At 39.9% G+C, this 143,783-nt stretch overlaps 7 protein-coding genes and 1 long non-coding RNA gene across 19 annotated transcripts in view; 4 read left to right on the top strand and 4 right to left on the bottom strand.

The window, feature by feature from the left end:
- Positions 1–13,937, bottom strand: part of zgc:113054 (uncharacterized protein LOC541322 homolog) — an 18,873-nt gene extending 4,936 nt beyond the window's left edge. The window contains exons 1-10 of one of the 3 annotated variants that reach the window (XM_038696305.1): positions 13,796–13,937; positions 13,578–13,655; positions 4,224–4,413; positions 4,040–4,131; positions 3,725–3,957; positions 3,404–3,640; positions 3,217–3,291; positions 2,862–3,078; positions 1,480–1,688; positions 1–32 (exon numbers count right to left, since the gene is read on the bottom strand). The exon at positions 1–32 is cut by the window's left edge and continues 41 nt beyond it. In XM_038696305.1, coding sequence (XP_038552233.1) covers positions 1–32; positions 1,480–1,688; positions 2,862–3,078; positions 3,217–3,291; positions 3,404–3,640; positions 3,725–3,957; positions 4,040–4,131; positions 4,224–4,264 — 1,136 coding nt within the window. In that variant the 5' untranslated portion in view covers positions 4,265–4,413; positions 13,578–13,655; positions 13,796–13,937. Of the gene's footprint in view, positions 33–1,479; positions 1,689–2,861; positions 3,079–3,216; positions 3,292–3,403; positions 3,641–3,724; positions 3,958–4,039; positions 4,132–4,223; positions 4,414–4,976; positions 5,243–5,355; positions 5,509–13,577; positions 13,656–13,795 lie in introns of those variants that run through there. The other 2 variants (XM_038696304.1, XM_038696308.1) reach the window with 2 other exon arrangements.
- eevs (2-epi-5-epi-valiolone synthase) lies at positions 8,444–17,170 on the top strand. Of its 2 annotated transcripts, none has more exons than XM_038696309.1 (5): positions 8,444–9,757; positions 13,514–14,147; positions 15,035–15,274; positions 15,442–15,694; positions 16,669–17,170. In XM_038696309.1, the coding sequence occupies exons 1-5, from the start codon at positions 9,615–9,617 to the stop codon at positions 16,764–16,766; spliced, it is 1,368 nt and encodes a 455-aa protein (XP_038552237.1). In that variant the 5' UTR covers positions 8,444–9,614; the 3' UTR covers positions 16,767–17,170. The 2 variants fall into 2 exon arrangements, with proteins under 2 accessions (XP_038552237.1, XP_038552238.1); XM_038696310.1 differs by having other exon boundaries at positions 9,619–9,757; positions 12,712–14,147.
- A 3,914-nt stretch (positions 17,171–21,084) lies between these two features.
- On the bottom strand, positions 21,085–43,029 carry mitfa (melanocyte inducing transcription factor a). Its single transcript, XM_038697807.1, has 8 exons — positions 42,865–43,029; positions 25,434–25,646; positions 25,258–25,353; positions 24,953–25,061; positions 24,160–24,216; positions 23,858–23,933; positions 23,507–23,654; positions 21,085–22,479 (listed from the first exon to the last, which is right to left on the bottom strand). The coding sequence occupies exons 1-8, from the start codon at positions 42,877–42,879 to the stop codon at positions 22,075–22,077; spliced, it is 1,119 nt and encodes a 372-aa protein (XP_038553735.1). The 5' UTR covers positions 42,880–43,029; the 3' UTR covers positions 21,085–22,074.
- On the bottom strand, positions 43,027–52,105 carry LOC119886842. The gene is made up of 3 exons (XR_005441556.1): positions 52,007–52,105; positions 44,114–44,160; positions 43,027–43,114 (listed from the first exon to the last, which is right to left on the bottom strand). It is a non-coding gene; the product is annotated as an uncharacterized LOC119886842 (long non-coding RNA).
- Positions 52,106–64,113: 12,008 nt separating this feature from the next.
- On the top strand, positions 64,114–112,146 carry frmd4ba (FERM domain containing 4Ba). Of its 7 annotated transcripts, none has more exons than XR_005441342.1 (25): positions 64,114–64,337; positions 87,416–87,481; positions 87,803–87,897; positions 88,078–88,170; positions 88,505–88,589; positions 89,844–89,900; positions 90,248–90,270; positions 94,224–94,307; positions 95,105–95,170; positions 95,681–95,738; positions 96,241–96,327; positions 101,239–101,315; positions 101,833–101,971; positions 105,041–105,182; positions 105,272–105,405; positions 105,492–105,608; positions 105,928–106,156; positions 106,360–106,416; positions 106,513–106,648; positions 107,251–107,415; positions 107,530–108,284; positions 108,391–108,520; positions 108,893–109,110; positions 109,497–109,644; positions 111,007–112,146. XR_005441342.1 is itself a non-coding variant. In XM_038695472.1 (25 exons), the coding sequence occupies exons 1-24, from the start codon at positions 83,327–83,329 to the stop codon at positions 109,556–109,558; spliced, it is 3,237 nt and encodes a 1,078-aa protein (XP_038551400.1). In that variant the 3' UTR covers positions 109,559–109,562; positions 111,007–112,146. The 7 variants fall into 7 exon arrangements, 6 of the variants coding, with proteins under 6 accessions (XP_038551403.1, XP_038551405.1, XP_038551404.1 ...); XM_038695472.1 differs by lacking the exon at positions 64,114–64,337 and adding an exon at positions 83,327–83,488 and having other exon boundaries at positions 109,497–109,562; XM_038695475.1 differs by lacking the exons at positions 64,114–64,337; positions 108,893–109,110 and adding an exon at positions 83,312–83,488 and having other exon boundaries at positions 109,497–109,562.
- Positions 112,147–115,580: 3,434 nt separating this feature from the next.
- On the bottom strand, positions 115,581–120,115 carry arl6ip5a (ADP-ribosylation factor-like 6 interacting protein 5a). Its single transcript, XM_038695483.1, has 3 exons — positions 119,889–120,115; positions 116,705–116,922; positions 115,581–116,369 (listed from the first exon to the last, which is right to left on the bottom strand). Exons 1-3 carry the CDS (start codon positions 120,065–120,067, stop codon positions 116,194–116,196), a joined length of 573 nt encoding a protein of 190 aa, XP_038551411.1. The 5' UTR covers positions 120,068–120,115; the 3' UTR covers positions 115,581–116,193.
- Positions 120,116–120,211: 96 nt separating this feature from the next.
- On the top strand, positions 120,212–130,044 carry trnt1 (tRNA nucleotidyl transferase, CCA-adding, 1). Of its 3 annotated transcripts, none has more exons than XM_038695479.1 (8): positions 120,212–120,310; positions 120,507–120,636; positions 122,409–122,602; positions 123,354–123,492; positions 123,627–123,753; positions 123,856–124,049; positions 125,636–125,889; positions 129,228–130,044. In XM_038695479.1, exons 2-8 carry the CDS (start codon positions 120,507–120,509, stop codon positions 129,471–129,473), a joined length of 1,284 nt encoding a protein of 427 aa, XP_038551407.1. In that variant the 5' UTR covers positions 120,212–120,310; the 3' UTR covers positions 129,474–130,044. The 3 variants fall into 3 exon arrangements, with proteins under 3 accessions (XP_038551407.1, XP_038551408.1, XP_038551409.1); XM_038695480.1 differs by having other exon boundaries at positions 120,227–120,310; positions 120,545–120,636; XM_038695481.1 differs by lacking the exon at positions 120,507–120,636 and having other exon boundaries at positions 120,251–120,310.
- Positions 130,045–130,127: 83 nt separating this feature from the next.
- On the top strand, positions 130,128–131,688 carry si:dkey-178o16.4 (vasopressin V2 receptor). Its single transcript, XM_038695482.1, has 2 exons — positions 130,128–131,240; positions 131,489–131,688. The coding sequence occupies exons 1-2, from the start codon at positions 130,382–130,384 to the stop codon at positions 131,686–131,688; spliced, it is 1,059 nt and encodes a 352-aa protein (XP_038551410.1). The 5' UTR covers positions 130,128–130,381.
- Positions 131,689–143,783: the final 12,095 nt, after the last annotated feature.

Genomic DNA, 143,783 nt, shown 5'->3' with positions numbered 1-143,783 from the left:
TATCCTTGCTTCAACATCACTCGGCCTGCCGCCTAAGGCAAGGATTCAGGGGAAAGAGACACATTAAAACACCTTATTACGGTACTGATATGGTACCAAAGGCCTGAGTACAGATCAACACAAAAACATGTAGTTTATCCTGGGAGACAGAAATAGTGGTTAAACAACATTTGAGGCACTTGAGTGGATTTTAAAGCTGTACATAAGGGGTGGTAGGGTTTTTATACAGAGACTAGATTTAATTAAGGGTCATGAGGGTCTTGAATACAGGGTTTTAGTATATACAGATACAGAGACTAGATCATTTACAACTAATTTTAGTAACTACGGAGTAGCTAAAGCTGGTTGGAACATCAGTAATTAGGTCATACTATAAATATGTAACCAATAATGAAGAAGAAATATATGATCCTCCATTTTTAATTTAGCATATTTAATTTAAGTGACGTATTCAGTTATTTAATAAGTATGTATCAGGTTTTATCATTGTAGTTCTTTGGCTTTGCATCATTTGTACCTGCTGTACAGTGCGTCTGCTTAATTGTTGCCGTCCAGTGAAAAACCTTCAACTTTCAATATGAGAAATATAAATATAAATGAAGGATTAAGTGGTTCTTCATAGGTTGAGAAAATTCTCCTGCTTCTAAAGCTACGGACACCATTTAAAAACTTCCTGGACAGTCATCTATGCATTTTTGTTTCTCTTACTTAAATGATTTAACCTACATTCTTTTTAAGTCTACCTGTTTCTATCACCACTTCATTAATTTTAGTGTAGCTATGTACAATAATTCTAGTTATCCAAAGATACCTTTATTCAGTCACTGTAGCATATTAGCTCAATGCTGCAATGCACTATATTTAGGAGCCATTTATTGTTGGCATGTCATATTATTTTGTTTAGATATATTTTGCATTAGCATTTTGGACACTTGGTGGCAGTCTTTAGATGCACAGGGTTGTATATGCAGGGGCATGGGTGACAGGAAATGGTAGGCACAGGTAGGGGGATTGCACACAGTTGACACCAGACATGAATAGACCAACACACTACAACTTGCAACAATGGAATTGGGGAAACAAACTGGGTATGTTCATCTCTTTGAACACCTGCTTCAGTCCTGTCTATGTAAAGTTGAAAATTGACATTAGAATATACAATATTTAAAGATGTTTTCCTCTGTCTGACATTCAAAAAGCCTTTAGGTCTAACTGGGGGGGAAAAAAACAATTCTTTTTACGTAAAGTTTGTCACAGCAACAGTGACACGTTTATATTGTAGGAGCAGGATTTGACTTTGCATCCTGAGTGAAATTATTTTCGAGTTAAACCATCAACATAAATGAAGCATTTAAAAAAAAAGTGTATTTTTGATAGTCTGAAAATTGCACATCACACCAACAGATCACAGAGCAATATAGTGGAGTGAATAAACTGTGTCACACACACACACAGTCTTTTACAGCAGGTGATACCCACCTGACAGCACATGAAAGTCCCCCTCAGGTTGACGTTAAAGGTTTGGTCCCACTCTGCTAGACTGGTGTCTTCACTGTCTGAGTTCATGTTGATGCCAGCATTGTTACAGGCAATGTGAATCGTGCCCCATTTGGAGACAATGTTGTCAATCATCCTCTGGACATCATCAGCTTTGCTAATGTCAGCCGTGATCGCAATGGAATTGATACCTATTAAAAAACCCGTCTGTTAGAATACTTGCGTGATATAAACTGCTTCTACTCTTGACATTTTAGGAGTTTCTTTTACAAATGCAAAAGTTGCTCGTGAGAAAGAAAAAAAAAATTATAAATAATAAAAATATAAAAAAAACCAAACAAACAAAAACACACAAGTTATCTAATCAAATGGAAATTTCCATTATTTTTTATGTGTCTATGTGTTGGACATTACATTCCTCAAGAAAATAGAGAGAAAATCAAACATACAGAGGTTCAAAGGAACATGTATAACCTGAAACAGTTTATCTTGTGCTTTAGTATGCTGCCATCTGCTGGCCAAAACCAAAAATCTCAACACACTCACAATTTATTAAATATGGAAGAAGTTTTAAGTGCAAAAAACCCACTTTGAATGTAGTCACATGACCCTGGTGTTCTACCATTTATTGCTGAGTCTGGCATGGCAGATTGACGACTTCCACCAGTTTATAGCCGACACAAAGCAATAACTGCTCTATCTAAAGCCATTTTAAGAGCTATTGTTTTAACTATGACACCAAACAAAAGCAGAAAATTCACTGTCTCATCAAGCGCATTCACAATCAAGGCTGGGGGGTATAAAGTACAGGAAAAGCATAGAGCTAGGTATAGTAAATATGCAAACAAAGTATATCATGACCACTTGCAGCATCTCTGAATCTCATTATTTGAGATGCACAGCTTAGTTTTTGAGCGAATAAGATCAACAGCTGTTAAGAGGAGAATCAGTGTGGACAGAAGAGAGCAAAATCAATTTCACATTACATATTTCAGTTAATTTAAAGTTTGCGACAAGTGCAATGACTTATGGATAATTTGAGTTTTAGTCAGTCGACAGAAAAGTAATTTTAGATTCATTGTTTAAATCCAACTTATCCAACTACTTTCTCAAATCTCAAAAGTAAACTTAGCTCATACTAAAACTAGTACAACTGTGTGGAAGTAAACTGAAAAGGTGTATGTGGGGACAGAGGTCATCTGGCAAGCCTACACAAAATGTGGCAACTACTGTCAAATATAGAGTTTCTGTTTGTTGTAGACCTGCCATTTGCCTGCGTGAACTGCGTGACTGAGTTCATGAGTTAAATAAATAGTGGATGAACAGGATGACGATTTGCAGCTGCTTGTGTTAACACCCCTTACCTTTAAGAAAGAGCTCTTTAGCCACTGCCTCAGCTTTATCTTGGCTCAGGTCTACCACGGCCACTTTTGCACCAGCCTCTCCCAGGGCATGAGCAAATGCTCGACCTATGCCCTGCCCAGCACCCGTCACATAGGCCACCTTTCCATCAAGACGCAGCCGATCGAGGATGGGCACCCCATTGACCCCCCGGAACACTGTGTCATCTTTTATTTCACTCTGATAAAAATAAAGAAGATAAGCCATCATGTTCAGTGAGAAAAAGAAACTCCTCAGTGAAGGTATGATGACAGCTGTTTGATCCCATATCAGTGCTGGCTCACTGAGGTCTGAACACTTGGGTTATCTAAACAGTACCTGTGTCACTGAGCACTCTGAGGCCACAGATACTCGTCGGATAACACTGATGCCATCTCTAAGAGGGATAATGACCTTCAAAACAAGAAGGCCATTGTCAAATATTATATAGTATAAAATAATTTTATTGTATATCTAAAAAATACCCGTCAAACACATTCAGTAGTATGTAAGGTTTGAAACTTACCTGCTCCACACGTGGATCATTACAGACGAACTGGTTGAATTCTCGAAGTGCCATTCCGATCTTATCACTGGTGTCTTTGAGATAAACCTTGGCTTTGAACAACGAGTTGTCTACACACATGACCCCTCGCAATCTCAGCAGATTGTTGTCCAGAATAAAGTTGTAGTAGTTGATGTAATTATTCTTGTCAGCATCAATGAAGACCATGTCAAACTGCTCACCTGCAGCTGCCAATTCCTGGAAGGGACAGATATTTATTAGAATACTGATCAAACAAAGACATGATTGTTATATGATTGATAGGTTTTTTTTCCCTTTCACCTTCAGGGTGTCCATGGCAGATCCAGTCTTGACAGTAATTTTCTTGCCATGTGGAGACTTGTCAAAAACAGGCTGCGCAAAGTCTTTGAGGTATGGCTCTAACTCGCAGGCAATTAAGCAGCCATCCTCAGGAAGCCCTTCAGCCATGGCCAGTGCACCGTAGCCAGTGAACATCCCAATCTCTAGGACCCTCTTAGCTTGACTCATGTGTATCAGCATCTTCAGGGCCTGGCCTGCCAAAAGCACACTAGTTATCACATTATGGTAAACCAGCGAATAGAATGGCGATGAGCAGAACGCGAGTAAATGTCCAACCTTCAACATGCCCAGTGATGCACTCCTTGGGAAGCCGGAACATGGTTTTGCCCTCCTTGTGTACTTGATCCCAGTCATGGGAAATTGTTTTTCTAGTAAGCATGAATGAAAATATTAACAAAAGTGCCACACACAGTTAGTATTTCAGCCTATAGATGATCATGTGTAGGAAGCCAAGACATACTTATAAAGCTCTGCCAGAGGTTTACTTTCCTGTGTGGTCATTTGCTCCAAGTAGTCATCCAGACCGCTGGCTATGTCCAGAGCCTTCTGCACGTGACTTGTCAACTCTACTGGCACATTACCACTTCCTGTGGCTATCTCCTTGGCTTTTGTTAGGAGATCCACGAGGACTTCTACCGGGGTGTCAGGAACTGGGGGAATAACAAAATGTAATGTTAGTTTAGTAATCACCTACTCTCTCCACTACTCTTTCCTGGTCTAGGCAAAATAATTTAGGGCTGCAGCAATAAATAATGTTCAAAATGCCCATCACAGTTTCAGAGCGTGAACCGCTTCAAATTGCTCACTTTGTCCAACAAACAGCCCAAAAGCCAAATATTCATTTATTATCATGAGACAAAGAATCATTTGTTAACATACAATATGAATCAAGTAAATGTTGTGAAAAGCCACAATATTTTACCTTATTCCAAAAGGATCTGAATAGTGAGCATATATTGATGTTACTTTGAAATAGACAACAGACTTCTCTGTGGCATCTGGCTTTTTTAAGTTGTAAGAGGCTGTCAAAGACTCATGAAAGGCAGTTTGAGGTCAATATATACATATATACATATACATAAATGAGCAAGATGAAACCTTGCAATGTGCATAATTAAGGAAATGGGTAATTGACAATTACTTTTTTTTTATACACTCACAGGTGTGAAATCTTTAAGGATTGTCCCACTTAGCAGTGGTTTGAGATATCTACCTTGAAAAACAAAAAATGTTTTTGAAGACTGAAATGGTTAGTGACGCATTCAGTTATTTCAGCTCACTTCTGCATCGTCATCTTTGGTGATAGCCTATTGAGCAGATCAAAAATCTGAAACGATTGCCTAAGTTAGCTCTCCAGCATATATATTTCCAAACCAGGAGAACTCGAGGCTGCTCAGCTATTGACTGTAACAGCCGCGGCAACCGACGAAGTTCAAATATTAAACTAACTTCTGCCCGGTCAGTAGGTACATTTTGATCTGATAAAGGCGCGCAACCGCAAGGGACTCCACTAGAGTTGGTTTCTAAAATTATGAAACGTGTTAATCACTTTTGATTGACCCACGCCGCAACGTAAAAAAAAACCCTCTTACCTTTTTCGGCAGGCATGGTGCGCGTTTATGGGCGTGACGAGCTCTGTCAGCAAGTCGGACTACCTGCCCGACGTGCTGGTAGACTTCATGTTATAACACAACATATTTAAATAGCTGAGAAAGGGGAGTGACAGATAGCTTGCGCAACATTGATTATCCAACAGCACGTCAGAGTATCAGGGAGACCCGCAGAGGGGGGAAAAAGTCCTCACGTGGTGGACCGCAGGAGGTCTCCGGGTTCAGAAGGATTACATTATTAAACGGCGCTGGGTTCAACGTGCTGCTATTCAGGGAGCAAATATTACTTTTTTGTGGTTACTCACATGTTGGCTGGTGCCTGAAATGAGTGTTTAAATTAAATTGGTAAAAAAAGATATAGAGATCAAACTGTATTTAAACAAATAAGCAAAGGCAAAAAGTGCTTTTCTGTCTTTTGCTTTTTCAAGTTGCCTATTTCACTACTCCTCAGTAATTTTTTACCATTGAAATGATTATTAATGGCTACTGTCCATTCAGGTGGGCTAGTTTCAGGGTCCTGCTCTGTGCATGCTAGCTCACTGGCACGGTTTACTACGTTTATCCAGTCTATGGATGTACTGGGATATTTTATTGGAACAGATCCATGTGAAGTTAATTAGCTACACCTGTGATTTCCAGCAAATGTATGCTGTGAAAAAAGCTCTAAGGCCTAAGTGATGAAAATATTTGACTTCACTTAATTGCCAAATACATAATTTTACATAATTGTGTTTCTCAAGAGCAGCTGTATCGTAGCCCAAAGCTGAATTGTTTATTTACTTACTGGGCGCTGCGTAAAACAAGCTGTAGGCCTAAACATTAAATTGACATTTTGTCACCATCAAAAGTTGCACACATGTTAGCGAGCAGTAGCTTATTTGCTCATTAGGCCTATACATGAACAACATTAGCTAACCTTCGTGTGGCCAAATGAAATTTCAGTGTTCGTCTTTTGTCTTCTCTTTTGGTTTCCGCCAATACGTAAAAAGTATGCATCTTAAGTTGCTAAATGTCCACCTGCTGCTAACTTTGCCTTTCTGCTGTTTGGTGCAGGGCAGGTAGCTTACGGGCAGCTTTTTTTGCTTAAAGCAGCGGGATGGAAAACCCAAATGCTCTAAAATGGACTAAAATGCTCTGTAGAGATAAATAAACATATATCTATTGTCATAAAAAAGTGATCAGTGCAGCTTTAGCTTGAGGAAATCTAGAATACAGAACATTTCTGAGAGGGGAGATGGGGAGAGACTGGATATGACGGAGTAGCCGATGGCATCAAACATTTGGTGGCCTTGTTCTCTTTTCCAATCTCAACATACCAGGTCAAAGAGAGCTGGTTTTATGTCTGAGTTCTCTTTTTATCTGTATTTTTATGGAACATTCTATTGAAGGCTATGCCGTACACTGGTGCACCAGCTGTGTCCAGCTTAAACAGTTTAATTTGAAGTGATTTATACCCCCCAAGGTTATTATAACTGCTGTTAATTTAAGTAGCTATATATTTGATTTAAGGGTTACAGAGACAATATTGAATCGTTTTTCTTGTGGCATGTCTGAATATTATTGAGAAGTCAGATAGCTGCTTTTTCCAAAAAGATAATGGCAGACACAGTTTTGTTTAGCAGGATGATAAGGGACAGCAGTAGCAGTTGTCTTAGCACTAGAGGGGAAGACTTACCGAAGACATTGACCTCAGCTCCCTAGAAAGTGAGGTGGTATGAGGCAGCTGTGCACTGACAATCAAAAGTAATCTAAATTCTTCCAAAAATGTTTAAACTTCTTGGACAAATGGACAATGTGGATGCCCATTTATGTAAATATGATGGTCCATGTGTGTAAAGCTGAACTTGTACTTTTACACTGTAACTACATGTCAGGGCTGCACAGACACCACATAGAGACCTCAGTAATTGTGATTGGTCATCTTCCAGTGCTTGCGTTTTTGTTTTCTTTTTCTCCATGATTTGTCCTGCAAATTTCCCATGTCAGGAGAGACTTTCAAACTGTCAAACTGAGGAAAGATTTATTTGATGCACAGCGAAGCAGCAGCATAACTGGATGTTTGCTGGCATTTCCCTGATATAATTGAACCTTACATAACACTGAGTGTTCTTGGAAAATGGTAATTAGGAAACTGGTTTTATCTTTCAGTTAGTTTCACGCTCATGAAAGAATTTAGGACAGTAGAAACAGAGTCCTTATTCATTATCTAAATAGTTAGCTAAATTTATTTTTGTAATGTGTCTTATTTGCAGCTACTGTTACTATCATTATGCTACTAATAACCATTTGTAATTTTGATGTTGAAATATAATCTAATTTTCACTCTAATTGGCACCAGCAAATACAAGGCTTCCACTTAATGCAATGTTTAATACAGCCTCCTCTCTTTCATCGACTCAGATATGTTTGTTTGGTTAGCAGCAAACTTGAGACTGACGGAGGCATCCTACATAATTTGAACCTGACTTAGTTAATAACGGTAATTGAAATGAATTTTAAGTGAATACTAATGTTTCACAATATTGTATTGTGGAGTCAAGTTACTGTGTCAAAGGTAAGCTCTATTGTACTTTGCAGGTCACAGTTGTTGATATTTTTAAACGGAACTGTATTACACTGCAAGTTGTTATGTTGTTATTAAAATGCCAATACAACAACTGTAGTCCAAGTGCAGCACATATCGAAGTGATGTCACACTCCTCCACTCTCTCTCTCTCTCCCTCCAATCTGTCAAGGTTGGACTTCCAAGGTGATCTACAGAAGACAATCTTCTAGCACTACACACGGTCTACCATGAGCTTCAGGTGGGAATGCAAGGACCAACAAAAAATAATTTTTGTAGAGAGTATTGAAAAACTGTATGTTTTGTGAGTTTGTACCACAATATACCTTGCATAAAATGGATTTAATACCGCCTTTTAGCCCCCTTTATTTTTAACAATTAGACAATTGTAACTCAAGTAGTGCAGCATTATTAAGATTTGTAATTTATTTATTCTTCATTTGTCTTAAAAACTTTATTTACTTTTTGGTCTTCTTAATTTTGTGCCCTCTTAGGACTCCACTGCAACACAAAAAGAGAGAGACTGAGACAAAGATGGCGGGAGGAAGAAAAAGAACAACTTCAAATGAAAACTCATTTCTAAATCACATGAAGTCATCACATTATTTATTGTTGTTTGGATTTCTATTGTGTTTATTTGTTTATTTATCTGCTCTACTCTTTGACTTACTACTTGTCGCTGTAACACCCAAATATGCTACACAGGGGATAAATAAAGTTTTATCTAATTAATATTCTATGTTCCATAATTGTTGTTGAGATTTCACGTACTGTTGAATTTGCAAGACATGATGTCATATTATATTTCATTTTACATATTTGTTCTGTTGAATGTTTTATAAGAAAAACAAGTTTGTAAGGCCTCAACAATCCATGCACTTCCACGTTTTGTTGTATACCACTGGACCAATGTTGATCCAATTCAAATAAAGGTATTTTAACACAATTATGGGAAAACATTTGAATCCTATAAAAGCCAAATGAATTTAATTTAAATTGTAACACAGTGTTTCATCAACAAATATATGTGTTATTCTAAAAACACAACTCAGCTAACAAAAATTCAGCCCTGTCAAACTAGCAACATATTTATGGAAAATCTCAAAACTATAGTTTTGTTTTTTCAAACTTTGATGGAAGCTCTTTAACTCTCTTGTCTCTTGGGTTTAAAACAGCAGTCAAGCCTTTTGGAAAACTACTGTCAAGGTTGCAACAATGCTGCTTATCTTCAGTCATGCAAAACACCCAACAGCAACAGCATGTTAAGGCTATTGTAAAAATCCTGAGAGTGGATTAATGCATCAGATTATTTTGTCAGTTTCCACTTTTATAATCCTTCTAACTTCATCATGGAGGCACTACAATTCTAAAATTCTCCAAATCTAAGTTACCGGAATTACAACAAAAATGCTGTGCATGACCACATTTATCTTTATGTAGTTATTGACATGTTCTATATGTTACATAGCTAAGTTGTGCAATGCATTGGTGCAAAAAAAAAGTGTAATTTTCAGGCAGTGGAGCAGGTGTTACCTCACAGTTGCACAACAACTGGATAAAGGCAAACGCTCCTCCCTGACCTCCAGGGTATTCTCTAAATACTATGCTGTATTAAAAGACTCTTGGTGTCGGATTGTCATTATTAAGACATCTCTAACTTACAGTCAGCACTGCAAGAATGGGAAAGGTTCATCTGGAGGACAACGATACCAAAGAAAAGAAAACTGAATTTAGCTTGGTACGGGTCAAAGGTACATGGAGGAGCACAATGGGAAAGAAAGACAATAAGGACACCGCTGACTGTGTCTCTGCTGCAAAACTGTAAGTATAACATTGTTCTTCACTCACAGTAATGTAAATGACTGTAATTACACAGAAAAAGTATAATGTAAGTGACAAGTCATAACATACAAGTAGGCCTACCGTGTGATATGCCGTATGTTGATCGTTTTTGTTTTAATTTTACATATTTGTTTAGATTTAGAAAAGATTTCTTCTCTTACTCTCGTTTAAGTTGATTTTCTAAGTTATGTTTTGAAATATTACGCTGTTGCACTGTGACCTTATGGTATCACTGTCTGACACATGACACAATGGTCTAACATTTACAAAAGGTGTGTAAACAGTCAGCCACCATTTAGTGAGAGACTAACGTGACACACGTATGGCTCTGTGTCGCTGCTGTCTCTGTCCCCCTCCCTGAGAGACACCTTTGCTCTGTTTGAATGACTGTTGCTTTGCTCCAGCATGCTTCCCTCTGAAGCGGCGGTGAGCTGCACTTTATTGACGGTGCTGAACATTTGTGTGGATTTGTGGTGAGATTTATGCCTGATGACAACAGAAGTGTTTTCAGTTTTGGTTTTCCACCTCCAATGATGAGAAATACAGTCCCAAAACGAGTTCTGTGTCTGTCAGACGGTCTGAAGGGGATATAAGCAGGGCAATAATGCAGGTTAATGAGAGTATGGGCAGGTAGATTTTAATAAATGATTATGACTCTATTCTCATTAGATTGTGACTTTATTCCTAGTCGCAATCTAATGAGTTTTTTCTCAAAATATTTTTTCTCAAAATATTACAACTGTGTTCTGCAAATGTCATAAAACACAGATATGTGGGATAGATTCTGAATGTGCAGAACATTTTGAACGTGAGCAGAAAACTTGCTGAAACACAGGAGCTATTAATGAATCTAAATGATACAATTTATTATTACCTCTAATATAATAATTAATTTCAGTTGAACAAAACAGCACTTTCATTTTTGTGGGTTGTTTTCATTCATTAAATCCTTTTGCAAGAAAAATGCTCTACATGGTGGTTAGTCTCTCATTTGTTGGCCTAATGTTAAGAACTAACTTGTCAATAAATGTAACCATTCATGCATAACGAGTTCAACATCTCTAAAGATTGCTGTAGCACGTCAAACTTTTTTTACTGTCCCGCCCGATCAAGACTGTGATTAGTCGGTTCACAAAAAAAGTGGCATTGATGAGTGACTTTATGAAAAGATACTGCTGACAGAGATACCTTGGCTGGGTTGTTAGGTGATATCTGCTTAGACCCAGCCCACAAGCCTGTGGCTGTAACTTCTTCTGAACCAACGTGCTTGTTGTGCCTGCTGGATTCCATTACTCCAGTAAATGTATATATAGTCGGGGAAAGGATGTGGAATAAAGAGTGTTAATAGAAATATCGATATTAAAATCCCCACAAATCCAATTTTTTAAATGATTCATTCAGTTTAATTTTAAAAGTCTCAAAGTCTTTAGGTCGATAAACCACTCCAACAATGAGGTTTTCACCTTTGCTTACATTTAGGTCAGTGAACAGAGAATGTGATTGATCATCTTCACAAATATTTTTGGAGTGTCCTGAATCTACATATGGACACACTCCACCAACTAGTCTGCCAAGTCTAATTATGGTATTTAACTTATAGCCATCAAGGTTAAGATTATCCACATATGATGTATTTGTAAGCCATGTTTCATTGCAGCCAGTTACGTCAAAACTACAACCTATGCCTGCCAAAAGGGAAACTAGATCATTGTAATGCTCATTCAGACTTCTAATGTTAAGAAATAGCAACATATATGAATAGGTTTTTTTTAATTATTATATATTTCAGCCAGTCAGGTGTAAAAAGCTTACAATTTAGCTTCCAACCAGTATAAAGGCGATGCTGTTCAAATACTTCCACAGCTTATATCATCAAAGCCCATACAAAGTGAGATGGTGACGTGAAGAGTGTCAAGTGACTGATGTACCCTACTTAGAAACCTCATATCTAAAGATCCTTACATCTAAAAACTAAGAAATGGAAAGACAAAAGATTAAAAATTCAATTTGTTACTCAATGTAAGATAGAAACCAACAAACCATAAATGCATAAAGAAATGCAATCAAGTGATCCAAACTTTAGGAGAAGCATAACTTATTGGCATCAGACTGGTTTGACATTGTTAGCAGGTAGATAATAATAAATAATAATTTATTTTATTTGTAAACCTTATTAGTGTTCAAGATTGTTTTCTGGTATACCAAAAATGGCCAGACAGTTCTGTCTAGAGTACTGGTCTGGATCATCAAGATGTCCTCCAGGTCGTCATTCTTCTTTTGTAATGTGTCTAGTTTAACACAGTGGCTCAGGTATTTCACTTTGGTTGGAATTTGGCGTGAAGTAACTCATGTTTTTAATGAGAGGCTATACATCATCAATTTGACAGCTGCTGGAAGACCATCAGGCTTCATGGGAAGTTACAGACCTGCAGAAATTCTGCTGTCAATCAACATAATGCCTTTAGAAAGCCATTGGGGGCACATGTTGTGTGCTTGGGGGAAGACAACAACCTGTTCAACTTGTAAGGATGAACTACGGTAAAACAGAACTGTGTAGGATTTGAGGGAGAACTAACTTTGACTTTGACATGACCAGCATGTGTTTTGTTGTGTATTTGTCCTAATGTTTAATAGTTTGTCTCTGGAAAATGTGGAAACGGTATTAGATTTGGATTGTAAAAGAATATCTGGATCTAAAAATAGTGTGGATTTAGTTAGCATTCAGGTGGTAAAAAGAAAAAGAGTTTTTAAGTTCAAGTTACAAGAAATGTGGAAATAATGGTGGCAGTATTTTTTGCTATACTCACCACATGACAGCATAGATTTAAGGTCCAAAGGTACTACTCTGTCTCAAGTTCGATTTAAGTGTTTTGCAGTGCTTGTTCCCTTAGGAAGAGGGTTGTCTGATAATAACCTGTTTATTTTTCTTCTAGCCAAAACAGGGACAAGGAGCTTTGGAGGCACTGATGTCTAATCTCTTAATGGTGGTGGATGGGGCGGGGGGTCCTTGAGACTCAGAAGGGGCATTTGTCTAATAGAGGACCCATTTAAGAAAATGACGCTGAAGAGACAAGGACCCTGTTGATATCAGCTGTTGTTTATGAAAAACAGTGTTCAGTTTTTATGGACCATATATCTGGAACAAACTCCCAGAAAATTGCAGGTCTGCTTCAACTCTCAGCTCTTTTAAATGACTGGCTGAAGCCTTTTTGGTACTGCCTTTTATTAAATTATTAAATTGATATGTTACACTGCACTATAGCTATTACTGTCCTGTTTGACGTTGTTTTTATTTTCTATTTCTATAACCCTTTAATAGTATTTGAATGTCACTATTGTTCTATGCTGTTTTTATGTTTATGTTAAAGCACATTACCTTGTTGAAATGTGCCACACAAATAAACATGCTTTGGCTCGCCTTCATTTTTACAGCTTGGTTGAGGTTTGGCTATGATATCAATAAACTGATTTGGCTGCAGTTTGCCACATTGCACAAAATTAATTCTTTATTTCAAGCTTTCAAGTTTTTTTCTATATCAATTTTGTGTTTTTATTTATGTGCCTGTGTCCTGTTGTTGTATGCCAAAAGTAAATTTCGCTGCCATGTTTTGTCTCCATAAATTTAGTAATAATGCCTGTCATTGGTGGTACACATTGTGCAGAAACAGAGAAAGCAACATCAACAATAACTGGTACCCATACCATTATAATAAGTATTTGTGTTTTGTTTGGCAGCTATGAGAGCATCACAGAAAAGTGCACCACTTGGACAGTGGTCAGCCCCATCGTCTTTACTTACAAGGTAACCGAGACTCAGGACTTGCTGGACCCAAGCAACGACACCCTCCTGTTGGGCCACATCTCTGAGCCGCAAGAGCTGGAGGACATTAAAAAATCAAACAAACCAATCAAACGCTTTGTGGTTGTTGACCAAGAAGTCTACAAAATTTACGGTCCCAAGCTAACTGAATATTTAGATGCATACAATGTCCTATACAAGATCTTGGCTCTACCCACCAGTGAGGAGAACAAATCCATGGAAATGGCCTTAAAGATCCTTGAAGAGGTCAACAGCTTCTCCCTTGACCGCCGTACAGAGCCCATCATTGCCATTGGTGGAGGGGTATGCCTGGACATAGTGGGCCTGGCTGCCTCACTCTACAGAAGACGTACCCCTTACATCAGGGTCCCAACTACACTGCTCTCCTACATCGATGCCAGCGTGGGGGCAAAGACAGGGGTTAACTTTGCAAACTGTAAGAATAAGTTGGGTACCTACATTCCACCCACCGCTGCCTTCCTTGACCTGTCCTTCATAAAAACTGTTCCTCGACGGCACATCGCCAATGGGCTGGCAGAGATGTTAAAGGTAGGTTAAAGTCCCTGGATGTGGAATATTTTACTTAAATCTGAAACATACTGGAGAATGATAATTCCAGTATTAACATGATCACGCTTTGTAACAATATAAATGTTACTATTAATATATCTTTGAAATCGCACAAGTGCAAAGACAAGTGCAGCTGTGCCAATCACAGTGACACATGACGAAAACAGATAAATGAAGAAACAGCTCCAGGAAATCATGTTGTTGAGTGAAAGGTGAAAAGCATGACGCTGTTAATATGATGCCTTCAATCAGATAATTATGCAGTATTTCCTGTTGTAAATGGTTACATCATATCTTAAAATATGTCCCAGCAGCATTACTTCGTGTGTGAGATTACTTTGTACCAGCCTGGTGTCATTTGCACATAATTTAATCGAGGTAAACACAGTGGACAGCTGTGCATAATGGAAACAGTCGTGATTCTGAGACATTTTTTCTCAGTGTAAAAATCTAGGACCTAATTTCTACCAACATGCCAACAACTCGCCTTGGCCAGCCTCATTTCAATGCACCTCCCTCACGTCTAGACCTCTTCTCGCTCCTGTGCGCCTTGTGCTCCAAAATACCCCACACACAAGCAAAGTGAAAATATCAATTAAAAAAAGGGTCAAAGTGTTTGCTTCGCTGTTTGTTGAGCCGCCATGATAATAGGGTCCATAACGTTTAATGTGAAACAAAAATCCGGAATACTCACTGCTCTAGATAAGCCTGTGAATAAGACAGTCATCGGTTTGGCACTCCAAATGGAAATTTCATTGATAGTGGCAGACGTGTTGATTCTGAGAAATTAAGTTTTTGTATTTACATTTCCATGTTTGAACTACTCACTGAAGTTTTCTTTGCATTTTTGCCGGGGTTTCTTGCAGATGGCTTTGATGAAAGACAAAGGCCTCTTTGAGCTTCTTGAGGAACACGGCTGTATGCTGTTGGACACTAAATTCCAGGTTGACAACAGTGTATACGGACGCAAGCGCTTGCAGCCTGCTTCACAAGCTACTCATATAGCCATTATGACCATGCTGGAGGAGCTTGCTCCAAATCTTTGGGAGGATGACCTAAACAGACTTGTGGACTTTGGCCACCTTATCAGTCCAGCATTAGAGATGGTAATCGATCTCATGGCAAACATAGTTAGACACACTTATTGTACATATGTATATAGAATGCATTCTATTCTATGTGAGTCTATGACACTCCCAGATTATATGGGTTTTATAGGGTTTTTACATGTTCATTCCTTTTTGGTGATCTGACTTTTTTCTTTTTCAAACAGAAAGTTCTCCCATCTTTGTTGCATGGCGAGGCAGTGAACATTGATATGTCGTACATGGTTTACGTGTCCAACGAGATTGGTCTATTGACAGAAGAGGAAAAGCAAAGGGTCATCACTTGCATGGTGGGCATGGAGCTGCCTGTCTGGCATGAGGGGTGTACCATGGAGCTCATACAGAAGTCTCTGCAGGACAGGCTGGCTCATTCTGGAGGCCTGGTCAGAATGCCTCTCCCTGTTGGTCTTGGGCAAGCAGGTAAGAATCACAGAGAGAGACCGTCCTTACCAAAAAACAAAGCATTGGCATTTTGTGTAAACAGCTTTAAATATGCTCAGAAGCAAGAAGGAAGTAATGTAATGTCCTTCTCATTGCCCCAAAAACTCTTAAAGGAGACCTTTCTTGCTTTTCCTTATTTTATGACTTCTCTACAATGTTACAATATTGGATGTTCATGTTAAACATGGTCAAAGCTTCGAAAAATGAGGTTAAAGTATTTAAAAGAAATCCCTGTTAAGGCCTGAAAAGTGGTTTGCATGTCCTTGCAAAATGAGTGAGGCTGGAAGCTTGGTGACATAGTTTAATCTTATTTTATCTTATAATATACAGCGAGTGATTTAGCAAATCCGTCTTTTAATGAACTTTCCTACAGATCCAAACAGATACAATAGAATGTTTACCCACATTGGTCACCCAAGCATAGACAGAAATTGTACAACTTTTTGCAATTTAGAAAGGGTACAATTTTCCGGTGTTCTCTAAAGTTGTGCTCGGTGGCGATACATTTTCCAGCTGTAAAATTTGAATGAACCATGCAACATTTAAAACTCTAAACTTAAGTCACCTTTGGAATGTGAACTGGATTGTTGTGTATAATGGCAACCCAGCTAGGTAACTAGCTTACTGAGACAAGTCTTCATCATCCAGAGAGCCAACGTGCCTCCTCTTCAGATGCTCCAGCATAACTGATGTGCTCCCATGCCATCCCATTAAAGTTCAGCTTTGCAAATGTTGCAGTTCAACCTTTTTGGCTGAGTGAAGTCACTCCAGTAAGAAAAATTTAATTTGTTGGCAACTAATTTGGTCATCGATTTTTGCCTGCAAATGATGGCACCAGATTAGCTTGTATTTGTCTTTTTTGAATGCACTAATGCTATTCAGACTTTGTGTAATATATGCACAGTAGCTTATAGTAAAGGTTGTTCTTTCTGCTCTCCTTTCTTTCATTCTAGAAATTTTTAACAACACATCTTGTGAGATCCTGCATAGAGCTTACGAAAAATGGTGTGATGAGCTGAGCATCTCTCCTGACAGCAGCTGTGACCCTTAACCTCCCCATACCACAGCTGCATCAGTTCGATATGTTTTTAGAAGAATATGTTTACATTATTGTTCAAAGGACAAATGCGGGGTAACTATTAGCACTTGTATATGCTACATGTTCTGCAGGCTTCATTCATGCTCATTTCAAATGGTGCAAATGGTGACAATACCAAATGTTGTCTGCGTTGTCAATTAATTTTAATGGGTTGTAAAACAGAGCAAATATTTGAACTGTTTAACACTTTTGATTTAAATTTTCATGTATGTTTAGCAACAGCTACCAAGTGATGCAGCAACTTGAAGATTGTCATTGTTTCAAATCACAAATTTAAATTCACAAAGTTGATACAACTACTGTGTTCTAGTTGTCTGAACGTTGCTTTTTTGGTTGATTAAACATTTTATAACTTGTTTCATCTTCATACTTTGTGTTAAAACAAATAATTGTTTTTCTTTATCAGTGCAAGAAAAAACCTTTTAGCTAGTCTAACTGACACTTCTGCATTATTCTAACTCACAGTTTCAAGTTAAGGCAACTTAAAAACATTTATTTAACTTTCTATTTCAAGGTGAGAGAATTTGTTTCAATTTACACGTATAAGGCTGTTGTCAGGTACCCCTTCCAATGGTGGCACTTCTCCTTTCTTGTTTACCACAAAAGTGTCTATATTTATGTTGGAATTTGAATGAGTTATCTTTAGTGCAGGGATGAGCGAGTACACCACTATCTTATCTTTAGTGTTTAATGTGTAATATTTAGGAGGACCTGTGGAGAGAAATGCAAAATAATATACATGCAGTAACTATGTTTCCAGTGGTGTTTTAAGACCTTCCATAATGCCTTATTACCTTAGAATGAGCCATTTCTATCTACATACACTGTGGGTCCCCTTACATGGACATCACCATGTTGCGCCACCATGTTTCTACAGTAGCCCAAACAGACAAACGGCTCTACAGAGCTCATTTCGTCACTACGTTGAATATGTACGAAGAAAAAGAAGGACAACAACAAGTAACGTTAGTAGTACTAGTAGTAGTCGACTGGTTTATTAGAAGTAAGAAAAGAAGAGAAATTTGGACAAATGGAAGCCCATACCTATTGTTAGCACAAGAGCCGACAGAGCGTGTCAGCCCCCGTAGCTTCTCCTGCCAGCTTGGAAAGGGAGGGGGGAATGGTGCATTCATGTGGTGTTGGAATAATCAGAATAATTTTTTCCTCCCTAAATTGTTATTGCAAAAAGAGAAATAAAATGTACATGGAAAATAAAGAAGTATACAGAACTTTTATTCATGCAAGAAAATCACGTATTGCTTATACATATTTTGTAAACATGTAATTTACATGTAAAATAACTGTTAGTTTGCTGCCCATGTAGAGTTAACTAGATCTCTGCGTGTTGTTTATATGCTCTGATAATGCTAATCCAACACATCTTTGTAGTAGTGTCCATGTTTCGACTTAAGAGCACATGAATGCACAGTGAGCTAATGGTTGCAACTCTTTTTCTCCCATCCCCGCATACCCGCCTTTTTTTCGACTGATAACTTACAAACCCAAGTTCAATTAATACACACATATCTGACAAAAGTATCAAATAGTCAACACAATAAATTAATTCAAGTTTCAAAATTCATACACTTCCAAAATTCAAAACTTGTAAGAGCTCTTTGTGTTAAAAGAAGAGGTAAGTGGACATAACTAAATGGAGCTGTAATGATTTACAGTGTACTTGTATCCCTCATAAAAGAGTTTTACTGCTTATCAAACAGTGTGTGTGTTTCAGTTATATAGCCGAATCCCAAATGTTATGTTTACATCCTCCTTACTTTCATTAACTTAATTTCCAATGGCATGAATAGTATTTTGGCTTTTGAACAATAAGGCAAGGTCACTTCTTACAAATGAAAGTTAGACTAACTAAACATTTAGTTAGATCAACTAAGATACACATTTTAAATTATCTAAGATAACATATTTCACATAAACCATTTACTGTGAAGACACTGTTGCACTCAACAACCACAATCCTTATTTTCAAATAAAGACAGTTTGTGGAAGAGGCACTAAGATACTGATATATTGTATTACTAATGTAAATACTTACCTATTTTGATTATTATTTTATCATTTGAGGGGACACTGAGAGCAGCATCCAGGTTGGTCTACAAAAAGATTGCATTGTTGTACTACTATATTAGCAGTGAATGAAATCACCTAAAATTTAGAACAACTCACAATACACCGCCTGTTAGTATAAGTAAATAATGTTATGAACTTAAATAATCCTTGGGACAGGGCAGAAGAATTGACGTGCTGACAAACCCACAGTTCTGACACACTGCCTTTAGAAAGCTATTATGGCTGTGCGTTAGCAAGCATTTGCCTATTTGCCTATTGGCAGTGCAACATTAGCATTCATTTCGGGCAGGTTCACACCAGCCTTGTTTAGTCTGGTTGAACCAAAACCTTGAGTGTTCACCCTGTTTGTGTGGTTTGCTTGGATTGGTGTTAACGCCTGACTTGAACTCTGGTGCAGACCAAACAACCGCTCTCTGGTCCGCCTCAAAGGGGTGGTTCATTTCTGATGTGAACGCCAATCAAACCAATAACAGGAAGCGTTATTATTGCATGTGTCATTTCATTAGTTAACAAACATTTTCTCATCCTGTGGTGGTGAACTAGTTGCACATTTGCTCCCAAAATGTCAAATAGCTGGGGGGCAGACCTGGACTCACAATGAAGTGAGATGCCTCTTGAATATTTGGGCTTAAGCTAACATTTCTCAAACACTGTAGAAGGTGCATAGGTGTTCAAAATATGAATAAAATGAAGGAGAATGGATTCCAGCAAACAGTTAATCAGTGATGTGACCAGCTGTGTCAACAGTGCATCAAAGTACTGTTATGTTAAGTATTTGGTGGGGGAGTCCTGTTTCTGTCCTCCTGACAAAGTCCAATATTTACTCTATTACTATCAACTACTGAGAAAAAAACATTTGGGTCTTTACCTTGCTACAATCTTGCCTTCTGTTTGATGGCGGGCAGGTAAAGTGGGTTTATCAGAGCTTGTTTGCCAAAAACAGTCTTCTGCTGCTTATCTAAAAAGCCTAACAGCCATAGCTGACCACCCTAGCTAACTGTCAACACCACTTCTAAAAATACAGCAAAAAGAACATTTACTGTATATACACGGCTGTAAAAACTATTCATTGCTAACTTGGCTAAAGTGTAACCTTTTTCATCTGGCCTAGTGTTTTTGCAATGTAAATATGACAAACCAGCATTGGTTTTTTGCAGTTAAGACTTCTTCCCACAATTATTACAGGCAACTCTTAATAAACCACAAGTGGACAAGTCATTCTTATTGCAAAAGTCTCTGCATGGTGCATTGTAGAACCAGAAGTGACCATATTTGGACGAGAGGGTGGAGCTGGCGAGGGATATGCATTGCCACTCCATGGTAGCAGCTTGTCAGTCACAAGGTAGCCACGGCCTAAGGCATGTGCTGCTTTATTTTTTATTTTACTCTAAATGGCTGACATCATCTGTATTGAAGAAGACTTAATAGAGTAGCAATTGAGACCATTAACTCATTTGTAAAGTGTTTACTGAGGTAATAAATCAAGTGAGAAATTGAGTCATTCTGTCATAAACTTCTATACAATCAGACATCTTTTTGCAAGCAGTGGAGTCTCCCTTGGCTGGCCATTATAGAGAGTGCAGTTTTTTTTACTGTCTTTCTAAAAATGCCATTGTCGCAGACAAATCAGAATTATTATCATCACAACCATTTGCGTCCATCAGAAAGAGGCAGACTATTCGAAATGGTTAATGATCCAGGGACATATTAGGAATATGCAGTGATTTATGTTGCATTCAAGTCAATACCTAATGGGATATTAATTTTACCTCCCCGTAGAGAGCATACACTATGCCATTCATCCATTTGCACAACCTGCTTCTCCTGTGGTGAGCAGCTGGAGCTTGTCCCAGCATGAACTGAAAGATACACCCCAGACAGGTTGCCAGTCGATCACAGTGCTAACACACTTACAGTACTCCTTACAGTGTTAACCACCGAACCAGCTTGCTGCCCTGAAAGGTATCCAGACTTTTTTACTAAAGTCTCTGTTGCAATAATAAGCTTTAAATGGTGGTAGCAAAGGCAATGCTAAAGCAAACATAATTTGTAACATTTTTCTTTCACTGATATTGACTGATTATTAAAATTGGAGCATCATGCTGTCATGTGGACTGACACACATGCTGCTCCACAAATGCGATAGAAATATTAATTGGTAAATAGATCAATGTATCTGCTATAGTTTTCACACAATATTTTATTATTGTTTTTTACAAAAGGCACTTTTTGCAATATATCGGCATCTCAAGTGTATTTTTTACAATACTGGTCATATATTACAAACATTAACAACAATATCACATATGCTATCAACCAGTTGTGTACAAAAGAAGATTCCCCTGTGTATACATCAACTAAACTAGGAGTTATGCAAGACAAACACGAAATCAAAGCAATTGATACATTTTTGGCAAATGCGGCTGTGATCCTTTGTTAGCATACACATCACATTTTCTTTTACTCATTTATCAGTTTTATTTTGCATTTATTAAGAATTTGCTTTAATTATAAATTTGTGATGTATTATGTCCGGAATTATTTAACTTTTACATAGAGGACTCAATTTAAATAAAGGAAATTTTGGCTAGTGGACCAGTGCGTTTGTCTTTTGTGAACCCAAAATAAAGCAATAATTTTCTTTTCTTTCTTTCTTTCTTTCTTTCTTTCTTTCTTTCTTTCTTTTAGTTAAAAAATACTATAGTACATTATCAGTATAAGGTAATTTTACCTTATAATGTTGAGAACTACTTTTCCTTTCACGTGTTTTGTTACTTTACTCATCAAAACTAGTACATAGAGTACAAATGAAGTTAAAGTTGTTAGAATAAGAAAACATCAATGACAACATAATTGGTGGGCCGATATAAATGAAAGATTCCTCACAGAAAACCAATCTCTTGTATGTTTGTCAAGTTTTTCTGGACTGTTAATATATACGGCATCAAAATTAGAAGAATGTAAAAATACTGTGAACAATGGAGGAACCGAAATGTCTCAGTCACATTAACATACAGTATTTAAACATTAGAGTTCAGCCAAAAATAATTATCAGATGTTCCTTAATCTACTTAGTCATGTGGATCCATTTAAGTCACTTTAAGGTGCGGTGCCTCATTGACGGGATGCTACAGATAGAAAGTGTCAGTATGGCTCATGGCACTAGACAATGTCAACAGCAGTGCTCCTTCTCCTCCATACTAGAGCAGGAACTGTGGTGGCTGCTAATGTTGTTGGAGCCATCTGGGGACATTGAGGACAGCAGGGGATCACTTGGGGAAACTGGCGACAGGGTGTTGTCCCTTACCAATTCCTTCATTTTACAGGTCCTGGAGTTTCCATAGGCACCAGGGTCCCCAGCATCTGCAGGAATGTGGTCGAAGGTGATGGTGCCATTGTTGAGGTCGAGTGTGGTTGGAGGGGACATGTCAGGAGCTGAGCTCTGCTGGTAGAGATCTGAGGGGCAGTCGCCGAGGACGGGCTCCTGTTTAATGGCTCGGCCCATCAAATCCGAAGTGCAGACAGATGAGGACGAGACCACTGTAAGACCATGTGCACGAGCCTGGATCTCCAACTCCTACAACAAAATGTAATGTAGACAACATATTTGTACTAAATGTAATAAACTTGAACGTTCAGTGTGTAATATTTCTGCAATATAAGATCGCTAACTATGTTTTCAGTGGTGTATAAAGACCTTACATAATGAACAGTTATGTTTTTATTACCTTAGAATGAGCCATTTCTATCTATATAACTGCAGCCCTCTTTCATGGACGTTGCCATGTTGCACCGCCATGTTTCTACAGTAGCCAAAAACAGACAAACAGCGCTACTTCTTCTTATGTGAGTAACTGTTGCTGTCATGACTGAGATCTACTTCAGCACTTCTATCTAAGTATTTATTTATTTTTATTTTTTGCCCCTATCAAAGCACCATTATCTGGACACGGGCCAGATAATGGTGCTGGAGTTTTTGTGATCATGGACCCTTTCGCGAGGGTCCATGATCACAGAGAGAATTAATGTGTTTCCTATGGCAATGTTTGTATAAACGTCATCTATTATGTGGTTTATACAGGACTGTGGTACAGATACACTGACAATGTTACACACTCTTGGCTTACATTTTCCATGTTATCTGTCAGTGGCCAAGTCACAATAACATATAGTTTTACTGAACAATAAAGTAAATATATCTATTTAAAGAAACCTAATTTCTTAACTGGCTACTCTCGGCTGTCTTAGAAGACGACACCTTTTGTCCTGTGTCGGCCACCGTAGCTGTTCTATGCTCTTTGAAAGGGGGGGGGCATGCTAACATGCTCACTGTGACAATACTAACATGTTGATGTTTTACCGCTATAATGTTTACCATGTTCACCATCTTGGTTAAACATGGGTGCATGCTAACATTTGCTAATTAGCACTAAATACATAGTTACGCTGATGGGCATGTCATCCGTTTTGCAGTTTTGCAAACCAAAATCTTGAATAAATTGAAATTCTGACCTCATGGTGAGATTATATATACTACCACTTCTAACTGTAGCCTTTGGTTGATGAATAGAATACTAAAATGCCCTAATAGGCTACCTGAATACCTGAATACGAAGCATCAGATGGCGGTTTGCGTGCTCCAGCTTTCTCTGTCTGCACTCAATCTCCTTGGCTCTCTGCTGCTCCCGCTGTAGTCTCCTGATATAGTCCACTGAGGCTTTCAGAATAGTGCCCTTATTCCAGCGCATGTCTCTGGGGTATACAGGAGACAAAGGTCTACAGTCAGAGTCAGCTGACCAGCTGACCAAAACAGCAGAGGATTCTTTATGGTCCCTCTAAGCAAATAAGCCATTACACTTTAAAGACACTTGGATGAGTGAATAGGAGGAACAACAAAGAAAAAACAATTTCAATGAAACATAGATGGATAGAACACATACAGAAAATATACTTACGGATCATTTGACTTGGGTATCAAGGTTCCCAACTCTTTGATGCGATCGTTGATGTTGAATCTCCGTCTTCGTTCAACTAAAATTTGTCAAACAAAACATACAGTAAGTACAGCAGACTGCTAAACTTTGTCTTTGTAGTCTGAAAGTTTAATTACAGGTCATAATATTTAAATAAACCTACATTTTACAAATACAATTTCTTTTAGTACAAATTAAAAAACTACATTACAGAACCATTGAGACAATCATTAAGAAAAGTAGCTGTGAAAAATGTATTCTGATTTTGATTTTGATTGACTCACTTAAGTTGTGGTTGTCTTTCTTCTGCCTCTCTTTAGCAAGAGCACGAACTTCAGCCTCTGGGGAGCAAAGAGAAAGATGAATGCCAGCGTCATGATTTACTTAAAAGGATGACACGGCTCTAAGTTTATAAAATGACTCAAATTACATGTTAGTATTTCACATACTGTGCACTAAATCTGTTATTTTGTCAACTAGCACATTTTGGATCTTAATGTACTGGGCTGGATGCTGGAGTATCAAATTTTAAATCACTTACATGTTCTGTGGATTAAAGTAGTAAATTAAGCTAAAATCATAGCTTCTCATTTTTTATATTGTGTGCATTTAGTCATACACAAAACGCCATATACAGTTTCTGAAAATCAAATTGAAAACAGCTTTAAAATTTACAAAACATCATTTTCTTCATTTTGCTTTGCTTACCTACTGGAAAGCCCTCTGGCCTTTGATAGTTTTCATACTGGCCACAGGATCCAGGCTTGTCCAGTACTTGCTTCATGCCAGGAGCTGGAGTAATTGTTTAGCAAATAATTGACTTAATAGTATTTTGTGCATTTCCAAATTGCACACAATATCGGCATTGGCCTATAGGCATGCTTTCACCTTTACATTATAAGGGAAATATGATGTTTTTTTTATTCTTTCTTAATTAGGATTTAGTCATGATAAATAAAATATATTTGTTGTAAATTTACAGTATAATTTTGCAAATGATGTACGGTAAACTACAGTACAAAAAAACCCCCAATCATAATCCAGGATATGTTTGAAAGATGTCTCTCAGTAGTTTACCTGTGTATTCCCTTTTAATGCTGGGTGGACAGGAGTTACTGATGGCGAGGCCCGGGAGTGGAAGTCCTTGGTTGCCGTACACATCAAGAAGGTTACCCGACACGGGGAGCTACAGAGTATTAAAGAAATGTTATTATTGAATGTTAAAAAAGAAAAATTATGATTTATATAAAAATTTAATTCCATGACATGAATGTGAACAGTAATAATTCTTTATAACATATAGAGACTGCTGATGCATCCTTTACAGTCATATTTACAACACAGTATTTCCTTTTAAACAGGGTGGTATCTTGAAAAATTACCTGGTTGTTCATTTGGAGTCCTGCGTCCATAAGTCCAAGAACATCGTCATTGTAACTTGACTCCAAGCTAATAATATCGTCAATGACATCATCCATCTGCCCAGCACAAAGCCACATTTGATTCAGTAATTGCAGTTTATCAGGATATCTGAATATAATGAAATTAAATGACATACCTCTTTCTCACAGTTGGAGCTGAGGGTGAGCAGGGCCATTGGACTGTTGGGGGCGCTGCTTCCAGGCCCGGGTGGCATGCCGTGCTCGGGGGGCTGACTGGGACACTGGCTGCTAGATTTACCACCCAGGGTGGTGGACAAATACTGCCTCACCTGCTGCCTCTGAGCCTGCTGGATGTGGTACTTGGTGGGATTCTCCAGGTGGGACTGCACCTACGTGAACAAGTAAACATTACAACCTGGGATTTCGGTTTCATTCTTCTTCTTCTCAAAAAAACTCAATTATGTGAAAAAGCATCAAGAATGATAATTCTGTCATGAGGCACTGAGGCAAATTCCTAACAACTACGTAGTGTGGCAATAAAGTCTTAAATCTTGAACTTTTACAAATAGGGCATTATATTTAAAGGACAGTTTGAATTTTGATTTAAATAATGCCGTTAATGTGATAATGACAATATAGAGTCATAATAATAAGTAAAACCTGTTAATCTAAAGATAGATTCAGTTTTATGTTTGATGCTTCTATTTAAAATCCAAATCATAAACTTAGCTTAAAAAGTAACCAAACGGAGCAGTCATACTGCTGTGTTGCAATTAAATTACTGCCTCTCTGCATCATTATCTCTGTTGTATCATGCTAATTACTGGACCTCAAAACACCATTTTAAAAGTCTACTTCTCTAGGTTGATTGCAGGCTTTCTTTGGAACACTTATTTTGTATATGCTAAGATATGGAAATGTGTTTAAATACAACTCTTTCTCCTGGCATTACAATCCAATTATTGAAATAAGAGAAATGAAGAACCAATCTCAAATGTGCAGTGTAGATTAGTTTGACAGCATCATTCTCCCTGCCAATGGCTGATTTTATTAACTCAAGACAAAATGTCTCCACAGATGGGACACCGTGCCACAGTGCTGTTGTGTCACATGCTCTACGACCAGTTTAAGTCCATGCAGCACCTTAACAACTTGCTCTGCAATATACAAACTTGTTTGCATTCTTTAGCTTTTCTACATTACTGCTCGGTTTCCATAGTGTCAACAATTCTGAACCATAGCAGGTGTAGATCGTGTAGGAGGGATAATGACACAGACGGGACAATACAGCCTTCAACAGTACATACTGTCAAAATAATACAATTCCAACGAAGAAATGAACTATTATCAATATTCATATTCAGACTCAATTTCAGTCCATCTATTTTTGTTTTTCTAAATAAAGTTAAAGACAAAAAATCAACCCATCTCACCTGATAGTGGCTGTATTCAAGCATCTCCAACATGTTATTTGAGTAGTAACTGCTAAAAAGAATCTGTATACAGTATATAATCCCTTTATTTTGTTAGCCTACACTGTGGACAGCAAGCTAGCATGTGCAAATCTGAGAGGAGTCACTTGTCCTGCTTAATTTATCCAGGGCTTAAGGCTCATTAGTTATGCAAGTTAAGAAATGGAGGAGTACACTGAGACTCACCCTCCTATTGCTGTGTTGTTCATCTTAACTATGAATTTATGCCTTTATAGAGCCCATTTGACGTCACCACTTTCTGCTCACAAAGGAGTCTTTTTACGGGTTGACCAGTAGTCTGCGAACTGAAACTTGCTTAAGGCCAACTAACGTTTAATCTTTAGTTCTGCTCATCTTGTATAAAACATTATTTGTTCTGAGCACCAGAGACACAACTGACACCACTGTTTCACTACAAACTAGCCACATGAAAACCCAAATGTATGGTGGGTTTACGAACCCCAAACATTTTTGGGGATTTTTAGAGGTTAATCAAATTTAACAGTCAATTGTTATGCAGTCACGTTTGCAGAGTAAAGAAGATGAATGGGTTGATTTAGGGGAACAGTATTTTCAGGCTTATGAGAAATCAATAATGATAATTCTGTCATGAGCGCACTGAGGCAATTTCCAACTACGTAGTGTGGCAATAAAGTATTGACTTTGACTGTTCAGATATGCTTTTGTCCAGTCTAGGTAAGCTCTCTTTGTAATAAGACGCATTTGATATCAACCTTGATATTAATAGAGTAGACGTCAAAGAGAGATTGTCTCTTCTAGAGCTTTTCATAGGTTTTATTTTTGTGAATCAGTTGATCATGGCACCAAGCACAGTCAGTGCTGCACTGCAAGGGAAGCACTGTAGGAAACACCATGACCCATCAAATTATGTGGTTTCCTTTAAACGCAGTGTAAGATGCCCAATGACGGACAAAGTCATTAGTCCAGAGTAAATCACAGAACAGTAAAATTTTGTCCCTTCAATAACATATTCTAAATAAAGTGGGTTTGTTAAGTCAAATGAAAATAATGAATCACATTTGGGATTAATATGAGAATCAGAGGTAAACTAAGCATAAACCTGTTTCATTTCCATTTTGGAAGACAGTGAGTATACCATGGTTCAATGTATTTAATATGTCAAGGACACAACATTGGCAGTTCTGCTATTGCAGGAATGAATCATATGAACTTTGAATAAAGTGTCAGGCTCTTTGTCCATACAGTAAAAATATAGCTAGTCATTTTAACACCATGTAAGTTCTCAGTACCTTTATCTTGGGGAAGTTATCTTCAAAGATTCACAAATGCAACAAATTATTTTTTTGTTAATTTGATGAAATGTAAAGTGTAATGTCTATGATTTTTCAGTACAAGGAAAAAAGAGAAAATGCCCATTTCAAACACACAAAACTAAAAAAGGTTAAAGCACTTCATTGAAAGTTGATCTCGTGCAAGGCTGCTGGAAGACAGAGCATCACGTCTTTTTCTGAATTATTGGAAACTCACTAGAAGCTGGAGAGGTGAGCATAAACACGGGAAGTGCCCCCTGGCTGGACAGGGCCTTATATGATAAAACAGAGGAAGCATTCTTTGTAAACTCATAGTAGAGTGTTTCTTTGTCTCCCCTTTGCAGTGTGGCCTTTTCCTTCAGCCAAACCTTTGGGTTGAGAAGGAACTATTAACAAGGGATGTATTTCATTTATCCCTACAGCAAGCTAAGCTCTTGCTTTATTCACAGGCTCTTTGTGAAACAGAGGTTTATTACCTTCTCAAGGAGAGCACATGGGTCCATGTTTTAGATTTGTGCCTTAAGGACCAGAAACATTTGAGAGAGAGTTGTCACTTCTTGACCCCTGAAAAGAAATAGATCCATTCATATCTCTCGACCAGCTCCACTCTGTTTCGTACTTCCTTGGTAACCAGCCACACTTGGGGGCAAAAAAAGATGCTAAACATTTACTGTGTGATAAAAATGTAAGCAGATGGCCACAATAGTACTGACAATTAAGACCTTTCAGTCCACATCAAAGCCAACACAAGTCAATGGATTTATGGCTACACAAGTTATAGATGAAATAAATATGTAACAAATAACCATATAAATCATATCTCTAGTGAGAGAGATATTCATGTTGATGTGGTTATATTTTCCGACTGAGCCCTATGCACTTGTTCTTAATAACACCTGAATCCATTCTTTTCATTTTAGTTGATTTAATTATGCTGCAGGGATTCAATTTGAGCCTAGTGTTGAATATCAGGTTTATGAATTCACAGCTTTGGGGCTGTAGTTTTAAGTTTAAAAACTAAAATAAATCAGACTGTAAAAACTAAAGCACAACTACAGTTTCTTGTAGACAGGTGCGTAGGAGTAGAGAAGAGAGAACTCCCACACGCTGTCCTTATACTTGCTTGTGACATCCCATCGCACATGAGAGATGTAACCGTATTGCTTAGATTATAAGCTCTCAGTGAATCTAAAAAAACTATTCAGCCATCAGTGACGCTGCGTTGGTGTTTGGCAGATGAGCCTTTTAGGTGGGCTGATTAAACAGTGTCGATCCGAGTCAGACAAACACAGTGAGCCAAGAGACTTTGTTGGTGCAGCTAGTGCAACTATGCATTGTGTTTCTTCGTCCTTAAAGCACGCTTATGCTGTGCAGTCATGCACATAATCTGTGGGGTGGCTTCGTCCAGTAATATGCTGTCTGTGGTAAAACTGATTTAAACAACATCTCCACAGGTCAATCAGGGACCTTGGGGTCAGGCAAACTGCCACCCAAGCTGTATGCATTTTTCAAAATCATCTCTTCAATAATGGTTAGGCTGGTCATATAATAATAGAAATAAGAAAAACTATTGTGTTCTTGTGTCTTTTCCTATGCCTCTGGTTCCGAAAAACCGACTTGACATTCGGCATATTGGCGGATATTGTTTCTGCGTTTATTGCGGATCTCTGTGTGAAAGCAGCTTCATTACCTTAATTATCCTCACCTCTCTTTTATATATTTAAGTGTTGTTCCCTTGTCATTTGTCAGATCATCTATTATCAACAGTTGGCAACCTAATTTCTCTGTGCATTGACACATCGATTAATCAAAAAATCGCTTGCTATGTGTAAGCACACATGGTACACATGGCACACAGGCCAAATTTTAATCTGGATGTTACACTTTTACACAATTCTAACAATATTATTAAAATGACATCATTAACATATCACATGGCATATTACTAAGGCCAATTGCACTATAATTAGAGTAGTATGAACTACTGTAAATAATATATACATATATATAAATATATAAATACTGTATATGTATATCTATATCATCAGCCTCTACAAGTACCAATAGACAAATGTGAACTGCTTATTATCATATGTGTTTATAGACTTCATGCCAATGAATGACAACATTTACAGCCATCTATGGTTTTATTAGATTAGTAGAAGAGCAAATCTGCTTTGAGAGAAATTACAAATGCTCTTTACAAGCTTAGTTCTGCTGTAGTTGCGCTCTCATCGCCTCGGATACTCCACTCCACCCCACACTTCAGACAAAAACACAAGACATACCATTGATAAAACATGTTGTCACTATTGGACAAAATTACAGATTGGACTTCCCCCTCAGAAATCATTGTAAATAATGTTTCTACAAATAATCCAAAAATGTGTCAAGTCTTTTGGTGCATTGTGTCTTCAGGGGCTCACAGAAGATATTAGCGTCACATGTGACTATACTAGGATAAAATGCTAGTTTAGGAAAACTGAGTTACAACAAGGTTAGGTTTTGTCAGAGTAGCAAGTAGTAAGTAGTCCCTCTAATGTGAGTAAAGGTCACATGGGCCTGCAAATCTGTACAGATGAAAGCTGCAGGTGAGTTATGCTGAACCAAGATTGGTGTGCATTTCAAGACTAATCTGCATACAGAATGGGAAGATACCATAAGTTTACAGCAACAGTTTGAAAGACACGGTGAAATAAAAAAAACAGTGCAATACAAAATACAGTTTCCAAGCTCTAATCCCGGGTCCCTGTGTTCAGTTGTCTCTTGTTATTTGCCAAATATTTTTTATTACTTGCCTTGAATTTGTGGGTGTATAAATACACTTATCCAATGCAATTTGCTGTGACTAGTTATCTTTATCTATCTATTTGAACAAAATCATAAACAGTGTGTGTGAGGATATCAATTGGCAAAAACATTGTGTGATTCCAAAAGAGCATGTTTGAACTGAACGAATGAACGCTAAAACTATGGTATTAAATTTTTTTACTAAAAGTTGTTTGTTAACTTGCTACTCTCCATGCTGTTGGTGGGCTGGTCTTGTTCTTCTGTGTTGCTAGACAGGGTTCAGGAGGCATGTGCCCCCTGCTGGCCAGTGATTGGCTACTCAGTCCCTAGAGTCTTAAAGCAACAGATGGACTTTGGTGATTGTGCCCTAATTTGTTCAAATTTCCCTCATCCTCTGCTTGATGTAACAACATGGGTGAAGGAGGTTTGGTGTTCAGTACAATAGATCACTACAGCTCTGTATCTTGCTGTATTTGAAGAGCCATGGCCAAATTTGATTTAAATCCCTCTGGTAGCTAAATGCTGATCACATAGTCGAGCAGTCATTTTGCCTCATTCCATCATTCTTTAGTGCTAAGCTCTCTGACAAACACATTGCATTTCCTGTGATTACTTCATAATAAAAGTCAACTGGTGTTTTTCCAGTTAAATGCTTTGAATTTGAAGCTACAACAATAGGAAATGTTTGGTTTGCATCAGCATTAACTCAGTACAGCATCTTGGGGGGGGGGGGGGGGGGGGGGGGGGGATGGGGATGTCTCCAAAGACACAAAGTTCGTAATACTGCAAATAGATACATATTGCAATACTTCTATAAGTTTGCCATAGGCTCAGTCACCAGTGTGTTACCTCATTCTGCAACATTTACTTAACAGACATTTAATTAAATGAAAATTTTAAAGATTGCCACTTGACAAATTAAAGAATTAGGAATTATTAAAGATATTATAATTCACCCCGATAGGGACATGCATGGCAGCATATTTTATGGCAATCCATTCAATAGCTTTTGAGGCATTTCAGTCAAAACCACAAATGTCAACCTCATGGTGGCCCTAGAGGAAAAGACAGGGATCAGCAAAGTCAGTTGGGGTTATCATCTGGAACTATGAACTTAAAGACATAAAGATTGGAAAAGGGGAAACAGCTAGCCTGGCTTTGTCTGAAGGTCACAAAACCACACACAAGAAAACAACAACAGCAGGAAGCATTTCTCATATTTCACCATCCCCCACCTCCAGCACCTTCACTCAGCTAACATGGACTGAAATAATGGTGTTTTACTAGGTTTAGTAACTGTAATGTTGTGCTGTAATCTCTAATGCTACTTGTTATTACTGAAAAAAGTAATCACATTACTTAAACACGTTACTAAGTATGGCTTTACTGTCCAACACTCTTGTTAGCCAGCAAGCACTAGCTGTCTGAGCCATAAACAACAATGTATATTTATGATGTAGTCCATATGATGAAGGTAGGTGGCTATTGCCCTTTACATTTTTTTTAAGGGAAAGGAGTATCACTAAGCTCAAACACAAAGATTTCACCCACAGTAATACAAAATATACTAATAACAGTAGTATTTTGAAAGTCAATTCTCAAGCAAACAGGAAAGCCACTGTAGAGATCTAAAAACTGGAGCAATGTGATCCACTCTTGGTCTTAGTTCTGCTCTCATCGCCTTGGATACTCCACCCCACACTTCAGACAAAAACACAAGACATGCCATTGATAAAACATGTTGTCACTATTGGACAAAATTACAGACTGGACTTCCCCCTCAGAAATTATTGTAATTAATGTTTCTTCAAATCATCCAAAAACATGTCAAGACATTTGGTGCCTTGTGTTTTCAGGAGCTCACAGAGGACATTAGCATCACACTGGAGTATACTAGGATAAAATACTAGTTTAGGAAAATACATTCAAACAGCCATGTATATTTATGAAGTAGTCCGTATAATGAAGGTGGCTATTGCCCTTTACATTTTTTAAAGGAAAGGAGTATCACAATGATTTTACATACAGTAATACAAAATGTACTAATAACAGTAGTATTTTAAAGTCATTTCTCAAACAAACAGGAAAGCCACTGTAAAGATCTAAGAACTGGAGCAATGTGATCCACTCTCTTGGTCTTAGTGATGCAACTGTAAAGGCAGCATTATAAACTGCTTGCACAATTATTAGCCAAATTGAATTCTTCGGGATAATTTTTATTATTGAACAAACACAATGCTCTCAGTCAATCCAAAATATAATTGAACCTCAAACTTGAATTTTCAGGAGAATATATAAGTGCGCAGAATTATTAGGCAGCTAAATTACAAAAATAATTTCTATCAAATTAATTATCATTCTTAATTTTTAGAGTAATTGTAACTACACAAAATGATAATTTAAAAAATGGCCTTATATACTGTTTAGCCACCCTTCTTTTGCCATGAGCCTTCCATCCATGTCAGTTTCTTGTTCTGTTCACAATCAACTTTCACTGAAGGAGCAACCACAGCCTCCCAAATGCTGTTCAAAGAGGTGTCTTGTCTTCCCTGACTGTAAATCTGACGTTTGAGAAGGGCCCACAAGTTCTCAATAGGATTCATGTCAGGTGAGGAAGGGGGCAAGGTCATCATTCGGGCACCTTTGAGGGCCTTGCTGGCTTACCAAGCAGTGGAGTACTTGGAGGCATGTTACGGAGCATTGTCCTTGCATATAGATCATAGTCTTCTTGAAATCTGAGGACTTCTTCCTGTACCACTTCTTGAAGAAAGTATCTTCCAGAAACTGGCAGTAGGTTTAGTAGTGGAGTTTCAGTCCATCTTCAGCCCGAACAGGAAAAGCTATCTCATCTTTAATGATAGCAGACCATAACAGTACCCCTCCTCCACCATGCTGGTGTCTGAGTCCAGCGGTGCCCTGTGTCCATCAGTGATCCAGCCACAGGCCCATCCATCTGGTCCATCAAGAGTCACTCTCATTTCATTTGTCCATAAAACCTTTGAAAAATCTGTTTTCAGGTATTTTTTTGCCCAATCTTGACGCTTCAACTTGTGAATCTTATTCAGTGGTGGTCATTTTTCAGCCTTCCTGACCTTAGCCATGTATCTGAGGACTTAGCACCTTGTACTTCTGCATACTCCAGGCTGCAGTTCTGGGATATGGTGGCACTGGAGGATAATGGGTTCCTGGTAGCTTCATGTTTAATTCTACATAAGTTCTTTGTAATTAATTTGTGCTTTTTCTTTTCCATGCGCTTTTTTCACCCAGTTGACTATTAGCAACAGAAAGTTTGATTGCCCGGTAGTCACGCCTCAAAAGTTTAGCTATTTCAAGAGTGTTGCATCTGTCTGAAAGGCAGTTAAATTTCACTTTTGGTCCATTTTACCAGAGGTAATGAAGCTGCTTAATTATATGGACATCTCAATATAAGGTGTGATTCACTTTTGTCACACCCTCCCTCATTACATAAATACATATCACTTGAAAATGATTAACTCCTATGAGCATTCAAAATTATGTGGTTTGGAGTTGGAAAATGTGCATAGAAATAATTATTCAATCAGAATACTTGTGCATGCAGTGTGGTAGTCATACCTAAAGAAGATAAACACATGGACATGTTTTGCAAAACCTGCTGAGATATAAGTCCTTTAATTGTTGATATATTCTTGCGGTGATAGTGTCTGAGTTTTGTAATATCTTAATGTGCATGTTTAACTTTAGGTCTGTTGTTGTTGTTTTCATAATCTGCTGGTGGGAGTATGTAGATGTTGAACAGGAGAAACCAGAAAATGGAGCCTTGAGGCACTCCACATGTAATTTTTTGTAGGCTCAGTTATGTATTTAGAGATGCAACAAAGTCCCTGTCCTTCAAAGAAGAGTTAAAACCAGTTTAGCACTGTGCCAGAAAGTCCCACCCAGTTTTCCAGTCTCTCTAGTAATATGTTTTGGTCAACCATTTCAAATGTTGCACTGAGATCTAATAATACTAAGACTGAAACTTTTCCACTGTCTGTGTTAAAGTGGATGTCATTGAAAGCCTTAACAAGAGCTGTCTCCAAGCTGCGATGTGACTGAAATCCTGACTGGAAATCATCAGAAGAATTGTTTAGGGCCAAGCTGTTGAAAAACATCCATTTAATGATTTTACTTCAAAATGAGAGGCGTGGCGATGAGAGATATAATTGTTTTTTTAAGATATTTTAGGCGTTTGTTGTGCCTTTATTTGAGATAGAACAGATGAGAGACAGGAAATGTGGGAGAGCGAGGGGGGACAAGATGCAGCAAAGGGCCGCGGGCTGGACTCGAAAGTGTCTGATCTATTTGCGGAAGGTCTGATACCATGCAGTTAAAAACATATTTGGAAAAGCCTGTAGGGAGAATATCAAGGCAGCAGGAGGAGGATTTCCGATGTTGCACAATTTCTTCAAAGGTTCTATAGATTATAGGATCTAGTTGTGTCAAACTAATTGAATTTAACGTAAGTGGACGTTGACCTATAACTGACATGGAGGAATTGACAGCTTGTAAATTAATTGAATGAAATAAAAAGTTGATGGATAAAAGTTCAGATGTTAATGACAGAGGAGGATTTGTTCATGGTGTTTTTTCTTACCAGAGACTACGATTACCTTAGTGGGAGCAATGGCATCAATACCATTTGTGATATTAGGACTGAAACGATTTACAACAGGGGTATTCAATTAAAATTAAAAGAGGTCCACTTAGAGAAAATTTCCTGAAGCAAAGGTCCAGAACATCATAACAACTAATTTGGGTTATTATTCAGTACCATAACTTATAGTTCATATTAACAAATGTTTTTAGTCAACAACTGACTGTCAAATCAAATATTTCAACAATATTTAGGCTACTGTCAGTTTTCACATCAAACTGGAGGGATAATAAATAATGGCTTCTCTAATAATAAATTTAAATTTAATTAAACTAAAGGCTGCATTCAAAAAAATTCATGAGTTTTTTTAAATGAGCATCTTAAAATAACGTGCTTAATTTCAGGAAAAATAAAATAGTGTAGCTTGAAGTGATTGAAGTGTAGTCTCAACAAATTTTATAATAAACACTCAACACATCTTAACAAATGAACAGTTTAAATACCTCCTCTTCTCTTTTACTCCCGCTTATACCACGTCTCTACTTTTTCTTGTTCAGTGAGAAAAGTGAGCTGTGGCTTGTCTTGCCAGCTAGGACTGGAGATATATGAGATATTCTGGTTTTGACCTGCCCATGGAAAAAATGTACATGTAAGAATCTGTACATTCTTGGTTAAAAGCCATGTGAAATCTCACTCGCGACTCGGCTCGCAATGCTTATCAGAATGCACAGATTTGATTGGCTGAGCAGCATCACATGAGACGATTGGAACACATGTGATTGGTCTGTGAGCTTCCTGAGTTGATAAACCAGTAAATGTTAGAAAAGCTGCACAGGTAAAAATAAGAACGGTCCATAACAAGATAGTAAGTCTCAATAATAAATCGGCTATTGGTCCAGATCCGGAAAGGACAGCGGCTGGGTCTGATCTACAAGATCATTGACAGAGACCCACACGGGGACAGGTTCGGAAGGGAAAGTCTGTATGAATAATTCACTGAATAATTTGTGATGATTTTGTTAACTGTGATAGTCATCTTAAAGAATACACAGGAATTGTCAGAAAGAGCAAGATCAGTCACTACTTCCTTAGAAATGTTAAGACCATTAGAGATGAAGTCCAGAGTGTGTCACTTATTGTGTGTAAGCTTGGTCACATGCTGTGTCTCAGCACAGCTAACAAAGCTCACTTGACTTTGGCTTTTGGCTTGGCTTAGCCATGCAACTATCATACATGGCTTTGTGGTGTTTTTTAAGTGCTGATACAGGACAGTAGTGTTGTCCCGTGAGGTAGAATGAGGAAGGATTGAAACTGATGCTGTGCAGCATCTTATGTTTTAAAGCCTAAATATAGCCCCACAAAACTGACGTACTGTTCTACTTTGTATAGGTTTTGTCCTCTAAGGCTATTAGTATTGGGTTTACCTCTAAGCATGCATGTGCTTGCTTAGGGGTAAACCCAAGCTTGTCTACGGCCACCTGCGGTGTGGGCCTCTCTTACGTCCTCACCTTGTGAATCATCTGGTTTCTTCAGGAGCAAAAGATCAGCCTTTAAACTTATAATAATAAAAATAATGATTAAATAATGATTTTCCTATTTTTTGTCCGTATCGCCCAGCCCTTACCCATACACTGCTGTGTTAAACGCAATATAAACTACTAAAATAACAGAAAAGAATAATTTACCCAATATAACGAAAGATAGTAAGAAAACGATGCCCGGACCGAACTGAAGTTTCACTTTCACTTTCTGGCCGAGCTAATACACAGGCGCACCGCTAAAGAAAGGTAAATAATCCATGGAGGAAAACAAATCACGGTGAAAGACTTTAGAAAGTTATTTTAACCTGTAGACCTGCGCAAATGAGAGGAGAATGTGATGTAGGCTACAGTTGTTTGAGCTAGACAGAATCGAATCTTCCACCAACCACTTTAACTTGCGTCTCCCAATCTTGCAACCACAACTGATGATACTATAACAGGAAGCCAGACGTCAACGTCTGCAGCTAACTTAAACGTAACATATGGGTTATGTTAATGGGTGGGTCAAAATCAAAATCATATAAATACACGCTAATTAGGCACCTGTCTCACTTGGGTTTTATGGTGAACTGGACGAAGAGCGCTGATCTCCCCTCCCAGAGGCTCACCTACCTGGGTGTGGTTTTGGACTCATCTCACTGGATAGCGTGGCTCTCTCAGGAGAGGGTGAACCCTCTGACGGAGCTGCTCTGCCGTGTTGTCCCACGGGCGGTGGAGGTAGCGTTAGCGGCGTGGTGGTTCCCCTGGCCTCCTGCCCATGAGGAGGCTACAGCGGTGGTTCCTCCACCTGCTTGTCAAACCGGTGAGACAGAAGCGGCACCTGGTCACACCTGTCTGTTGGTATGGATCTGGCCTACTAGCGGGACCCCCTCTCTCTGTCGGTCGGTGTTCCCCTGGGCAGGGTCACGTTGCATATCTCGGTCTTCACAGACGCCTCCCTGTTAGGCTGGGGCGGGACCTGCCTCTAACAGGTGGTGGGCGGTGTGTGGGGGCTCACATGCCTCTCCACATAACTGTGCTGGAGCTCCTCACAGTGTGGAAGGTGTTCCAGCACTTCGCCCCTCTGCTGCGAATCCAGCACGTGCTGGTCCACATCGACAACAAGGCTGCTATACGCTTGGTGAAAAGTTTCCTGAAGGGGTGCGGAGGCACAGGCCGGTGTCAAAGCCCGCAGCCTGACCAAAGCCCCTTTTGAGCCTTTGGAGACAGTGGACCTGAAGTTCCTTTCATCCAAGGTCGCCTTGCTCGTGGCTCTGACGTCGGCCAAGAGGGTCAGCGATCTGGCTGGCCTCCGTCAGTCTCGAAAGCTGTGTACCCATTCCAGTCTCTAACTAGCTAACAGTAGTTAGCAGCAGTTATGATCTGATTTTTTTGATTATGAATTAGATAGGTGGTTTAGTCTCAATTATTACACATTGTACATTTAATCAGCATCAGTGCTGATTTTGACAGATTAACCTTGAATCCTGAAAGATAGCTGTTCTCTCTCCTTGTTGTCTTTGTTATCACCAAGGGTGGAGGTAAAGAATGTGCTTGGTTGGTGTTGAGGCAGACGATGTGGCAGTGACTAGGGTTTGAATTAAATTCCAGTGTTAACCAGCACTTCCATTTCATCAGTGAATCCCAAAAGGGGTAGGGCAGGGTAGAGTGAACAGAGGAGGATTTAGGATAGTTCTTGTCAACCCGCTTACATTGAGGTTGTGATAATAAGAGGGAATTTGAGTTACACAACTACTGAATTAGCTGAGCTTGCCTGAGGAAGATTGCTGTCTTGCCTAATGCCCTTAGAAGCAATTCTCTATAGCAAATAGCAGCTACAGCATAGACAGGCCACTTCTTCAAGAGGAGGAGCTTCGGACAAAGAGAAGTCTTCTCTTCTATACTTACCCTGCGGCTACAGGGTAACATTTGCAAGAATGTAACATCCTCTTCCTAGAATGAGACACATTGTCCAGTCTGTGTGGGATTAGGAACATGCACTTGCTTAAGCGACAAACAATAGAGCCTAATTTAGCAGCAACATAAACACAGAGCCAAGTTATCATGGCTGGTGACGGCCTATGCAATCAGCTAAGCTTGCTACAACAGTAAACAGAGTGAAACAGTAAAACAATTCAAACAAGATAATGTGTGTTCCCAGCAAAGACAACGGTCATGTAGTCTAGCACTATTATATTTTACAGATGTGGTGCAGTAGTGAAAAATAAAATACACCAATTTTAAATTAAGAAAACAAACAGCTGGATCCTTTGATTTTGAAACATGTGCAGACATGTCCTGCTCTTTGCAAACCTTATCTTAAAGAATCTACTGGCTACTAGAAATTGAGAACAGAGCTCTAGGTATACTCTGATGAGTTTAATAAACAAAAGGCTCTCTTTGCTCGGCCTCAGTAAAGTTTGAGACCTCAGAGTCTACCCCTAAAATCAAAGAGCACAAAGATGTAGCATTATTCAGCTCAATGTGCCTGGAGTTTTAGGAAAAGGTCAGTGCAAACCACAGACGTCTGCACGTGGAGCTGAATCTGATGATTTTTAAAAGTCAGGGCTCTTCTGGTCCGTCAAATGATATATAGCTGTCTTTGATCCCATTTTAATAAATTCAAAGCCCCAATTCAGGAGGAAAATGTTTGGGATAGATCAATTCTATGCTCTCTTAATAAGGGCAGATTAATCTGCCAGTGGGAATAGTGTGTGGGGATCACAAAAAATTTGCCCCCCACACACGATTCCCTAACCGAGTTTGCCCAAAGCCCTGGAACCCAACCAGTATTCCTATACTGGAATTCTAACCTACCCCAGGTTTGCAAAAAGTTAGTTAGTTGGTGATCAAATGAAGTACAAAAAACATGCCAGAGCAAAGAGTATAAAGGAACTTGACAAGTTGCCTTTTCTTAAATTTGTTTTTACTCATTTGCTACTTGTAACGAGTTTCTACCCACTACTTCTGCACACCAATTTAAGCCTTCCATTTTCAACTTTAATCATATAAAACGTAATTTTCCAACAACAAAAATGTGGCTAGTGGCTTTGGAAAAGCACTAGCCACATTGGCTAGAGAGCAAAAAAGTTAATGTCAAGCCTTGCAGTCAATCATTTTAAAATGTCCCTGCCCCACCCCCATCTGGGCCAGTAACCACACACTATGGGCCAGACAATCAAAGCATGTACCAACTGATTTTTAACTGCTGTTATTTATCTCTATTTTAACACTGTGTGGTTTATTGGCTCCATGGTCCAGCAGCCCACCAGAAAAACTCCCAGTACTCCCGATGGCCACTCTGCACTTGATTCTTTGTTTTTGTAGCTACAAGTGACCATTTTCAGATTTCACATTATTAAAATGAATTATGTATTAGTGCAGCTTGTAGTGATCAGAAACAAAAATAGTGTTATTGATAGATTTTAAGATTTACCCCAGTGACAGCACAGGAGAACACCAGGATAACAACTCAGTTGCAGCACACAGGCAAGAACACTTTGCAGAGTTGTACTGTGAAAGCACAAAGAAGGACCCATTGTATAAAATCAGCTCCTACTTTACCTCAACCATTGAGAAAGATCTCAACCTTGCTGTGATGTCTCTGTTGTGATAAATGCATATCTTCATTAACTACAGTATGGAGAAAATCCACTTTGTTTTATTTATCTTTTTTTAATCATACTCTCTCCTCATATTTTAGTGAATTTAACAACAACAGTGGCACCTTGGTCAGATGGTAAGAAGTGATTCAAATTCTTCAACTGTCTTCACTTTTGCTTGAGTTAGACAACAAAAGTGTAGATTACTGAGGGTCAAGTAAGTGTAATAAGAAAGGCAAGTGTAATAAAGAACTTTGATTTTATTATTTCTGGTTGTCATAAACAGCATTAGCATTTAAAAGTTTGCGTGACCATCCTCTAGGGCTGTGATATCTGACAAAATTGCTTTGTTGCATTCTGTACAACACTGTTAAAAAGGTGGTTTAAAGCTATGCTTGTCAACTTTGGGGCAGCAGAAACAAGTTGTGAACACAATGTTGACCTATGATCAAACACTTGCTGGAGTTGAGTTTCAGGCAACTTGAGTATAGGTGAATGTAAGTTCAACTTTCACTCTCTTTTAGCTCCGTTTTGGTCTCTACTCCTGAGGGAAATATCTGTCTCTTCAGCAAGTCGTTAACTGAATTCTTCTGTTGTTTGTTGCTGGGCAGGTCGTGTGGGTTTTTACAGATTCTCCCTGAAAACAGCTGCCTACTGCTGTCGAAAACTATGAGACCTGTAATGGCAAATCAAAACAGTTCTGAGCCAAACTTCTAAACAATGAGCTGAGACTCACTATAAGGCTAAACCATGAAGCCTAAGGGGAGCTGCAGATAAGGGCAAAACTCTTTGTATGCTCATCATTACGAGCAACCTCTTTCACATTGTCATTTATACATCATTCTAAAATTCTGATCATTGCTGCTTTAAAGATATAGAAATGCACTATTATATTGTGTAAAAACTAAACAGATTATCTTACTGAACTGACAGTCACTCTGTGAGGAACTATAGAAGGCATAAAAATGGTAAGGAAGGTAGATGCAATGGCAACGTTAAACAAATGTTCTTACAATACCTTTACTGGTGAGGCTAATGTTTGATAAATTAAGATTATTTTGCAGTATGGAAGTTTAGTATTTTTCTAAAAATAAGCTCAATATTAAACCTGCTTATGAGCATTTGTTGCTGATTTATGAGTTGAGTCTGTGATAAAACTCTACCTGACTTTGTCTTGATCCCTAAACTGTTTTTTCACTTTATTCTCACAGGGGTCGTAGTTAATCTGGCTAATTAAGGGTCTGCCTCCCCTTTTGGACAACCTCATCTGAGCTTTATGTTTTCATGTTCATGCTCCAGCAGCTCTGCCTTGTACTTCTAAGCTAATTTTGCCATGCCTGCATAGCTTTTGGAGTGGGGGAGGGGGGTGGTTGATAATCCACAGACAGGTTAGGTTCAAAGTGTTATCCCAGGAAAACGATCGTTGTATGGACTTGTTACTATGAAAAGGAAATGCTCCCCTAAATTGTTTTTCTGCTTTATGAGACTGTAATTGCACCCATTTATAATAACTTGCAGAAGAGAAAGCAACGCAATCTTTGTCCCATCAAAACCCCAGCATGTTCTCACATCACTAAAATATTATAAGCAAGACAAAAACACAACAATTAAGTAATTTTCTGTTATGCACATAGACACAAAACCAATAGTAACAGAGGATTTGATTTTCATGCTGAAATTACTTGAGGCGGTACAGTGCTAAAGGATTATGTTATGTATGTCGCTATCAATAAACACTCAACACAGACAATTAGATCAAGTGTCTGACTGTTGGAATTTTCCCTCTAAGCTTTTAACAAACTTAATACTTTGAAATTCCTGAAGGGGTGAAAACTGATACCTGGTCCTGATCTTAAACTGCCTCAAAATCCAGTGATTACATTTAATCAAGAGACGTCATTCTAATGATCTAATATTGATATTTAAGAGGTTTTAAATCCCGTCATTTTCCCAGGACATGTTCAGGATTCTTTCTCTTCCAAAAAATATCAGGAAACATACCAGAAATTAAATGAATGAAAATATGTCAGTGTAGTGGAGCAAATAGGATTAAATGTGCTGAATGCCAAATGTCTGGAAACAGGAATTCTGTCAAGTGATAATCCCCCTTATGGATTTAACACAGACGTAGGAATCTCTCAAGCCAAAGTCCATAATCATATTGAATTTGTGCTTTACAGAAACAGAAAATCTAGTTTGGAATACGTGGAATCAAAGATCATCATGAAAGTATCTACCACCATGCCGCCTACAGAATATGGTCACCCTTCATATCCTGCTGCTCATACAGGTAGACCAGTGTGTTGGTGAGCTTACCTTGAGAACTTCCATGGGCTTCTGGCTTACAGCAGGCTGGTCACAGGGAGGTGTGACATGGACGGTGGAGGTGTGTTGGGTGCTGTGGTGTAGAAAGTTCGTGGTCCTCCTCTCCCTGTCCTCCCTGCGCTCTTGACCCTGGTGATGGGCAAACAACGGCTGCTCTCGGATCCGGATCTGTGACGTCACGGCCAGTAGAGGGTGGGAACTCTGGAGGCACTTGTAGAGGCCGTGCAGATCCGGAGGAGCACTGAGGACCCCAGACCACCCAACGGCAAAGACAGGAGGGAGTAGTTAAACAGACCAGGCCAAATAGCATGTGGATGTGTATACGCACAGTCAATCAGTAAGCAATATGATGTATTGTAGTGGAGTACAATATGATGATAGTGTGAGAAGGAGACCAGAGATTCTTTTATTAAGAATATGTTGTTGTTCTTTGAATGAGAGTGAAAGATGAATTTATGTTTCAGGGAGTTAAAGCATAATGGAAGATTAGTTTTTTGTGTGATTAGGCGCCCCTACCATTTCAGAATGTAATCCACTGCTGTAAATATAGACACTATACATGTGCTATACACGGACATTTCTTATGATCAAAAACTGACAACTTGACAACTTTGCTAACAGCCAAACATCAAGCAAGTGCGATAACGTAAGACAGCAATATTACTTTCTAGTCCAATAAAAAATAATGCAAGCTCGGTGTCTGTCTCACAGCGTTTTATTTCACAAAGCTCTCGCAAATATACAGGAACCTCTTACTTGGTCACACTCTTTTTCTCTTCTTACCAATGTTCTCTTCGGTCTCTTTGCTTCTGTAATTAGCTAACGTTATGTCCGTAGAGGCTGCTGACCCCGGCTCTGGCATGGCACAATGTCTTCTTCGGTCTCTTCACACTCTCTGCCATGAACTCCATACTGAGGCCACATCTACACTACTCCGTTTTTGTTTAAAAATGGAATTTTAAAACCAATACGATCTCTGTCCATATCAGCATTTTAGCTGCGCATCAAGAGTTGATCTCCGTCTACATTAAAAAGACTGAAAACGCACATCTGGTGGCCGTTCATGTACACTGGGCATGCGCTTGCCGGTGTAAACATGGTCTATTCCATAGTTATAGAAGATTTGGCGAAAGAATAAAGTACTACAGACAAAGAACCACACCAGATTTTATTTTGCATGGACCAATAACAAGTTTTAGTAGTGCCATACTATGATTGTTTAGATAGATAACATACTCACTTCCTTTTCAGGTGGCAGGGGGGGGTCAGACTGACCTGGCCGATTACCTAGGGCAACGGATACAAAAGGTCAGAAAGACACGTTAGCTGCACTTGGATGAGTACTTTGGTAAAAAGACTTAACAAGACAAGTGCAAGTATGCACACACACACACACACACATACAATAAAGCCCCATTTAGCCTGTCACTTAGGACCACAGGAGGAAATCTCGGGTCCCACCACACCACACACCCACCCCAAAAGCCCTTTCACCTATCACCTTGGGTATTCCCCAGTAATGTGGTACTTCGGGGTGCGTGTGGCGCCATCTGGTGGATGGTCACCGGTACTGCATCAAGCGCTAGGACAACAACCACATCACGGGTCACTGGGACCCACAGGGACAGCGTGAAGGTTAAAAGCGGCTGTGGGCAGCAGCGGTAACTAGATGTCACAAAGTAAATACGACGACATGCACAGTACAAGTGTAGGCTATGAGTGTTATTTTAATACATATATTCTGTCAAAAACTCTGTCGATAGCATCATGTTTCTGCTTTGCGTGACTTGACCAAGACCCAATCAGAGAGCCGAGATTTACCAACATTATACGTTGGTGTTGTGTATCTTTCACCGGAGAGGCTCAGCAGTGTGAGCATAGCTAAAATCTATTGCATGATAACAAAAACGCTTAGTGAGCTAGACTGAATATTATAAATGAGATTGTAGTCACTCTAGTATTACTGTAACTTACTGAATTGGTCTACTGTGTTGTCCTGCACTGTTATGTTGCATTATTGTACATTATTTGTAAGAGTATCGTAAAACGAGTGTAAAATGACAATAAATCTAAATTGAACATTACAAAGAAAATAACGCCAGATCCAAGCTAATGTAGCTGGCTGCCCCTGCCTTCCATCACTATACGCACTATATAAGTATAAACAGATAGATCCACATTTGCTTTGTACCATTACATCATTTTCTTTTAGGTTAATATCAACACTTGGGCTACGTTCAGACTGCAGGCCAAAGTGACCCAAATCTGATTGTGACTCAAATCTCATCTTTTTATGACAGTGTGAACAGGCCAAGTCACATGGAATCTGATCTTTTCCAGTTCGGAACTGGGCCACTTCCATATGTGGTCCAAATCTGATACAATTGAATTTTTAAAAATGCAACCTGAGTCTGGATACTCAGGTCGGAATTGATGCGACTTTGACGTCACTCTGAGAGCTGCTGTTGTCACTGTTCTGCTGTAGACGGAGCCGTGGTGAAAGAAAAAGCTTCACAAAAGCCATTATTATACATGTGGCTCTCTTCCAAATTCCCTTTCTTACATCTGAAATCCACCGGACCACGAGCTCTCTTCTGAGTTATGTGCATGCTGCTTGTCCGAGTGGACACATTGGGGAGAGAGAGAGATGGAGGCAGTGAGCTGTGGGCCAGATGCGTTGTACAGCGTCAGAAACCGTAATGAAAAGAACAGAAAGCTGTGAATACGTCATAATTTGGGAGAAATGTGACCCGTGAGAGGACAATAAAAAAAACAGGAGTCTATAACTGGAGCTAACCTCTGTTGCTCCTTGGATACTTCTGTAGCCTGCAACAGCGTGCTACGTGTGACGTCGTGTTATTCTTCTGCGCATGCGGGTCACTTTCAGGCCGCAGACAGTTCACACTGGAGTCTGATATGGGCCACATTTAAGCAATAATGTCAAACAAAAAAATCGGATCTGGGAAATAAATCTGAATTGAGCATTAAGGCCTGCGGTCTGAACGTAGCCTTTCACATAATACCAGTGGTACACAGCGTAGTAATATGGATTTACATTTAGCTGACGCTTTTATCCAAAGCAACTTACAAGTCAGGTCACACGCCTCTGGAGCAACTATGGGTTAAGTGTCTTGCTCAGGGACACAATGGTGGGTGTCTCACAGTGGGAATTGAGGTCTCCCACACCAAAGGCAAGTATCTTATCTATGCACCATCACCACCCAGAGTGCGTTAGCTGGTGAAGTAATGTGGCAAGCCATACAACTATACTGCCAAAACTTATCCAATAGGATGAAAGCCAACTCAGGGTCGGTTTTTACATCCAAAACAAAGTGGAGGTCTCTCCATGACTCAAATGCCTTTACGGTTGGTATGGCTAACTTGTTAAACCCATACCTTTCACCCTCCTGTTTTTATTTTAACGTTCTATCCCGCTGTTATCTCGTTAAAATATTTATTTTCAACATTTCTAAAATATATTTTAAATATTATATTTAAAATATAGTATTTAAAATGTTTGCTACATGCCCCTCCGGTAAAGCAGGTGGTTGTTTGTACAACATTAGCTGTAACAGTGACGGAAAAGTCAACAGTACCCGCCAATAAAACATAAAAAGAAGAACAGCAGCACGTGGGGTCCAGGATGAATGATGCATTGCTGTACAGAATATTTCGTTAGCATATGCCCCTAAAAATAGATAGCCTCCATGTGACAAATGATTAATGATGTGCAGTAATTCTTCTGCATGAATGTTAGGATTATTGACAAGTTAGTAGGCCTAGGAAGGAAGAAAGGAAGGAAAGGCAAATCCCTTGCTGAACTGAGGCATCAATAGTTAATTCTGTTAATTAGCCCACCATTGGCTGCCAAATCTGTTTGGTAATGTTATTAGGCCAATGTTTGGTTTACCCTCCATATTCTGCAGCTTGGGAGTAAGCTGGTGCGACTATGTGCCACCCGACTTCCAATAACTACTGTGTTGTGAGGTAGTAACTGTGCCCTTTGGAAAACAGAATGCATCTAATCACTTCACAGCTTTACTCATGTGAAATAATACACTGAGCAAAAACTGTGCACGGCCATTGTGCTGTGCTTCCACTACTCTCCTCCTGTCCACTCTGAGTTCACCCTTTAAAATCTGCAGCAAATTTGATCGGACAGCGCCTGCACATCCCAAACTGAAATGGATCTGGCAGTGCACACGCTGTCAGGACGAGGCATTCCCTGGGAAAATGATCCTTTTGATAAAACCATTTCAAATCCTCTCAGCCTGTGCAGCTGTGTGATAATCGCACTAATTAGGCTGGCATGTCAAATCTTGCCCCAGTCTGCACCTATCGCTTCAACATCACCAATCGCAATGCTTCACAACTAGCAGAAAAAAGACAAGAACATCTTAATTATTCACAGAAATATTAATATAGGAGTAGGAGATTCTTCTGTGTCTTGTTCATGACATAAGTAAATCCTATACAAAAGAGTTAAAGTGATCTGAGTAGTAGTTTTCTGAGTAGTTCTGATTGAGCTGTGTTGATGTTGTCGATCTGTTCTGGCTATCAACTGTTCATAAAAAATGTTTTCTCCTTAGCGGTTGTAACAGTTGTACAGAAACATAATTTAATGTACAATTTATTTGTTAACCCTTGTGTGTTGTTGATATTGGCTCTACATCTGCATCTTCTCTGGTTACAGTTTTCCTATTAAGTGACCTCATTTAAACCCAGTATGTAAAAAAATATTGAAAGGGCAACCCCTTTCTTTTGACACAAACTGGTCTTGCACTGAAAGTGCTGAAAGTAACAAAAGAAAGATAATAATAAAGAAAGATGTTACCATAAAGAATTGTTATTACACTACCTATCTTTATCTGTTCATACATTCACATGTATATAAATAACTGTATATATTGGGTTTTTTTTTTAGATTTTATCATATTTTAATATGTTTAATAAGTGTTAATATGGTATAACACTTAATTATAGGCTATGTTGTGTGTGTAGCATGAAGGATTTACAAATTTCATTTCGTTTTCAGCCTTGTGCTAGATAATGACTAATAAACAACCCTGTACCTTGTACGTACAGTTATAGCCAAAAATATGGGCAACCCTGCATGTCTGTCACATAATGCGCTACTTCTCCCAGAAAATTGTCGCAGTCACAAATGCTTTGGTATTATCATGTTTATTTCACACAAAATAAAGCAGTGAGGGAAAAGGCCAAATCTGAGACTTTCCACACAGAGCTCCAAACATTGGACAACTTAATATTTGGTAACACACCTTTGGAAAAAATAATTGAAATCAATTTTGTGTTGTTCAAGGGATGCCAATATTTTTGGCCATTTTGTTTGCCAAAAAGTAACTCACATACAAAGACATGTAAAGTATGTTATTCTACATCCTTATATTTGGGGTCAGTTTGAGTCCAGAGAGATAACTTGCTGTTAGTCCACTTGTGAACAAACAGTTTTAAAACTCCAATAACATTCAACCAAATTTGGGATTTAGAAGGGTACAACTGCGTAAAAAAGCACTGTCAACACCAATCACAGATACCCAGAGACAGTGTATACACACTCTACACATATTCAAACATGTTTTACAGCTGAGTTCTCTGAGCCCCCTAGTGATGTATAATTTGATGTAGTGAACATCATCTCACTACGTGTCATCAATTCAAAATCAGATTTATACACAATTCTCATAAAATTAAGAACAGTTATAATGTGTCAAGATGATTAAACAATGTTAAGTATGTTTCTTGTGCTTGTGGGCTTTGGGGTCTCCAGGACTCCAAAAAGGACATAATTGGGTTCATTTCTGTTGTTAAAAATTAATTAATTAATTAATTATTAAATAAAAAAATTAATTGCATTTTCAAAATGTATTTTTTATTGTATACAGACATTGTTGATAACAAATGTGTGTAATGCATTGTGTGTAACATTTCCAATGATTTGATCAAAAAAATTCAATGTAACCACTGTTGTCCGCCAGTGCTTGTGTGAGATTTATGTGTTTTAAGTTGGTTTTGGTTTTTCACCTCAGATGAGTAGGGGCTACTGTCATATCAGCAATAACATAGGCTAATACACAGCAGATTAGACCTATGATATATCATATTTTAAAGAATATATTATGACTTTATTCTCATTCAGTTACAACTTTATTTCTCAAAATGTTATGACTTTATTCTGAAAATGTCCGAGAACACAGATACGTTGGAGAGATTCTGAATGCAGAATGTTTTGACCATGAGCAGAAAACTTGCTGAAATCCAGGAGCCATTAAAGTCCAGGGGTTTATAATTGAATTATCATGAATGAATTTATAATTGACCCGCACATTTAAAGAGCCCCCCCCAAAAAAAGACACAAAACAGGAGGGAAGACTAAATAATGCCTGCCTGTGTGCTGACTGAGGAGGGCTGATATTAAATGAGATAAGTTGATCTACATGAGTATTGGCGGCCTCAGCTATGTTTCACCCATTTCCGAGTGACATGCAAGAAATCAATAATTCACCCACTTTTAAAATAAAGTACTTATTTTTCTCACTCATTCATATTTGTGTACAGACATGGAAATGGAAAGTAGGGGTGCTGCAACCCCATCAGCACCCCTAAAGCCAGGCATTTTAAAACCACCAATGGATAAAATAAATGTGACGCAGTCTCATAACAGAGCGAGAGAAGTGTATGAACTACACTGCAGACTGGAGCCTCTGTTAACAGTGACAGATAGATCTGTGTTATATAGGCCTACACTATCCTCAATGCGCTGCATTATTATAAACTATGATGAACTGGTCACATGGTGTTCAATTTTGGAGGTGTAAAACTTTCTCAAATTATTATAATTTATTTATAATTTGTTATTAATGACTATTATATAGATATAAATTATCCTGGCAATTAAAAAGAATCTGAAAAACATGAATAGCCTATCGTGGACCATTTACTATGAGGTAATTACACTTAATTAGAAAAACATTTTCTCAGATCCCCCATTTTGTGTATTGACTGCCAGCGTCCCTGCATAGGGGGGACCGGGTTTGGTTGGCACACTTTTCACTCAGCTTTCGTAAATTAAAGGTTATGGTTTCAGCTATAAATAAATATATTTTATGGACACAAATGTTTTCTAAAATTAGATGATTCCCGATTAAATTCTTGTTGTGTATTTGTGCACACAGTTGTTTTCTGGTCCTTTAAAGGTCACAGAAACAAAGATGTAATAACAAAAATGTTTTGCATTGCATTATTATTATTTCACTTGCTGGATTTTTCTGTTGCGTCTGACGGCCATTATGGCTAATCCCATGTGAAGACTCGGATCGGATTGGATTTTCCAGAAAATCCATGGCTGTTACGTGCCTACCAGGGACAAATTCCTGTGCCATTTTTTGCTCCAGTCTACCCCTGCCTTGCAGGCAATTGCACCCTGTCAAAGTATGTCCACTCAAGAGCTTGTTTTTGCCAATGACAGGCTCAGATTGTTGTTATGACGAACTGTCTGACGATATCATGGAAAGAATCTCTACAGACATTTTTTAAAAATAGTAAGATAATTTTTGTTTAACGCTCCCTGTAACACTCTTGAAATATATTGAACTTTGCCTTTAAGGCCACCACTGTAGAGGAGCATACATATTTTAAAGCAATACAGAATGCCTAAGAGCCATTATATTCCATTATATTTTAACTGTCACATTTTACATAAATAAAGACATTGCCAACATAAATTGGTGGAAGGGAAGCTCAAAATATTTTTGTTGAAAAAACCTTGTTTTAAATAACAATAAATGTAATGATGCATGTCCAGCTAAGCTGCGTCATTGGTCTTGGCCATGATCCATAATGAGGCAATTTTAAACCTATTGTGTGTATTGTGAAAATAATTGTTAGATCAGCAAAATGCCATTCGACTTTAATTCAGTGACTTACGACCTCATGAGTAGTGTTTGTTTATGAATTTGCAATGACAGTTTATTATGAGCCTGTTCAAACAATCTAATACAGCTGAGAGATTTCACATAATCTGTCATAATCAAATACTGACCTCCAACTGCATGTTATATTAGTGTTTTCACATTTAAACTAACTAACAAGTACACTTTTGTGGCAGATATGCAGACTAAAATTGTTAGATTTTATTATGGGTTGATAAGCACTGTTCCCACACAATGCAGTGTAAAACAAATGCACTTCTAGAATCATGCAAAAAGTGACAGAAACACACACACACACACACACACACCTACAAAAGTAATATATCATTGTAAGATATTTTAGTCTAACAGTTAATTAGTGACATTTTCATAATCATGTTTATTTTCATTTAAAAATGTATGCGTAGGCTACATGTAGAAGCAGCAGACAAAAGTTTAGTTCACTCAAATTTCGCTAAAATTTTGTTTTTCATCTGTTTTTTCCAGCTTTGTTGCCGAGACATATGTTACCCATGACAGAAAGACAGTCATTGGAAGAGGAAGAGCAGCTTACCCTAGACAATCAACCGGACCAGGCAGGACAGCGGGTGCAGTGAGTGCCCAGAGGAGAGGAAAGAGAGCAGGGATAGGAACCTTGCTGGCATGAAGACTTTTATTTATGTGAAGATGAAAGCCGGATTATCACCGTTCTTTGTGCGTTTATAATGGTAAATGAACTACGTTGTATATATATATGGCATATAATATGGCGACACTTGACTCAGCACAACTCAGCATGAGTCATCTTCTGTGCATATCCATCGTGGTTTGCTTGTTTTATTAATGAGTAGCAAAATCAGTCCCATTTCTAATGGTGAAAAATTAGATGACTGATGTTTCCAAGCAAGGGCCTGTTGATTCTGTGAAAACCACAGAAAGCCAATTCTCTCTAGTCAGCACTCAACAGAGGCCATTGAAAATGATTAGCATGCATGTGAAACTCAGACACACAGCTGATGTTTTGCCAATTGTTAGGATATGGAAATGTTACAAGATCAAGCATCATAAACTCTCTCATAAAAACCTGTTCGTCAAACAAGAAAAAGGACGAATAAGAAAGCAGGAAACAAGATTTTTTCAATAATGAACCTAATAAGCAAAAATAGCATGAAAATGAATTTTCAGAGGATTAGGTTTCTTACCTTTTTATTTTCATGTTTGTCAGTGATTCACGCATCCCCACTTCACTTTTGCTGCTGTTTAAAGGAATTAGGTCCTTTTAAAGCACTTTAGGATGTCAGGACTTCCTGGTGTGACACAATAATGTCTCATGCAAGTTGACACAATGACGTGCCAAATGTCTTGTACTTTATGGTTAATTCAACAAATTGGTTAAGAGAAAGGAGGACAAGCTGTTCCTGTAGTTTTGCAACAGAAGCAGTTATCTAGCACACTATCTCCATTTACCGCTGCTGGTGAATGTGAGCAGTGGATTATAAATATTTTAGCTAAGGGGTTATAATGGAATATGTATTTTAAACTGCTTGGTTTAATAAGGTCTAAACACCATCTGGGTGTCTGCAGGACATGACTGTATCCACGGGCTATTTAACTGTGTTTTTGAAAACACAGCTCCTAAAGCTCCTAAATTATGCTGAAAACTGATAATTGTTAATCTGATATTCCATACCCGGCCCACGAGTGATAAAACACTACTCACTCTGATTCTCACACTCAAACAAGCTTCCGAATCCTAAAAAAGTGCAAAATAGAGTTCATGCAATCCCTTTAAAACACTAGTTTGACATTTTGGGAAATACTACTATTTGCCATACTATTTGACTTAGATGAGTTGAGCTATACCACTCTCATATCTAATATAAGGCTACAGCCAGAATCTGGTATCTTAGCATAGCTTCGTATAGCTGTGCTTAGTTTATCTTATCGTGAAGACTGGTAACAGGGGGAAGCCATAGTTGCTCTGTCTGAAAGTAGGAAGTCTGTTGAAACAAAATCTAAATTTTTAGCCTATATTTGTTTACAAAGATCATTTAAAATAGACAATCTCTTTGTTTCACAGTGGTGATACCAGCACTGAACCACGAAACAAACTGTGATATTTATTTCACAGTGTTCTCATTCATCTCATTTTCAATGGAGAGCCTTGTCTCGTTTATCGTTTTAGCTTGCTTATGTTTATACAGTATATACACTGAGGGAGATCAGACTCATATGAGTGTTGTAGTAATTATGATTTTGATTAATTTATTGCTTGTAAGAATGTTGTCCTACTGTGCTACTTTATCATCATGAAAAAATGTTTTTCATGTTCAGCAAAGCAAAGATCCCTGATCCCACTGCATGGATACAGCTGGACAAATGAATGTGGAACATATTGATAATATGACTAAGGACTGACTTCAGTTTTTCCTGTAAAAGCTTACATTTTCCTAGATTTAAAATGTAGCACAGCTATTGCAGCCACTGAAAACAGGAAGCATGGGCTGTGATTCAACAATTTCCGTACTGAAACTTAGTTCTAAAATTGGTGCTTTCTTTTCCAGACTGTTTCAGTTCACAAAAGATTTCACAACACAGCCACAGCTATCTTTCGACTTTTCAGAGGCTTTTTGGAGGTGTAGCATCCTGGTGTGAAACGTAAAACACCAGCATGGGTTAGGAATCCTCTTCTTTCAGTAACTTCAGATGATTGTGTTTCTTCAATGGAAAAAAAATTGTGTTTGTTTTGGGATACTTGTCCTCACTTCTAATTACCAGCAAAACCTTTCACACACAGTGCAAAAACTCCTAATTTAGCACATCAAATTGTCAGATGTGTTTTACTTTATACAGGACTCACTGGAAGAGACTCCCCCTGTGTCTCTCTGCTTCATGACTGGGTGGAGCATGCAAATTAATTTTGGTGGTTGATGTGCAAAGATACGACTTAAGGCTAGTTACACACAAAAGGGCTATTCAAAGCAACATTGTGTTCTCTACCCAGGATAATCAGTTATTCACAGGATCCAATGGAGAATAGTACAGATAATGCTTTCTTTTAATTATTTAACCCATCAATGTTAGCCTCCATGTTTATAATAATAATAATATCTTTATTTGTAGAGCACTTTTCAAAACAAATGCTTTAACAAGTGTAAAGACAATGAAACACATAAAAACACATGATAAAAGCGAGAAAACATGTATCCGTGTTGTAAGTCATAAGTGACTCCAGTGTCCTCTGTCCCTAATGACAGGCTTTATCACCAAAAAAATGTTCAAGTAGAATTTTTCTTTTGTAGTTATCTAACAGATCCTCCACTGTCCTCTTCATCCTCAGCCCCAGCCTGCTGTGAGGTCCTGCAAGGTTCTATACCTGTTCCGATTTTGTTCTCCACCTAAATGTTCCCATTGGTAACATTACACAGAAACACAACATCTCAACAACAACTCTTGTCTATTGGCAATACTATTATAAGTCATGAGTGTCTCGTAAACTGTGACATCAATAATTACACTCTGTGAGCACCTGCAACAGTTTATGGGACTGTCATAATTCCAGGTGCTGGTTCTGGCCATATTCAGATGCATCTCAAAAAAATTACAATATGGTGAAAAAGTTCATTTTTCATTTTGGAGTTTGTCTTTGGGAACTCTTTCCCATTAATCCAGAAAAGCATATGTGAATTCAGACACTGATGTTGGACGAGAGGGCCTGGCTCGCAATCTCCGTTCTAGTTCTAGTTATCCCAAAGGTGTTGGATAGGGTTGGGGTCAGGGCACTGTGCGGGCCAGCCACTTTCCTCCACACCAAACTGGGAAAACCATATCTTTATGGAGCTGGCTTTGTGCGAGGGGTTACACTGAAAGAGAAAAAGGCCAAACACTCAGTACTTACTCGGGTGTCCTTTTGCACAAATTACTGCATTATGGTGGCATGGCATGGAGGCAAACAGCACATAGCACTGCTGAGGTGCTTGGAAGTTCAGGTTGCTTTGATAGCAGCTATCAGCTCTTCTGTATTTTTCGTCTGGTGTCCCTCATTTTTCTCTTGACCGGGAACTGGGATTCTGTGCCTCTCCAGCCTCAGTCCACTCCTTGTGAAGCTCCCTAAAGTTCTTGAATAGACTTTGCTTGACAGTCCTCTCAAGGCTGAGGTCATCCCTGTTACTTGTGCACGTTTTCCACCACACTTTAACATTCCAGTCAACTTTCCATGAATATGCTTTGATACAGCACTCTGCGAACAGCCAGAACTTCCAGCATTACCTCTGTAGCTTACTCTCCTTGTGGAGGAATGAGTGTCTTCTGGACAACTGTCAAGTCAGAAGTTTTCTCCATGACTGTGGTCAGAGACAGATTTGATCTGCCCCTGAGCCGGGAACTGGTAGACACAGAGCCTGTGTCTGTGAAAAGCCACAGCGGGCTTGCCGGTGTTTCTGCGTTTATTGTGGTGTCTGTAATGAAAGTGGTTATGTTTTAGATAATACTCAGTCATGAGTTTGAGCGTACAAGCACACACCTGGCTGCAATCTAAAAACTGCACCACTAGTGGCTGCTGAGAAATACATATTACCCCTTTAAAAACCCTTTAGTAAAAACTCTAAACAAGGTTGAAAATACAACTAATTTAACACAAACTTGAAATGTCAGTAAAATGTATATCTGTTTTCTTACATATTTTTTTACAATTTAAAAACTGCAAAGAGTTTTTTTATGGTAAATCCACAACGGACTGTCCTAGAAAAGATACAATGAGGATGCGCATGCAATGCATGTCACCATCGAGGTCTATGAATTAATGCTCTCACTTAAAAAAAAAAAGTTCAAGAGAACAAGAACTACCACGTAACATTTGCATCTTTATGAATGGACAAAATTAACTCCATAACCTGGAAAAAGTTTCCGCACGTGACCCCCTTAAAACTCCAAATTGTCATTTCAACATTTTGGTTTAATTAAACAAATGAGGTATCATGGAATAATTAGTCAACAAAGGTAGGCGTGTTTCTGAACTTTGGAGATAGTCGTGCTAAGTGTTTTCCCCTACTTCTAGTCTAGTATGTTAAGCTACTGTATACAAGCCCGTTCTCATCTCAGGGCGTCCAGTACAGACGCTTTCAGAAAAAGTGACAAAGCGTAGTTATTCGACGCTAAAGGTATCATTTAGGGTCTGTGGCAGATGTTCCCGGATGCGTCTGTATTAGACGCTCTGGGGCATCTCGTACAGGCCGGAAGTTCATGATAAAGGTGTTGACAGCCCCCAAAGCCCCCTACCCATACCATAATCATCAGAAATGTTAGTACCTAAACCTAAGTCACTGAATTTATGCATGTCGACTGCATGTATGGCCGATGTGCTAGCAGGTAGGGTTAGCCTCCTTTGTGTTGCTGCGATGTAGCAAACTGTGGTGTTTCATATGGATGCTGGAGGGTACCTTCAGAGTCAAATAATTACGCTTTGTCTCGTTGTCTGAAAGCGTCAGTTATGACGCACTGAGATGAGAACGCGTTGTGTATATAGGCTAACTGCCTCCTGGCTCCAGCTCAGTACTTTTCACAAAGACGTAGTTGTATAAATCCACTAATCTCATTCTTGGACAGCAAATGAGCATGTTTCCCAGTATTTCCCACAATTCTGTCTCTCGCCTGGTGAAAGTAATCCAAGCCTTTTTCCATCCACCTTGATTACTGGAACTCTTTTTATTTTTCAGAATGCAACAACAAGGCTCAAAAAAGAGGACCATATTACTCATCCAAACCTTCCTCCACTGGCTCCCTGCACGAAGACTCCTATGGCGACAGGGCATATCTCAAAACTGGATATTTCTGCTTGTCTTTTTTCTCACTCTTTTGATGTGTCAACTTAAAAACAATTATTGTCTCTCTGTAGCAGTTTGTTGTCTCTTTTTTTTTGATTTTCCCTTTTCCTCTGCGTTGTGCGTTCCTTTTCTATTTCTCTGTGCACTGTAAAGTATTTTGAGTCAAATTGTTGTGTTTTAGTGCTACATATAAATCAAGCTAAGTTGACAGTTTAGTTTAAGGTTTAATTATAATTCATATGAGACTGTTTAATTGTCCTTCTTGTTTCATTGAGGGAGAAAATTTCTGCTGTTCCTGTTGTCTTTCAAATGAACATGAAATAGTTAATGTAATTCTGTGTGGGTTAGCTGCATGTTTCCAGCTACGTACTTGCACTCAATTCTATAGTGTAGGGTTCAACTGATGGTTGAACATGACTTTAGGGCCTGCGTATTGAAACAAGTCAAAACTGTTATAACCATTATCGAGAGCATATATAGCATAGGATGTACACACACATACACACAAACACCAATCATGAACCATGATACAGTTATTTTTTTGTTGTCTCTCGTTCATTCCCCCAGGGAAGATTTTATCTCAGCTGCCTGAATGGTTGGGGTTCAGGGTCAACCAGTCTGCAGGACCTTAGAGCTTACAGGGGTAGACTATCAGGCAGCTGAAGGGCATGTCTGCAGAGTTCAGGTTGAAGCGGGTGACCAAGATGAAGGCTGCGTGTGGCAATTTGGCTGCTCCAGAAATTCCAGAGAAAATTTATGTTTGTGAGTATGTGCTGTTAAAAAGGACACAGTCGCTGATAGTTTTGGGTTCAACTTTTGGAGGTGTTCAGCAACACAATCCCTGTGACTTTTCTTAGGTGGCTTTTTCAGTTTTTGCTATAGCTGAAAATGTTCGCCAGAGGTCGCCAAACACAAATGACAAGCCAAACCATTGTAAGTGTCACTTTCTTTCATTGATTTCATTATAATATGAAGTAGCTGTGATTCTGATTTCACAACTGCAATGATTTTCAGCAAATATTGTTGTTTGTCTCCTTTTAGGATATGGAACAAAAGCTTTGTCAGTCTAGACTTGAAATATTTGTCACAGTAAATAAATACACAAGACAGCTGTTCCTAACTTTTTTTGCTTGTTACCCCTTAATGTGAAGTAATGTCACCTTCTGACCCAGTCTGCACAAGTTTTATTTCTGTAAGTTTCCAGCAATTCATCGAAAAGTGCTTCTTCCCCACGCACACTGTCTTCACAATATTCATAAGAATGATTTAAGCCTGACAGGGTAAAACTCGTTTTTTCCCAAGAAAGAAGAAGAGATTAGAGAAAAGTCAGAAAAATAAATAGGAGCTGTCTGAAGCTCTCCTCTCTCAGCAGACTGCACAACACATTTACTCCACATGGTGGTACTCTAACAACTTGTAAATGTAGTTTCACTCACAGCTGGCAAGTGGCCTCAATATCCTGGTGAGTTAAATAGAGGTTATGTGGAGCATAGAAATATAGTGGCACATGTAACATATAAAATAAATCAATGAAATGCATCTGGTGAAATACTAAAATAATATCTGAAAAGAATACCGGGAAACGTGTTAATAGACATAAAATACTTAAAACAAGGAAAGCAAAAAAGAAAAGCAAATATCTCCAATGCAAAGGTGTGAATAAGGCTGAGAAAGGTTTGAGTACGGCATCTTACTTAGTCAGATCTGCAGAGCCTTCTTGTTGGTTTCACTTTTTGTGCCCTTACTCAGCTTCCTGATAATGTTTCATGTCTTTCCAACTGTCTGCTCCTAAAAAACACTCGAAAGGTTTTGATTCTTTCACAGTGTGATCACAATACATTTTGAGACAAGCAGCCGAAACGAAAAGTCAAAGTCACGGGACTTTCTCAGTACTGCTCTCTCAGCTATACATCCCATGCAGTCTGCCCTTTGGTTCTGACTGCACAATAACGTAATTACACCAAGAGAGAGAGAGGAGTCAAGACATAAGGCGTGACACGCGTGACCAGTTCAACAGACATTTTACAAATCTCATCCAGTAATTTCAGTCTGCCAAACACAGATTAGAACAGATAGATATTATGGAAATATATTACCATAAGTAAATTCAATGGAACTATAACATTCAAGACAATGGCCATGTTTTAGCCAAGGCTGAAACAAGTCATGCACTATTAGGACAAGACTGTAGTTAGATCCAAATGCAGGACACAGCATACAGAGTCAGGTACCTAAGTTAAAGAAGGACTTATTAACACAATACTTGTAGTGAAAAGGAGCAGAGTCTATAGATCTTGATAATTTCCAGGGTTGAGCCATGAAACATAGGAATAAGTGTGTCACAGTTCACCAGTGACTTCTGAGGTTTTTCTATGTTTCCCATTTGTTCCCCTTTCCTGGTGTCTCTGTGTGTGCACTGTATGTACGTCTGCAACTGGGAGTGGCACACTATTCTCTGGCACCTGACTCTCCTCCTCATCTGATCCTAATCAACTCATCAACTCTGCTGCTCAAATACTCCTTGTCTCCTGCTATTCATGGTTAGACTGTTTTTGTCTACTTCGTGGTAATGCACTCTCGGCCCATAAAGTGATGATGGGCAGACAAAGCCTCTTAACGTTTTGAGGCTTCCTCCTGATTGTGCCGAAAAGGTTCAAAGTTTCGAGGCATTAAAGACACGGCACAGTGGCTATCCTCAGTTATTTCAGTTTCAATACCTACATTGAAAGCCTAAGAACGTTGTGTGTTCATTTTCATCTTTTGCATTGCATATAAGCAGCTGTCAGAAGTCACCCTGACAAACTTACCTTTTGATCCCACTGCTGATTAGGGGAGTGCATTTTAAACTGGCATAACACAGTGATGGAAACGCACACTGATTCAAATTTTGTGTGGCCTAATTATCAAAGAGCGTAAAAGATGTGGTTGACTTGAGTGTAAAGCCACTGTGAATTTGGCTAGGTACAGCACAAGACATGCAGGGGAGTGGACAGGTAAATGTTATCCCTTTCTCATGATGAAAAATAAAGATAAGTGGGGTATTTAACTGTTAATGTTCAAAGTATGTTAATGTGCTTATGTATGGACAGCCTAGCTAATGTCTTAGCAATATTGCATTCGCAATTAGCTGCATTTTTCCTGTGGCAAGGAAACGAGGCCTCAAAAAACTAATTTTTAGTGACGTTGATGTGAGATTCAAAATTTAAGTCATGGTCTAAGATTGCGCCAAGATTTTTTGCTAGGGGCTTAACTTAGCTTTAGTGCTAGAGATTGCAAGGTGGTGCACAGTATCTCTCTATGGGCCTTTTCATCATTGACTAAAACCCCTGTCTTGATTTGTTTGAAATCATTTGTTCAGTTGCAGGAAGTTATTAGAGATCCATAGGGGTGATGTAATTTGGTGATAGAGACAGGTATGATTGGTCGACTGGGTAAATTTGAGCGTCACAATCCATGCGAAATGACTTGTTTCACAATAAGAGTGATCTACTCGGTCAATAACATTTAGAAAGACTATTACAGCCGCACATATATAATTTAACTCCCATTCAAGTTAGCCACTTCAGCTGCAGAATGTGCTAATGCCAAGTTCAACAGAAAAGCAACATAAAAATGATGAAACTTACAGGTGCTATGTTTGAAGTAGATATAGATCCATCCATGAGCTGTTCAGTCAATAGGTTTCATTTGGTTGTGAAGTTACAGCCTTGTGTTTTGTAATGGTAACTACTGAACCATGTGAACGTGAAGTTGCCTTGTAGCTGAAGAGTAACTAACGTCTTAACTGAAGACCCGCCTTGATGAGAGGACTGAAAGATTGTATTTTAATTTGCATTGAAAAGCGGCTTGTAAATGAAAATCCAAATGCAATAAACTGGGGGCGCTGTTTCACTTATTGCATTTGAATAAAGTCCACTATAGAGCAGATTAAATCTTTGAAAATGAAATGTCAAATGCAGTTCTCATTTTCATTTTTAAAAAGTTAAAAAATGGCATTTTAATTTTAATTTTGACATAAAAAGACCATGGTAAAATCGAAATGCTAATCCTACAGACTGGGGGTGCTATTTCACTTTCATGTCTGTTAAAATGAAATGTCAAATGCTGTTTCTATTTTAATTTTTATATGGTCCTAGAATACCCACAAAAGTATGTGAAAATTAAAATGAAAATTGGATCATTGCATTTTCATTTCTACCTAATAACACATACATATGTGGAAAATGATAATGTTATTGTGGAATTACAGTTTCATTTTCAAGTTAACATTAAAATTTGAAATAAGTCCTAGATATGCTTCCATAGTTTATACTGCCTTCCCATTGACTTGTAAGTCTGTTACTTACCATTGCCTTCAGTAAATGTTCATTCATGCTTCATTTATATGCGTTTGAGTCCTCCCAATGTTGCCTGAATTCACTAATCATGAATCAAACTTTGAATGTCTTTACAAAGCAATGTGCGTGAGGCTATGTGGGGCCCAAAACACAGCATTTGAAAAGCTCAGAGGGAGGGTTTGAGGTTTTTATGCCTTACTAAAACCAAAAATGAAAACGAAAAGCAAGTGTAAGAAAAGGATTTAACAGTATTCTGCTGTCTACTGTTTATACTATCTGCTAGCTTACTTCGTCCTAGCTGGCTTAGTAACCTACATTTCTTCCACAGGCAAGGAGCAGGTTGACAGACTTTTCAACCGTTTTTAGGAGTTACCAATAGCTAATGCTAGGTATTTACAGCTCATAAAACCTTGCCTAACATAATTAGCATTAGTTGTTACCTCAGCCAGCAAAATCCACCATTGTGTGCAAGAAATGAGAACTTTTATGTGAAAGTTTCACACAAAAGTTCTCATTTCTCAGTGAAACCGAAGACTCACTGTCAATTTCCATGTGGTAAAGCTGCCCCCATAGTTACTTTAAACTGCCCATGAGAATAGAAAGCTTGACAGATGTAGCAACAGAAACTAAGGATGTGCGGGCTAAGGCTTAGTGAATGGTCACTTGTTTGGCAGAGACTCATTTAAAAAAAACAATCAATTGGAAAAAAATAAATTTGAAAATGTTTTCCTATTGTTTTTAACTTGCTGTGACTTAAATTAAGCAAGTACTGTGCAGTAATCACACATCATTTCTCACTGCTTTAGATTAGAACTGTCACTGCACATGGATTGTGGGTTGTATCACAAATGTTTTACATAGCAACATATTCCTGCACCCAGTTTTTCAAGAAAGTGGTCGTGATTTTTACAAGAAGATAGGGGGGAAGGGTAACATATCTACAGTCATTCACCATGACCTGTAAAATACTAAAGACACACTGAAATGAGCAAGCTTTGAAGAAGAATGAAGACTGGTGGCACGAGGACAACAGCACAACAGCTGACCTGCTTAGAGGTCTGATGAGAGGATGAGATGGGATGGAGGGGTCAGAGCTCACTTATTGTTGATGCAATTTATTGTCATCCATCCTTTGTTTGGCTCTATAGCCATTCATGAATGCGTAACATTTGCTTTAAAGGGAAGCATGAAAGTTGGCAGGAGTTGATTTCTGTCAAAGCACAAAAGAAAATGACATTACCAGTCCATCAAGGTCAAGGCTGATGGTAAGGGGGCAGAGTTAATCTCTCCTGGTGGGGGTGGGGGCAATCTGCAACTAAAGACTCAGAAGAGAGGATGCACACTGACAATGGGCCAATGACTGTGGGACAGTGTGTCAGTCAGGGGCTGCTCTCAGGAGAGTAGACCTCTCCATGTTAACATCTGTTCCATGAGCACAACATAATCCCCTTGTACTTAAAATTCATAGTTTACCCCCTCTGCACAAACAAGACAGTCACTTAGACTGTTTGCATTCTCTGGTAAACTTAGTTGTTTAACCTGAGCTACAAATCTCTGGTTTTCATTTAATGAATGCATTTTGCATTTTTTATCTTATCAAAGTACTGGCATCTTCACATGATGTAAATAAAAATTTTGCTTGTGTGGCTCATACCCGGAATTTTGTTTGTGCATGTCTGTTTGCAATTCAAAATAGAGAACAATAAACATATTTCTTATTCTTCAAAATCACCACGTAATGCAATGCTGTCTTTGTATTATCATGACAGTATAGCTTGTATGAAGTGTCAACGGAACAATAGCAAGTGGGCTAATCTCAATGGGTGTGCATGGGGGGGGGGGGGGGGGTACTTGGTGCACACATGGCACAGGGGTGAGCCTAATCACATGCTCACAGAAATCCTCACAAATGGGGAGGGGGATGGGGCTGTCCCTTTGGGGACTCATTTAAACTTAGAAAAAAGCATTTTGCTCCAGTAACACACCAGGCTTTTGCCTAGACATGAAGACTCACCTTTTTTCCCTGCTCGCTGTGAATGCACAACTGAGATAGCCAAATGTCACCTTGGAGCTGACCTGACACTTGGTTCAACTGGTTTATAATAAACTGGACAGTTACATCCCTCCCATTTCCTTGCTGCTGCAGTGTCTGGATTACTGGGCTTTTCCATTGTTCAGCCTGACATGAAGCCACAACAGTGTGGCACTCTTTCCTTCCTCTTACCGTGTAGTCATTGGAAAATCTACAATGTGTCAAAATCATAAATATTATGTTCTGACAAACCTGTAAATCCATTCTTGTAACTCTGATTGATTGACGATTCTGACTTTCTTTTATAATATTCACAGGCATATTTTGTAAAATCAGACAGATAGATGTTTCTGGTTAACTGATGAATTAAGTCCAATAGTAAGTCTCCATGTTGTTCAGTTTTGGTCTCCACCAAGTACTCAAGTACCAAGACAATATGGCTCTTTAGCTGCTAAATGCTCCACTTTTTTTTTTACCAGCTAGTCACACTAACTATGTCTGCCATTTGGTGCCCAGTGGGTTTATCAGAGCTTTTGTTGCTGAAAATGCAACTTCCTGCTGCTGCTGGAAAAAAACTGATGAGAGTGAACACATTTAAAGTTGAAGGCACCAAAATCAAAGCCATTACTATAAAATGCTCTGTAGAGTAGTAGGGTCGGGTGGTAATTCTCTTTGGGTTAGTCACTAGGAGAGACCCCTTTTACATCACACATAGTATAAATAAATTAAAGAGCATTTTATTGAATTGCGAAAAAAATATTGGTCTGACAAGATTAACCCACACTATAGGCTGCAGTGCAACACTGTGGTATATTACTGTGTACAGTAAAAAAAAGTCCTAGAGCATCAATATAAATATCATACTATTACACACAACTTAGGATCATAAATGGATGAATGAACATTTTAGCTGTAAAAAAAACGTGGAGTCTTTAATGGAATATTATTTTAATTTTTACACTTTAATTTCCACTGTTAGTAGTGTGTTTACGCAGCAGAGTGCGCTCCTCCATTGACCATGAATGTCATACAGAGGGAAATTCATCTGCCCCGTCCTAAATCTGTGGAAGGTAGTGGAGAGGAGGCGGGGAGTGTGAATGGATGGGACTGACTAGTGTCAGAGACAAGGTTGTTATGCCGAAAAGGCAATAGCTTCCCCTCTTGGACTTTTCAGCCCGATTTCTGATCAACTCTGCAAAACCAACTCTTCATTCAAATCTCTTATTCTGAAAGTCTCGGCTTTTAAGAAAGAGGCGGATTTATTTGACTGACCCGGTGCCAGCTGAGACGCTCCGAGGACAGACAATAAGTGGCAGCGATCAGATCAGACAAAAGACATAAGGTGAGAAACGTTTCATTTTCATCAAATACAACCATTTGGAGCTCATTTGACATTTAGTTTAACCGTAAAATGATACCCGGCTGTGTGATCACCTGTAACAGCTTTTCTGGCTGCCGCACGGTTCGTTTTGTTATCTTGCATTTTCAATAACTTGCACACTACGCTCTTATTTGCCTTTAAAAACGTGTTTAACGTTTGCGTTATTTGTTGCCTTTAAATGCTCTAATCAATGCTCTTTCTGCAGAGAAACATGTCTTTTGTTCTTATTCCTTACTACATCACTTCAAAACACCGCTGATTTGCTGTTTGAGTGTAAATGGACCCACGCCTCCTGCGAACTCGCATATAGCTTACATGACTTTTACTTGACTTCTGCTGACTTAACGTCAACTAGGTGTTCCACTGTTGACATGTAAACATGAGTGCTTTGCTGGACAGAAACTTATATTGGAGATGGTCATGGTTTGTGGACAGTTTGTGGACACTTCTGCGATACCTTAAACCGAAAGGATGGGAGGAAAGAAGAGACTGAAGCCTGCTTACTGTTTTAAAAGTAGAAAATCACTCCTTTTTTTTACACTGTGGTCAGCTGGTCTGCTCTCTGTGTGAATATCCTGTTTCCTGGGCAAAACAAACAATGGGGAGGCAGGCATATGATATCCTGTATGGGTCTTGTGTCAACCCAGACCATGAAAAACAGGAGAACAGAAATAGGCCCATATATCACACATAAAATGAAATGCGGCTCTTGTTCGTTGTCATTCATTTGTTTTGACACACAGCAGGCCTTGCATGAGGAAACCCAGTGACATGAGGCATGTGAGTGATACAGAACAATAGTGCAGGACTGGTTTGTATAGGTGACAATATTGAATTCGTGCCTCATGAGAGCAACATGTGCTGTCTCTTTTTCGACAAACTGCAAAGGCAGCTCTGCTTTGTGTTGACTTTAGTCTAGGATGTTCAGCTGCGTTTAATGGGGTCAGCTCTTCCGATTCAATAAAGCTATTAGCCGCCACAGAATATTCCAACGCCACTGCCCGGCTCGGCACAGACAGGAGATATTTGCCAATCAGGGTCTATGAACAACCATATCCATACAAGGCGGTCTTTGAAAGGGTAAACACAGTTAAACACCACATCCAGTCAACCTGGAGAGTGTGACCCGAGCCGATGGTGTGTTCCCACCTCTCCTCAAAGCCGCTATTTTGGGTTTAAAATTGGTCATCAGCAATTTCCCCACGCATCTCTATTATAACCTGTCTTCACGGAGATTTGAATAAAAGCATTTGCTAGTTAGGCTATGTGATACTGTTGTTCTACAGGTTCATACCATTCAACACCTCTGCTAGAAAACAAGTTCCTGCCAGACTGGTTCTGACAGATTCTCTCCACTCAGAAAGAACAAACTCTTGATCTATGTCTGGCATGTGAAAGCTGACAATGTGAATGAGAATCCTTGCAACTTTAATCAATCCATTTTAGACATGCTGGTTTTATGTACGTAACAGTTAACACATACATAATGAATATAAAAAAATGACAACCCACATCAAGGTCATGACAGCTTTTACATTTTGGTGTCTGGTAGGTATTTCATGGGAGAAAAATCTCTGACACACAGCTTGTTCAGAATAGCAGATTCTTGACAGACATATAAAAAACAATACTGAATCTTAAAGGGGTACTTCAGCGATTAAGTATTGTTCTTCTGTAAAGTTGGGGGGACTCACAAAGGACAGATCAGAAAGGAATCATTAAAAATCAAAGCAGCAGAGGGCTCCCTTCATAGCCAACTACCTCATTTGAAGGCTGTGTAAGACGCCTCATGACGAGTAAAAAAAACCTGATTATTAAAATTAGTGGATTGCTCCTTTTTAAAGTGAGACTGTGTAACTTTTGTTGAACAACGGCCACTGCTAAATGCTAAACTACTTTTAAAGTTGAAAAGAGTCATTTAAGCCAGCTAACTGAATCAGAAGTATGCGTTACAGCCATACCTAACATAAGCGACCACAAGCTACTGGTCACACCAGACCAAATTAGGCTGGAGCAGTAAAAGGTTTTTAGCAATGAGGGTATTTATTGCTGTGAGTTATACTTTTCATTTGTTAGAGGAAAATATGTTATTTCTTCTCTCAATACTGTAGCTAGTCTTGCTTTAATTTGCAGAAAACCCAAGCAAAAAGATGTCACATTTCCCTTTGATTGACAGATGATATCTAAGTGCAGTGGTGGAAGAAGCATTCAGATCCTTTACTTAAGTAAAAGTACTGATACCACACTGTGGAAATACGCCACGACAAGTAAAAATCCTTCTTTGAAAACCTTACTTAAGTAAAAGTATGTAAGTATTTTCAGGAAAGTACTTAAAGTAGCAAAAGTAAAAGTGCTCATGATGCAGAAAAATGGCCCCTGTCAGTGTTTTCCTACTATATATGATGTTTCTGGATAAGCAGTACTGCTGCATAAATGTGTATGTTGCATTTTACGGCTGTAGCACAGACAAATGCAGTGCAGTTACAATATTTGCCTCCTAGAGATAGTGGAGCAGAAGTATAAAGTTGCATAAAATGGAAATACTCAAGGAAAGTACAAGCACCTCCAATTTGTGCTTAAATACAGTACATGCACAAATGTGTTTAGGTACACCACTCTCTAAGTTCAAGGCAAAAAACACCACAAGTGCTTAGCTATTGTCAGAATTGGAAAACATGGATGTTGTGGATTGGCACTTTAACATTCAAAATATAAACAGGCTTGCTGCTAGAGGCCTAATTCAGGGTCAGGCACTGGAGTGTTTGGAGTAAATATGTTTGTGGGTCAGCAGTAATCTATAGGCTTAGCAGAGGAAATCAATTCAGATCCCCAGTCCAGAGGGGGCAGCTGAGTGAAGAGGCTGCCTTGCTTGTTGAGTATTTTAAGTAAAATGATTTACTCCAAAACATTGCATCACAAATGTCTTGGTGCTCCTGTGTGGGCTGTAAATGTCCCCAAAAGCTTTTAGAGCCCTTTGTAAAGAAAAAAATTAAAAATTAAAAATAAATCCCCGCAAAACTGGCTCACACCAAAAGTTGTCAACAGGTATCTGTTCCTCAGTGGCTGTGAACCAACTCAGCAGTGAACAGACGCTACATCTCTTTTCCTTGTTTCATGTCTGCTTTGTCCCGTCAGACAGGACATCCTGAGTAAAACAAAGAGTCTGGCCCTTAGTTTCATGAGTAAAATAAGGACATTGTGAAACATTGCCTCATTGTGTGTTTCAAAATTTACCATTCTTGTTACAAGAAATACCACATGCCAAGAGTTTAATGAGACAAAATTTGTGTTGTCTTTTGTTTGATTCTGAGGGATCTGGTCCTTTTATGTGCCTGTAGTGAACACTGTTTGTTGGTTTGTGTGTTTATTTCCCTTTAGAACACAGCAGAAAACACTAGCATCAGCCCTGAAGAGTGGCTCTCAGCTGGTTGGTAATTCCTCTGGGAGATGGTTTCTATATCATTTAGATGAAAGAGACTGCATTAAAACAAGCTCCAATCTGTTTAAGGACAGACACATGCGGACAAATTCCCATCCAAATGTAAGGCTCAAACCCGCCTCCTGATGAATTATTTAAAGAATGGACACAAGGATAGATTTATAGTTTAGCCATGTGTATCAGCAGCTATTGACCCAGGCACTTCAGAGTAAAAGCTCCCTGTCCCGGGGGAATATTTGTGAGAAATTAATCACAATTCCAGCAGTGCGTAGTTTATCCCAGTACAATAAGATATACAAATTAGGTGAAACAGTAGGATAATGATACATCATCATTTACCCATCACGAAGACAACTGTTTTAATGAAAATCTGGACAGAAAACAAATAGCGATCTTTGTTTTATGCTTCACTCTTCAAAGGCAATTTTTATTTGTGATTTTTAATAAAGCTGTTAATATAGCAGTAATAGTAGTAGTTATCTTCAGCTTTGATAGTTAATAATATCGTTCTATGTAGTTTATTTAAATTAATTAAGTGTCGCAAAATCATTGCAGAGCAACCAAAGCCAAGAAGTAATCTTACTCCTGTCAAAGTTCAGATCAGCAAAGACAATGCAGCACAAAAGGACATCAGAGCTAGGCTTGGGAAGACTTTCATTGCTCGTGCTAGGCTTCAGCCTATCTGGAAGTCAAAGCAGTACAGTTTAAGAACAATGATCCTGCTGTACAACAGCAACGTACAACCTGTGCTGTTGTGTGGCTCAGAATGCTGGCGAGTGACAACACATGAAAATTTGCCACATCTTCTGGCCAGAGAAGCTCTCAAATGAACAGCTATACAAGAAGACTAAGTCTTACAGTATGGTACTGATCTGATGGGTAGAGCATGTCTTCAGAATAGCCCAGGACTGAATCCCAAAGGTTGCACTAGGATGGACTCCATCATGTAAAATGAAGCCAGGTCGGCCCAAAACAACTTGTCGGCTAACTGTGACAGCTAAGATAAATGAGATGCATCTTACATGGGGCGAGGCCCAGCATGTAGCACAAGACCGGTCCAGCTGGTGGCAGATCATCAAAGCCTTATGTCCCATTAGGGAAGAAAAGGATTTAGAAATTAGAAGTTGTTTTATTTTGTAAACAAGATGCATTGAAGCTTGTAACATCTCAATGTAGAGCCAATGGAAAAAAACTCATTCAAAATCACATTGGCATTTCTAATCATACTAATCTCTAAAAAATGCAGCCTTATGACATAAACTCTCTCAACAGTATTCACTCCATTTGTCTGGATAGGAATAGTGCATTAAAAAACAACAACAATGTGATACTTTTTTTTACTTCCAGATCCCACAAATCTAAGATTAAGGTTAGAGATTACAGTGAAAAAGTTGGTCAAGATGACAATAATAGAAAGTACATTGATAAGAAAAATATAAATATAAGAGTATGAATATAAAATATATAGAAAAATATAAAGGAGTGTGGATATGTATAATATTTACATTATTAATATCACAGATAGAACCCTGTCTCCAACAGATTGAGATTCTTATCCGTATAACGAGGAAATGGTAAACAGACATTTAACATAAGCAAGTCACAAAATGTTGATACTGAAGATAACCTTAAAATGTTCACACTGACAATGTATTTAATTAGGTTTCTGCACAAAAAAAGAGGCACAAGACAAATGTGTTAATAAACATCAACCAAAACCATGATCTTACCTTAACCAATAAAAGTGCTTTGTCAAGGTCCTGGGCTTTGTACACCTACCATCCACCCCCACCACCTCCCTACAGCCATGTTCGGGACATGTAGCACTTCATTCACTCCAACAAATCATTGCCTGGAACATAATCTGGCCAGCAATTACATTTGCCAACACAACATAATTGGATTAGATGTGCATATAAAGTGTAATTTCTGGGAGAGAGGGTTGCACAAATAATTGAGAAACAGTTTCAGTAACACATGTTACAGTGGAAGCATGTCATTGGGGCTGCAGTTTTTTAAATGCTAACAAATTAATTGCTGTTTAAAATCTCAATGGGTTCGACATCAAACAGTAAGTGTTGAAGTAGATATTAATTTATGCTAGAACATGGACAGTAAAGCCCAGGAAGACATTTCAACTTTTCAGAAAGACAAATGAAAGAAAACATTGATGGGAGATTGAGTGAACACTGAGTCTAGTGGAACAGTGACTAGCTGTACCACAAGCCCAGGAAATTATTATGTAGTTAATACAATAAATTACACTGCGTTCACTGTTATACTAGAAAGGAAGAAGTTTGTACTATGTGGAATCCAACCACGTCTGTGTTTGTAGTCGTCCCATACTCATCCATAGGTGGAGTGGAAGGCCATTTAGCATTTTCAGACAGTCTCTCCTAGAAGTCATAGTGTTCATAGTGTTGCACTAAGTTGTTGACAGTGATTTAAATATTTGTGTAAGAATTACACGAGAGTTAGAGAGACAAGCTCAAACCCTGGCCCCTGTCTCACCTCCTAAAGTGGGCCTGGATGACGGATTGTCAGTTTAGGAAAATTACAGAAATTGTTGGACGCTCATGATGATCACCGTTTTAAGATTGAACTAAATGTTAGTATTCAAAATACAATGTGCTGCCGCACAGGTGGGTAGGTGAGATGTAGATCTGGTACCAGATCCAAACAGGGCAGCACCTGGCTCCTGGTGGGTTCATCCACAACCTCGGGCAGCGAGGTACCCTTGAACCCAACAGATCTATTTAGGGTTACACTCCTATCCTTTTTTTGTTTGAGTTCTCCTCCTCCTCCTCCTCGTGTCTCTCAGACTGGGATGTAATTGCTGTGAGGCTGAGAAAATGAAAATAACAACAAAGCAAAGCCCTCTACCACTCTCTTCTCTGTCTGTGCCGATGCTGGCTTGGCCTACAATGTTTTGGGAGGGGTTGGGGGGGGGTATTCCCTGTAATTATGCTGCTTTTGTGGCTCTCACCGTCTATCCATCCATCCCCATTTTGTCATCCCTCAACATTTCTTCCTATTTTCCTCTTATGTACACACTACACAGATCACACATGCACCAGGATTGCTGTGAGGTGGTGATATGGAGGGGATGTTTGAGAGCCTGAATGGTAATGACCAGAATGAGACTCCCCACGCAGCGATTGTGTGCAAGGTAAAGGAGGAGTGGGTGGATGGAAAGGGCCTGAGCTGCTATTATTACCCTCTCAGGCACAAATAGAGAGGTACATGGTGTCGAGTCTGGAAAAAAAATCAACCGTGCTCGCACAGCAGACGTACCCCACAGCCTTGGATCCGTATTGATCGATAGTTCTCAGCCCTTAAAACCCCATGTGAGTGTTTCACACGTTTAGTGCCAGAAGGGATGGAGGCATGGTAAGGAGAAACGCGGGAGACTTCTGTGGATGTGTGATGCTCTGAGTCTCACAACCCCCCACAGAGTCATTTCCTGTTGAGTTGCTGTGCTAGATTTTTCTTTTTTTAAATAACTTAATATTGTTTGGTATTGTCAGTAGATTTTTAGCGTGGGTGTCTTTAGAGTGCGGTGTGGTATGCAATAGAAATGGGGGTTGTATAGGTGCTCACACACTAGAGCTTAGCATTCATCATTAATGGAGTGTTATGTGAGCCTTCTCTTTTAATACTGGAAACCATCAACTCCATCTAGACAGATACTCACATACACACTAGTTGCCAGACACCACTCACTCTAACTCCTATCCGCTCCAGTTTAGAAGGAAAGAAATCATCCAGCTGCAGTCACCTTCACCACTGCAGCTTGGGATGAGGAGGAGGAGGAGGAGAAGCAGGGGACGGGAGGGAAGTCATTATCACCTGCCCCGTGGACCGAAACTGAGCCACCCTGCTGGTTCACTCAGACAGGCCACTCTGAGCTCTGTAACAAGGGGGGGGGGGGCTGTGGATAAAAGATTGCATGCTAACAGTGACATGGAGGAACGATGTAGGCGTGTGATGATACAATGACGAGGAAACCATGTTACAGGTAACCCCGTAATTCAATAGAAAAAGCTGTCTTTGATCTAGAGGTCTTTTCAAGGTTGCATTGTGCTGCTAAGAGGCTTGTCTACTTGCTTTTGAATATGTGGGTTGTCCTATATGAGTGTGTATACCCTTTCACCTACTGTACTCTATTATAACAGCAGCACACATGTCTCATACAGCAGGATTTGTCACACTTAAATAAGTGTGTCCCTTCAAGACAACAACTTAGGTGTCTGTCAGCAATATCAAAGGGCAGAAATGAATGATGTAAGGACAGTGTTTGGTGATACTGTGGTGTGATGGAAAGCTGATAGATGGTGTGCAGGGCATGGTTGTGACAGGTATCAAGCACACTGGAGGAAAGATAATACTGGATCCCCAAGGGATTAGACTGAGGAAAATATATGGTGCCCCACTCAGTTTTGTAAATTTACTATATTAGGTTTTGGGACTTTTGGTAAAAGAAAATTAGTCATTTCAAGTTGTGGCCTTGGGCTAGGGGACAATGTGCTGGGCATTTTTCCTATTTTCTTACATTTTATAGACTAAACAACTAGCCGATTAATCAAAAGGAATAATTAATAGATGAATGTTAGTTAAATGGTTACATGTATGAAAAGAAACATTTCCACATCACCTTTTAAATAGATTATTATTCTAAGTCATGTCACACATTGTGATAATGTTATGAGGAATTTAAAGTTTTGGAGAAAAATGTAAATTTCTAGTTTGATGAAACTCAAGCTGATATGAAGAAGCTGAAGCAGTTAGGCCTTTCTCGCTGCACTGTGATTTCCATAATTCAAGTTATAAATGTACAAAAAAGGAACCTGGATATTCTCCAAGATTAAAGTGGTGTGTATATATAAGAGAAAAAAGTTTTTGTCATTAATTAATGAAACAAGAGTCACTGCAGACATGAGAAAAGAAGTGGAGCTTTCAGATAGTTAGGCAGATATGAGGAACTGAATCAAAGCCACTCGAAAGCATGTCACATCTCATTGATAAATGTCTGCAGTTCTTCTCCAAAATTTTTATGCTTTTGGTCTTTGAACAGAATTGGTTGGTGAAAGTAGCATATGTGATGACATGTCTGCAAACCCTTCTTTTAATAAAGGGAGCAAATCTAAAGAATAGTATTACTCTTTAGATGTGACTTGATAATCTCAGAGAAGATTCAAGTTTGTTTTTCTTGGAAATCTGCAATTTTTCTCCTCCTCTGAACATTTGTATAATAATGTGCTTTTCTATAATAAATAATATGTAGCTGATTTGGTGATTTCTTTTTAGTTGTTGCTTCATCTCTCACCCTTTCCTCTTTTGTTGGCTCTTCACCTATAACTTTACCATAAAAACGGTGTTCTTCAGCTTTGCCATTTGAGGTCACCAGTGAGACTTTTTCTGCCTCCACAGCAACTCTTCCTCTGAGAATATTTGTACAGTTAAAAACTTAATTAGTTCACATATGGTGTCTTTTCTAACCAATAAAATATTGAAAAGCAATGAGACATGTTTCCCATCTGCCATGTAGCAGCTGTTTCAGAATATGTGAGGGTGTAGTAACAGTAAAAGCACTGAATTAGATATTCTAGCAGCAGTGAAGCAAGAACAGATGCCCTGTTTTGAGGCTCTTTGCTCTACTAGCTCTACCTACTTATAAATCCCCATTTGACTCCCAGTGAACTCACACTCCCTGCAAACCATGGCACCTCTTGAAATCGCTCTGATGGAACTGGGACCTTTTAGACCTTTCCGCCCACCAGAGCTTTTGTATTCACACAGACATAAACACTGGTGTTCTGCCCTATTGGTGGCTTAGTGCAACAGCTTTTACACTTTATGTTTGACAGTGATGTCTGCTTGTGCCACATATTTTCTGCAGTATATCTGTACAGCAAGTAGCTAGTAGCAGTTTTCAAGATACAATATCTGGATCGGCTGTGATTTTTCAGACACCTGTTGTCTGGCCAGATAAGGCCATGTAACCAATCTAATTATCTAGTTAGTAAATTGGATTGAGAGTGAAAAGCCAGAGGGTCTCATTACTGTACATCATTTAAATGCAGATATCAACTGCCAGAACTCATCTAATTGCAGATTGCAGCCGTAAAATGGATTTAGACACTTAATTGCCTATGCACTGTGTAAATATATTGGTGTCATTGAATGGAGATATAGACTACACTTAAAGGGTTTTTGGTGTGTTAGGAGCACCATTTCTGGTAACATATTAAACCAGGCTTATATAAATTATTGTCATTATCAAAGTGAACACCCACAGATTTGAAACAGCCTTAGAAATGTGGCTCTAGGGATGGCAATGTCACCACTTTGGTCCAGAGATGTTCACAAGTCTTTGAGCTAGAGTCTAAGTCAAGTCGCTCAAACCAGGCTGCTTATAAAACTGCATAGCTGTAAGGAATTATGTAACTTTAACCTGTTTTTCACTTACAGAGCGCAACCATGTAATGTGCAGTTAATGACAGCTTATTAACTACTCAAGTTGACTAAGTCAACATCTTCCCCAGACTCTTAAACCAGTGTAACGTTAACTAAATACAATGATCAACAATAAAACTAACTCTCTGCAGCCACTGTTAATAATTAACGTGATGGCAGCCAGCAGGACGTAAATGATTATGTTAATCAACTACCACAAGTTTGGCAAGTAAACAAACGCTCATTCATCTTTTCATAATGAACGACAGTCATAGTAAACCCCTTGTTGGTTGGGGAAGCAAGCTAACGTTAGATGGCCAACGCTGAGCTAAAAATGTTTACTAACCTCAGATTTCTAACCTATTTTGCGTTCAGTGCTTCTTTGTTTGGGCCTTGTTGTATGAAGTTTTAAAGCCAAAGTTTATGATGAATGGAACAGCAGCTGCCGGCGTTTGTTGTCCTGCCTCACGTTTGGCCGCGGATGCCGCGCAGCTGATACGTTGTACGTGTTACGTAGGCAGGTTATGGGTAACACAGGGAGGGGAATAACAGCAAGCTCATCAGATGTTTCCTAAAAATAAACATTATTCTCGTGTCCCGCACCTCAAGTCCGAGTCAAGTCTTAAGTCTTTTGAGGATGAGTCTCAAGTCGAGTCTCAAGTCACTGTGGGTATGACTTAAGTCTCGACTCGAGTCCGAGGCCCAATCCCAATGTCCACCCTCACAGACTCACAGACTTTGAGGCACGTTCCCGGGAAGTCTGTGAGGGCTTAGGGCTGTCCCACTGTCAAATCGTCAAGTGCGCGAGTCTCTCTCGTGGACATTTTGAGCCCTTTATAGAACCTTTTCGTAAGTCTGCTTTTTGTAGACTTTGGCTGAGGGAATTGCCCACAGTTCAAAGCGGTATGACGTGAAACGCAGGGGTTACCGGGGGAAGCCCGGAAGCGAGAGAAATATCACGGCAAATCCGCGTTATTAGAGAAGAAGAAAACGGTAAACAAACAAGCATCAACACCTATGCTGATGTTTAAATTGTTGAAAGTCAGAGGAATGCAATCATCTCATTACATACTTAGTTTATTCAACTATTTATTTTAGTTTTTGCTTAATGATTGCTTGACCAACAGTAGTGTATTGATTATTGACAAATCTATATTAACATTTACCTCTCCTCCACTCTGTAGGGCGAGAACCTGCAGGACTTAAAATCAGGTAAAAACATAAAATAAAAAGTGTGCAACCTTGCAGCATTGTTAAGGTGATAAAGTGGCAAAGGGCTGTCCCTTCCTGTTCACAGCATTTTGAGCCCTTGCAGCCTCTTAAACTCAATCACTTTCCAAGTTGGGATTGGGGCCGAGTCCCTAACTCAAGTCCCCATCTCTGCTTTGGTCTAGACTGAAACACTTTCTAGCTCCTTCATCAGGTAGGTGAGCCTTCCTTTCATGACAAAATATCTTAAGTAGTACCTCCTAGTAGTAAAACCCTTAGTACCGTCGCTGTACTTTTGTTTTTAGTGCTAAGTAGCACATGTTAGCATGCTAACACATTAAACTAAGATGGTGAACATTTTATACAGTATATCTGCTAAACATCAGCTTGTTAGAATTGTCATTATGAGTGATGCTGATGTTACCTCAAAAGCACCTCACAGAGCAGCTAGCGTGTGGGTGTAGACCATTTAGCTGAAACTGAGGTTTTGTTTTGTCTTTGTGGATTTAAAAACTAATTTTAACAAATCTTAATATGAACTATGACCTTTTCCTGATTCTCCACACATTCTGCCCTAGGCATTATTAATAGTTATGAATGGAAAAGATATAGAAGATGGCTGTATTCAGTTATATTTTTCCTACAAGGGTTCATATGTATTTACAGTCTACTCCCCAACATAGCTCTGAATGAAAACAGCTTTGTGCTGATGAAAGTGCATATGATTTATAAAAATCATAAAATATATGGGATGGGAATGCTTATTAAATACATAAATATAATATTACTTACTCTTACCTGACATTCTATCAGTTTAATACACCTCAAAAGCCAAATCATTTAAAATCATTCCATGTTTTTCTCCTTGGTATAATTTCACCCCCATCCCCTTTTGCCTCAAGGCTCATTATAGCCCCACACTGGTGGTGTCTCCTCCCCTCCCCCTCCTCTTTTTCATCTCTTGCTATCTCTTTGTTTCATTTGGACGCCTGTGGAGATGTCCACAGTTGCCATTCATATTTTCCATCACTTGGCTATGATACTGAAAACTAATGACACCAGCTCTTTATGTTTCTTCTAAGAAATGTCTGGGCAAATCTGGGCACCCACAGTCCCTCCAGGCAACATTTTGTCACGGTAGACAGTGTGGGGCTGCTGGCTGACACCATGGCCTCTACCCCCATCACCACGCTTCCCCTGCTCTGACCTCCTCCTCTTCATAGCATCTGGTTTATACACACACATGGTTTGTCGTGGCCTGTGGCCTCCAGTGAGCCCCTGAGTGCTGTCCCGTACAGCAAGAGAAACTGGCCCCAGATCCCCAGACACAACCAACAATCCAATGGGTAGATGGTGGCAGCCTGAAGCCCCCGGGCCCTCTCCTCTTTCCCTGCCTTCTTTTCTTTTTGTACCCCCTTCCTGGCCACACAAAGCTAGGCTTGACTGTACCGCCTAAACACACACAAAAAGCTTTTCTGTCTCGCCATTCATTTGTGAAATGGAGCTTCATCACATGGTGTTGATTGACTGTAATTAACATGTCTTGTGGTTTTTTAAAACAGATGCAGTGACAATTTCTGTCAAGATGCATAATGGCAACCTCTCACATACTGGCACTGTTGTTAAATCTGAAGGGAATACATATTTTAACATTTATTGTTCCTTTTGTGTTGATTTAATGCTCTCAAAGAATGTGCCTAGGAGAGAATAAACAATAGCAAAAAAAGACAGAAGGCATGATATTTATTTTCTGTATAGGTCTACAACTACTACATGAGCCTTGCAGCTGCAATGCCTGTTAAAAGGTGGGCCGTGCTCAATGCATGACCAGAGATGGCCCTCTTTCATGTTTTATGAACTTAGTCATACATCATAAATGAACAGATTATCAAGTATCATGATTTCTGACCACTGTGTCCACCTGCTCCATCTCTAACCAAAGTGACAGGTAAGACGTTTGACAAGAGTGCAGGCGGGGTCCTATGAGGCAAGGATATTATAACTGGGGTTGAACAATCCTGTATGTGTGTGTGTGTGTGTGTGTGTTAAGGAGTGTGTCAGGCATACCATTCAGTGTGTCAGCTGCAGTCTCAGTATGTGGCATAGCTCATCAGCTGTAGGCCCGTGTGGATGACAGCTGTTTCCCTGCCCTGCTCAGGCTCTGTTACATTCACTCGGAGGCCTTCCCCTTTTAGATAATTAATCTACCTCTGACTGTACATGGTAATTGCCATCCCATGTTGAAATCAACCCTGGGACAGGGAACTATGATGATCCTGGCAGCAGTGCTGCCCCTGTCATGCCCTGCCTTGTATTCTCAACAGATTCAGGCCTATTAATACTGAACTTCTGGGACTGAACAAAGCAATAGGCTAAATTGTGACAGCCTGCCTGTCTGTATTCTTATTAAAGTTTCAATCCAGGCATCACACATGAAATGAGGCCCTTATATTATGAGAAAGGGCATGACATTGGCTTAAAGATAATAGGAAACCCTCCAGACAGTATCATTTACCAGCACTAAATGTATTTCCCCTTTTAGTCCCTGGGGGTTGTGTGAGGTACTCGATTTCCCCATCTGCTGGCTATAAAGGGGCATTGCAGCCACTGCCACACTTCCACAACAATTGATTGTTCTCTGCCTGAGGGGGAAAGTATAACAACAGCTTGGAAAGAACGAGCCTTTAAGTGAGCACAGTGTAGAGAATGGAATGACGAATGAGGGTGACGGACCGTGGTGTGAGGTCATGGTGTTTACAGCTATGGTGCCAGGCTGGAGACAGGGAGGCAGCAGCCATCTATACTGGTGCCTGTAAAGACGATATTACTCAGAAGAACACTTCACCCCCAAAATAAATGATATAGGTCATACATATACTCCAAAGACAGCTTTTGTGGCTTCAGAAATTGATCATTTCAGTGTGAATTTATATATATGATAATTCTGAGTTTATTATCTTAAATTATCTTTAAGCTGCTATCACCATATTTTAATAATCAAATTGGATCCAATTACTTTGTGTAATGTGTAAAAATTAGTATAATGGGTTGTTCATAGTGATGAACCCACTGGGAATTAACTCCTGTCCTTGCAGTTCCCTTCATTTCTGCAGAGCATTTTTAGCATTTTCTGGCTCATTGTTATGGTTTAAAGGCCTGTATAATGACTTCACCAACATTTACAGATGCAGCAAAAATATGTTTATAACAAAAAAACTTCAATAAACCTGCTGTATGCTACCCCTCCGGCGCCAAGCGATGGACAGACAAAGTTAGCGAGTAGGCTAGCTGGTGAACATACTGGAGAATTTAGCTTTGGAAAAGGAGAGTAAATATTGAACTTACCTTCGTCTGCTGGCCAGGAATAAGACTGGTGTGTAGACTTTACTGTTATGGTTCACTGACATCACTAGTAAATATTGGACTGGCGTTTGCCTAGTGGATAGAAACACAACTCCAAATGAATGCTAATGTTGCTATGTGTCTGGTGGATGTGCAATTAGGCAAGTGTTAGCTAGCATGTTCACAATATCAACTTTAGGTCATTTTAGGTACAGTATGTGAGGTGTTGTGTTGTTCCACAAGTGGCCAGAGAATAAGTTAATGAGGGCTCAATGAGAAATTATGCATAATTCTACATAGGTATGTTATTAGTAACATGTACTAAAGAAAAAGCGCATAGGCACTTGTAGACAGACAACTTGAGGATCAGATAGACTGCTTAATGTGCGTCTCTCAGAGTTAGCGCAGGCAGTTAATTCCCATTTTCCCCTGGGATGCCCTCTCTGAGCGTATACTCCCACACATTGATTCTAGCTGAGGTTGTTGCTCCTTCCTACATGTTCACCCCACTGAAACCCCAGTATAAAACATCAACTGGGATTATTAATGCCAGTGGGCATTTGGGGTGTGTGTGTGTGTGTGTGTGTGTGTGTGTGTGTGTGTGTGTGTGTTCACAAGAAGTGCACATGGCTCTAAAGACAATGCTTGTATGCCCCTATATTGTAATACAACCACTATTTGTGTATTTTCACTACACTGCATAGACTCATAGAATACTGTGCTGCCAGAAGCATCAAAAACCCAGTATTTATTACCAATATGTGGACCAGAACACGCTGCTCTCCTTTACACACGTGGGAATCCTGTGCGTGATCAACAAACGACTTGTGTCCACCATATGTTTGGCTGCCTCACCCGCTGTCGCTCCAGGCAGCTGTGGCCTCGCACATCTGTCCCTGTTTATCATGGTTAGCTGGTTATGACGCATCTATACCTTCAAAATGGGTCTCTGATCATGAATCCTGCCCTCTAGAAATGGATCCATCAAGTTCTTGCAGGGCTGGATTACAGCATGAATTGTATTATTTCATCATGTTTGGACATTTTGTTGTACTCCAGAAAGGTTTTAAATCACACCTAGCATAGTAACAGCCCATTTGCAGTGTCAGCATTATTTCTGCTTAAACTCTGTACATTATTATTCTTATGTTTGTTTGAATTTCTTCCAAACAGTTATCAGTTGAAGAAACTGTCTGAATTGTATTTGAAATAAAGAGTAGATACTCTGGCAACCATAGACAGCTTGGGATTTATTTTCTACAGATTTAAATGAATCATTTTGTGAAATACACATTTCTTTGCTTTCTTGCCAAGAGTTAGATGAGAAGATTTTATCACTCTCATGTACAGTAAGAGTGAAGCTACAGTCAGTGGCGCGTTAGATTAGCACAGTGGCTGGCAACAAGGGAAAACAGCTAGCCTGGCTCTTGCATCTAAAGCCAGGTAGACACTATATGGATTAAGCCCAATTTTAGGCCCAGGTTGGTTGACCCGGATACATTTTAGAATCAGGACAAATTTTGCCAGATTTGTTGTTGTTTGATATACAGTTCTTAACTGCACACGTGCCTGAAAGGTCGTACGACCCACAAGCGTGGTTTGTTTCCATGCCCATAAATCTGTGCAACCTTGTTGATGGGAATGCCGTTGAGAAAGTGGCTGATCGTCAGTAACATCAAAAAAAATATATATCATTATTAGTCTATCAGAATATGCTACCCCTGATATCTTTAATAAAGATGGTATAATATAGTATTTCAACATGCTTCCCATCTCCGTACAGTACACATGGAGTGAGTAGTGGTGCAAAATAAAATGATTCTGTGGTGGGAGCATTATTTGATAGGGGATATTAGTCAGAATCAGAATACGCTACCCCTGAAATAATGTTATAATATAATAAAAAAAAACAGAATATGTCATAACACTGTGAGAGTATACTATATAGTACACTATATGGGATTGGAAAAGGGAACACATAAGGTAGCATTTTTCGATAGGGCAGAGCGACTCGATAGACTCTACTGTCGATTTGCGCTACAGTAGCATTTATCGACAAGGCAGCACAGATCGTCAGAATTTTTGTCCACTAGGCTGATCCATTATAAATTATAGTAAGCTTATTTTGATGTTACTGGAGTAATATTTTACTTTGAGACTTCTGTGATATGAAACGGAACTTCCCTGCAGAACAGACAGACCGAAGTCTGCATCTTCCAGCCTCCATGTTATTTTTTCTTTTTAACTTTACCTTTATAGTAGAATTGCTGCATTTCTCTCTTTTTGTAGACATTGTGGATGCCGTTTTCTTGTTTGAGTAAATTTTGTTAGAATTGTCACTGGATAAGTCCAACTGGGGGTTCCATGCTCACGTGAGCACCCACTTCGTGACCTGTTGATTGACCATTCCCCTAGTGTAAGCATAAAAGTTGCAGGCTCTGGCCTTCTACAAAGGCAGTTTAAATGTGTAGTTAACCTGCGTTAATGCTGGTTTCATGGGGGGTTATGTGTGGGTGGAATCTTTACCTTTGGACAGAGCCAGAGTGTTTCCTGGGTTTATGCTAAGCTAAGCTAACTGTCTCCTGGCATCTTATTTAGTGTACAGACATGAGAGTGGCATCTCCTCATCTAGTCCTTTCTTGGGAAGAAAGCAAACAAACGTGTTAAGTGCTGAACTACAGTATTTCTTTGAGATCACTGCACAGCGCATGGATATGACTGGGCATAGATGAAGATCTATGTTCATATTCATCTTTGAGAATTGCTCATAATTTTTTTTAGAAAAGCCACAGCTGCCTAACACAGCTCGGATTAGCCAGTTCATCGCCTGCATAGGAATGGTAATTGATATGTTAATTCCCAACATGTATGCTTCGGAGCGGATTTACCCTTACATGCATTATTGCATGCACTGAAGCAATTAGATGCATGACTGATCATGATGATTTGATTATTATTGTTTGTGTAGTGTAGTGTGACTGAGCTCATATGGGCAGTCTTGTAACTGGGAACTGACTGTAACTGTTTGCCACTGTCTGAGCAGCTCATCTGCCCCCTCAATAATAGTTGATGAGGCAGAAAAACTCAGTCTCTTGCTTTCCTTACCATGTTTTTGGGGAATTATTAATAAATCAATTTCAGTAACAAGTCTGCTTCTCAAACCTCAAGTCTTCATCTTTCTTCTGTGTTATTGCTGCAGATGTAGGGGCCACAGTTTGCCTTCTCTGAGACAATTACGCAGATCATGTCCAATGAAACGGCACCATGTTGACTCTGGACACTTAAGCGTTCTTGATACCTTGGGTCATAAAAACAAACAGCAGGATATTGTTTCCAGATTATGTGCAACACGCCACCTCTAAGAGCTGTCTTTTTTTCTGCGTGTGTTGCTTTTTAGCGTATTCTCTGACTTATTCATCTGAGTCAGGTGTGCAGCTTGTGTGCGACTTTTGTTTATTAATTGCAGCTGTACAAAGGAAGACATCTGGCTGTGCGTCACACGCGCCTTTTCCACTACATTTTTACATCAAAGCCTTTCTAAATGTTTTTCCCTGCGGTTTCACTTTTAGTTTTGCCCTGCCAGTTCTACCAAATAGGACCAATTACTTTTAGTGTTCCTGCAGAATATAATGGGTGGAGATGTCTGGTCTCCTCAGGAAATTGCCGCCACATCCCAGACAAAGTGACAGACCATTCCCACACCCATTTTCAGACAATGAAATTGAAAGACACTCTAAAATTAAACAATTCTCTATTTCAGTGCTTTTTCTGTTTCAGTGCTGTTCATACTGTTATATTGTCATATTGTAGATACTGTAAATCCACCTACCTCAAGTCATTACTCCTGCACAAAATACTTAAGTACTTATTTATTCCAGCATCCTTTGCACTCTGCTCACTGCTTTACCTGTCAATAAAGCTGATACTGATAAAATAAAAGATGGTGTCATTTGCCTTAGCTTAGCGAAATTGAAAAGAAGTATATTTTGGTGCTATCTCCTTTTGTGATTTATTTTACAGAAGAGGAAAATCACAAATTCACTGGCACAGTGATTCTGAAAACAAAGCATTTTCACCTTTATGTTACTGTGAGTCACTGAGGAGAGTATTTTACTTTAGCGGTTGAGCGGCCAGCCGGAGTTAGTTTCCGTGTATGTTTTGTTTGTATACAAGTGTGTTTATGTAGAAGGGAGACAGAGCCTCTGCAGCAGGGGCCTCGTGGTTCTGTCCTGCCCTCCCCTGCACTCTATGAGGCAGTGTTTTGGACTGGGGCCCAGGACCAAGCCTGAGGCACGTTGCTCCGCTCCAGCCTCTCCAGAGAGCCGACTCTCACTGACATTACATCAGCTGGGGAGAAATAGTAGACTATGTGTGTGCTGTAGATGCTTTTTTCAGCCTGTTGCGCTGAAGCAAAACAAAGTGGTCTGCAGATCCTGGTCCTGAAACTGTGAGGTGTCGTCAGTAGAGGCAGAAACTGGCTGTCAGGGAGAAAAGGCTGCTAACCATGGCTGTGCGCATCATCCGCGGAATGGAAGACCTAGTGGCATCAGGCAGCCAGCTCGTCTGGAGCCTGGCACATCAGACCCTGAGGAGGTGGTACAATCGTGGGCTTATGCCATGCAGACGCTTCCTAGAAGCCTGGTTCAGGATTGGAAAATGCTACCAGGTATGACAGCTCCTAGAGCAATGCAGCATAAAGAGTTTAATTATTGCATGTTATACTTATTGCTGAGTGCCAGATGGATTTCCTTTATTACCCATTTTGTATGGCTTCGATTACCTATAATCTCCCTTCAACTTTCCACCAAGTGAAGTGAGTCAGTACTTTTTCTCCTTTGGCTCATTAGCGTATGCATGTGTTTATTTGTGTGAATGTGATGAGGTGCGGGCTGCCTCTTGGTGAGTCACAAAGCCTGTTTTTTTTTAACAAGGATCTCTCTCTCTCTCCCAGCACATATGGCAGTCATTAGAAAGCAGCATGACCAGCCGTTTGATCTCAGTGTCTGGCTGAAGAGGAGAACTTTCAAAGTTGTCTTTGAAATGCATTGTTGCGGGAACACCAGAATACTGTCTCTGTGGTTAACACATCCTACTTGCTCTGTGTAAACTTGAAAGTGTTCTGGTTCCTCTTTTTTTTTTTTTTTGCTTTTTACCAGCATACTGCCAGCTGAAAATGTATTTTGTGCTATTGCACTTTGGACTTAAGTTTAAAACTGTTTTTCCATTACAGTTACAAGGTACATCATCAATTCTATAATCAGTTGTGTAATCTATTCTGTTACATTCAGATTCTAGATTTCGCTCAGGTTGGTATGCAACAGAACCCCTGATATTCTCTAAACAGCCCTCTGAGTTTCTTGCTTCTCTTTAAAAGAGTTCTCAGAAGTAACACAAGTATCAGATCTTCATTTATAAGCCACATCCCGGATTGCTGTATTTTTCCCTTCATGTTTACATACACTGCAGTGGAAGAAGTATTCCCAACATTTACATCAGTGAAATTAGCAATACCACTCTATAAAATGACTCTATTCCAAGTAAAGGTCATTGCATTACTAATTTCACTACAGGAAAAAGTACAGAGGTGTTGGCAACAAAATGTGCTGTATCAAGAAGTAAAAGTACTCATTATGCAGAATGGCCCCTGTCTGTGTTATTATTATATTACTGGATCATGATTAAAGATACATTAATATGTGCAAGTGCTACATTCATGTTGTAGTTGGTCAGGGTGGAGCTATGTGTAACTTTTACTTTTAATACATAACATTGCGTTATGTTTTATAAAGCAATCATATGGTTTGTAAAATTGGAATCTGAAAATTAACTTATAGCTGCTAAATAAACGTAGTGGAGTACAAAGTACAAATATCCTTCTGAAATGTAGCAGAGTAGTATTAACCTGTTTAAAGCAGCAGGGTGGGCCCGGTTCAGCCTGATCAGGTCAGTGTGGCTGGGGGTCATGAGAAGAAAGTACCATCGGGTCTTTAGGGGGTTGACCTCCCTGACACAGTCGTGACCTTTCTTTTTGTCATCGGGGACCTTGCTCTGAAGCTCAGGTCCTCTCTTCAGCTGGACAGAGGGCAATGATCTCTGTCAGCATTTGATAAAAAAAAAAAGATAAAATTGTCTGGCAGCTTTGCCAGTGTTATTTTGTTAATGCAACTGTGAATATTCTACTGTGGATCCATATAGAAGTATACTACATCTTCAAAGGGAGCGTTTTAGGAATTAATTTACTGTTTGATTCGTCTTTTAAAAGTGGTTGAGCGTGAAGATACGGAGAAAAGACTTGGACTTGGAGTAACTTGCACAGATTTTGAAGGTGAACCTAAGATTAAATTGTTGGCTATGAGCTTAACGATCAGACTAACTAAAGGCCTTTGTCCATTCCTCCATGTTTTGATTCCATTGCCCAGAAACAATGCAGCATTGATAGATGGGCTCTTGAAAGGATTGTGCGCTGCTGGACAGCCACAACAATTCATGAAAGGGTTACTATAGTGATTAATCCCAGATTAAACTATGGAACGTGTGTAATTAACCTCCACAATTATTTTTTTTCCTATCAAGACAAATCAAATAAACATGTGGTTTTCATTGAGGTTAGCTTCAGTAGTTCTTTAGAATCACTGGCAAAGATTTTTGCCTCTTCTGGACCACTGAGATGTGGAGCTTAAAACGTTTCTTCCTGTGCAGCACACATCAGACAGTACAAGGAATGGGCATGGTGTTGAAATCTGAAGTTAGCACAATAGCAAGTTAATGTGACTGCAAATGAAACCCTTTGTTAACAAGTACAGATTTACCCACAGAACCATAAATATCACTGAGGGTTAGAGCACTAAAAAACAACCAAGTGGAAAGTAGCTTGTACAGTATAAAAGTTAAATGACAGCACTGTTGTGGTACAGAGAACAATATGTCCTGGTAGACTGAAGTTTAACACCAGGCCAGAAGGTGTTTTCCAGCCCTGCGGCCACGCTGGCCATCAACATGACCCTCCCTTTCCACCACAGAGGCCAAGCAGTTAGATGCCACATGTTTTTCACTGAAGTCACAGAAATAAAAGGCACCCTGGACACATTCCTGGGCAATAAACAGCATCCAGTCAACAGGAACATGCAGTCATCACATTGAGGTTCTGCCCAGTGTCACTGAGATCAAACAGTAGTAAAATACAGCTGATGCTGTAAATAATATAGAAGGTTCACAGGATGATGGAATAGGAATGAATCCTTTTACAGCATGAGCAAGACCCTGTTTCTGACTCTGTGCCAATTTCCCAACCACTAAAAAACATATTTGTAATTCAGAAAGATTCTGTGTGTATAATTTCACTGTGATCATGTAGCATCTTTCTGATTTTTCTGATGGAATAAGATTTTATTTGTAAAAAATCAAACAGTCCTGGTAAAATTGGTGCCTTTTAGCCTACTCAAAGGGTACTGGCATGCACTGCTGTCTGCTACTGTCTCCTTTTTGGGGTGCTCCAAAGTCCGTAATTCAAGAAATTCATGTAGTGACTTTAATTATGTGGATGCATTGTATCACACCTGTTCAATCAGACCTTGCCTTTATCCATGTGTTGTTGAACCATAGCCAGTGATTCAACAAAATATTTGGTAAATGACCTTAAGCTTGTGAGACTGTAACTTTGAAAGAATAAATAACACAAATTAAACACATGAATTCATAAGAAACAAATTCACCCTTGGTTTACTGATACGCCCTTACTTGGTCTGGTATGACCAGTAACTAGGCAGCTGTGGCTCAGGAGGTAGAGCGGTCGTCCACTAATCGGACAGTCGGTGGCTCAATCTCGGCTCCTCCAGCCTGCATGTCCTTGAGCAAGATACTGAACCCCACATTAGATGAAGATTGTCCAGTTAGCACTTCAGCTTCTGCTTCTTCTATGGCTTGACTTCATCAGCATACAATAAGATTTCTACCTTGTCCTGCATTGAAAGGCGCTTCTGCTGACTGCTACAGAATTAATCTTAAAACCATTCATCTTGAACAATACAGTCGAAATTCAATTAAACTATGCACCAGGACTTCATTGTCTTTTGATTGTGTTTCTTACCAGCAGAGGAAGATGTGGGATGCTGACATTTCAGGGATTTTCATTAGACCAGTGTTGTTGCAGAGGAAGGATATGTGGTTGAAAAGGATGATAACATGTGTGGAGTCTTAATGGCAAAAAGAAACTCTTTGTTTATGAATCGTGGTGCACTTATAAAAAGCTGATTTATGGCTGAAATATTGCTGCACTTTAATAAAAAACAACAACTTTTAACCAATAAGGATGATGATCTTTCACTGACTGTTGATGTTTCGGAGCATGGGTCCCTTATGGACAATTGCCCAGTGGCTCCTCTTACCTATTCATTCGGCACAAAGACACACATGACATTGAAGTGAGTCACTATTCAACGTGAGAAAGAGAAGCAGCCATTTTATCCCTGGGCTAAAACAGTGGAAGCCCGGCTTTTGAGTGGAGAGGCACAGGTGGAGGTGGAGACAATGCTCTTGCAGTGGCAGTGCTGTCTTGCAGGAAGTTTCATGTTTCATGTTATCTGTCTTCCTCCAGATGACCGAGGGCCGTCTGTGCCAGGTTCACCTCCTTGATGGCAGGAAGCTGGAGCTGCTGGTTCAGGTAGTGGACAATTTCTGCTTGCAATCTTTCTGCTGCATACCCTCTGAGGTTTTCCTGATGTACTGAAATTAGGTTGGAATTCATAATGTGTGTTGTAAAGAAAGTCTTATTCACCATGGCTTCTATATTGATTTTATTTCTTGTCAAATTGACCTCGTCAACCTTTTTCAGTGAAATGCTTTATGAATGTCTGTCACATGTACACTTGTTTCCCACCTTCTGTCATTTCTTGTTGTGTTTTTGACATTCTGGCACATGAATTTTGAGTTAGCATACACATGATCTACATTGAACTCCTGTATTTTAATCTAAACTTTCCAGCCCAAGCTGTTGTCCCGTGAGCTGTTAGATTTGGTGGCCTCGCATTTTAACCTGAAGGAGAAAGAATACTTTGGGTTGTGCTTCATAGATGACACGTAAGTACATTTCCTAATGTAATAGATATGTTCTAATAGTGTGTGTGTGTTCGTTTAATTAAAGCTATTGGTTGATTTAGACCCAATCCTTGTTGACAGAAATCTTAAAAAAAGGAAAAAAGAAGTGAGAAACATTACAAAAAGCAGTATTCTATGATTTATTCTTTTATCCCTGCTCAGTGGCCAGAATAACTGGCTCCAGCTGGATCGTAAAGTCCTTGATCATGACTTCTCCAAGACTGCAGGGCCTCTGGAGCTGAAGTTCCTTGTGAGGTAAGTGCACTCGCTGCAAAAGCTTGCCAAATTTGGATTACTGGTGTGCTTTATCAGAAACATCAGCCTATACTGACAATTGAAAATCGCACTATTTTACATTTTAGACTGAGTTGTCAATAATTGAAGCCTGCTTTGAAGCAAGTTGGTGTATTGAGAGCTTTGTGGCGTCCACAGCTTGTCCTGACCAGCAGGTGGCAGTGATGGAACACAGTTTACATCTTGCTGTGTAACTGCTAAATTATATTGAACATGATGAATAATTCTGAGGCACTGGTAAAATGTATTAACACTATTTCAAGTGAAGCTTGCTGACACAGAAAACTCTACACAGGTTTTATATTGAGAAGATCACCTTCTTGAAAGAGAACCCAACAGTGGAGCTGTTCTTCCTGAACGCTAAATCTTTAGTGTTTAATGTAAGTGTTTTTAAGCATTTATTTTCTAAAAACCTTGTCTAATATATTTTATTTTTGTATCCTAGTAATCCTATAGTTTCAGATCATTGCACACAATAGTTGATTGATTGTTGAAGGTGCCTAATCCAACTATTGATCTGCCATCAATGTTGATCCCATAGACTCATAAGAAACAGATTTCAATCAACTGGGAGTTGATGGTCAGTATGATCAATATGTTGCACATATAGGCCTATTGTTGTCCATATTACATGTCCATATTAAAAACTAACTTATAGGCTGTCTATACTGTGTATACTTTCTTTGCCAAACTCAATGCCCATTGATTTAGCAAATAGCATAAAGATTGGAATGATATTTCCTAAAACCTACAGTTTTTCATGTTTTCATGACTTGAAACAGTTCTGAAACTCCTACAGATCACACTGCTTTGTTATGAGATCTCAAGCAGTTTCAAAATGCTGCTTTCAAGTGCTGTTGGAAGTTTTACAATATTACACAAAGTGCATGACTCACTGTAATGTAACATGTCAAGTAATATGTTATTGTTTAATGCAATTGTTTGTGTGTAGCATTTACAATCATTATAATGGTGTTAAGCCAAGGACCAGTTATTTCAAGTGTGTTACTGTAAACTTGTTATAACATAGGTCAAATTAAAATAATACTATTCGGCTAAGTCTATTGATACCTATTATTAAATCTCGGTTATCATAAATGAAGTTATTGGGTGTGCGAAGTTTATTGGAAAATAAGTGTACTAGGCATGAAGTGTAGTCACTATATGCGGATTTGTAAGTTTTGGAAACGTACGAGGAGCACGTGAACGCGGCATGTGGTCAAACGTTGCAGTGCAGTTTTCTTTCGCGGGGAGAGCAGACTGGTCACCATGGGAGACGGAGACTGTTGAACCTGCTTTCGGACTGTACCACTTTACTCAGGGGGACGTAGGCTCAGGCAGGACCTTCAGTTAGTCTTTCTATGCACCAGTGTGTGTGTGTGTTTTTTGTCGCCTATACAAAATGTCTCGATAACTCGGGTGCTGAAAAACAGAATTAAATACACTTCTTGGACAGTTTCAAACACCATATTCTCTCTGTGGCAGTGGTTCAGTCGGTAACGGTGGGACCGAGGTACGGGACGGGAAGATTTTCTCTCAAGTCAAGTGTGTCGGACAGGCTGCACTTGCGCATGTGAGTGTGTTTTTAAACCCTAGTAATTTGTCCGTTATTATTTTATTTTTTTTTACAACAGGAGACCATCGAAGTGGAAAGTGAAAATGTTTTCAAGTTAGCCGCATTCGCATTGCAGGTAAGAACCCGTTTGTCGCAGGCTTTCTAGACAGATTTTGTCACTCGCCCCAAATGTGAATGAAAACGGTCGGGGGGGCTCGCAACATTTGAACATTTGATGCTTTGGTTTGGAGCTATTGTTAAAAAAACTGGCCCTTTTTATATTGATAAATTGAGCTTGTACTTAGACGCAGTGTTTTTCTTGTGTTACATTGAAGTAGAGAAAGTAAAATGTAACGTAGTCAAATTAAACGTGTTGAAGTTAACGTTAGCTTTACATTTAGCAAACAATAACATTAGCGAGTTATTATTAAGTGTTGCATTTTCCTATATTTCTTAGACTAACTGCATTGTTTCCCTTTTAAGGAGGCCAAAGGAGATTACACCAGGTAAGAAGTATTCAAAATTAAACGTTAAAGCCCTTAATGAGCTAAATGTAAATGTTTTGAGTGAGCAAGAAAACATGGTGTCATTAAATAGTCAAGTTCATCTGGAGATACGATGTTTTTTTTAAAGTTAAAACATCTCGAAATGTTTGCTGTAACATTATTGGTATACACTGACATTCGTAAAACCTTTTCATGAACTAGTGTCTGCAGTTTAATCTAAACTCCGCATATTTTATTAACAAAAGTGTTTGCTTCTGTACTCTTGACAAGGAAGCAGGGTTTAGTTTGTCAAGTTGTTTGGTCAGTGCTAAGTGTGTACACGATGGCTGTGTGTAGCCAGTTAATGTTCAATTAGACTTTCTCAGATTGTATTTGATGCTGGACTCCCCTCAGTTAATAATTCCCTTGATTTTGCTCTTGTGACATTGAACTGATCCTCTACTGGCTCGCTGCCATCCACATGGTCCAAACTTTGGCTTTAGAGTCAATTGTGTTTACAATTACAACAAAACTTTACAAAGACACTTCTTTTCTGACATGTTTTGATTGCATCACCTCCTAACAGCTGTCACATTTCCTGACAGACATGGCCTATATGACGCATACATGTACATTGTGTACACAATTTGGTCGATGACACTGGTGGGAGACAAAACCTCCATAATCTGTTCGCTAGCGGAGACAACGTTTTCACAGTGGGCCTTGCTCTCAGAGGTCTGACCTGCTGATAGGGTATGTTGTTTTATTGACTGCTATAGGAGTGAAGGGCATTGGCTGCGATTAGTAGACACTGCACTGTCTGATTGAGTGACTGAGCAGGTTGAAGCAGCACAACTTGTGTGTTTTCCCGGTGCTTTGCCTCTAAAGGCCTCACTGTCCATTATGTGAGCACAAAGATTTGTGCTTTGTAAGGAATTGTGCATGTAGGTTTTGAATGGCCAAACATGCAATGCTGAAAATGCAGTTTGAGCCCTTGTCAAACTCTTACCTTTTGTTCTCTTGAAAAAAAAAAAAACACTTGGCTGCATTTGCATGTGCTCATTAACTGCCTTGTTATTTACAGACCTGATAAATGTTAATTATTAGTTATTGCAGCTTTAGTGCAGCTTTATGCTTGTGTTTTTATTTAAAGCTGCTTTACCCTGAAGTGAAGTGTGCTTTCTGAACTCTGCTCATGTGGGTGTGGGGATGGGCTGTACTTTGCCCTGACCTTGAAAGCACAATAAAAGACAAACTGCCAACAAATCTGGTACAATCAGCGAGGATGGGAGTGTGTCCAACTCTAGCTGTATTTTTCTTTAGTTTTCACAGACACTAGCCTATTTTCCCCCTGCTCATCCTAATTATGGTTTCTAGATATTTAGTTGGAAGGCACTTAGAGAATTGTTTTGTCATTTGACAACAACAATAAAAGCTGTTTCCTTCTTTGGAGAAATGTGTTTATATGTATATAACGGAAAAATAAAAATGTTTTCCTCAAACTTCTTTTACTTTAATGTACCACAGGCCCCAATACCTAACATGATGCATTCCCATCCTGTGGCAGTATTTTTCATTCCTGTCTGCGGTGTCCTTTATTTCTGCTTTCTTGAGAGAACAGGCTCGGTAAATCCCCTCATAAAGCATATAATATAAATGTGTCTTCTCTACACTCTATCAGCAAAGGGCCCCTGGAGCAGTGAGATTAACTGTGGAGGAGTTAGGGAGACCTCCTCCTCCTACAGCCAGCTGCCTTAAGAGGGATGAGCCAGACCCACTGTCCAATTGTAGACAAGAAGGCGTCAGAAGGACTCACTGTAGTCATGTTATTGTGGTGGTGGAGTGGGCCAACCCCCTGCTGTGCATTGAATTAATGCACCATCAGGTTTCACATTGTGCTTGTATTGTATCAGAGTTCCCCTTTGCCGTGTCGGTATTGCATTGCATCTTGTTCTTACTGTACTGAGGTATAATCCATAGCTAAATGCAGCAAGTTACAACTCTTCTCTGGGGGTTGATGAAAGGTATTGTGGACAACGTAGGACATCACTGAACTGATTTATGCCTTCAGTTATGCCTAACAGAGTAACTGAGCTGGGATTTGTCTATGCCATTATATATATATATATATATATACACATTGTCAGTTGTGCTCTAATTTTATCCACATGAACCAATATAACACCCAGATAGTTTTAGTCCTCAGTCCTATTTGCAGGTGTAGCCTGTAGTTAGTGGTTCATTCACAGCAACAGGCTCTCTCATTGTGCTCCCTCCACAGTCACCACGTCTCAGCCATGTGGAATAGCTGACACATGAGTATTATCTCTCCCACACTGGGAAGACTGCGCTGCGCTGGGCTGGGCTGTACAGGGTGTAGGAATTGCCCCCACGCTGCAGGCTGCAGGCAGATAACAGACGTGGTAATGAATTCCAGATTGCTGACACGGCAGCGTGGCTGCAGAGCAGATCACCCCGACAACGCCAGGCCCCAGCTCCCCATAAAATGTATGCCATCAAACACACAGCGAAGTGCCGTGGCAGCAAAACCCAGTCAACCTAGGAGAGGTAGCTACGGGGAAGAGTGATTCAAGTGCTTCTGCCCTTGCAGTGGCTCACTCTTGTTTTTGTTTAGTATGCTGGTTCACATAACTTGCTCATAATGGTTCTGTTCAACCACGTCAGCAACTGTTAAATTCCATTATTCTTGAAAGAAGAAGACTTAAATTGATGTTCATGAAAGTCATCTTAAGGTCAAGTGGCCCTTTGTCTGAGATCATTCAATACTTATGTTGATATGTTGAGGTTATTATTAAAGCTGGTACAATCCTTGAGGATGTTCTAATAATTTTATATTATAATTTATATTATAAGTATGGTCTGATCTACACATTTGAGTTCTGTCTCCGAGGCCACACACTGTTTTGTAACAGCGCTGGGGCTCATACAATACTTTTCAACACAGGGAGAGGCTTCCAAGTGCTTGTGAATGGCTTTTGGTTGGTCTCGGGTGGACTGGCCTGCCAAGCCAGAGCCCCTTTTGTCCTGCAGAAACTGTAGACCCAGTTTTTGCTCCTACATAATGTTGGATCGGCTCATAGTTCACTATCATAGACAATGACAATTTGTCTGTACAGTTAACATTGCCAGTTTCTGTGTTTACTACAACACTCAAAGCCTCTGCTTAACATTATTGGCAGAGTTTGTGGGTGAGACAAACTGTAGGCTACCTGTTGCATCTGTCATGCTCTTATTATTGCCTAATATGTGAAGGTGAATAAATAAAAAGTACTTTACCCACAGTACATAGATTAACTGTGGAGTGCATTACTGTTGAGAACCTGCATGAAATGGTTTTTATCATTTTGAAAAGATTTATTGCCAAGCCCCTGAAAAAGGCTCCCTATGACTTAAAGGCCCTGTGTGTGCTTTTAGACTTAGTCTTTCCAGACTTTTAAATTAAGTCTGGCAAGACATGAGTGAAGCTCAAGTTTAGTCTTGGCAAGCAGCACTACTCTTTATACTGTACATAAGAAAGATGAAAACAAGATCCTGACACTGCACCTTTTTCTAAAGGTTTGCAAACAGGAATTATTGCCGTCATGCCTTAAGATAGAAATTCAAACCACACTGTGAAAACACATCTGGAGATGTGTTCTCTATGCATTTTTAGACTTTTACTTAAGATTCTTGTGTAAACATCTACCTTGACTTTCTGGTCTAGAGCACTCAGTCATAACAGGATACTAGATTATTATTATTATTATTAGATATCTAAGTGTAGAGATTTGCATGTGTAGGAGAGTTGGTAATTGGACCATGATAATGTGTCTTTCATCAATAAACAATGTAATTTTGGTGCTTGTGTTGCTCTCAGCTATAAAGCATAAATGAGCAACTAGAAAGGACTCTTGTTATTGTGAATTAATAATGTGTGGTTGTTCTCTCTTAAGTGTATATTATTTTTTCTCCAGTGCTGAGACTGCCAGATCAGACCTGAAGCAACTCCCAGTTCTTCCCACCAGAGTATTAAGGGAGCATCCATCTCTCAATTACTGGTAAGTTATCTGAGCTGTTGAGGTTTCTGAAAACAAACCACAAAATGCTTAAGGGCCCGTGGTGTGGGAGGGTCGCTGTTTGGGGATCACACACAGCCCCATAGATACTCATGGTTCAGCCAATACCACAGCCCTTCCTCAACAATGTACGCTTACAATTCAGCTGTCAAAATGGCGTCAGTGACACCTGGTTGTACAAATCAGAAGAGCAGTTTTTGGTGGCAAGGTGCATACAGGCCTGCCTGGTACTTGAATGGTTTGGACTCTGATGTGGTGACTAATTAATGCCTGGGTTAATTACATTTGCCCATTCGCCCTGAGAGGGCACATGGAGGTGCTGACAGCTGCTCGCTGTCTAAAGGACTGCTGTGTGTCTCTTCAATCCACGCTGCTATTTTGCTCCCCTGCTTTCCCATCCTCTTCTGGCTAAATGGTCATCTGGGGCTGCTGCAGCCTCTGAAGCCGATACATCAGTTTAACATCCAAATTAAAATTATAGTCTTATGGTGCATGGATGAGCACACAAACACGTCGGTCTCTTTCTGTCTGTTAAGCCACAGTGAGTTTGCTGTCTGGCTGTGCTATTAAAAGGGATGATTACAGTGCGAAGGAAATGGGATGCATTTGCAGGAGAGGTAGAGGAGAGCCATCAGCAGGCCAGTAGGCCAGACTGCATTTTCTGCATGAGCAGACAGAATCTGTGTTAAAGAAAAGGGGCCCTCTCACAATCCCTCTGTGGCTGGAATGTGTAACACTTGATGGATTATTCATTAAATGTTTTATCTATCCATTTGCAGTGAGGACAAAGTGATTGAACACTACAAGAAACTGAAGGGGCTGACCAGAGGACAAGCCATTGTGCAGTAAGTTCAACACTACTTTATGTTTATGATTAAAAATGATTTGAGTTTGAGCAAATTAACTTGTGTGTCCCTCATGCACCACTGCCTCTGATGTCACAGTTCTCCACAGAACGTAAGGCCTTAAACCTCATGTGTCCGCACTGTGGTGGCTGTTGTTATAAGAGGTGGCTGTCACATGCCAGAATGTGTCATTAATTAGAGGAGGTGCTCTTTGAGCAGGCAGCCAGCCAGCCTTGTGAGGATGTCAGTCCTCCGCTGTGTTTTTCCTGGGACTGTAACTCAGAGCAACCCTGGGTCATTTAGGCTCGGATGATTTGTGCCCTTGAACTGATCAATGGACTCTCCCTCACAGCCCTGAAACAAATCGATCAGCTTGCCACTGCAAATGACTGTGGCTTCTCAATGACTGTAGCTTAAATCCCACTCTGTCTGTTGTACAACAGCCACCGGTTGACAGTGATGAAGTGTAAGTGGCAGAATTCCTGTTAACGTGTTGCTCTTTCTCTCAAGGTATCTGGCCCTGGTGGAGTCCCTGCCGACATATGGAGTCCATTATTACCCAGTGAAGGTAACAGTGGTGCCCTGAATCATACAGAAGCTTAACCTTTGAACAAGCTTCTGTCAGCTTCTGTCATCAATCTAACCTCTATTCACTTAATTTTATAACATTTACTTGATGCTGTTTAAATTCTGTGCTTTAGCGAAAGCAGCTGTACTGCATGTTTAAAAAAGGAATAAAAAATTGCTGCTTACATAACTCAGTCAAGGATCCAGTAAACCATTGTAGCAGTACATTTTTAGTTTAGCATGTTTCAAGTTTTAACTTTCCTTGATTTTACAGACGTTCACTAACTTTCTCTACCAAGGTGTCTGAGGAGATCAAACAGTGGCATTAAAATGACTCAGTCAGGCATGCAGAGATTATAAGGCCTTTACTGTATTTGATGTCTTCTTGTGTTGCTTTTGCTGCGACCTTAATGGGGTAATTGCTTTGGTTTTTTGTCAAACTCTCACCAATAAAGCTACCTCTAATGAGTAGTGGTGCTGTGTGTGTGTGTGTTTATGTGCAGGACAAGCAAGAAATACCATGGTGGCTAGGAGTTAGCTACAAAGGCATTGGCCAGTACGATTTGCAGGATAAACTGAAACCAAGAAAGGTAGGTTGAATTATTTTTACAGCTGCTCTAATTGCCTTATTAGTTTTCTTTTTTTCCCATTTAAAAAAACAGAACTCCTCCACTTGAAACACATTTTCTTGTTGTCTCGTTAATTTTTGTGTAGTTTTTGCTAATCCACATCAAGCATCTAAGCATACAGGATTTCATATGTTGTACAAATTGTAAAGCCCTCTGGGTCTAACTTAGGGTGTGGGCTTTATAAATAAACTTGACTTGGTTTTCCTACAAAGTGACTTTTAATACTCAAACAAGTAAAACGCTTTAATATTAAAGTTATTAGCTTTTGATTTCTTTTGGAAGTATGTACTATTTGGCACTATTGAAATACTTACATTTCACAGCTTTTATCTGCATGCCTCTTGTTAGCTGGTTAATGATCCATCCACACTGTAAATAGCCGTAATTAAGACCCTGGTTCCCATGCCAGTCAGGAGAAAGAGGAAGACAGATGGGGAAAATATTTTGGAGTATGTGTTGTGTGCAGTCAAGGCTGTAGGTGTAAGAGCAAATAGAGTACAATACTAGCAAAAGTGAAAGCAATGAATTGTCATAGGGATTATAAAACAGCTGAACTAGAAAAATTGGGAATTGTCTGTTATGATTATAAATCAAATCATTAGGGCAATGTTCTGTAAAGTACAACATGTATATTGTAAACAAATAGCCTTAACGTTGCTTTTACTGTTAACACATTCTGTCAGACACAAGTTCCTGGCTACTCCTCTGGCCTGTAGAGAGCCCGTCAGGTGCCTATTGTGGTGCATCTGTCAAAAAAGTTCTTTGAGTACAGAAATGTCCTGCTCCTCCCCCGTTTGAAAGGTGTTATTCACTAGTGTCCCAACCAAGCATTTCTCCCCTGCCTCTTTCATTAGACTAGTCATAGCTGTTGTTATATGGCAGCAAGCTGTTGACATAGCAGGGTGTGCTGTTACACTGGGCACAGCCTAAGTGTGTCTTTTTTTCCCGAAGCCTCCTGGTGAAAGGTGTTGTGGTTCTCTGTAGGAAGAAGCAGGCCTAGGGGACTGGGTTTGGCACTGGCGCTGTGTTGTTGGGTGGGTGTTTAGAGTTGGGGGACAGTAATGAGGGTGTTGGGGTGCTGTGAGGGTTTTAAACTAGTCTATGCCTTCTTCGACTCCTCCACACAAAGAAGGGACAGTCACATGAGAATGTCATTAGTTTCCTGTTGTGGAAGAACTGTTGCCTTTGTAAATGACCTTTTTTGTTGCTCTTACTGATAGTTGGACGTGTACGGATACATTCCTTTTGCCTGTATATCTGGAGAATATTGATAGTGCTTCCTGCCTTAGTTCACAGCCCCTGTATTCAACCCTGCCCATCCCTCCTTCCACTCTGTCCAGCCCCTCACAGCATGCTGCATTCATTATGGTAATCTGTGTGTGTGTGTGTGTCCTGGAGGGATTATTATCTGTGTAGGGGGGCTAGATGTAGAGGTGGTACTGGTGGGAGGTCAGCAGTTGTAATGTAATTTTTATTTAAATTTTTAACTTTCTAAAAATCATTTGAAGTAGCACATTTGCTTTCCTGTATGCATGCCAGTTTCATCACTTTTTATTGAAGAGCCTGCAACTCAAAGCTTACTCTTCCTGCTGTGTTAAAGAAAAGTGAAATAGTAAGTACCCTGTCACTTCATCTACAAGTTACATGTAGATAGTAGTATATAGGTACTGTTAAATGTAGATTGACATGGGAGAAAAAGAAGGGTCAAAAACAGTTTTAGGAGAAGGATCAGAAGTATAGTTGTACTGTGTATGATTGTGTATGTGAAAATAAACTTAATTGTGATTTTGAGACTATTCAATGTGAGTGTGATGTGTTTCCAGAGCATCAGATGGCAAGTTGAGACTTAATCCTTTCCTGAATTTAACCAGGAGTCCTTTCTGTCTCTCTTCCTCACTGTGTGTTCTCTCCCAGTGGGTAATGGGACACTCCTTAAGACCACATGCTGGTCCACATGGATGATGAGCCAGCGGAACCAAAATAATTCTTCAGTTTATTATGGGTGTTAGTGTCAGCTTGGGCGAAATAAGCACATGATCTAAAAGACCTGAAAAAATTAAGAAGTGTCTTAGTGAAAAGGAAGTTTAAAAATTTGATTTAACTGAACACTTCACGAACCAAAACAGGATCAAGTTCCTTCCGGCGGTTTCTCGTTGTCAGGTTTTCACAACTTTAAGCTTTGCGTCATGTTTGTGGAGACCTGCGGTGTTGCCAGCCAGCCTGAGCTGGTATTTGAAGTGTTATGTGAAGGGTGGGGCTGATCTTTTTCTGTACGGGTGTGTGAGCAGGCCCTTTGACACATTTTCATCCATATATGATTTTGCGGACTCGTGGCTGTCAGGGTCCTTGGGTTGTGGGTTTGAGCTGGATCTGAACAGCCTGATCCCATCTGAAACCACAGACATTTCTGGCTCACTTCCACCAGCCTGTAATGAGATGTTTGGCAAAAACAAGATAGATGTTGATACGAAAGATACGAACATGCAGAAATCCTGTGTGTTCACTCAAATCATAATCACTTAAACTGGTGTTTTTCCTGGAAAATGGTGACTTTTTTAATTTTGGAGTTCCACTTATGAGTCACTTACTGTGTCAACTTGCTTGTGTGCAGATTGATTTCTTGGACTGTTTTCTCTTCAAGAGTACTAGATGCAGTCTTGAGATTGAGGTGTGTCACATTCTTGAAATATTTAGGTCGTGGCTTCAGCAGCAGTCACCGGAGAGTCTTCTATTAGTTTCATTAATGTGTTCTCTCACACAGGTGTGGAGTTTCTCAAATAGGAGGAATGATCCGGTGAAAGTGCGTGTTTATTGTCCAGACCATTGTTATCTGTTGTTACAATGTAAATGATGCTAGTGATAGCGACTAGGGGGTGTCAATTGGTGTGGGGTCCCCTCTACAATGGGATGAGATTTTTGGAAGTGTCCTGCCGGCTGGTTCCCATTGTTCATTAAGCACCATGTTTTTCATTTCAGTGGCAGACTGGATGTAATTTAATAGATAAAAGTGCCGTATTTGCTGGTACAGCATGAGGAATGATCCACCATACGCACAATCGTAATATTGACGTTGAGTGTCTTTATGGATAATAGCTTTGGAGTAAAAAATCTACATGTAAGGTTCACACAAAATGGCCTGGCAGAGTGCACCCCTGCTATTAATGATTAGAGCATAGTAACAGATTCCTACCATGTTTGCTCTGGTGGGGGAGATGGTTATAGTATATTCTGCTACACAACAGTGCTTTGTATGGTGTTTACAGAGAACTTCCCAGATAGAGGTGGAGTATTCAGTGTCTGCGTAGGGTTGATCCCGTATCTGTGAGTGACGGAAATGGAGCAGAGATGTCTTCATACACGGAAAAACCTGGCCTAGCAAATACTTGTGTACAACCTGCCCATCTGGTCTGACTAAAAAGGAAGTGAGTTGTGTAGGAGAGAGAAAGAGAGAGAGAGAAGCACATAGTAGTACAAAGCCTCAGAGGCAGCGTGAGGTATCTGTGATGTCAGAGGTTTGGGGGGGGGGCGTTGTTAAAGGGGCATGGCCAGGCTCAGCTGAAACTCTTGCAACACCTATCTGGCTCCAGACAGACAAGAGAGAGTATTGTTCGAAGAAGCTCTAGCCCTGTGGGAAAGTCAAAGTATTTTACGCAAACCCAAGAGCGATCAGCAGGAATTTGATAAGCAAAAAAATACCATTCACGGTAAGCCTCGTTTTTGTGTCCACCTATTACCTGTTCAGCTGTTTTAAATAGTCAGTGGGTTTAAATAGTTTTTTTTTTTTCACTCCATGCTCCTTTTAATGTTCTCTGTAGTGTGGTGCTGTACCTGGTGACTGTGATCTAGATACGTGCACTATGTCACTGTGTGAACCACACTGCTGTAAAGGAAGATTTGTTCTGTGTTTTTATAGTTGGATTGCAAATGTGTTTGTCCAGTGGAAGTGAAGATGTGTCAGCTTATGGTGATTTCTTACCCTAGGTACAATTTCTCTCTCAGGCTAAAAGATGTATAATATATTTTTGTAGTCTGGAGTAATTTAGGTTGTTACCTTCTATCAGGTAAAACAGTGGTTATAAATGATCTCCCAAATTAAACTATTTTGTAAAGGTTGATTGCACAGAATACCTTCAGTCATCCATAGCTTGCCTTGCCATCTTTATCTACATCGAGGACCACAATGGAAATAAGTTTGTAACTTTCAGTTCTGATAAATGTATATTGTCAATGTGATGGCATCTATTTATGCATTTATTTGTGTTACAGTTCTATCAAATCAAATCAAAATCTCAACCCCTCTGCTGTGCAGTGTCTTTTCTGTTTATCAAAATGAGAGCAGGGAAGATTTGTTTAAAGGCAAGTGGTTCCAAATCTGTTCAGTGAGCCCAGTATCAGTGGAGCAAATGTTTCAATCTGACAGAGAAGTCCTGTCTCTGTTTTCAATCACAGCAGAATGAAACGAGAAGCTGGCCGGCCGCTTGGCACGGTTTTTCTCTCTGCAGTTGCAGCAGCATTATAATTGCTCCTGTGTTAGCTCGAACCTCCACCTGAATGGCCCGCTGAGCCCCATTAACAGCTTCAGCTGTTAAGTTGTTTCTGCTAATGTTGCAAGTTGACCTGAAAAGTTGTTTTAATACCAGCCTCCCTGTTGTGTTGTCTTTTGGCAAGATTGATCCCTCTCATATCAGAAGCTTTTTGGAGTAAATTGACGCCATTGTGTGTTTAACAGCATCTGATTATCAAATTACATTTCTGTATATGTACTGTAAATCCACATGATTTAATAGCCCTGTGTTGGCTTGTGTACAGTGATGTGTAATGTCTCTCTACCCCTACCCCCCTTTCTGATGAACTGGCTCTTTCTCTCTGCAGTTGTTTCAGTGGAAGCAGTTGGAGAATTTGTATTTCCGAGAGAAGAAATTTGCTGTCGAAGTGAACGACCCGCACAGGTCAGAAAAGGCAAACCACTTAATCTATCTTAACTGATCTTAATAGGTCCTTTCACGGTTTTTGTAGTGTTCCCATTTTAGCTGCTGCTCTCTTGCTTCAGACGTCCTTATCCTACACCTTACATGCTGTGAAGGGCATCTGCAGCCAGTGGCCCATTTAGGACACTGTGTTAATAGCTGTAACCTGTCTGTTAAAGGAGTGTTTTCCTTGTGTTCAAGGGCCACTTTATTATTCTAAGGTTGTCTGCTCCTCACACAGGCTTTAATGTGGCACTTCCAGCCTCTAAAGGTGTTATTAAATCCCACTGTCTGTTTCAAAATGTATTAGATGTTGCTGCTCTTCTCCTCTTCACTATCTTATTACACAAACACTCACACATTTAATTGGATAAAAAATTATAATAATTATTTTCTAATCTTCTAATCTGCCTTTTTAACCTACAGCCTCATTTATCTACCATCAACTGTTTAGTTGTAATATGCAGCAAGTACTGAGTGTTTGTATTATCTTTTACAGGAGAACAGTGACCAAGCGAACTTTCGGACAGTCTAGTCTGGTTATTCACACATGGTATGCCAGCCACTCTCTGATTAAAACCATCTGGGTGATGGCCATCAGTCAACACCAGTTCTACCTGGACAGGAAACAAAGCAAAGTAAGTGTCTGTTTTCTCTTCACTTCACTTTGTTCACATTTCCTGCCAACTCACATTAAGACAGAAACTCTTTAATACTTCTTCCACTGATGCTTGACCTGTGTAGAGAGCTTGCCTCAGGTCGAGTGACCCGCATATGCGACCTACCTACAGCTCAGGGTCAGGCCTGTGTGTGTGTGTGCGTGCAGAAAACCTGCTGAAACACAGGAGCTATTAAAGTCAAGGAGTTTATAACTGAATTAATTCATCATTGAGGTGAAAACACAGTCACATTTAAAGCAGGGTGTCCGCGGGGTCTTAAAAATCTTAAAAGGTAATAAATCAATTTTGCGATAATTAAGGCTATTTAAAAGTCTAAATCGCCATTTAACAAGGTATAAAATTTAGTAGTTATTTAGTAATTATTTTTGTCAATGTGAAAATCCTGTTTGTCCAAATAGTTTGTTTGCTAAAAGTTCAGCTGGATGTATTTATTTATATTGCATTTATATAAATATAGCCCAAAATACTCGACAGTGCTTTGTGACTGTGTCATTCATCTCTGTAACATTAGACGCGGGGATCTACCATGCAAACCGGAAAATAATTTACGAGTACAACCGACCCTAATCTCCCACCCTGCCAGACCCTCAATGCTAATCGTTCAAAAAATAATTGGAGTGGCAATCAAGAGTACCGGGATTAACCCAGTGGGCCGGTCGCTCTGTGGCTAGTTGAACAGCCCCGTTCCTCAAAAACAACAGCGAGCTGCACTGCCAGCAGCATAGACAGAAGACTATAGGGACAATTCAAGGAGCGTTTGGGTTTGGCTAACGTTAGGTGGCTATTTAGCTAAATCTTTGCCTTTTATTGAAACATGTTAAATTTTTCATAAACAGATACTTTCGTCACTGTCACTTTTTGTGAACAGATCAATCACAGCCTGGATGGAGCGGGATACAAAAAAAAAAGTTTGATGTGCTACAACAAACTTTATAAATGTTGAAATTGTTGATATTGATTATTGACGAGTTAGTAGCCTACTTAAAATTAAGGTTGGAGACTACCGTGTAGAGCATTTTTCTTGCACAAAGTTAATGAATAAAAAACAACCCCAAAATAAACAGCTTTAACTGTAATTAATATTATATTAGTGGTAAGTTATATACTATTATATGAAATTACATTGAATATAGTAACATAATGAATACATTACACAAACTAATTGTTTACAATTTTATATTTTTTATATTAACAATATACTTTTAATTGTTATAATATTATACTAATACAGTCATCTAGACTTTTTCCTGGTTCCAGGTTGTGTCTGTGCTACACCACCTACACTACTGTTATTCATCACTCAGTTTATTCTCTTCATCTTTGTTTCCTCCTGGCCTGTTTGAATTCTGTTGTATTGATCAAGTGGGTGATGAACGGTATCACACATATCATTGCAGGCAAGCTCACATTATCTAGTTTAAACCAACTAAAACACAAAATCACACTGTGTTTCACATGATTTGCTGTAATGTTGCACACATAAACATCATAGCCTATGTTAGACAAAGGATTTTCTCAGGAAATCTGACCAGACCAGAAAGTTGGTGAATGCCTAAATGTTTAGGTGGCGTTACAACCTGATGACATATAGGCAATAAATATATTATAAATATATGTAAATTCCTTTTAAAAACTCAAATGACCCTTTTATAGGTTTGTGGCTGACTTAATCAGTTACACCTCAAAGTGGCGTGGCAGTCTTAAAATATGTTGAAAAGGTCTTAAAAGGTATTGAATTTTACTTCAGGATTCCTGTATATACCCATTAAAGAGGTTGCTTCCCCCAAACAAAATTCACAAAATAGGGGGAAGACTAATTCATGCATGCACGTGTGTAGACTAAGCAGGGGTGATATTAAATGACAAAAGTTGATCTACAGGAGAAAACTTAGCTGAACGAAATATAGAACGCTTGAGATCCTTTATATTCCTTTATATTTTTTCAGTTGTCACCTGCTACCTGAATTTAGTGTTTCCCTTTATATAAATAAAAACATTTTCACCAAATATTGATGCAGAAAAGGCAGACATTTGTACCAAAAAACTATCCAGAAATTAAGGAAATTAAGTGTTTAATGCTGATTTTTTTTCATATAATTTAGCATTGAAGATTTCTTAAAAATAGTGTTTAAAATCGGGCTCTCATGAAGCCATTATCCTGGATCGTCTCGTGAGCTAAGTGTCCTAAGTGAATACTGACTGGAGTTTGTTCATCATGTGATGCGCACTGCCTGATCCGTGTCCCGTGCCTTGTGTAAATAGCTGGGCAAAGGGAATCCCCAGCCTCCTGGTTTAATGTAAATATATCCCATGCCAGTAAACCTTATGTTGGTAAAGGCATCGTTGGTTTAAAAAGACTAGAATAGCTCTTACCTATTGAACCTGAAGTAACAGGCAGTTGGGAAGCTGAAATTGAAAATGTGCAAGAGCTTGAAATTGCTTATTTATATAGTAGACTGATGTAGTTGTAGTAGTACCTATTATTATGCCTATTCTTGCCCTGTCTGTGGCTTAAGAGGAAACATATTCAAGTAAACTACAGTTTGCAATATAAAATGTGGCTTTTATGACCTCACCATTGTGAATAAATAAGAAAAGGCACAGGGTGTTCACAGGCGAGGTCCTTGTTTGAGCGTTAAAAGTTGTCCCAATGCCCTAATGATACACTCCATGTGTTTGTGTTTATGATGCATGTTTGCTGAGCATCAGGGCTGTTATGCGGTATGAGAGGTGTGTGATGGGCATTTCGTGGTGGAGATGGATGAGTGTGTGGCTGCACTCAAATGAGGTTATTCAGCCACTGTCTCCCTCAAAGGCAGATGGTGTGTCAGTGTTCATCCAGGAATAGAGCCCACGCTGATTGATGAGAGAGCAGTGCGCTTGGAGTACCAAGCATGCAAATGGAGCCACCACTATCGCAGTGCGCTATCATTAAAATGAAAAACTCACACACACCCCCTTCACTACTCTCTTCCTTCCTCCTTGTCCATGTTTCCTCCTCCTAACTGTCTCTTCCCTCCCCCACAGTCAAAAATGACCACAACCAGGAGTTCAGGAGACATCGCCATGGACCTCACAGAGATCTGCGCCCCGCGGATCAGTAAACTTTCCAGCATTGAGAGCAAAGACCAGCTTATCATGGCCAGCAACGGAAGCCTCATCTCAGCCGGTAAGCTAATGGCCTCTGTTCCACATCAGACTGATGAGCGATGATGTATTGCTATAATTTGTAGTTAATCAGATGTGTGCTTGTTCCAGGTTCTGCTGACTCTGAAGTCAGCGAGGAACAGAAGAAAGAAAAGATTGCAGAGTTGAAAAAGAAAGAAAAGGGTCTTCAAGAGACACTGTCAAAGAAACTTGAGGAACTGAAGAAGATCTGCATGAGAGAAGCTGTGAGTGTCCCTCTTATTCTATTGTTTTCCAATGATGTTTAAAACATCCACACTCCCAGCTGACTGTTGGTTGTTCCCATTTTCAGGTGCTTACGGGCAGATTGCCTAAAGAGTATCCCTTGGCCACAGGTGAGAAGGTTCCTCAGGTACGACGGCGTGTTGGGACAGCCTTCAAGCTGGATGACCTTTTCCCCTATGATGAGGTTAGTATAGCTACTGTTGTGTTGTGTTTTTGTTGATATATTTCTGTGATGTAATTTGGCATGTCACACGCTGTTGAAACACAGTTCTTACACCAATGTTTGTTTACCTAGAGAACATTTAAGCTCAGATGACTTTTTGAGGATTAAGAGTTTAACATGTGTTTTGAGGCAAACATTTGCTGTGAGCCAATTGGGAAAACATACTTTTAACTTGGAGATGTGTTTGTTTCTTTGTTCAGAGTTCTGCTGTTGACAGGATCTGTCTTTATTTTTGGGAAATTCCCCATTAACTGTGTCCATGTTGTGTGTTTCCCTGTAGGACCCACATCTGAGGAATCTGGAGAGCATGTTCGCCTTGCAGCAGAAGATCGTGGAAGCAGCCGTAAAGTTATCCAACGAGGGTGAACTCAGCAAGACGGTGAAGAAAAAGAGGAGAAACAACTGTCTGGATGCAATTAGGAAGCTGGAGGAGATCGAGAAGGAGATCAACACCTACAGGATCAAGAAAGGAAAGACACCCACTCAGAGGGCCTCACTGATCTTAGCAGGTAGATATCATAAACCTTTCAAGCTTTGCTAGCATATCAAAGCTTGAAATAAATTTTTAATGATCATCAATTTGGTTTGACTATGAAGTAGTAAGTGTTGACAAGTCTGACACCTTAATGTAATAAAGTATATAAAATAAAGTTTCTGATTCTGAAAAATAGAATATCAGAGGTGTTTCTGAGGATTTCTCTCTTCTGTTCAGATGATGTCAACCCTTCAGACCTCAGCTCTCTATCTGACAGCCTCACTCTGGATGATGGTAAGTGCCCGGGCATAGCCACGCTAAGTGTTTACTCCCCCCTCCCCCTTATACTACATTTTAGATCAATTTTAACCAATCACTTTCATCTCACAGATGATGAGCTTGCTACCCAGAGGCAGCGGTCCAGATCGGTTCAGTATTCCCCGAGACCACACCATGCAGAAACTCTGGACATCCACTACAGCCAAGACAGACATGCCTCTGCCAATGACCAGCATGCAGACTGCAGGTATAAAACTAGCACTTACACCCATGGACATATCAGAATTTTTAATTTCCACTGTGTGGTTGTTTGTTTTAGAGACCCAAAGCATGGAGCTAGTACAGACCTGTAAAGTAGACCCAGAGCTACATTCCTGCCAGTTACCTCCTCCCTCCTTCTCCTGCCTCTCCAACAATCTCCCTCTTATCAGCCCAACGCACCGGCTTTAAAAATAGATGGAAAAGAACATGTCGCTGCCTGTGAAGGAGCAGACAACAATTCCAAGCTGAGAAGAAAAGGGAAACAGGAAAGTGGCTCTGGGAACTTGGTTTATATGGCAGCTACTTCATGACTGTTTACAAAATGGTATGGGTGATGTGTTGCCCTCAGCGTCAGAGGTTGAAGCTCATTTAAAACAGTCATAATGCTTGCTGTTGCATGAAAAGAAAGATCAATGGACTATGTAATAGCAGTCATTCAGGTGTAAGTGATGACTAAAATACTGCATTCAAGCAAACCCAAGGTGTTTTCTTTCCTCCTTCAGTTTTCAGAATAAGGGAAGAGAGTGTAGAGGTGTTTATCTCAAAGAGTCGAACGCCCTGAAAACATTGTTGTTATCTGTGTTCCAGAATAAATTATGATGTCCAGGAATCACTACATCCCTACAGTCACCGTGATGCCTTATCAAGCCACAGAAGCCCGTATAAACCGGCTTCCAGACAGCCACATGATGCCCGCAGCATGCCCCCTACCCCCCTCCTCACACGCAACGCTTACAGCAGCACCCAGCTCAGGTGAGGCCCGACCCACCTGTGGTTTTTTTTTTTCTTGAATATCTGCTTCATGTGTGTTTTGGTGTATATGTGAGTCAAAACACAGCTATTTTATTAAGTGCTTTTAATTTGTAGATCAGAGGATGCACCACAACATTTCCGCCAGCGTAGCGGTAGTCTGGAGTCCCAGTCTCAGTTCCAGACGGAAACCGAACCCCCTGTGCCAACGCTCACCTACTCCACAGCCCGGCGCAGCAACAGCACTGAGGTCCTCGATGATGGCTCCTCCTATACAAGCCAGTCCAGCGTAGAGTACAGTGTCCCCGGTAACCCCACCCACAGACGCAGAGCTCGCGGCCGCCACAGAAAAGACATGTATGCCAACACGGGCAGCATGCCCAACCTGGCTCAGCCAGACACCCGCTGCTACGCCTACCAGCCTCGGGCCAGACCCACCACGACAGCCTACTATGTGACGGGCTATCCAAGCTACGCAGAACCAGAGTCTTACTCCAATGGACTCTACATGTACGACAGTGAGATGGAAGGACACTATAACGTCAATCCTTCCTACCACCCAACCCCAACAGCTTATCATAGCCACGATATGCACAGTCACTACAGTAATGACGAGATAGATGGCATGTCACAGAACCTGTACGCCACGCTGCGGCCATCCAGGAACCGCCCGGTGCCCCGCAGCAACGAGCAGGTCAGTAGGAACATCCAGAAGGCTTTGGTGTCTGAACACTTGAGAGGCTGGTACCAACGCAACGCTGCACACAAACAGACAGCATACAGCTTTGACAGAGGCTCCCAGCAGAGCGTGGGCTATCAGACCATGCCTGCACCCTACAGCCACAACAACAGAAACACCTCCTACTCCACAGGTCAGATCAATGCACCATATATTACAGTGTCTAGTGCATTATGTTGTTGACCCTGGTTTCACATGTAGGTGGGTCATTTGCTGACTTGTACCATTTTTTTCTCCAGTGTCCTCCAGTGGAAACTGGCACAGCCACATGAGTGGTGGTGGTGGTATGTCAGAATACGACATGCCCGTGCATGCGCCGCAGTCCTACTCTTACAGCACAGCCCCCTACAGCCACTCCGCCCACAACAGGTGAGGAAAAAAATGTTGCCTCAACTCAGCTCCTTATCCAATAAGCCACTCCCTGATCCTCCTTATCTCCAGAGATACTAAAAGTGCTAGTGTTTAATTACCTAGAATGGATGACTACAGAGAATATTGCTATTTGGTTTTGTTATCTCATGCACACAAGAATACTGTGGACCGATGAGTAGCCAATGTTACCTTTTCTTCAACTTTACCCTTAAGTTTGGGAATCAGAAAACATCCATCTGCTTAGCATTGTAAGCTTGGTTCAGGCGTAGGATTATGGGATCTGTGCAGCCAGCAGTCAGTTCTTCCTCAGAGCTTAACACTGGTTCTGCTCTCCTCCTTAACTGTCCACTGGCCCCTGCTTTCTTATAGATATGGCACCTCCCAGCTCTTTAAGGGCTCCTGGCACAGCCCTGATGGCCAGAGGCGCTGTGCCCTTTTCCCTGCTAGTTCTTCCTCCTCTACCTCCTCCCTGCCCTCCTCTTTTCCCTCCTCCTCCCCTGGCTGTCGGGTCAGGCAGGTGACCTCCAACCATGTGCAGCCACAATCCTCCAGAGGGCACAAGCTCAGTAAGGTGTCCTTTGTGAAAGGTAGTTAATAGTAAGTAAACAGCAACAGCCAGAGCCTGTGCGTTTGCTTTCTTCAATTTGTCCGCAGCCTCCGACTCCATAGTCTGCTTGTTGATGTTTTGAAGTGAACTTTGCATTTTTGAGCTGTTTGACTGATCCTTCATTGTCATGTATGATATGGTAACTGCATGGCTTTAAAAAAACATGCCTGCCCTTCTTGCTCTTACAGTCGGCATATTGTCATCCAGTGGTCACATTTTTCTGCAGTGTGCCTTTGCCGTTCAGATTTTTTATATATATTTTTTGGTTTCTTTTCCTCTGACGTTTGCCTTCCTCTTGGCCCATGCAGAGACTCCCTGCCCATGTGCTTCCATTCACCCTTGATCTTTGCCCCCTCTCATGCACAGATGTCCCCCAGAGTTTGAGTGGCGGAGCTGTGATAGGATGGCGTGCCCTGCGGGGCCTTTAGAGAGGTGTGGTGCTGTTGCCTATGCTACTGACCTGGAAAATTAACCCCCTCCCCCCAATAATTAAAGTCACAGCACAGAAGAAAGGGTGAGAGACAAGAATGTAAAACTACCCACATGGTTATCATGGTGATGGTGTCTGTTTTTATATGTGGCAGGGACGGACAGAAAGTTCCAAATCATCTCATACCACACTTGCTGATTTTCTCTGGGTGTCTCATGGTGGTGGGAGAGCACTTGTGTGGCAGAGGAAAAAATGTGACCCCTGAATATTGTTGCATTTAAAGGCTATGTGTGTGTATGTCTGTGTGCATCTGCTGTTTTGTTGGGTGAAAATGTTTGACCCTGGGTTTACCCTTGTCTGAAACTGATATTACCATTATCATGGGTGGAACATATGAAGTAAATTAGTTAGGGTTGGGTCTCAATTTTAATTCTACTTATCAAATCCGGTTCTTATCAAATCTCGGTTCTGATTCCCAACCCCTTCACCACAAATCTGGTCACCACTCGATGACATTTATCCACTTCCTCCTTGCTCATTTTCCCCTTCATGGCTAGTGAAAGTTACTGTACCTTGTCCGTGGCCGCTGGCATAACACCGGGTGCTTTCTGATCAGATGACGTCGTGCTGTTGCGGTAGGCAACATAAGTTTCGTTTTACGGTGGACGGACTGTAACATTGCAGAGTTGTTGTTTTCTTGTAGCTTGAAATAATCCCACACTTTAGACACTTTCTTCTTCGTTCCTTGCTATTTTCTCTCTCTTCCTCCACTTTGCAAACAGCGCCATCATAATCACGTTGTGTTCACAGCGTAAGCGCGATGTGCCACAGTAATAAATGTCCGTGCAAAACACTGTGCTATATAGTTATATGGATTAAACGAAGCGTCGATGCAAAGAATTTTCGTTGACGCATTTTTGTAATTGAATTAACTGATGAATCGTTTCATCCCTATTCCTTAGCGTCAGTGGTTGTTAGTGGTAGCTGTAAGGCGTCATTGTAGCCAGGAGAGCGCAACACACTGAACATTTTGGACGCGCTTCCTCCCTTGAATGAAATATGCTTACTGCAGGTGTTGCATTTTGCTGTGTTGAAGTACTCTCTTCTCACATACTTTGTTGACATGCTGTGTTAACAAATAATGTGACGTTATGTCTGCGAAGCAGGTTCTGACTGAAATATGCAAAAAGTTAGCAACCGATAAGAATTGAAATGCACACAAATTTGGTAACAGTTCCAACTTTGAACCGATTTTCGACATGCCCAACCCTAAACGTAGTTCATGAATATTTTTTATATTCCTTCGTGGCACTACAAAGCTGAAATATGACAGGATGATTTTGACAGCCCAGGGTTAATTCATTCTAAAGTCCTTGTTAACCAGTCATAAGCTACACTCAGTTTGCCACCTGTCTAATGTGTTTTATTCTTGTGTGTTTATTACAGATCATACATAGATGTCAGTGAAATGGACCCAAACATCAATAACCAAATGCACACTAACCCGGAGCCAGAAGACCAGATTTACTGGCACGAAGATTCAAAACCGGGAACAATAGTGTAGCTGCCTATCTGACATCGTGCTGTATTAACATTTTACCATGACAAATTGTCATTGTGCCTTAGACTGCACTTACCTGTTTTTCTGTTCAAGTGGATCCAAAGAATGAAGAAACTTAACTTCTGTGGAATTCAGTGTGTAAAGAAAATGAATGCAATTGCCAAACTGATCACATCCTTGTGTTTAACAATAACAAAACCCCACAGGAGCATCTACATGTCTGGATTGCGAGTGTTTGTGGTGATGGCACTTGTGCACTGAAACTATACCAGGACCTGCTGTGCACTGCGTGGTATAGCCAAAGTAAAAACGTAGAATAAACTTCAAGTGTTTCTCTGTAGAGATGCCGGCTTCACAAACAAAAGGACCAGGACTGTCTCTGTAAGAGGATACTGAGCCGCAATGAACAATGAGAATGACTCATCCTGATCTGCCACTTACACAAATGTGTGAACCCTGTAACCATGAAGGACTGGACAAGCATTAATAATGACATTATTAAAATGAAGGATTGAACTCATTAAAAATGAGTCAAAAAGATGGCTACTTCCTGGAAGATTTTGCAGTCACCAGATCCAGATTTATCGTAGCGTTGCTTGTAGCTACCACCGCGCTTCCTTGTAGTCTTGTTTGTCATTTAAAAAGTTTTCCGTTTTTCTCAGTCAGTACTTACAATATAGTCGAGTCAAGTGGAATGCTTATGAATGGTATTACCCAAAGTCACCAACTTTGATATCACTGCCACATCTGATCAGTCACTGCAGGAAGACAACAAATTATTTTTAACATGGTTATTTCATCCATGCTGGAAATCATGGACTGGTGCTCCCAATTTCTCTAAAGAGAATGATGCTGTGTGTACATGTTGGTATTGTAAATACACTGGTTCTGTCTTTTTGTTTTTTAGAGCATTTTTATGTATTTGAAAAGCATGTAATATATAGTAAACAATTGTTGTTAAGCTGGTTCTTAGTAATTTGTATAATTGCATTTGTTTGAATAAAAAAAACAGCATTTGAATCAGCTGTTTTGCTTGGAGTTCATATTTATTAATGTGAACAGTGCACAGACTTCTCAGGGAAATGTAATCAAATTCAGGGTGCAGGAAATTCAAATCCATTAATTTAGGTAATTGGCAGTCTGTTGAGACAGATCAATCGATGAAATGGAGTTTGAAGAAAGTACAATGATTGTCACCGCTTAGAGGAAAATTACTAAACCTAACCTAAAGTCTGTGAACAGGCTTTGTCACAGTGGCTTAGGATGGTGGTCTTTACATATAAATGGTTTGGAAACTGCTTATCTGGGGTGCATTCAAGGAGCCAAACACTACATTCTGACTACATCCCTTCTTTTGTGAGCTTGTAAGAATGAATGCAGAACTGCAATCAGTCATGATGAGAGCCAATTATCAATAAATGATCTGTTTTTAGAAATCTTCTCCTGCTGCAGAGCTCTGCTGTGTATGTTCCCACCGCCTTGCTGTGTTGCCAGCCTGGTTTTCTGTGTCCTTAAGCCATAAACCAACCAAACCAGTCTTTAAAACCTGTCACACCCATTATAAGCTATAACCCGTTCTTCTTCCTCCCTGTGAACGACAAGCTAGTGTTTATAGCACCAAACCCTCCCTTTAGGCATCCATGTAATATAAGTCTGCTGTACACATGTATTGTGCCCCCGTAGATTATGCTGTAACCCTTCACCTCCTTTCCCTCCCTTTCTTCCCCAGCTGGCCCACATTTTCTACCACTGGTAACTTCTTTACAAAGGCTGCAGTTGAGCAGCTTTACTTGCTCACCGTATCGCTGTGTTATGCTTCTTGAGCGAGCTCAGGGGAGGTCTCAGACTCTCTTCCAGCTCCTCTGCTATACCCGAGGCAGTGAGAGAGGGGGAGTGCTTCGTATCCAGCTGTCTCTCTCTGTCTCTGCTGCTTCACACCAGCTGCAGCCAGACATCAGGCGAGGCTGTTCCAGCTGACACTCGACTACACAAACAATGGGCTCTTATACACTACAGATACAACTCTAATATGGAGAACAGATTAGGGCATGGTATCGAACCGTGATCCTTTTTTGGCATGACCAAAATGGGCCCGTAACACTGTATCAAAAACTGTCAAGCACTGAAAGTTGACATCAAATGTCTGGTCACATTCGTAGTCTCATTGAAATATTCTTTGAACAAAGAGTTTCCCATTTTAAAAGCTGCCCTAATCAATATTTTCATTGTAACAATGGATTCAATGACTGTGTAATGTAAAAGGTTAAACCCACAGAGGATTGTCGCCTGACTCTGTTCCCTCAGCTCTACAGAGCGTTTTAGCATCTTTCAGCTCAATGTTTTGGTTTTATGGCCCGCAACTTTACTGTTTTGGTTTCGCCTCATCGCCCCTGTTTGTTTCAGTAGCAGGCTGCTGTTATGGTCAAAAAGGCTCTAATAAACTGACTGCCCAGCACCAAACACAAGACAGAGTTAGCAGCAACCTAGTAAACATAGTGTAGCATTTAGCTGCTAAAGAGCGAGAAATTTCATCAGGCGGACAATAATCCGCCTCCAGACTCCAAATGAACTCTGATGTTGCTTTGTGTCTGCTAGATGTGTAAATAGACAACTGTTTGCTAACAAGTAAGCCACATTAACTCTACAAGATCATACAATGGATTTAAATGATGTTCCATTACCCCAAAGTAGCAAAAAAATCACCTAATGCTGCTTTCAAGTTATGCCAATTTTAAGTATCCTTTTGGTATCAGTACTAAAATTAGGCAGTAAATCGCTACTAATATGGAACATTTTTAAACAATATCCACAGTGCAGATAGCTGTGAACAGCAAAACCCCTTTACATGACTCAGCCAAGCTCAGATTAAAGTGAATATAAATCATGTTATGCCGTTGCTTTCCCAGGATCAGCACATTCACCTTGATCCAGGGAGTAATGGCTCTGACAAGTGATGAAGAGGGAATAGTTGGATTAGCTGAGCGGCCACATCCACTCAAGGCTCGTTCATGGGGCTAACATGGATGACCTTCCATCAAGGAGGCAGTAAAAGCAGTGTGGGTGCACGGGAAGGTTGAAGACCCCACATCAGAATACAGCAGACTGCAAAGGTCATAGCAGGCCGTCATTAATGTGTCACATGATCGGCTGTAGTGTAGGTCCAAGCAGCCGGATCTGCTGAATGGCAGGCTGTTTGAGTTATGAGGCTAGCTAACCAGCTTAGTACAGCCAAAAGCCAAATCCTCTCAGGCAAGCTGAGGGATGGAGGCGTCAACCCAAAGGCAGCGCGCTGTCAAAGTGTGCCTGAATGAACAATATCAAGATTACTGCCTGTCCCACGCCTTCGTGTTGTGGAAACTAAACAGGAGGCAGATGTTGAAAGTCAAAGCCTCCTGCACAGGGACAAGAGCTGTTACTCAGCAGCAGGTACAAAAACAGTACACAGGTTTGTTTTTGTATCACTGACTTCTGTTGCCCCACTGAAGACTACCTTTGGAAGCAATTACTGTTGTTTCAAAATAAGAAGTTAGCTGAGTGTTGTCGGTTCATTCAAAAACACCTAGAAAGGATGACCGTTGTTTTGTACACTCACTGGGCTTCCTCTCCTGGATTACACGTCTGTTGAGGAGAAAACACCAAAGACGCACACCTGTTGGGTGCGCAGCAGCACACACGTGTTGGTAGGATTCTTAACAGCAGCTGCAGCTGCAGGGACAAGGGCCTTCACTGTGCGCTTGAGACATGACTTTACTTGAGTTTATTGCCACCAGTGCTTGCGTTCACTCATCCAAGTTGCACAATATGGATGGAGATGAAGTACTGCAGGAAAGGATATAAATTGCTACAGAGGGGAAAGCCTTGCAGCTCAAGTCAAAGTAGGGGTGAACACCTGAGCGTGACAAGGTCATCAGAAGGGTTCATTCAAGTACCATGCATTCCTTTCAGGGAAAGATGCCACATGAAATGTATTTTTGTCATTTTTAAAGCACATGACGACATTTTGTTTTAAAAGTTCTCTGAAGTGATTACTCTTTATAACACCAATCATTCTTATCTCCATGTTTCCCCCAATCCATAAAAGCTGCCATTCAAAGCCAAATAACAGAGCATTATTTCCCAGATGGATTCTCGTTATCTGCAGTCAATTTCAAATGGAATCCAATAAAAAAAAATAAAAAAAACAGCTGACGCAGCAGCTAACTCGAGTTTGGAGGTGAATAACTGCAGACAGATCCACTCTGTCACTGTGCAGCGCTCAACTCTCTGCACTATAATCTACTGCAGCCCATTGATTAGCATTTGGGTAAGTGGAGAGGAAAGCAAGGTTGGCTAATCAATCACCCAGGGGACATTGTCAAGATTAAACAGTCCGAGGGGCAGGAGGAATACTGATGGGCATGGGTTAAGACCTCACCCTCCTTTGAAGTCTTCGTTTTAAATATTGACACAGTGGTCGGACTTTTGGATTCACAGACACATTTATTTCATAGCTCAAGACAAAGCAGCGCTTTCTCTTTTGTCTGGCTCTTTTTATTTGCATGACCATAAGGTTGGTTGGTTTCCATTCAAATGCACACATAACATTTTTTGAGGAGACATTCAGAAACTTGCAACAATCCTGTTTTTAGAATAGCTTGGCTGTTATGTATGTTGGGTTTTCACAGTTTATTCTCTGTTACAAAACAACACTTTGCACTGCTTTCACAGTTTTTGGTTGAGCGTAAACTGGCAGGACTGACTGTCGTTTCTGAGACTGATCAAACGCAGATTTCCTACCTAGGAAAGAGTCTTCTTCTGTGCTGCACTTGAACATTGCAAACATTGCATAGCAGAGATGTGAGGCAGCACTGAGATGCCCCTATCACTCTAAAAGTGCCCTGGCAAGTTCAGGGTGGAGTGACATATACACTGAGGTTAAGGTAAAGCCCTTGAGATTATAAGCTTTCTTTTAAAACACACTGCATGTGAAACATACTTTCAGAGGTTTAGACGGAGATTCAGAATTTCAGGCTCTTTGGCCCCCCAAAAAAAAGAACATGTGTGCACGTGTGTGCGCTTCTTTCCAGGGCCAATTATTCCTTCAGTTTTCCCTCCAGAAAGCTCTGGATCTTTTGAAAGTTCTCCTCTTGCTGACCCAGGGCTTCCAGCAAAATGCTCATGAGTGACCTCTTCAGTCCCGCTCCTTCGATCTTGTACTCCAGTTTATTCTTCATGTTGCGGAGGCGAAATGAAGCGTGTGCAAATATCACTGAAAAGCAGATGGGCAAGTGACTGTTACTGTTTTAAATGTTTGGCAAAAACAAACCTATAAACTTTTGTTCAAGTCAAAGTATAATAACATCAGTCCTAATGGATCTGAGAGGGTTCAGTCCAAAACATGTTTCATTGATTTTTGAAAGAACTGTTAGCTAAGGTTAATTTCACAATACTTTAAATGCAGAAATCATTACACTACACACATATCTATCAGTATTACATATCTTATTATTACAGTAGTCTGTGTACCAGAAATGATGTTGCAGATCCAAATTCTCTTCACGGTGCCATAAATGTCATTGTGCAACATTATCATCTTGAACTTACAAGCCAGAGGTAGAGTGATTGCAGACATGAACACCATGACGCTTCCCAGCATGGAGATCACGAGGTAGCTGGCCACCATGACCGCGATCACAAACGCCGTGGGATTCTGCCTCTTGAAGTTGTTGATGACGGCGCCGTTTTCTCCGGCCCACACTGCACCCAGGAAGATGGCCGACACCACGGCCATGGCTGTGAACATCCCCACAGGGTTCAGGAACCTGCAGGGCAGCGACACAAGACGTGGGAACAGAGGGGTCAGTCAAACTGCTCTGATGCCGCTGGAGCACATGCAGGGGCCTAGTGCGTGGTCACTGGCTCCACCAAGTGGTTAGTTGTTGTTTGTACAACAAAATGACCCCTATTAGTATCACCAGCTGTTTTATGAAAGAAAATAGGATAGACATAGGACCACAGATGTTAATAACATTATGTACATTTGAAATTATTTGTTTTATCCATTATTTGGACGCATTTTTAAGAAATAACAACACTAATTTTGAGAATACCTCACACAAACGAAACAAAAAAGTTTGCAAAATGTTCATGCTCAAGTTGGTTCGTGTTCATTAACGTATATAAAAGGGAAAAAAACAACGGTTACTCTGTAGGTTATTCAGAAATCAGTCTGTATCTATTGTGATTATCGATTAATCGTTTCAAAACTTCAATCTCTTGTTCCGTCTTGTCCAACGTACTGTAAGGATTTGCTGCTTTTGTTAGTGATATGTGACAAGTTAAAACAAGGAAGTTAAAGATGCCACCTCAGGCTGTGGGCAATTTTTCACAACTTTCTGACAGTTTATAAACCAAATGATTACGTTAATTGCGAAAACATAGGGAAGATGCGGCCCTAAAAAACAACAACAACAAAAATCAATAATTTAGAGCATAGAAAAGCTTTGTGTGACAAGTCCAGCCTTGGAATGACTACAGTGATGTCCTCAATGAGTGTGACCAAGGGCCTGTCTCACAAAACACGTTCAACTTAACTCAGTTTCAGTTTGAGGTATTTGGCTTTACACACACTGGTGATCTTTTATAACAGGTCTCACAAAGCTGAGAAGAGTTTAAAGAAAACAAGGCTCGATGAAGGTGTATGTGATCAAAATGTAGCATGAAAAAAGATACAATGTGCTTTGAAGGTAAAGGGCTAAATAGGAAACAGTGTACCTTTTATGTATTTGGCAGTAGAATTACTGAGTTTATATAAAAAAAAAAATATTCAAAGGTTGCCTCATATTAGAACCTGGCAAATAGCAGATTCGGAGGTTGTTCCTGATGTTGATATTTGAGAGTTTCAAAAATGCAATAACAATATACTGACTAATATATAAAACATTTTATTAAATAAACACATAATATGCATGAACATTTGTGTTGGTAATGATCCATTAACTTCTATTTTTAAGGACGGCGACCAAGATATGCACTGAGCCAGACACAAAAGGAACAGTAAGAACCGGCCAACTGTTAAAAGTCATACTGTCGTACTGTTAACATGTTCAGTGTTTCAGTCTGATGGAACCTCTCACGTCGTCTAATGTAACAAAGTTGTGCAACTGTCGCTTCTTCAATGAATTTCTCACCTTCCATGCTCTACTTCTACACCTCACAGCTGCACTTCTGACTTTCTCTGCCTCTGGCACATGCAGCAGGTGACTAACCTGGTGTGTTGCTTTGTTTGTGACTTCATACTGATTATAGAGTTCTGTTCTGGCCCTCTGCGTATTACACACACATTGTGCCAACACAGCAATGATTCAACGACTGACAAACACCTTTAGACTATTTTGAGCAGCAGGTGATACTCAGTGCCTGCAGCTGGGATAACCAGTCTGAAAGTATGCTTTCTATGTAATCATTGTGTTAAGAAGAACTGAAAGAGACCCGGAATCATTCTAGGTTCAGTAGAGCTGCAACGATTAGTCGATTGATCCATTATCTGTCCACTATTAAATTAACTGCCAACTATTTTAATAATCGATCGCTTTGAGTCCTTTTTTAAAGAAAATTTCTTGATTTCAGCAAATGTGTGTTCAGCAAACACTCGAATGGGACTGTTTCCTGGTTTCTTTGCTACTCTATAACAGTTAAGTGAATATATGTGGGTTGTGGACAAAAATATGATAATATTGCTGTGTTACATGGGTAATGATAAGCCTATGACCATGATGGCTGTCTAAGTATGGACTTTGTGTGGATTGATGAAAATGTACCATAACAAAATGAGCTTCCTCACCCACTTCATGGTAAAGTGTTGAACACAGAGGCTACTTTTTTTTGAGATTATACACACTTTTGGCAATGCAAATGAGGTCTATGCAAAAAGCACATGGATTTAACTGTTTCGAAAGAGGCTAAAAATAACATCACGTGGTTTAATGAAAAAAGTCAACTGAATGTGTCAGCCTTGTTGGTTTAAGGTCATACCTGAGGAGGAACTCATTGACAAATCAACCAATATGGGATTATCTCCCTAATCAGGGGTACAGAGGCAGCTGATTAAGCTGCTGTTTTGTCACAACTGTGCTATCTGCAGGGCAACAGCTGACTAGGCCTTCATGGCAACAATGTCATCATACTGCTCAGTGGACAGACCATGACAGGGCATCACTATTTTTAGTAAGCTGGGCTTTAGTTGAAACAAAGTGCCAACTAAAGCCAAGATATTCCCGAGATGAGAGATTTAACCTCTTGTTCCCTGGTCTACTTGTATAGAGTTCAGCTCAGTATGAGCTTGTATCTTAGGGCAATTGTCTGTTTACAACAGGGCACAAGAGTAGCCTACATCATGGGGCCTCGTGTCATCATATTTACTTTTTTTTTTTAGACTTATATGTAAATATCCAATGAAAGGGTCTCAGATTTTATATTGCTACGTGAGGGGCACAAACTGGATAAAAATGTGTTGACTTTGGTTTCCATGAGACATGATAGCTGGCACAATATCTTGTTATTCTTTTAGGACTCCTTCCAACTCGTCACCACATAAGCAGTTACATCCTGTCTGTACGGTAACCTTACGCTCATTTTAAATCCCTTTTTAAGTAGTCTACATCCCAGTTGACACAAACAGGGCAACGGTGACGAAAACTAAAAGTTAACGTTACACCAAGCAAGGTGACGAACAGCTTGAAAAGTAACGTTACTGTATTTATGTCCTAAGTTACCAAATGTAACTTACCCGACAATGAGGAAAACAACGATGGCCAAAGCAAAATAATTTGTCTGATAATAAAGCAGGTTGCTGACAACTCTGTTGTTCCATTTCGCCAGATCTTTCACATCTGGTTTAGCGAATCTCTCCGAGCCGGGGAAGAAGTCGTCCCACGGTCTGAACGGTGCCAGCTCTATTTTAGCCATTTGCCTCCAGCTCACCTCACTAATCTGTCCTGCCACCACAGAGAGAGCCGGAAAACCACGAACTACTGTCTCGCGAGAAGCCGCGCTCTTAAACCCCGCCTCGTGAGCCTGACGACATCTCACACTATTGGTCAGTAACCGCACGTTATCGAAACACTTCCTGCAACGCTTCTTGACAGAGAAGGAGATCATGAAGTGACAGCTACGTTAAATGTCCATAAAGTCTTCTGTTTCGGGTTGCAGGTCAGTTATATCTCTGTTATATTTGCAATGTTTTGGTAAGTCGATGTTGCTCAAGCGCGGGCAATGCAGAACAAGTGCACGCGGGCGGCTAAAACACGCAAGCATGATTACAGTGAAATGTAAAGTTAGCTAGCCCGGTTAAAGCTCACACGCGGACGAACAGAAGCACATTACCACGTTTTTGTTGTTTGTACAGATGTGGAGCAGAATACTGAGTCCTCGACTGATTTGTAGAACAGGTTTCTATCGGAGGAGTCTCTTCACAATGAAGCTGAAGACCAGTGAGTTCCAGGCTCTGTTCAATGACGGACTTACTGGACTAGCAGGTGAGACGCAGCTGTGGCCAGACACCTGCCGGGTGTCCTCACTTACATCTCCTGCTTATCTTGCCTTGTACGCACATCGGTCAGTAAAGGAAGTTAGCGGGAGGTGTTTTTAGAAATGAGAGAGCAATCGAAGGACTTTGAGAGAAAGCAGATAAAATGGATGTGCCGCTTGACCTGATTTTTCACATCTTACTTTGATTATTTAAAATAAAACATATTGCGAACATGTTTGAGATCTTTTAGAAACACTGTTCTCGCTGTCACGCTGACATGTTTATTTTTTTAACTGTAAAATGTCCCACTCACTACAAATCTTGAATTACCTCAAAAATCCAGTATTGGTCAGTCTCAATGAAATCCATGTCCCCAAATCTACAGGCATACCCTAAAGCTGTTTAGTCCTTTATAGTTCTGAAAAAGAGAATTCCCTTGTGAATATTGTGTTTGTTTAGGTGGAGCTCTACCAACTTGCTATTTTGAGCTGTTAAAGAGCCAGAGACTTAAAGGGGTACTCCCCTTTTTAGGTTTGCACATAAAGTTGGGGTACTGGGACAGAGGCAGATTAAAAATTAACAGTCAAAATTGATGCAACAGAGGCAAAAAGATTCCACTACATTTCCCATAATGGAAAAAATTTAATCAGTTTTCAGACCATCTTTGTCAGGTAAATATTTATTTCACACTCTACACCTTCAGTCTGAAATGCAGGCTTTACCACATGTTTAACCCAAGCCAAGATAACCGTCATCGGCGATCATTTCCCAGTGTTGACAAAGCTCCTTCAGAGCCACATAAAACATTTACAGGCTCAGTAATTGCCATGACTAATAAACTGGTCTCCATTTGATAAATTGGTGGATGCCTCCACAAGCCTGGATGATATTTGTCTTTTAAAGATGTTTGCCTTTATTTTGAGAGACATGACCGTGGATAGTGGTAGGAAACGGGAGGGGGATAGTAGGCGACACGCAGCAACGGGCCACAGGCTGAACTTGAGACCCTGGCCACTGCAGTGAGGACTCAGGCCCCATCCACACTACTCCTTTTTTGTTTTATAACGGAAAAGTTTGAAAACACTGCTGACCCCGTTTTTAGTTTTAAAACTCCGGGTAGCATTTTAGCGGACGGGTAAAAATGGAGGACTTTAGAAACGATGACGCAGACGCTCACGCTTGGCTCTCTGATTGGGTCTTATAAGTCATGCGAAGCAGAAACACGGTGCTACTGACAGAGTTTTTGACAGGGTATTTTTATTAAAATATTATGTACTGTGCAAATAACACTTACACTTGTTCTGTGCATGTGGCCGTTTACTTTGCGACGACTCCCAATCTGTTTCCGTTAGTTTTCTCTTTTCCGCAGTCGCTTTAAACCCCCGTGTTATATTCAGTAACAGTCCCAGCTCGTTATTGGTCCATGCAAAAAGAAATCTGGTGTAATTCTTCGTCTGCATTACTTTATTCTTGCGCCCCCAAAAAACTCAGTTTTTGAGTTTGGGTTTTTTTGTGTGTGGATGGGGCCTTAGCCTTGTGCATTGAGCGGGCGCTCTACCAAGTGAGCTAACCACATTCAAGCTTGGATAATTTTGGGGTTGCTAGTGTAACTACCACTTCACACTCATTATTAACCTAAAACACAGTTCCAAAGCAGCTTTGGGGGCAGTAACAATCTTATGGTTTGAGTAAAACACCTATAGACAGAGTCAAAAATACTCCAGACACGCATCCTCTGAAAAGTTGCCCAACTCATGAGTGTCCATTTGTTCTTTCCAGAGGTGTTTCAGAAGCACCGGTATGAGCTGAGGATAGCTGGAGGTGCAGTACGAGACCTGCTGTCTGGGAAGCAGCCTGAAGATGTGGACTTTGCCACCACAGCCACTCCAGAGGAGATGAAGCACATGTTCCAAAGTGCTGGGATCAGGATGATCAACAATAAAGGAGAGAAGCATGGGACTATTACAGCAAGAGTAAGAGGCTGACCTATTTGAGAGGGCAGGATGTGGCTGTACCCTGCTTTCACTAATCATTGTTAGGAAAGATGCTTCGAAGACTCCTTTAACCATCTGCTAGGTGCTTTTACTTTTTGCAGAAGAATAGCTGCTCATTCAATCTTCAGCGATACTAATGTAAGGTAATCATGAAAAACTAGTTCACTCTGCTTTTTACTACTACTTACTACTGCTCACAGAGTAAACCGACATTTACAAATGTGCAGATATTTAGTAAATACATGACACAGTCATTCGAACACATAAACTTCAAAGTGTATATCCACAGGCTATAGTACTGCATGGGTCATTTTCTTCTTCCACATGGAATCAATCTGTCTTGATGGATGGATTAGCCATCCTGATGGATTGTTGGAGAACCTTCCACAGATCAGCAGCCCAGAAACAGGAAGCTTTGCATCTGATTGATTTCTTTATTCCTGGAATATGTAAATAAGTTGCACCTAATGAGGAGTGATGTGGCTTCCACCATATGGCTCCAACAGGTTGGATAAATACAGAAATGCTACAAATTTAATTTCTAATGGCATAAGGTGGTTTTACCATGTACCGACTGAAACACAACCACCCTCAAGTGAGTGAGTGGAAAGGGACATTGACCGAAGAATCAGGGTTAATGTACATGACACTTGGATTCACAGCAGCTTGAGCGCAGTCTTTGCTGTGCCTCTAGTTATCTGTCTTTTTATTTATTTGTCGCCTTTCATAGCTACACAATGAGAACTTTGAGGTGACCACGTTGCGAGTGGATGTCCAGACAGATGGACGTCATGCGGAGGTGGAATTCACCACTGACTGGCAGAAAGACGCTGAGCGGAGAGACCTCACCATCAATTCCATGTTTTTAGGTATTAGTGGTATTAGTTTTTTCCTCCACTGAATTAAATGAACTCGAAATGTATATTTCTTGTATTGTGTTGTGGAGAGCATGTGGTATCACTAAATTCTTTACCGTATTTTGGTGACGTTTTCCCCCTCACAGGACTTGATGGCACGTTATATGATTATTTCAAAGGATACGAAGACCTGCAGAACCGTAAAGTTAGGTTTGTAGGCAGTGCTGAACAAAGAATCCAAGAGGACTACCTGAGGATATTGCGCTATTTCAGGTGTGCTGCCTCATTTCTCTTTCAGCTTAGTTTAAGTGAAAGAAGAAAATCACTGTTGTTTGACATAAGCGCTTTGACCTCAACCAGCTCATGTCACTCCAGGTTCTACGGCAGGGTGGCACTGGAGCCTGATGACCACGAGCCTGAGACGCTGGCTGCGATTAGGGAAAACGGTCGTGGACTTGGAGCTATATCAGGAGAACGGATCTGGGTGGAATTAAAGAAGCTTGTTGTTGGTGACCACGCTGCTCATCTACTGGAGCTGATGTACAGTCTGGAACTGGCCCAGTACATGGGTGAGAGGGGAGGAAAGGGAAAGATTTTACATGTGATTTCTGAAAAAAGGGGCTGGTTATGGTAGTACCTAAACAACAAAAAACAGTATGTGCCACACTCAGCTTTAATTGTTTTATTACTAAAATGTAATTGACATGTATACTTTTTGTAATACGGAATAGACAAACTTTTTTTAAAGTAACTTTTCCTGACATCTGAGGGGGAAGGAGAGGAGGATATGCGCAACGAAGGTCACCGTCCGGATTTGAACCACGGACATTGTGTTTACACGGTCAGCCTTGTAAAAAGGCCACCAGGACACATAACAAAAACATGAACTTGTTCATGACATGATGACCGTTATGACATCACTTATCATTACTTGGCTTCAAGCAGAGAATGCCTTTTTATGAGTCGTTTTAAATTTTCGGGAAACGACTCTTGCTGAGAGATGGATAAGAATACTGAAACTGGAAACAGGAGACTAGAAGCAGTTGGAAACTGCAAGCCTGCCTCTGTTCAAAGTTTAGGAAATGTTACAGCATAATTGCAAACTGACAATTTTATATTTCAGTTTGTATATGGATTAAACAATATGCCAAGTAGTGAGCTGATAGATGGATTGTTTTTTTTTTTTTTACATTGGACAGAGCCAGTCTGGCTGTGTCCCCCCGCTAAGCTAACCACCCGCTGGCTCTAGCTTCATGCTTAACAGACAAGACGTCAGAGTGGTATCAATATACTCCCCAACTAGGGTCGAACTATTCTACTTCTGATCATAGTTCTGCTTTCAAGTGCTTTCTGTATAGATCCCTTTTTGATAAACTGGCAGCTGGGGGGAATAGTGTTTAAAATAATTAGTTGAAATATTCAAGCTCAGTTTAACACTTAAGAAAAATTTGAAATACTAACAACATAAAATGCTGCATGTATAGGAAGCAGCATGAATTAAATCACATGACGGCAAAGAAAAGATGTCTAGAGATGCAACTAGCTGCAGCATGACCCTGACTAATACAACATGGAAATGTACTCTATATCATGTGTTTACTTAACATCAGAAAGAAGTGTTTTGCTTGGATTGCTTTTTGCCCATGTAGCCCAGTTTGGTTACAAGAAAATGCGCTCACTTGTTAGAACATAATTTATTTTTTTGTCGTGTCTCAGATGCCTTTTGAAAATGGTCTGAGAGAACATGCGCCCTGCTACTTTGTCATTGTTTGAACAGTACAGGCGTAAGGGGGATCAATAGTGTCGAAGCTCAACAGTTCTCAAGAATCTGACAATGTGGAGTTTCTAAATGGTGAAAGATTCAACTTTCCATCCCTGAGATGGAGTGGATTAAATGCTTCTTGACCTCTGTGGTATTGTGATCTCTGGTAATAGTCAGCACTAGACAGAGATGCTTCAATGCCTCTTGACTATTTATCTCTTCTCAGGTTATTTAGTAACCACAGAAGAAGGATACCAATACTTCAGGCATGATATCAACAGGATCCCAATAAAATGGATTGCAAATGTAACCAAGTTTTTTGGTCTTTATCTTGTTTAGTTCGTGTAGCTGTTGTCAGTTGTGCTCATCCCTCTTGTCCCTGCTCCTCCTTAGGTTTACCTCCAGATGGCAATGTTGAGGAGATGAAGCGAGTGTGGCAAAACGCCAAAGACCACTCTCCCAAACCCATGACCATCCTGGCTGCTCTCTTCCACTGCCCGGAGGAGGTGGAAAAGATGGATATCCGACTGAAGGTGTCCAGGGAGGAGAAGAATCTGGCCCTGTTCCTGGTCAAACACAGAAGGGAGCTCCGTAAGAGCGAAGACGAGCCGGACAGCCTGAAACCCTTCACTGACTTTATCATTGACGTAAGATTCAGATCCTCCACTTAGGCTGTAGAAACAGTGTCAATAGTTTGTGTGTTTTTATAATATTTAAAGGTTTATTTAAATTTATAGCGGGACGCTTACCAGAACAATTTGGTCATTGATTTTAGCCAGAATTCAGAGTGGATATGACCATCAGCATGTCACGTGCCAGTGAAAGTAGCCTGTGATCACCTGTGAAAACTTAATGTGGAGCTGAATGATCAGGCACCTGTAATGCAGTGAGACATGAACTCGCAAATCCAAAGTACCTGCAAGCTTTCAGTGTTGAGTGCATTCCTGGCTGCTAGATGAAGTTCATAAGATATGCTTTGAATTAGATCTGAAACGATTTGTCAATCAACAGAAGATTAATCAGCAAATATTTTAATGATCAATTAATGCTTTTTGCCAATTTTAAGCAAAACATCACTGGTTGCTTGTTTTCTTAGTTTTCTATGATAGAACTGACACAATATGTTCACACACAAAAAGCAATTTACAGACATCTCTTTGGGCTCTGGGAAAATTTGATAACCATATCCCCCTGATAACAAGCGATTATTGATTGATTAATTTAAAAAAAATTCACACCCTTTTACTCATTTCCTTGACATTGCTGGACAGTGGTCCATCTGCAACCATAGCTCTTATCTGAATGCAACATGTTCCTACCCATCTGTTAGTTCTGACCAAAATGGATCTGTGTAAAATACTTGGATTTGTTCAGGTCTGAGTTTAATGAATCTCTTCTCTTTCATTTCTACCAACAAGCAATTACAGAACATTCTAGTGGTCATTTCTGGCTAAACTTTAAATCATAACTGCAGTATTGTTCAACCTGGACACTATTTAATAAATTGGTACAGGATGAGTGAGAGCGCTGCAACCAGCAGATCAAAACCAGGCTATAGCGCAAGTCCTGCAGGGCAATTCCATAAACTAAAGTGCTAAAGTTTTTGCCACTGACAGGCTGAGATTGTTCAGTGTCGGACAAAATTATGGAAAGGATCCCTACAGAGATGGACCTTTTTTTTTTTTCTTTTTTTTTTTAAGAGTAAGATCCTTTTTGTTTAGGCAGAAACCGCTGCTAAATCACTCTATTCAGTCATTTTAGTGCGCAGACCACAGGAGTTGCTGGTCTACCGCTGCCTCCATCTCTTTTGTTTGCATTGTTGTGTGACTTTGATTTTTTTAAAGGGTCATAAACACCAACACCAATACCAACACAATAACACAACACTAACCAATTGAAGCAGCGGTAAACCAGAGAGGAAAAATCACTACTGGAATCCGGTAATAACAGTCTGAGCCTGGCAGAGGCAAAATGATAAGCACTGAAGTCGGCATACTTTGACGGTGCGCATTTACGTGGAAGGATTATGTTGCAGCCCGTTTCAGCTTCTACCGGCTGCAGCGCTCTCCCTCAATACTAGACCTACTGTATTTCAAAAATAGTTGTCTCCATCAGTGGTGCTTTCGCACCTAACTTGTTTGTTTTGGTTAAAATGTTGGTGTGGATCGTTTGGCCCGGTCAATCAAACTCTGCTGTGGCCCAAACAACCGGGCTTGAAATGTTTCCTTCCAAGCAGTTTGTTCGCTTGTGATGCAAATGAACCAGCCACAGGAGTTTAGCATAACAGATATGTGATTTAGAAGAGATCTTATAATTTATGTTTTCATGTGTATATACTCATGCAAATCATTTGGTATGCACATCACTGTGGCTTTTTCCCTGATAATCTAGAGTAACTTCGAAAACTTGAATGTGCTTCGAGAGCCAAATGTAGTACAGCACAAAACATAAAGGCCAATTTAAAAAAACAAAAACCTACATCAGATAAACAAAACAAAAATAATAATGATAAGAAGAATTTATTTAGTTTTATTGAGTTATATGGGTATAAATTAGTTTTTTTGGGTTGGTAATCTATAAAGTATCTATACCTCTTAACAGAAGGGAGTAGCTGGAACGCCACTGAAAATGGATGGGATGTATCCATGCAGACCATGTCTGCTTTCTCAGTCAGCCTGGTCAGGTACAGCTGGTTCAGACCAGCCTGTTGTTCCTCCATTATTTTCCCACAGGTCTTATATATGATACAGTTTTTTGGAATTGGTGTTCCAGTGAGTAATTTGTGAGATTAATAGATCAAAAGCTATTAAAAATTCGTGTTTATACTCTGTGTCAGTTCATTAAGTCAGTTTAAAAAGTGTATGACATCAATTCCACAGTAATAAGCCCCGAGTCATTACTGTACAAGATGCCTCCTTGTCGTACTGTCTGTACCTCATTCATCACATGCAGTCGATTTGCTGTCTAATAATGCTTGATACTTATTTCTTCGTGAGCTCTTTGTGACACCAAATAACAGAAATATATGCATCAGAAGCAGCAAGTGCAGCATAAAGTTTCGTCAGTCACCAGAATTTGATTTCCCCACGTGGATGCGCTGATGATGCAGGATGGCAATCGCCAAAACTATCCAGTCGACAAGTCACCTGCCCTTCTGTATCACTTCATATATTTACTCGTCTTGGTTTGTTTGTAAAAAGTCACTTTGAACAGAAACTGAACCAGAACTAACTAACAATGTATAATTGTTTTTCCTCGGTCCTCACCAGATGAACTGAACTACTGTGTTTAGTGTGCTAGCCACAAAAAGATGGGAAGATTGGGTCCTGGTTGAAAAATACCAAAGTTACCCTATAACATGAGTTTTACTTCTTAGTTTAGTACTTGAACTTTTCTCAAAACAGTAAGAAAACAGAAATTTATGTTTAAAAGTTCAACATAAATGGATTAAAAAGAGTTTCCAAAGGATTCAGATGTGAAAACCTCATTCAAAACTGGGTTTAGCTTCAAAACGTCTGTATCGAATCCCAACACTACACTGCAGAATAACTAGAATGTTTCAAAGGCCTTTTCTCACAATTTTCTCAAAGCTTAGGTGATATTGTCTCTACACACTGTTCATGAACACACAGGTGGTGTTTTCTTTCCTGTGCTCTTTGTACTGGTCTAAATTGGGCCAGCTCAGTTGGAAAAATGTGATGTCACGAATTTTTGACACCAAATATCCTGATTGATTAGGAATACTTGAATGAAAATGTGATGACAGTAATGGGGTTGTTTGCTTATGTAGTCAACTGCTGTCAGTCAAAGTTGATCAAACCACACCCACACAGTCCTGATGAAGCAGATTAGTGTTGATATTTGTAGCCAAATGTTAAACTCTAAATAGATGTGTTTTTCCTAACTTCACATTTAATTATTTGTATGTTACAGAAAAAAAACTTTTTCTGGGGCTTAAATTCACACGCATTCTGTGCCTTTTCAGAGTCGGGAGCTGGATTCTCAAAGTAAAGTGTGTGAGCTTCTGAAGTATCAAGGTGAGAAGAAGCTGCTGACAGAGCTCTGCAGATGGTCCGTCCCACGCTTCCCCGTCAGCGGTCACGATCTGAGGCGGGTGGGCGTCACGTCAGGCAAGGAGATAGGTGCCGCCTTACAGAAGCTCCGTGACATCTGGAAGAAAAGTCGTTATCAGATGGACAAAGATGAACTCCTCAGTTACATAAAGCCTTGAAAGAATAGAAAAGCAGAGGTGTTTTTGTGTGTCAGACAATCACACATTACACTGTAATTGTGCTGACAGGTATTAATTGAGCAGACGGATGCATGTTTGATAAAGGACACTACAAGAATTTAGACATGCATGAATGCAATTTCATTATAAATTACCCCAGAGCCGGAAATTTGACAAGATCACAAACAATATGCTCTCAGCATCAGAGCTGCCACCATGTGAAAACATGTGCACTGGACAATGGCAGCTGATTTCATCACAGGTGTTATTACAGAACTGCTGTTAATGAAAATTCCTCATTTAAATCTTCCTTGGATGTCACTAGTTCAACTGGTGTGATGAAGGCAGATGAAACATGTAGGCAGGGATCTGTGATGAAAAATGAAATAAAGTGTTGGTCATTAACTATAGAAAATAGTTATTTTCATTGTTAAAACTATATTGGAAAGCAGAAGCTTAGTTTAGTTTTTTATTTTTCTTCAGTTTAACTGCAGTTTTGTATTTCTTTGCAAGGTTTTAGTAAAGAAAATGTTTGTTTGTGTACATTTTATTAAAAAGACATGGTGATTCTTTAGTTTGTGTGCATGCACTGCCTAAAACAAAGCATATTTTAATTTACTAACAGGTTGCTCCTCCCTCTTGCAGAGATGCGATATAAAGCCCTCTCCTGTACTAACGCCTCAGCTTCCACCTGCAGACTCTCAACACTTGTTGCTTACTGGAAATTCACCCTCTAAACTCCCACAGCGATTTCTTTCAGGGAATTACCTTGTGATGGAACTGGTCTAACTCCAGGTTGCCTTACATATTTTTTGTGTATTTTAGTAAATGCATCAGCTAAGGCTTGCGTCACCTGGAATACTTTTATGACGTGTTCAGCTACTCGTTTCTCTATTTAGGGTGAAAGCATGGCTTGGTTCAGTGTAAATCTCAGTAACAGTAACATCACTTTGGAGGGGGATGAGCCGCGAGATGAGAACTTGGCTAAAGTGGAAATAAGTCTCCTGTCCATCATCTTCTTCACTTCAGGAATCCTAAACTTCGGGCTCCTGTTGGTGCTGTGCAAGCGGAGGAAACAGCTCTCTAGGATGCGCGTCTTCGTTTTCCATCTGTGCGTAGCCGACCTGGTGGTCACATTCTTCCAAGTGTGTCCCCAACTCATGTGGGACATCACTGACAGATTCCTCGGTCCAGATGTATTGTGTCGCGTAGTGAAGTACCTGCAGGTGGTCGGGATGTTTGCCTCCACTTATATGATAGTAGTCATGACGATAGACCGATATCAAGCCGTCTGCAAACCCATGGTGACGTTCCGGAGGCGCAGGGCGCGCTGGAACGGTCCGGTGTGCGCCGCCTGGTGCGTCGCTCTCATCGGCAGCCTCCCGCAGATCTTTATCTTCTCTCGGGTCGAGGTCGCTCCCGGTGTGCACGACTGCTGGGCGCAGTTCATCAAGCCGTGGGGACTGAGAGCCTACGTGACCTGGACGACTCTGGTGATATTTGTCCTGCCCGTACTCACGGTGATTGTGTGCCAAGTGCGCATCTGCCGCACCGTGCACATTAACTTTCACATGAAGACGCAACACGTCGGAGAGGCGGCCAGTAAGCCACTGTCCTCAAGAGCCAGCAGCGTGGCGGGGGTGTCCAAGGCGAGGGTGAAGACGGTGAAGATGACCGTGGTCATCGTGCTTGTTTACATCATCTGCTGGGCGCCTTTCTTCACCGTCCAGCTTTGGTCTGTCTGGGACACCGAGGCGCCCACTCAGAGTAAGATAACAGAGTTTGGGATCTCACAATATTAAGAAAATGGCATTCCAAATCTGTTTGTCATTACTGCACATTATCAGCTGTTAAATTAGAAGAACGATTGGCTATAAACTCCATCATGAGGCAACCAATGACATAAAATGACCCTATTTCCTAATGATGACCCTAACTAGAAATTACTCCTCTGGTAAAACAGATCAAAATATAAGAAAAATTGCCACAGTTGAATATTTGTCTCATTTTCTCAGCTGCAACCTTCACCATCTTGATGCTGCTGGCCAGTCTGAACAGCTGTGCGAACCCATGCATCTACATGCTGTTCAGCGGGAAGCTGCCCAAGAGACTGATGTGTGTGGGTCAGCCCGATGTGCAGGAGTCCATTCAGGAGGAGGCAACCATGGTCAGCTCCCTGTACATCAGCCTCAAGAGCCTGTCAGACTGCAGATGAAAGTACTGACACCTTGGACACTTTTCTCACCTCAGGTTCCCATGGCTCCATCATGAGAGCAAAACATACTGAAATCCTCTAGGTGGAAAGACAGACATCACATTATAATATATATGGAGATCCAGACACACCACAAGTCTCAATAGGGATATTATAGTGAAACATTAACATACTCACATACTTTTCAAGTATCTACGAATTTTTTTTGCCGTGCAATTTTATACAGACCTTAATAGGATGAATACATTTACATTACATTTATTAATTTAGCTGATGATTTTATCCGAAGCAGCTTACAATTGCTGTATTTACGTCAGAGGTCACGTGCCTCTGGAGCAACTAGGGGTTAAGCGTCTTGCTCAGGGACACATTGGTGGACGTGTCACAGTGGGGAATTGAACCCGGGTCCTAACGACATTGATGATCCCCTGACTTTTAGCGATACCAGCAGGTCAAAGTTTTCACTTATCTGAAATCTGCTTGATAGAGTGGCACAACATTTTGTACAGACATTCATGGTTCCCAGGGGATGTATCCTTCTGACTTTGGTGATCCCTTGACTTTGACCATGGGGTTGACATTTATGGTTTATATTGGATGGATTGCATGACATTCGGCTCAGACATTTATGGTCCCCAGGGGATAATTTGTAATGAAGGCAACCTCGGCACCTGCCTTGCATTCTTTCAGCTCTTTTAGCTCATGCCATCGAGTAAATTCCAGTCCGATATTTACTCCTCTCCTGTCTCTTGCTCTCCATTTCTCTTTTCCCCGACAACATCTTCTTCGGTCTCTTTAAGGCGTCTGCCATGATATCCATACTGACAATACCGAGCTAGCTTCTTATTGCTAGCTTGCTGAAGAGTCTTGTTGGTTGGCATAGTGCAATACAAGGGTCCAGAGTAGCAATAACAGAGATGCTATTCTCCCTATTATAAGTCATTGTACCATCAAAAAGGTTTTGAAGCTGTTATTTTAAGATACAATTACTATATGTTGCTTTAATTTGTGCAATATGGTCAATATGTTTTTTACAGAATACCTCAAACTAATGACACACCTAACTAACATGGTAAACATTATACCTGCTAAACATCAGCATGTTAGCATTTTCATTGTGTGTATATTGGCATGTTGATGTTAGTATTTAGCCGGGCTGTAGACTCTTTCTTTTGTAGTGATCACTACACTGTAAAATGTGCCAAAAGGTCTGCGAGCATTCATATTCATGTTAACTGATGTTTGACCTATCATAAGCCCTGCAGTAGGTGTCAGGCTATGCCATCATAAATCTACTGGGCCCTCCAGGTGACACCATTCCCTATGCCTGACCTAACACGCCCTTAAAGGGTACTTTAATATTTTTCAACAATCCTTGTTGGGAAAATAAGGTCCAGGTTGAAAAATACCAAAGTTACCTTTTACCTTTCGATCCTTCATTCACCCAAGCAAAGAGCAGATACTGTGCGGCTTTACTGTCAACCAATAAAATACATTTTATTAGGGAGCCACAGTACAATGTGAATCAGGTTATTTTGCCAGAAAATTTGATTATTAACAAGAATCATGTAATGAACACACAATTTGCATAAAATGATACTTATATTCCATTGCATGTAATTGTTTTTGTCAAAGAGGTATATGTAACAGCTGGTCTTGTGAAATGAAGAGTAATAATTCTCATTTTCAGAAAGTCATCGATGTAGGCTACTGTGTGATTTGACATTTCCCCCAAATGTAAGGGTAATTTATCCTGTAATTATGTAGTAGTTCACATGTATGTCCTTTGAATATGATTATTCTGTCTACTTGTGAAAATATTCATTACACTGTCTGTTTGGCCAGTGTTTCTTAAATCTTAAGTGACTTCGATTATGCAGCAAGATGCTGCTCACTGACAAATGTCAATGTTTACGTTTTTCAAAGACATTTTCTCTGAACGCAAATAAACTGTTGTGATTTTTTACATGTCTGTTTTCTTTCTTCCCAACAGCAACTGTCTTGCTGATAAATCACCCTTTGGGTTTAAAGTTAAAATATTTATTTGCACTCTTGAAAAGGGCTGAGCCATACATACTTCAGTTTGTCGTTTTTTTTCCAGGCCTCTGTTTTTCTGCAGTATGTAACTATATATCTTCCACGTCTTCCATTTGGAGAATTGGAATGTGAGGAAACCATCAGGTGACAGCTAAGAAAAGCAGAAAGACATTTTAGGATAACTGCCATGTTTTGACTCAGTGATTTACAGATGTCTCATAACTGCAGACGAGTTATGACTGAGGTTGTTGATAAACATGAGAAAAATATGGTATATGGAATTTCTATCTGTATACTGCAGACAAACTGAATATTACGTTCCTGTGCAATTGCTTTCACCAAGCTGCACAGAGAAATCCACCAGAAATCTTCCTGCAAATAAGTGCTCTGCCAAGGGTATTTCATATCACTGTTGGTGGGGACAATAAAAACATCTCCTGGCTGGAGATGGGGTGAGGGGGTGAACAAATGAAACAATCTCTCCAAAGTCTGCTGCTTATCTGCCGTTCACATTGTTCTCCTGTGTTGTCGCAAAGTTTCAGAGTGTCCAAGTAACCATAGTAACTCAGTCTCACTCCTGCCTGCGGGGGGAGGGGGGGCAGACATTGACTGAGATTACTCTGAGCAACTTCTCACCCCCCCCCCCCTCCCCATGGTTGGAATAACTAACTAGATTTGTAGTTGAAAAAGGGACCAACCAATCTTTTAAAACCGCATTGGACTCATAGTAGAGAACAAGAGCCTTTAACTGTTTGTGTGCCAAAATACTAGACACTGACGGACAACAGTGGTTATACACTGCTCAAACAAAATTAAAGGAAGTGATGAAGAAAAGGTTTGAGCTAGGCCAGTTGAAAACCCAGAACATATTTTCGCCGTTCTAAGAATCTTTGCTAAAACAGACAGCAATTTGGGGTCCAGAAACTTACTGGAGTCAGTCAAACAATCTGAGCAAGACAGCTTTTATTTATTCAGAAGACAAATACTAAACACCGTCTTTTATAGTCCTAATATTCCCTCTTTTCCCCAAATTCATTTTTAATTCTCCTTCTAGGGCACTTTTCCCACTCCAACATTGTTTTCCTAGGTAATTTTCCATTCCATAACTTATGTCTGAAACTAGTATTGCATCGCCCTAACCATGCTACACACCTCTGTGAAGCTAGGAGGCTCAGCTTGAAGCTCAAACCAAACATTTGTAACTGAGGCAAATAGTGAGGGGTTCAAACCCCCAAACATCTTAACAGTTGCCATATACTGTAAAAGGATTCTGTGGTCATGAAGATTTGAATTAGTGTATTAGGTAAAATATATTCAATAGGATTGAGGCAAATATTGAATTAAATTTAAAACGTAAGAATTTTATCTAGTCCCAAATAGAGAGAATATATAGTGAATTCAAGTTAATGTAATCAGGCAAATTATAATTGAAAAACACTTACATTTATTCATTTAGCTGATGCTTTTATCCAAAGCGACTTACAATTGCTATACATGTCAGAAGTCGCACGCTTCTGGAGAAACTAGGGGTTAGTATCTTGCTCGGGGACACAATGGTGGATGGGTCACAGTGGGGAATTGAACCCGGGTCTCGCACCAAAGGCATGTGTCTTATCCATTGCGCCATCACCACCCCACTTCCTGTGCGTTTTTAAAAAAATGCAGCAAGCTTTCATCCACAAGACATCTGAATCTTGCAAAATTTAACTGGTTGACTAAGATAAGAAAACCTTTGTGATCATTGGGCTATTAAGAAGAACTGACATGTATAGTAAGCCTCATCATGGGGCCCACCTGCTACAAAGTCATTTATACCAAGTTAGAAAGTCCACTGCTGCAGAAGCTGATCGCAGCCACTCTAATCAATGCTTGTGCTCACACCAGGGTCGAATTCTGTGCCTATAAAACGTTTTGAGATTGAACTTGCCCCAGAAGTGTCTCTTCACTCCTCTTTGGAGAATCCGCAACCATTTTCTAAATAAAATACTCTGTGCAGATCCCCAATCATATGTCAACAATAAACAGTTTAAACAGACAGAAGAGACAATTTTACTCTGTAGCCTACTTAATCATAGTAGAAAGTCAAAAGCAAGCACTTATCACTAAAAAAAAATCTAAACATGTCAGCAAAATCAGGCAGGCAAAACGCTCTTATTCTGAAAAACACCGTGGGATGTGACCAACAAGATGTAGATGCCAATGCTGCCAGAAATGCTAAAAGGATAAAAGACACACGGTTAAAAACACCTCCGCATCTATCAATGCCAGACATGCTGGGGGTTTCCTGTGGACCACCCAAGTGCCTTGACACCACTATACTCACACTGGTGTGCAGCCACCTAAATACAGCAAATCAAACCACACAATAAAACTAAGTTAAACAAACACACCACCACACCTCCGTCCCGGAAAACAATTTGAACCGTCGTGAAGTTAAGGTATAGCGTCCCAAAATCAAAATGTTGTTTCTTTACTTTATTATCCTCTATAGTTGTTAGTGACAAATGATTATAAATTGATAGATATTTATTTTGCTTAATTCAAACAAAGATTTATAAACAAAACTGAAAAGTTATCTGTTGGGGCACCTTTTTACCTCAATGATAAGTTATTTAATTTCAATTCCGTTATAAACTCCTGAACTTTGTTTCAGCAGCTTTTCTGTTCATGTTCATAACTTTCATAACGCCATGTTGATTATTGCTGTTTCTGCAGAAAAAGAGAATTGACGCTTTGGAACACACAGCCTTTTTCGCAGTCTGGTAGCCGACTTAGTAGTAGCTACATAGACATCCAGGGTATCAAACGAAAGTCTGCTCAATCCGGATTGATTGATGTTCCATTCTCAAGTTATATGCCTGTAAAGCATGGGAGTGTGTTTGGTCATAGGAATGTTGATGAATATTTTTATCAATATTTCAATGTTTTGGAAACTTTATGTTATTTGGAATGTGGTTGTATGGACAGAAAGTGTTTTAAAGATAACTCCCAATAAAAGTCAACATTTAAACAGTAATTATTGCCAAAATGTGGACATTTGCCTGGAATATTTAAAAAATTTTGAAAGTTTATTTTCATCAAATTTACAGTTACATACAGTTGCTACAAGTTACAGGTAATGAGCAGGGTGGGAGCAAGACCAGGTGGAGGACATGAGGTAATTAGACAGAACACAGACACAGGCAATCAGGCGCCTGCACCACGAAGCGAGTTCAACATACCCAGGATATGTTTTTGTTATCTGGCTTAACTAACCCTAACAATCGTGATCGGGATAAGCGGTAACACAAAGCTGGTTATCAACTCGGTAAGTCAACCCAGGGTTTCCCAATTAGCCGTGAGCGCGTTCACATAAAAGAGGCGGTGTTAGCAGCAGATGACCAATCACAGAGATGAACAAGTCCTCTGTCAGCAGAGCGTCATATTTTATGAACGAGGATTAAACTGTAACACTATAGAAATACGACAGTAGCACACCTGCATCTGACATATGCAGGGAGACAGAAAATCGCAGACAGTGTGAATGCCTAAATAAACAGGCGTAGGCATAGTCTATAATATTGCGTTGATTTAAAGTGTTCTTATGAGCTATATGAAAATATCAGCCTTATTCTTTCAGCTCGGCTGTGTGTCGGCGTTACCACATTAATCACTTCAAAAATGAGATTAATTTATTTAATACACTCAAAAGTGTTCCAAACATTTTTCCAAATTAACTTCATAAAGCAATGAAATGAAAACTCCAGTCATGCCATAGTGGTTGAAAGACTGAATCTCAACATTTAGGCTGCTGAAAACTCACTGACAGAACATGACTACATTCTCTGTAGTTGGCCTATAAGAAAGCTATAGTAACCTAAAATAGATAGCCTACGTTCATATTAAAATTTAGTATTTCAATATCCCTACCAAACTGCTCATAATATTCATACTCACATAAGAAAAATAAAACCCATTTATTTTAAGGACTGCTGCAAACATAAAGCAGCCTACTGGCTAAAACAGTCGTTCAGCATAAGTTACCATGGAGATCTACCTCGGTAAGAAGTGAACCACCTTCGTGGTACTGAAAACCCAGTTACCTGGATAAGCTCAAATCCTGCTTCGTGGTACAGGCCTCTGGTTAAACCAATTGAGAGGAACAGACAGGACCGGACCAAAATGCAGAAACACAAACTATACACTACCACAATAGATAAAAACTAAACAGAACATGAAACAAGCAGACTGAACATTGAAGAAGAAACAAACAGGAGCTGGAACACAGAACAGACTAAAAAACTAATCATACAGATAAACTACAAACGTACTAGGATCAATAAACTAGGATCAATCAGAACACAGAGCAGACAAAGCCAAAACAACAACAAACACAGAAGTACACAGACCAGAGGGCTGTTTCACAAAACCAAGATCGCGGATTAAGCCGGGATTTTCCAGATATCCTGGCTGAATTAAGCTTCGACTCGGTTTCACGAAAGCAGTAGCACATAAGTTACCATGGCGATTTATTCTGTGCAGTTAGCCTGCTCCAGACCAGGCTAACAGCCAGGCTTAGTTAATCCTGGTGCCTTATCTGTTCAGTCAGCGGTCACGCTGATCAGTTTATTTCAGTTATTCCATGTTCTCCTGTGTTTTGCATATTTTTCATTAGTATTAAAATAGCAGTTTGTGGTTATAAGGTTTCATAATTGGAGAAGATGCGTGCACCATACTTTGCACACAACGAACATCAGCGAGTAGGTTTACCTGGAATGAAAGCACATGAAAAGATAATGATAAATAAAAGAAAAAGTAACTCAGGTACAGTAATAAACCAGCGTAAGAAAGTGTGGCAGGCAACAGTGGACTGAGTGTGTGAGAAGCTAAAAATATTACTGCTCTTAACTGAAACTGTCATAACTGTAATGTTATATTGATCCTGCAAAGTGAGCACTGGACGTTATACGTCACTCAAGAAATGTATGGCATACACACTATATAGGAGATATATAATAATAATAATAATAATAATAATAATAATAATGTTTATTTGTAGAGCACTTTTCAAAACAAGTTACAAAGTGCTTTAACAAGTGTAAAGACAATAATACCCAAAAAACAATACAAGATAAAGAGCAAGAAAACATTGAAAAGACTAAAATACACGTTTAAGATAAATATAAATTTAGTAAAATAGAATAAAATAAAAGGAATAAAATTAAGTCAAATAAGACTCTCCTATAAATGTATGTTTTAAGAAGGGACTTAAAAGAATTCACTGACTCAGCCGACCTGATTTCCTCGGGCAGGCTGTTCCAGAGCCTCGGGGCTCGGGGGGGAGCCAGTGTAATGAAGCTAAAATAGGGTGATGTGGTCATATTTCTTTGTTCTGGTTAAAAGCCTGGCAGCTGAGTTCTGGACAGTCTGGAGTTGATCAATAGATTTTTGGGTTAAACAGGTGAAAAGGCTGTTGCAATAATCCAAGCCTGATGAGATGAAGGCGTGTAAAATGGTCTCGGTGTCCTTAAAAGTTAACATAGATCGAATTTTTGCTATATTTCTAAGTTGATAAAAACATGATTGAACAAGCTTTGTGGTGTGCTGCTCGAAATTTAAATTACTATCAAACCAAACACCAACGTTCTTTGCCACAGGCTTAATGTGATTTACTAGGGAACCAGCAGATGGCAGTATTTGATTTGCCATTTGCTGGGACCCGATGACCAGGATTTCTGTTTTGTCTGAGTTCAGCTAGAGGAAATTATTTGACATCCATTTTTTTACTTCACAAAGGCAGTTGTTAAGTAAACTCAGCATTCCAGGGTCTGTGGATCTGACGGGCAAGTATATTTGTGTGTCATCAGCATAAATATGAAAAGAAATACCATGTTTTTGGATAATATGTCCAAGGGGAAGCAGATACAAGGAAAACAAAATGGGTCCTAAGACCGACCCCTGAGGCACACCATATTTAACTGGACAGAACGAAGAGACATAGTTGTTTACAGACACGCAAAACTTCCTATTTGACAGGTAGGATGAAAACCATTCTAGGGCAGTACCAGTGATCCCCACCCAGTGCCTCAGTCTGTCTAACATGATGTTCTGATCAATGGTGTCAAAAGAAGCGCTAAGGTCCAGGAGTACCAGGACTGAGCACATGCCTTCATCAGCAGACATTAAAAGGTCATTGGTGACTTTAAGCAGGGCAGTCTCAGTGCTGTGGTACTTCCTGAAACCAGATTGAAACTTTTCAAATATTTTGTTATTTTCCAGTACAGTGAGCAGCTGTTTGGACACAATTCTTTCTAGAATCTTTGCAATAAAAGGCAGTTTTGAAATTGGTCTAAAATTATGTGGGAGGGAGGGATCTAAACCAGGTTTCTTTAAAAGTGGGTTCACGCAAGCCGTTTTAAAATAATCAGGGACACAACCAGTAGATAGGGAGCTGTTGAAAACAGAGATCAAATGGGGCCCAACAGAATCTATTACTTTCAGTAAAAACTTTGTAGGTATTACATCAAGTGGGCTGGAGGACACTCTCATTTGTGATACTGTTTTTAAAAGCCGATGGGATAAAACTGGTTAAAACTCTCTTGTTGCTGGTGAGGAACCTCTGAGTAAGAGGTCGCGCTCTGATTGACACCACCTTATTGGTAAAATAAGATAAAAACAATTCACAGTCATCATTACTTCCAGCTGAGGCACAAGGAGGGGTTGGGTTTACCAGCTGATCCACAGTCTTAAACAGAAACCTGGGATTGTGTTTATGTGTAGTAATGAGTTCAGAAAAATAATGTGTTCTCGCATCCTTAACCAAGTTATTGTATTTAATTAATAAATCCTTCAGAGTGAGGTAATGGACTTGGAGACTGGATTTTTTCCATCTGCGCTCTGCTTTCCTGCATTCCCTTTTTAGGCTGCGAATGCTGTCATTTATCCAGGGTTGCTTACTAGCTTTAGACGTAGGCCTAACCTTTAGAGGAGCAGTAATATTTAATGACGACAAGCAGATATGATTGAAGTGATCGACTATATAGGCCTATATCATTTTCATTAGGCTTCATAATTGTATAATACTCCCAAATTACAGTCCCACTTCAAGAAGGAGGTTATATTGTGCACTGTTTATTCATGAAACAGGGAGAGGATACCACAATGTTTTCTGACCTGTTTTTTTTCTCCCTGGGATCAAAAAAACAATGATTAATACATTGTGCTACAGTCATGCTTACACTGTGCTTTGCTATGATCACCTCTCTTTGTAGTTGCTGGATTTCCAATTTCCTCAGTGCTTCTCCATATCTAGGTCCAAGTCCTGTTTTTTATTTAGTTATTTTTTTCAAGTGTGTGCAGTTCAGACATCTGACAGTTTGTAAAACACATATCAATTAGCACAGTAGGACATGTTCACCTGTGGGTGTCCTTATACTTACTACATTGCCAGACTGGCTGTCAGACTGTAGGACTACAGCCTCAGGGTCAAGTCACAGATATCAAACAGTATTTTCTATGAGCACCACATCACTGACTTATCTATTATCCATACTGCCTAAACAAGTACACCATTTTCACACAAAATTGACAGACCTCCAGCCTCTCTGCCAAGCCTACTATATACATGAAAAGGCTTTAAGAAAGGTTTATTTGCACAATAAGAAAACATGCAATGCAATGTAAACATAGAAGAAACATATGTGCATTGTCCAAAAAAAGTAACTTAAGCTAAAAGAACAAGCTGCTGAGTACTGCATTATATTTTTATATTTTGAATTGTCACCTGCCAGCTGAATTTTGTTTCCTTTTTATAAAAATAAATACATTTCCACCACAAATTGGTGCAGAATATTTCTCCAGAAGTCAGAAAATTAAATGCAAATTAATTATTAAAACATCATGCATTGTGATTTTCTGGATTTTTGTTTTAGATTCAGTACATTCATTACAGACCTCTACATGCTTTGTAAGTAGGAAAACCTGCAAAATCAGCAGTGTATCAATACACACACACACACACACACACACACACACACAGTTTTTTTAATGCTGTGGACGTGTTTCTTTCTTTTTTTAACTTTATGTGCATCATAAATCTTCTTTACACACCGTGAGTGACAGCAAATAAAGTATGCTGCACATGTCTTTAATGGGTTTCAGCATCAATGAATCTGATCGACTGTGTGGTCTCTTGAAGAAAGCTGTTGACGCCCATTTATCTGAATTACTTACACCTGGCTTGACATAGTCGCACTTTCTGAGGCTGGTTTGGCCTTTGTGAAACTGATAAAGCCAGGATGCACTGATCATAACCTAGTTTTATCTCTTTCCCCTGCTTTTGTGAAACAGCCCTCAGGGGCCTGTACTACGAAGCAAGCTAACCGGCTTATCCAGATAACTTCAGGAATAACTTTGTGACATCGGGTGTAACTTCCTGATTAACCTGTACTACCAAAGGTGGATAGGTGTTAACAGAGGTCTGTCCGAGCAGGTTTTGTTCGTGGTTAACTCGAGGTTACCCTGCACGTGGACTACACACCACATCTGTACTCAGTGTTAATGATGAGAAGTGCGATATTAATACATACCACTTCATAAAATATGTTTAGATTTCATCCTGATTTGTTCCACTGTGGTTTCAGCTGAAATGAAGTTATTCTTAACACAACAGCATTACATTCATACAGTGAGCCCTGCAGCCTATGTGATTTTAGGGAGGGGCAGTCTGCAAGGAAGAGGTATGGTGCAAATTCGACAATCAGCGTCAAGGGGGTAACAAAAATTGGAAATTCCTGAAAATAATGTCACAAAAATCAAAATCACTCTGGTGTTTTCTTCTGAATACACCCAATTCATGGCAAAGTCTCTAAGGTGCATGATAATATAGTGATTGTGGGCTAAACTCATGAGTATAGAGAATACTACCCCTCTCCTCTAGCTCCTTTTTTTCTTTTACAATGGACATAATGTGCAGTTGTACCTTCACATCTTCATGATATTACACATAAAAGAAGAACCCATAAAATACATAATAAAGAATAAGCCTACAATAAGAACACTGTGAAGATAATTACAAATTTATTCCATGCGATGCCAACAAGCCTCCCTGGCTTTGTCAGCCGCCACGATATTAGACTTAGCTGTTAACATGTCTTTAAACTCTTCATATCCTGACACTATCAACGTGCGTTTTTCTGGGGAAAATACAGAGCATGCGAACGCACACCAACTCCAATTAAGTTAACCCCAAGTTAACTCTGAGTAGGTTGAAATCCCTATGTAGTACAGGCCACTGGGCTCTTATCTATTAAGGATTAATATTTAGGAATAACTCCCTTACAAGAAAGACAAATCATTGTCATGTTTAGAGCAAAAATCATCATGCAGCGAAAGTAGTTTAAACCTTAATACATATTAAATCTTGTGTAGTGTTTAACACATATCGACCCTTAAAACACATTAAGTCTTTATGTATAATATTTCTTAAAGCATACATAGGAAGAGTGATCAATAGAGGGGTTTAAACAAAGTGGCTTACAATGCACTATGTAGTAACTTCATCCTATATCTTAAAACACTTTAAATTTCACACAACAGAAAACTTAATCATCACAGTATAATATCAAGTAAATTAAACTTCAGGGATATCAATCCGTCCTGTTAGGAAGCATAAGTGATTGTGAATCGTCACTTGTTTTGGTGCAAATGAAAATGACAGCAGGTGCACTGGAAAGCCAAGAGCAAGACAACCCCCAAAAAGGGAATGGTTTTGCAGGTGGTGGTCACAGACAGTAGCTCTCTCCTTATCTGTCATGAAAGATTGTTCTCTAGTTTTGCGTTTTGTTGGTGTCCTTATCACTACTGGTAGTGTGAGGTGGTACCTGCAGCTCATTTAGGTTGCACAGGTAGTCCAGCTCCTCCAGGATGGCACATCCATACGTGCCATGGAAAGAGGGTTTGCTGTGTCTCCCAGCACATTCTCAAGAGCATGGAGGAGATGCCAGAAAAGAGGTCTTTGCATGCCGTGTGCATGAGGGCCCGACATCCTCTAGTGGGGTCTGCCCAGCCCAGCACCATGC

Source organism: Micropterus salmoides, unplaced genomic scaffold, assembly GCF_014851395.1.
Source record: "Micropterus salmoides isolate LMB-PRFRI ecotype aquatic unplaced genomic scaffold, ASM1485139v1 Ms_hic_scaffold_4, whole genome shotgun sequence".
Taxonomy (NCBI): Eukaryota; Metazoa; Chordata; class Actinopteri; order Centrarchiformes; family Centrarchidae; genus Micropterus; species Micropterus salmoides.
The sequence above is the reverse complement of the archived record's forward strand: the minus strand, read 5'-3'. Positions and strand labels throughout refer to the sequence as shown.

What these genes read in the sequence shown, in the direction of transcription:
- eevs (XM_038696309.1), top strand. Translation starts at nt 9,615, where the DNA reads ATGGGAAAGGTTCATCTGGAGGACAACGATACCAAAGAAAAGAAAACT. An exon ending in TGTGTCTCTGCTGCAAAACT is followed by an intron (nt 9,758 to 13,513) that starts GTAAGTATAACA and finishes TTTGTTTGGCAG; the next exon opens with CTATGAGAGCATCACAGAAA. An exon ending in GGCTGGCAGAGATGTTAAAG is followed by an intron (nt 14,148 to 15,034) that starts GTAGGTTAAAGT and finishes GGTTTCTTGCAG; the next exon opens with ATGGCTTTGATGAAAGACAA.
- mitfa (XM_038697807.1), bottom strand. An exon ending in ATACCCAAGTCAAATGATCC is followed by an intron (nt 23,655 to 23,857) that starts GTAAGTATATTT and finishes TGTATACCCCAG; the next exon opens with AGACATGCGCTGGAATAAGG. An exon ending in ATCTGATGCTTCGTATTCAG is followed by an intron (nt 22,480 to 23,506) that starts GTATTCAGGTAG and finishes ATTTTGTTGTAG; the next exon opens with GAGTTGGAGATCCAGGCTCG.
- frmd4ba (XM_038695472.1), top strand. Translation starts at nt 83,327, where the DNA reads ATGGCTGTGCGCATCATCCGCGGAATGGAAGACCTAGTGGCATCAGGC. An exon ending in TGGACAGGAAACAAAGCAAA is followed by an intron (nt 101,972 to 105,040) that starts GTAAGTGTCTGT and finishes CCTCCCCCACAG; the next exon opens with TCAAAAATGACCACAACCAG. An exon ending in AGCCACTCCGCCCACAACAG is followed by an intron (nt 108,521 to 108,892) that starts GTGAGGAAAAAA and finishes GCTTTCTTATAG; the next exon opens with ATATGGCACCTCCCAGCTCT.
- arl6ip5a (XM_038695483.1), bottom strand. Translation starts at nt 120,067, where the DNA reads ATGGCTAAAATAGAGCTGGCACCGTTCAGACCGTGGGACGACTTCTTC. An exon ending in GTTGTTTTCCTCATTGTCGG is followed by an intron (nt 116,923 to 119,888) that starts GTAAGTTACATT and finishes GCTGCCCTGCAG; the next exon opens with GTTCCTGAACCCTGTGGGGA. An exon ending in AATCACTCTACCTCTGGCTT is followed by an intron (nt 116,370 to 116,704) that starts GTAAGTTCAAGA and finishes TCTGCTTTTCAG; the next exon opens with TGATATTTGCACACGCTTCA.
- trnt1 (XM_038695479.1), top strand. Translation starts at nt 120,507, where the DNA reads ATGTGGAGCAGAATACTGAGTCCTCGACTGATTTGTAGAACAGGTTTC. An exon ending in CATCAATTCCATGTTTTTAG is followed by an intron (nt 123,493 to 123,626) that starts GTATTAGTGGTA and finishes TCCCCCTCACAG; the next exon opens with GACTTGATGGCACGTTATAT. An exon ending in TCACTGACTTTATCATTGAC is followed by an intron (nt 125,890 to 129,227) that starts GTAAGATTCAGA and finishes GTGCCTTTTCAG; the next exon opens with AGTCGGGAGCTGGATTCTCA.
- si:dkey-178o16.4 (XM_038695482.1), top strand. Translation starts at nt 130,382, where the DNA reads ATGGCTTGGTTCAGTGTAAATCTCAGTAACAGTAACATCACTTTGGAG. An exon ending in CACCGAGGCGCCCACTCAGA is followed by an intron (nt 131,241 to 131,488) that starts GTAAGATAACAG and finishes TCATTTTCTCAG; the next exon opens with CTGCAACCTTCACCATCTTG.